The sequence below is a fragment of the Astatotilapia calliptera genome, chromosome 5 (genome assembly GCF_964374335.1).
Source record: "Astatotilapia calliptera chromosome 5, fAstCal68.1, whole genome shotgun sequence".
Taxonomy (NCBI): domain Eukaryota; kingdom Metazoa; phylum Chordata; class Actinopteri; order Cichliformes; family Cichlidae; genus Astatotilapia; species Astatotilapia calliptera.
This window is the reverse complement of record NC_137426.1, coordinates 28590138-28734316: the sequence shown is the minus strand read 5'-3', so window position 1 is coordinate 28734316 and position 144179 is coordinate 28590138. Positions and strand designations below refer to the sequence as shown.

General features: G+C 40.5%; 1 protein-coding gene across 1 annotated transcript; it reads left to right on the top strand.

Annotated features, from left to right (window-relative positions):
• Positions 1-30398: 30398 nt before the first annotated feature.
• On the top strand, positions 30399-133001 carry suclg2 (succinate-CoA ligase GDP-forming subunit beta). Its single transcript, XM_026168671.2, has 11 exons — positions 30399-30549; positions 47480-47621; positions 68783-68882; positions 69947-70037; positions 71632-71784; positions 73846-73935; positions 75826-75922; positions 81891-82052; positions 83188-83330; positions 122952-123072; positions 132121-133001. Exons 1-11 carry the CDS (start codon positions 30466-30468, stop codon positions 132231-132233), a joined length of 1296 nt encoding a protein of 431 aa, XP_026024456.1. The 5' UTR covers positions 30399-30465; the 3' UTR covers positions 132234-133001.
• Positions 133002-144179: the final 11178 nt, after the last annotated feature.

Genomic DNA, 144179 nt, shown 5'->3' with positions numbered 1-144179 from the left:
CTCCACCTGTTCCAGACAAACACAGCAGGACCTGTGAGCAAGAGCATCAGCGACCGAGTAGAGAGCGCAAGCCACCAAAGATCTTCACATATGATCGGCTTGGTTCACCAGCTTGTTATAACCTGAGAACACCATCACATCATACACACTTCATGGTTCCACGGACTGTTCAGGCATACTGCCACTGATAACTGTATGGACTTGAGTGAAAAGAAACATTGTGATCACACACGAAACACATTACTGAACAGAGACAATGTACTTACACTCCACACCAACCACAAGGAAATGGACTGTTTAACACAGAATTCATATTCAAAGTGACTTTTGGACATTGAACTGATTCATATTGTGCTTGCAGCTTAACAGACACATCCAAAGCACACCACATGGCTACGGCCACTTGTATCACTCTCATGGACATTTGTCAAAGGAGAGAGTGACTGCTTTGACAAGCTGCACTAAAATGACTTTGTTCTCAAGCCAGCAGCAGACTGTGTTAATGTAACTGCATGGACACTGTAATTCATACAGACTGTATGAGAACACTGAAAGACTTTGGGTAATAACCCACACTAAAGAATGTATGAAAAGAGTTCCAGCTTGTGAAACTATTTTTGTAGAGTACATATAAGGTACAAGAAACAATTATAGTATGCAATGGTTTATTGTATGTGGTTTTGGTGATATTAATGGTCATAACTCCACGTTTGTGCTAAATGTTAAACATTTGGATGTTGAGGACAACATCTATTCTGAGGGGGAGTATGTGGTGGATCATAAATTTGATAATTTGATTAGTTTTCAAGTTGTACATCTCTGTTCCTTACATTTCATGTCATGCCCTTATTAATGTTTTATTTGTTGCTTTGACTGTTTTAGAATAGAAATGCAGTGGGAATATAGAGGGAGATAAGTAGTGAAAGTTTTGCCTGGGTTGATTGTGCGTCGATCCATTGTTAATGCCTCAGGGCTCCAGTAGGTGGGTTCGCGCGCTGCCTCCTTCACTCAATACAGACGAGTGAGAGTGAGAGCTGCGTGTCTGTGCCGTTCTTTCACCTCTCCTCACTATTTCCCCTGTTTAAGGTAACTGTCATGCACAAATCTGTATAAATGTGTGTTACTGTTGATTATTACATTGTTATCATTGTTCATTGTAGCGGAAGATGTGAATTGCGGACTATTTTGCTGAGAAGTTCCAGTTAATCTCTGTTGCTGCGTATGCTAGTTTTCGCTATTGCTCCGCCATATTGTGTGAAGATTTTTCTGTTATTATCTGTATAAGTTAACTACTGGAAGACATGCAGTACTTAAAGTATTATTTCATTGCTGTGGAAAGTTAGTGACTGTGTCAGCTAACACGTGCGAGTTAAAAAGATGTTTTTGCCTAATGCTACAGTTCATGTTATCTAAAGTATTCTCATCAGCTAATGCTGCGAACAATAGTGACTTAGTTTGGATACAGTTGTCCTGAGACTGAGTGCATCCATAAGAATATTGTTTTGGTTGTATTGCTTCTGAAACTCAATACAGACGAGTGAGAGTGAGAGCTGCGTGTCTGTGCCGTTCTTTCACCTCTCCTCACTATTTCCCCTGTTTAAGGGCACAACATGTACACCTGTGAGCATGGACGCGCTTGTTTTTAAAAGGTTCCTTCATGTAATGATCTGCTAGAGGGTGTGGGGGGGCCACAGCCCCGTCCTCCAGGGCATGAAGCAGGTATGGAGGAGATCAAAACTCCAGACATCCAGAGGCCCCCAGAACACAGACAAAATATCATTTTCACTACACAAAATAAGTGTTTCATCTAAATAAATGTTTCGTTCACAGTTACTGCCTTTCATAATGTTGTCACTATAAAATTTTTGATTTGCATCTCTTATTATTCAGTTTACAGTTTTTTCTGAATGCTTAAACCCTAACTGTGATTCCTGTAGCACAATCTCTAAAACTATTCAGACTTATAGCAAAACCACTCACTGAGTTTGCAAAACTAAAAGCACAAAGACTGCTTTGCACTCAGTTTGCAATTTTGTAACACACTTTGCAAAACTGTAGGCACAATTCACTGCACAACACTCAATTACCAAATTTCCAACACACTCCTAGCAAAAGTATACACATGTATGGCTATCATTAACACTAATTTGCCAACTGTCTGGCACACTTTCACATGTGAAAACTTTTTTAGATAATTCGTTCACTTTGCAATCAGCCTAAGCACTATAATACAGGTAAGCTCTGTGTGCGGAGTACAATGGAGGGAGCAGAAAGAGTGAGAAGTAGAGGAGGCCGAGGAAGAGGACGTGGAGGTGAAGAAGTAGGATGAAGAGGACGACAAGGACAAGGAGGAGCAAGAGGAAGACGAGGAGGAGGGAGAGGAAGATGAGGAGGGGGGAGAGGAAGGGTAGGAAGAGTAAGAAATAGAATTGCTGATGACATCAGAGCTACAATAGTGGACCATGTAATCAACCGTGGAATGACCTTGAGGGTAGCTGGCCAACGGGTCCAGCCTAACTCGAGCCGCTACACTGTAGCAAGTACCATAGGGACATCTTGAAATGAGAATCGGTTAGTACAGTCACTTCGCACAAAGATTTGTAGCACTGCCATATGCCAATGAGAAACACACCAATACCATTGATGTAAAAATACTGAAATTGTTACTTTACAGAATTGCTAGATGACCAGATGCTGGGGGCAGAGGAAGCATGTTCACTGCAGACCAAGTAACCCATATAGTCATTATGGCGATTGCAAATAATCCTATACTTGGAAATAAACACTTGTGTTTGTTTTGATGTACTTGAAGTTTGGATCCCTCTATGCTTATGGATCTATGACAGAAGTATGAGCTCAAACTGACATAGCCTACCTTGTGCACAGAGAAAGCAAAAGCCAGATGTGTTTTGTATTCATACCATGTAGATGATAGTAGATGATGGCTTGTGTGTACTGTTTGATACGGAAACACCATTTTTACGAAGGTGTGAAGAGTTAATCTAGCTGTGTTTGCTTTTGCAAGAGAACTACAATGTTTTGATGATTGGGTGACAGGTTTTCTTATTTGTGTGAAGAGTTTTGCAAAATTAGCCAATAGTTACAAAAAATGTGCTTAAGCAATCAGAAAAAACTGTAATACATTTTTCTGTCATTTAATTCAACCGATCTTAATGTTTAATCAATGAATCTTTCATTATGTCCATGGATTTTCAACTTGACTGATTGTTGTCTGGTCATTTGTAAGTTCCTTTTGAGAGGAACAATGTCCAGGTGAAACAACTGCGTTCAGAATATATTCAGGTACAACACTAAACTGGCATGCAATTACTGTAACAGAGGGTGATGGAGCTGGACGCTGCTGTGAATCATCACAAGTATATTTTTGTTGATGAGGCCGCTTTCAGTCTAGCAAAAACTAGACACAGAGGACGTAACCTTATTGGGCTACCATCCACGTCCCTGGACAACGTGGGGGGAACATCTCAATGTGTGCAGCTATATCTGAAGATGGTGTGGTAGGCTGTAGACCAGTTCTAGGGTCATACAACACTGAACACCTGATAGTTTTTTTTTTAAATGAACTGGAGCAGGCCTGTCAGGGAGAAGACATCGTCTATGTTGTTGTATGGGACAATGTCAGCTTCCACCATGCACAGCTGGTTCAGGAATGGTTTCAAACACACCATATTCCCCTTTCCTCAACCCAATTGAGAAATTCTTCTCTACATGGAGGTGGAAGGTGTATGATCGCCATCCCCATGAGCATGTCTCCCTTCTTCAAGCCATGTGTGGAGCTTGTGGTGATATAACTGCTGAGCAATGTCAAGCCTGGATTCGTCTTGCCAGGAGATTTTTCCCACGGTGCCTGAACAACGAAGACATCCACTGGGATGTTGATGAAAACTTATGGCCCAATGTTAATGACCGGCTTGATTAATTGTATAAAAGTGATAAAAATAAAATAAAAAAATATATTGTGCTTATGTAAATGACTTGTTGTTTTTTCTCCCTTTTTCGTGTGTGTGTGTGTGTATATGTGTATATATATATATTTTTTTTTTTTTGTTTTTGTTTTTTTTGTTATGCCTGAACATAAGTGTAATATTTGCTGTGTAAAGTTTTACAGTTCAGTTACACTCATTCATCACCAAGGACAATTTGAAACGCTTTACCTTGTATTATTTGCTCCTGAATGAAATGATTGGTAAAAGTACTACGTTGAAAAAAGATCTTACTGTTTTGTCTGGGTGAGTAAAGCAAATGTTCTCAGAATATATCACAATGATCATATGTTCTGCAACAATGATTAAGTGGAATGAAAATATGTGCAAATACAATGAACTCATGACATCAGATTTGAAAGAATGACTAGTGGTGTTACAAATGTGATCAAATGTGAGTTTTGTACTGAGAGATTTGAAAATGCACACTTTAGTTGTGAAAATAGTACCAAACCAATTAAAAAAAAACTGTAAAGTAAATGTAGAGCTTCGATTAATGGACAAAATAGGTAAAAAAATATTTTACCTGTCAGCAAAAATGACTGAACCCCAATGCCAAGCAGACACTAAAACTGAACAAGAAGGATCCTGATGAGGGTACAACACCTTTGAACTACTTCCCTCCTGTCTCTTCTCATTGCAGCAAAGCTAAGTAGGAATATTAGTCAGCCTACGAACAAAGCTTAGAAGGAGCAACATCAGCAGATCAATGCACAAATTACCGGTTGATGCAGTTGGCTAAGACTCTAAAACTAGGTAGAACAAGCTGAGCATCACCTGGATAGATTATAAGAAAGCCCCAAATACCCCACACATTCAAGTGCTTGGTACTATGAAGGCTATACAAGGTTACTGATAACCTCCATCAAGAACTTGGTGTGGCAATGGAAAATAATGCTGGAAGCCAAGGTCAATATACTAGTCATCTCCAAGTGCAGTAGCTCCTGTACACAGATGACATCATGCTTAAGTCCTGACCCATTTTACCAGAATCTACTGAATTCACAAAGAGGGTGAATGTGATCAGGACTTAGCTTATAGTTACCAAGTTAACATTACCAAAGGGAAGGATAATAAACTTACAGGACTAAGTTTGCTAAGAAGGAAGAAAAAGATCTAAGCTATGAATGTGTTTTTCTTGCCAGTCATCAGATACCCAACTGCAGTACTTAAATGGCCACAGGAGGAGACAAAACCAACTACATGTCAAAGCAAAAAAAAAAAAAAAAACCTCCTCATGATGCACGGAGGGTTTGTGAGGAAGTAAAATAGGGTGGGAGAGGATTAGTGAGTGTCAGAGTCACACTCCAGGATGAAACAAGAATCACAGGCTACATAGTAACAGGCTGTAAGATATAACCTGAGACAGCATAAACTCAGAGGCATAAGCAAGTGGCTGGGACAGTGGACAGAAACATCTGTGCCACATATGGATTACAAATCCCCAAGTCCCAGTGAAACTCACCTCGGAAAGTGGTTAAAAAGAGCAGAGCCAAGATCCTGTGGGACTTGTTTCAGACAGAAAAGAGGCTGCTGGCTACATATTGTTTGTGCGGGTATATATACATAAATAAAGCAATGTCAGCACCACCTATGTGTGTTTGCCTGATATAATTTTGTTGATGTTGCACTCATTTTATTTATTTTATTGCTGTGCATTGTAAGATTTCTCAGGGTGTTCCATTTCCTTTCGTTTTTGTCCCCCGCATGCTAATCCTATTTTACAAAAACAGGTGAGGCTGCACGATGTAGGCAGGGAAGCAGGTGACATACATCTGCACCATTAAGCCTCATTAAACCTCTGGGTGTTCGCTTTATGCTGTAGATGTTTCGCAGCTCTTGTTTTTATACATCAAACCTTGTAACCACGCAAACAAAGGAGCTCACTAGGATTTGTTTTGTTTCCTGAAATAAAGATATGGTGGGAAAAAAGGATTCTTATTGAATATTTTGATTTTTTAGGAAGTTTTCTGATTGATTAATTAACCATAGCAACAATTGAAAGTAAAGTCTGAAATGGCAATCTGTGCATTTTCTTATTTTTGTAAATATGTGCCAGTAAGGCGTATCAATTATGGATGATGAATAATGTATGTAAGCGCTAGATCTGTCTGCAAACTCCACATCCCGGAGTTGCGTATTAATTGATTTCATGTAATCAAACTTTCTTTGCATGTTTGCAGCGACTCAGTGTTACCAACTGACAAACTGACTGGATTGGGGATTTAAAATGAATAACACAAATCAGCTTACTCACAATAACACAAAGGTCCGCTGAATACAGAGAGGCTCTGTCAGCACTTTGCAAGAGGCGGCAGCAGGAAACGAGTTTCACTGACAGTGTAAATCATAGATCAGTTCATTAACAAAATGGCACTGATGGATTTACACTGGGGTCAGAACATTACCAAGCGCCTGGAGGATCCTGGCTCTTTTCTACAACCTTGTGCAATGTTCCACCTTTGTATCCTTTTTCGCTGAACATTTTAATTCTCTGTTCCACACCTCAGGCACAAGTAGAGGAGATTTTCACCTACAAAGGCCACGAGTGAGAGAAGCTTCCTTTAACTGGAAGGATGGCAGAAAACTTCACAGCCCAACAAAAATGTAAAAAAGGAATTAATGTGGCAAATACACCACCTTACATCGGTCCATCCATTTTCTTGGGGTTGTGGGGGTGTTGGGGGAGAAGGGTGGGATTGAGACCCTGGACTTTCTGCTAATGGCTCAGTCACGCTAGAGAAAAATGGGACAGCAACCTCCTTGCAGCAAGTAAAAATCACTGATTTTCCAATTATCGCATTGAATTTTATCACCTTTGGTTACCGTAGTAACTAGTTTCAATTGCAAGGTCACCTGGTGGGAGACAACTGTTTACTGCTATGTCACATCATTGTCAATAAAGATTTCAGATCATTTTACACATTAATTCACCAGTTATTGACAGATGGAATCAAACTGTGCACTGCCAACTTAATGCATATATTTTTATGTGACCAGGTAAAGCTGAGCAGAGGATGAGTGGGCGGCATCGCCTCCACATTGCCAGAATGTTCATGCCATGTGCATTTCAATATAAACAGGAGGCCTTGAATCTTACTGAATGCAATATATGGATAAATAGTCAAACTCCCAAAGTGCCTTTTGTAAAGTGCATCTAATGAGCATAAATAGGTGAAAAGACAAAAAAAACCCACACTGATGGAATGAATATGTGATGATTATCGTTTTACGCATTCAGTAATAATGTGTGGCTCACACATAACATATGGGATATGGAGCTGTGCATGAGTGATTCAAGTGAGTGTCATACACACATGAAAAAAATCATGTGTGTATGACAAGCTGGAATAGTAACCGGTGACTTACAGAATACTTCTGCCTCCACAAAAGCTTCAGCTCTGGCATGAATTACCTTTGTTTTGAAAGTCAAAAAGGGCATTCATGATGTATACAGAAACTCTTCAGTAGCATTAGATTTGTATTATGAGATATAGTATAATGGTTTGATCTCTGGGCAATTAATTTATAATTTATTTTGCCGGTTTTGACTAATGACTTGCTTAATTGCTTTACTTTCATGATGTCACATTTATTCACATCTCTGTGCTTGCACAATCACTGTGTTATGATCATTTATTTATAACCTTATTTATTAGCTGTGTCTAAATCCAGCTTAAAATAACTTCCAGCCAACCCAAAAAGATGTGTGTGTTGTTATCAGAGCTGCTCAGTGTTGGTTGTGCTGTTATGGGCCTGCTGTTGCTTTATTGTGGCAGCTTTTTTTTTTTTCTTCTGAGAAAGAAACAGCCACTGCCCGTAGAGAGAAACTCGGTCCGTGCAAGGTCAAATAAAGGTGAAGCTCTTGGCCGTCTGGCCCCAGCGTATATTCTGCTTCACTACTGTGTGAGAAGTGTATTCTGGGCTGTGCTCTCACTTCACCAGAGTGGAATGAGTGTCACTCCTCTGAGAGGAGCTGTCACAGGCAGGAAATGTGCTCCAAGAGGACAAAGGCAAAGTGTCCACAACTGACGGCCAATATCTGACACAGAGAGCTGTGAAGAAATGAACGGATGCACGAAAGAGAAAAGCAAAAAGGCAATCCCTCTTAACTAGAAAGCTGGGGAGGGGGAGATTTTATCAAATCTTGCGGCAGGTATTTATTCGACATGAATTAAATTCTGTTCACAGAACAGTTTCTCCTTCAGGATATACAAGAGCGAAAATAGATTTACAGTTTACGCCTGGAAAATTCTGCACCAGCAATAAGTAAACATGATTAAAACCCATTAAGTAGAACGTGGTTGGAATTTCAGCTGTGTGTTTTTGTTTCTTTGCGTTTGTTTTCCAGATTCATTTAAATGATTGAGGTCTGATATGGGGAATGTTTCCATCATTATAACAGTTTGATTTTGTTTCTGAGCTTTGCATCTCAACTCCTTTTCAAGATGTACCTTTGGAGCAAGATGCCCATTATTTCTGATCTGTTGGGTAAGAAGAAAATGAACAAATTACAAAGTTTCCCCATATTTATTAAATGTAGAAAAGTAAGAGAACATACACACAATTTATAGCAGTGATATACCACATATCTGATACCACAATGTTAGGGTTATTCCTATAATATTATATTAATGTTGCTCCTGAACTATCGCCACAGCCAACCAACCTCAGTGTTGGGATGTTAGAGCTCTGAAAAATATGAAATGCAACTTTGTAGTGCAAACAGTAAACGGGGGTGGTTAAAACACAGAACATTAACCCCGTCACTGGTGTCTGTGTCCTGTGGAGGGGGGTTGACTTCGGACCAAAAGAAAATGTGGAACTATTCATTTGTGCTCAGTGGATGTAATATTTTAAAAAAGATTTGGTTGTGAGTCAGAATTTGGTTAAGTTTAGAAATTATAAATTAAAATACAACATAGTACAACAAAACTAAATAAGACTAAAAAAATAAAACAAGTTGGGTTTAGAAAAAGGTCATGGTTTCCATTAAAATAGTCTTTTTTATGTTACCCATTTATTAAAAAATAATTGTCATTATAGCGAAAGGCATAAAAACAAACCCCCACGTGCAGTCTCTTTCTCCAGGTACAAACCTTTGTCAAAAGAGTTATCAGTAGAGATGGCACGATACCACTTTTTTATGTCCGATACCGATATCATAAATTTGGATATCTGCCGATACCGATATGAATCCGATATAGTGTTTTTTAATCAACAAAACTGTTTGTTTTTTTTAAATATCTTGCTGCATTTTGTATAAGTTCATACTCAAGTTTAAAACAACAACTACACTAAAGCTATTCTGTTATACCTGTATGCAAAAAAAAAAAATTTCATAGTTCAGCAATACTGATCAATCTAATAAACTTAAACCTACACCATCCTCCCTATTCTGGTATTTTAAAGAGTACTTAGCGTAAATATTAAGCAACCTAACTAATAGGGTTCCAACTCCCAGCAACAACAAAAATAAATAAATAAAAAATAGGGAACCACCCCTCACGCTCCACCTCATGATGCTTAATCGACGTAATCAACCTTAATTTGATGCAGTGTGAAAAAAAAATGCACAGAAATCAATTATTTTTCAAGAAATATTAAATAGATTCAACATCTTTCTTCAACAAAATTGCAGACTGCACAAATGGTACCTTCCCAAAGGAAAAAGTACTATAGCTTACTAGGGTATATATATTAGACTTAATAGTTACTATATACAGTAATTGACTTCTATTCATTTTACATCAAATTAAAACTTTGGGTGTCAGATAATTATTTATTAAAAGCTAGACATTTTAAATGAGAATAAGAAAGAAAAGTATTTCTTTGTGCCCCCTTTTCCCTGTTAATGCCCTATCGGCCCCCCTGGCTAAACTTTGCTAGATCCGCCCCTGCACAGTTACCAGCCGTAAGCTATATAGAAAAAGATCCTGGAGTAGAAAGTAATATTAAATACATTCTAACAACAGCTGATCAAGCTTAAACGTGCTGCTGTTGTTCAGCCGCTGGTTTCCTCTTTCTGGTGCAAAGTGGGCCAAAAACAAACCAGAGAGACTGACTCGCGACAGAAAAGCCGATCAGCTGATCATTAAGCAGTTTCATGATTGAAGTAGCAGCAGGAGAGGGAGGAAGAGAGAAGAGGTAGTTGCTCCATATGTTGTTAAGCTTATCGCTAAAATGCTTTACAAACATTCAGAGATGGACTTACACACTTGCTTTACTTCTCTCGGGGATAATTTTGTCGGAGATGAAATGCCAGGTTGCTAGCGAAGCTCCACATGCTATCCAGACCACCGACAGGTCCCGCATGCCACAGCCGCTCTATCACGTGATGCATACTGCTCCGACGTGCTAATGTTCTGAGGTGAGTTACGGCGTGTTGCAAGTTTTGTGAGGTGCTTTCGTGATATTTAATGGATCGGATTACATTTTTTTTATTTTTCTCCGATATCCGATCCAGTAATTTAGGTCAGTATCGGACTGATACCAATACGTAATATCGGATCGGTCCATCTCTAGTTATCAGTCAAAAAACTGATGTTGTAGAAGCAAGACCATTAAATATCTGATATGATAAATAATTTTGAATGGCGGACAAGGATGTTAGGAACAAATTATTTACAGTCCAGCTATGAGGCTCCTTAAGACCCTCCAGATGAGGCAGTTTGCTCGAGCTATCAGCAACCAGTGCTTTTCTAATACAGGTTTCACAATATCCATCACACTGGTTCTTCTTTTGTAGGCTGGAGAGATTAAAAGAAAGTCAGAATTTCAGTAGTGAGCAGGCTTTGGTAGTTCAGAAGAATATGGGGATGATTCACATGCATGTATACCTGCTCTGGAAGCACCACGTCATTGCCAGCGGATGCTGAGACACACAGTCACCTGCTGAGGGGACAGAGATTTTTAGAGTGAGTCAGCGGTAACAGAATGTTTTGAATGAATCAGAGCACAATCTGTCCTCTGTGCACTTGAGAAGCTGAGTGGCATCAATAAAAACTAATCCAAACAGGGCAGTGAGTCAGTGGGAGATGTCTGCAGAATCTCTCTCTGTCTTGGACACTGGTCCAAGCCTGGATAAAATCGATGGTCTGACTGATGTTATGGGTCAAAATATTCCATGAATAGAATAGTTTAATTTTGATCTTCTAAACCTGCTGCTAATAGGGCTACAAGCACAATCACACTACCCTAGCGAGGATTAAGATTTTATTTATATAATTTTCACCAAGAGTTGTATTTTTTAAACTGAGGTTTTCTGTGAGGATATTGGTCCGAATAAAAAACCTGATGAGCCTTGCTCCTATCTATGTCACCTATAGATGGAAGAGTTTTTTTCTCCAATCAAATGAATATAAAAAGCACTCACTGTAAACCTGCATAAAGATCTTTTACACCAGCGGCTCATGTGGAAAGCAGTTATCAGGGATTCTGCTGTGTCAAAGTAGTAAAAAAGTACTAGGACTTTGTTGCTAAAGTTACAGTAGCTCGTTCATGTCCTGCCAAAATATGTAGTATTTGCCTCGTGCTACCATCTTAGTTTAGAAAGCTTTGTATGATTTCTCTCTCACATAACGTCCTGATCCAAAGCAAAGTGCAATGTAATTATACTAAAAGTTTGTTTTGTGAAATATACACAGAGAACTATTTACATCATTTAGCGCTTTTTTTGATTAAAGGGCATGCGCACGTGCATGGACTTACACGTGTGCTCGGAGATGCACATGTGCACAGTGAGTGCATTTCTCTTTGTGTTCCTTATGTGGTTTCGTATGCTCAAGAATTATTGTGCGCTTATACGTGTGCACTCGATACTGAAGACAGAGAAACGTGCATTGGAAGCAGAGTGGTGGAGGCAAGGGCAACATGACAGCACGCTTGGCTTGTTCAGCTGGTGACCCCGCTCATCACCTACCTCCAGGCTCTGCCTCTTCAAAAAACAATAGAATATTTACTGTGCCCGTCCAAGCAGTGGGCTGTGTGGATTGGAAGCTGCCCAAAAATTCAAGTTTATTAAAGTATCTGTATGTGGGAGACTTGGTGTATATAGCCAAAAAATAAATAAATTCTAGATTCAGCACCATCAAAGGCGTTGAACAATCACATTACTGCATGCTTTGTTTTGGTGTGGGGGTTTGTACATGACAGGGATTGTTTCAGCCATGCCTCCGTTGTAATTTAACAGGAGTTTATACTATTTTGTCATTCTTTAGCTTATGTATGTTTTTTAAAAAAGGACAGAGAAAACTTTTTAAAAAATGGCTAGTGTTTACAGTGATGTTTTAACTGAGTTTGATGTGTTTTCTGTGGTTTATTTACTCCAGTTTTATCTGAATAGAATCATCGAAGCATTATACTGTATTCAATTATAAATTCCCAGATAACATAAAAGTAATCCATTAGTTGCACTTATGAGAATATGGTGTAAGGTGCTAATATAAAAATGAAGGCACTAATGTGCTGCCTTTAATTTGATACTTCCCTGCAGGACCTGTTATGTGCTCTAAAAGCATTTACTACTCTACTGTAGGGTCGTACCTTTGTTGCCTTGGGTGCAGTTTATGGTAATCAGACATTATCTTACAGATTAAATGGTGAGATATGTTTGGTATTGTGTAGTAAGTGTGCCACAAACTCCGTAATGCCATAATCATGTATGTGGTAGGATACAGACTTTGAAATTATGACAGTAAGTGATAAAAGACAAATTCAGCTTTGTTTCATCTTGCTTTTCATCGTCACACAACCTGTACCAAACTGTCACAGCCTTAGAATAGCACAGTTTGCTGTAATATCTTTCAGTGTAACAAAAGCTGAGTTTGCACGAATACAAAAACCTGAAAATTTCAGGCAGATAAATTGTAAGGTGAAGCGTGAGTGAGAGTGTTAGGGGTGTGTGTATCTGTGTGTGTGTGTGTTTGTGTGTGTGTGTGTGTGTGGGGGGGGGGGGGGGGGGTGCAAACAAAACAGAAAAATGATAGGACTGAAGTTCAGTTTAGAGGCCCACTCAAGGCGATGCTAAATGAGAGAGACAAACGGCGCCGAGTTGGAAAGGCGTATCTGATGAGATTCTGTGAGCATACACCACTCAGAAAACCTCTGAATGGTAGCAAATTGTTAATACAAAAGATTCATTGATATGACTCAAGCATTGAATTATACACTGTCAGAGAAAAATATAGCAGAAGTGTCTCTTTTGTAGTAAAAAGCCAATGCATTCTCTAAAAGTAATTTATTTGGGCATGCATTTTGCTCTTTGTTTACACAGGGCAAGTTAAAAAAACAACAAAAAAAACGATAATAATATCCAGAGGATATTGCTAATGATAATGTATTTTTTTTTTCTATTAAAATATCTTCTGGTTTCAATTCAAGTCAGTTTAATTTATATATCGCACAAAACCCCAACAACAGTTGTCTTAAGGCACGTTGTATTGTAAGGTAAACACAATAATACAGAGAAAAACCCCACAATCAGACCACTCCCCATGAGCAAGTACTTGATGAGAGTGGGAACGAGAAAATCCTTTTTAACAGGAAGAAACCTTCAGAAGAAAAATACTTTGTGTTTTGTTTATTTTATTGAATAAATGAAGCATTTATTCAATAACAATGTCAATGAAATTAATATTCTTTTAGTAGTAAAAGCCTGGCATCAGAAACTAATGTTGGCTGCTCAATAAATCAAAGCTCATTGACCAGAACTGGATATTATTCTGATCAGTTATGGTTCTTGATAAACTTTTGACCACTCAACTGGAGCTTTGTTTTCCACTGCAACAGCCACGCTGGATAACAAGCTTTAAGGCAGACTTGTAAAACTGAGTTGGGAGATAGATTGTACATGTTTTACTTTAAAGAGCGATCCATGAATCCATTCGCCATGAGACATTTGTGTATTCAAAGATTTTTAGTTTGTTTTGTTGTTTTCTTTACACATGCCAGTAAAGCTGTGAAGTCAATAACAGAGAACTTCAGAAAGTCTAAGAAATGAAAAGAGGGCTGCAGCTACAGTGCACCATATATTTCTTCATCCAAAGCTCAATGTGATGGAGCTGAGATGGAATCGCTGAAGCACTATACTGTATTAAATTATGAATTCCCAGATACCATAAAAGTAATGCATTAGTTGTACATATGAGACTACTGGCCTAAGGTGCTATTATAAAAACAAAAGCAGTTATGTGTTGGTTTTAATTTGATACTCCCCTGCAGGACGTGTTATGTCCTCTAAAAGCTTTTACTATTCTGCTCCAGGTTTGTATTGTGGGTGCTTTAGATGCAGTTTATGGTAATCGCCGGGAGTGGCTACAGACATTCTGTATGTTAGTAGAAGTACAGATAATAGCGTTAAAACATACATAAATACATAAAGTGCTGATTCAACTTCTTTACTCAAGTAAAAGTGAAAAAGTACAGGTTCTGATATGTACTTAAAAGTATGAAAGTAAAAGTAGGATTATTCTCAGTCAGTTTTAGTGGCTCAGTGTGGGGAAAAGACTCAGTTCACAATCATTTCTATTTAGAGCTCCAGCAATCCTCTGTCTCTATGTTTTTACATGCTAGTTTTTATTTTGTGGCCTGTGTGCTTGTGTAGAAAACACTACTTTGTGATGCATGAAATAACCTGTCAATATTTTAAATGCTAACATGTAGCTAAATGTACTTTTTATATATTCATATTCGTTCATTTTTATTGTTGCCATAGGATCAAGGGAAGAAAATGATGCAGGACTTTGTCACGGCACTTTTATTGCACTCTTATAAATGTGAACTTGAATATAGGTGAAATCAGAGCCGTTCTTGTAAGTGTGCCCTAACCTCTGTTAATGTTCTTGTATGTGTCTTTCAACTCTCCTGAAGCCCAGATCATATTTCATGTTTTTATTGAAAAGAGCGCCCATTTGAGTTCATAATCGCCTCTGCATTACGCCAGGGGCTATTTCTCTCTCACGCGCGTCTGATTTATGTTTTAGTGATCTCTGCTTGTGGGCTCACATACTGTGTGAGTGCCGCTCGTGTCTGACCTGGATATCTCCGAGCGTTATAAAGTACTACAGGGAGTCTCGGGGTTTGAGAAATTGTGTGGATGGGGCAGTGCTGTGAGTATACATCTATTGTTAATAGGCCCTCAGCCCTAAGGGCCTCCTTCAGGGCCACATTAGGGGCTTCAGTAAACTGTTAGCCTCAACTTATTGTCAGTAAAAGAGCAAACCGTGGATACTGAAAACCAGGTGCAGTGGTGATTTCTCCATCTTCCATGCATTAGATATACACCGGTAGCCCCCTGAGGTTGATGGGGGATTTTGTCTGGTGCAGTGAACGCAATGCTCTTGGTTAACCACGTCACATTAAAGTTTTTGGTTGCTTGTTTTCTCATCTTTCCACAGTCCATCTGAGGGAGGTACGGCTGCTCTGTTAAAGCAGACTTACTTGTGGTTGTTTTCCAGAGTGTAATTTGCACATCAGGGAGAATGTTCCAGCTGTGATGAAAGGAAACTGATTTATAATTCATGAAGTTGTAAATTACTGTGCAACAGGCTAATGGGATATGTGCTGTTATGTAATGAATCGCAGCATAATGAAATTTAGGAATATTGTATGACCCTTTAAATGGCAACTCGAGTTTTTCAATAAATTTGGGCGTTAAGCTATGCGTGTCGAGTTTGTTCCGCTTTACTAGAAATAAAATTAGAATACAGACAACCACCACTGTGTTCAAAGTAAGGTGCTCTTTAAGAATTTATATCTACCTGGCAGCCTGAAAATAAATCAGTGGTATTATAAACAAAACAGCCTAACTCCGTTCTGAAATATCCAGTGCTCTCTTGTCACTGTCAGTGGCTACAATGGAAATAATTGACACTCTTTTGAAGTGATGCTTAAGACTCGGTTCCAGCGCAGGTCAGACATTCTTGAAAAATAAGTCATTAAAACTGGGAGATAAAAGAAAGGTAGAGGAGCAGATAAGCAGAGAAAGAGTGGACCAAAAAAAGACAGCACAACACAAGCACAAGCATGCTAAGGAAGCACGACTTCTTTGTTCTAACACCACGCTCAGGGAAAAAGGCTACATCAATGATGTTGGCTGTTTCCCTCAAATAGCATAAAAGAGAGGGGGTGGGGGGGTATGAGAGCCAGGCGAGAGGAGGGAGAAAGAGAGTGTAATCCATTTGAGATTCTGGAAAGGACTCAGTCCTCCCTGTCACTCGTCCATCCTTCCCAGGAAACACAAAGAGCATTATGCATGAAGCCCAGAAGGTCTCCGAGCACGCACCATGCTGTCGCCCAGCTCCACCATACAAAGTCACTCTGACACCATTTCTCCAGGAATTCACAATGCTGCATAACACAATGAAATACATCCAAATCAATGAGGGGTTAAGAGGTGATAATTCTTACAGCTTTCAGCCTTGACCACCTCCTCAGCGCTCCTATTGAAGTGTGACTAACAGCCAGTCACCTTTCAGATATGACATCTTTTTCCCTGTGGGTAGAGTTTGAATAAAAAATAGCATGGGGGAGAAAGATATGAAAGATATTTAAATCCATTGTCCTTTTCTTTTGAAGTCTCAAAGTGCTGTCTTGGGTTTTTTAGATTTCTGTGGGTTTTCTCTCATGTGCAAGTGCAAAACTTCCTTATTCTGCTCTAAAGTTGAGCGAAGAGATACAAGATAGGGATGTGGCAACCACCCAAACATTGTGCAGGTACCTTTTACAGATAAAGTTAGAGTAAAATCCACAGAAGGGAGGGTAAATAAAAAAAAGATAAAGGCTGAGTCAGATCATATGCCGAACAAGCTATGTGATGGCATGCCCCGATAAGACGAAGAAACAAAGAAGAGCTGCATTCACCTTTCTGTGTGTGTGTGTGTGTGTGTGTGTGTGTGTGTGTGTGTGTGTGTGTGTGTGTGTGTGTGTGTGTAAATATATATATGCATACACTTATATAAAATGCCGGCATGTTAGGCAATCTGGGACTGAATCAGTCGTAGATCCTAGCGTTCCAGACATCCATGCTGATGGTAACATGTCCTATTTTTGACTGCTTCCCATAGTCATCTTAATGCTTAACAACCATGTAATGTTTTGTGAATCAACTTCTGAAAAAGCTACCCATTTTATAACACCTGAAAGACTTTTGATGGCTTAGTAATGATAAGGAATAAGGTGTAGTACTGATTAGGCAAACAAAAAGAGCATGCAACAAATGCAACTGTCACTCACTATTGTGTAAGCATGTGCAAACAATTTTACCATACAGTAATTAAAAAGGAGAGATTTATATGCAAATTTGTATTATTATTAAAATCAACATGAGGTCAGTCCATCTCTTTAATCTGAGCATGGCTCCAGAATACCATAATCACCTCCTGAGTTTTTCAGATTTATAGTATACTAGAGATGGCACGATACCACTTTTTTATGTCCGATACCGATATCATAAATTTGGATATCTGCCGATACCAATATGAATCCGATATAATGTTTTTTAATCAATAAAAATGTTTTTTTTAATATCTTGCTGCTTTTTTTATAAGTTCATACTCAAGTTACAAAAACAAACACTAAAGCTATTCTGGTATACCTGTACTGTATGTAAAAAATACACTGCACCCAAAATATTTCATAGTTCAGCAAAACTGATCAATCTAATAACCTTAAACCTACTCCATCCTTCCTATTCTGGTATTTTAAAGAGTACTTAGCAGAAATATTAAGCAACCTAACTAATAGGGTTGCAAACTTCCAGCAAAAAAAAAAAAAAAAAATAGGGAACCACCCCACACCCTCCACCTCATGATGCTTAATCGACGTAATCAACTTTAATTTGATGCAGGTTGGAGAAAAAAAATGCACATAAATCAATTATTTTTCAAGAATAATTAAATAGATTCAGCATCTTTCTTCAACAGAATTGCAGACTGCACAGATGGAAAAAGTACTATAGCTTACTAGGGTATATTAGACTTAATAGTTACTATATACAGTAATGGACTTCTATACATTTTTCATCAGATTAAAACTTTGAGTGTAAGATTCGGATAATTATTTATTAAAAGCTACATATTTTAAATGAGAATAAGAAAGAAAAGTATGTCTTTGTGCCCCCTTTTCCCTGTTAATGCCCTATCGGCCCCCCTGGCTAAACTTTGCTAGATCCGCCCCTGCACAGTTACCAGCTGTCAGCTACATAGAAAAAGATCCTGGTGTAGAAAGTAATAATAAATAAATTCTAACAACAGATTATCAAGCTGAAACGTGCTGCTGTTGTTCAGCTGCTGGTTTCCTCTTTATGGTGCAAAGTGGGCCAAAAACAAAGAAGAGAGACGGACTCACGACAGAAAAGCCGATCAGCTGATCATTGATCAGTTTCATGATTGAAGTAGCAGCAGGAGAGGGAGGAAGAGAGAGAGGCAGTTGCTCCATATGTTGTTAAGCTTATCGCTAAAATGCTTTACAAACATTCAGAGATGAACTTACACACTTGCTTTACTTCTCTCGGGATAAATTTGTCGGAGATGAAATGCCGGTTTGGTAGCGAGGCTCCAAATGCTCAACCACAGCAGCTCTATCACGTGAGAACACTGCTCCTACGTGCTACGGTTATGAGGCGAGTTACGGCGTGTCGCAAGTTTTGTGAGGTGCTTTTTGAAATAACGGATCGATTACATTTTTTATTTCTCTCTGATATCCTATCCAGTAATTTAGGTCAGTATTGGACCGATACCGATACGTAATATCGGATCGATCCATCTCTATAGTATACCTATTCTTTATTTTCAACTTTGTAACATTTTAATGATTGTAACCTTATTTTTTCCATCTGTGAATCGATTCATGTCTTTTACACACTTCAGAATATCCAGATATCAGGTTATAGAGCCTTTTCCACTCCATAAAATCCACATTTTGGCTCCTTAGATCAACGCATCGTCCACGCAGGAAACGAAGTGCACATGGGCTGCGTTTAGGCTACTGGATTTTAGGGGACATCATTCATCAACCACAAAACAAAGATTTAGATTAAAGGGATTACTTTTCCTGGTGAACTCCAGTTTTACAGCCAGGTGATGCCTGTTCCCGTGTTATTTTGTGACAGATGAATCAGACATAATATCAGAAGTGATTGAAGTGTTGAACTTGTGCTTTTTAGCTTTTCACTATAATTGTAAATTGGAGGTCCAAAGAGATGTTAGTGCAAGTGAAAGAGGGCATCATCAAGCTAAAAAAAAAAACAAATAAACCTAACCCTCTCAGAGACAAAAACTGTCTGGTGCATTGTTAGAAAAAAAATAATTCACTCAGCAAGACCAAGATGATTGAAAGACGACAGAAGACAACTTGAAGTGCATGATGAGAGAATTATTTCTGCCAAAAAAACAACTTCACAACATCTAAGCAAGTCATGAATATTCTTAGTGAGGTAGCTGTATCACTGTGAAGTTCTACGATGTAAAACCACTGGATGCACTCAAAAACAAGAACGTGAGTTTGAAAACATCTAAAAGAGCCTGGACGGTTTACGTTAGTAATATTTTGACAAAGTAAACCATTATTATCTTGTACCAGAATGATGGGATGAGAAAAGTATGGAGAAGGAGAGAAAAGTTATGATCCAAAAAGTAACATATTGACTGTCAAACACGGTGGAGGCAGTGTTATAGCATGGGTGTTTATGGCTGCCAGTGGAACTGAGCTACTAGTGTATACCTGACTGCTGATAGAAGTAGGAAGAAGAAAATATAGTGAAGTGTACAGGGCTATACTCTCTGCTTAGGTTCACACAAATGATGCAAAACTGATCAGACAGCACTTTACAGGGTACATGGATAATGATCCAAAGCAAACTGCAAAAGCAACCAAATCTTAGTTTCTCATGGTAAAGAAATTGGATATTTTTCAGTGGAAGGTCAGACACCTGTTCCACCTAATAGAGCATGCTTTCATGTTTTCATTAATAAATACAAAACTGAAGGACCCACAACTGAAGCAAGCTGCAGTAAAGGTCTGGCAAAGCCTCTCAAGGGAGGAAGCACAAACACACTAGTGATGTCTATGGGCTGTAGACTTCAGGCTTATGTTGACTGCAGAGGATTTTTTGATATATTGTTGGATTGTTCATTTGAGCCTCTAAAAATAGGAGCGTATGTATTAACACAGCTGAAATTTTTAAATGACTAATGTAAACTGGCTTCTGTAAGACTGAAAGCTGAAAGTCTGCACTTCAGTAGCATCTTGATTGCTTGCTTTAAACTCCACTGTTATGGTGTCGAGAGGCAAAATTACAAAAATTACAAAATTGCATAATTTGTTGGACAAAGCATCTTTACCCAACAGATTTTGGGCTTGTATATCTTTTTTTCTTCTTTACTCTACATAAAAAGCAGTGTGTTCCACTGCTCTTATATGACTTCTGCATTATGCTTAAAATTGGCCTGAGATGCACTGTTGTTAGCTGGTAATTACACATAATTACCAGCTAATAATATAAACTGCAGGCTGCGCTGCTTCACAGGAAACTGCTTTTGTTACCTTTTGAGAATCAGTCCTTCGTCTGCTTGACTGGGCTTATCATACACGTGGCTTTAAAATCAGTCTGAAAGAAAAATCTGGTGTTTGTTGCTCGAGGCTCTGTGTTGTCCTGACAATGTTTACAATGGCTCATTTTGTGAAACCGGTAGTAGACAGTTGTCCCTGGCCTGAAAGTAAGGTAAGAAAGAAAAAAGTTGTAGACCCCTTTACTATTTTATCTTCCCTCCACAGCATGTGAAGAGAGCAGACTGTAATGCCAGTGCGCAAGAAAATATTTATGATTTTATTCTATCCATCCATTCATCATGCAGATGTTCAAAGAAGTTGAAACTAAAGAACGGCGGCTTGAAACACACATGTCAATTTAGAATTCTTCTGTGTCACACCACAGCCCGAGCCAGTGCAGGCAAATATTGGTTTTGTGTCAAAAAGCTACTTGAAAGTTGGATGTGTTAATCTTCCTGCTAATGGCCTAGCAAAGGCCTCCTTATTATTCTAGTCCCAGCCTCCCTCTACTGAGGGTGTCTTCACAAGGTTAATTAGTGGAGGGTCCCCCGAGGTTCCCCGTGCGATGTGGGCTTAGGATAGTGGAGGTGCCTCTACACAAACAAGGTTAATGGAGCCTCAGATAACTCCCTCCTACTTTTTCCCTCATCCACATGCATCCACATGGAGAGTGTTACTGTGCTTTATTCATTCATCTGCCTTTGAGGTGGAAGGGCTGTTTGCCTGGGAAGTCTGAAGTATAAGGTATTAGCCATTGAAATGACATTTGCATCTGCTCGTGGTCATTGCTTATTTAAGTAATGTTTCAGCTGGCAATGCGAAATGGCAGTATGGTAAACAGCCAACTGCTGTTTCCAGCAATAAGAAGTTAAATCATCATGTGTCAGCATGCAGAAAGAGCAGCAACGGGAGAACATTTTCAGGGCAGAAAAATGCATTTGGATATCATTTTTACCCGGAAAACCATTTCGGGAACCATCATCCATCAATGATCTCGCAGCGTAGCAGCTTTTCTGATGTAGGCAATAATGTTCTATTGAGCTAATCCCAAGCCCACGGGTGTATATGTCATCATTTCCCGAGAGACAGAGGCGGTAACACAAGGCTTAAATCAAAGAAATAACCCAAGAGTGGAGGAGGCCCTTCGAAGGTCACTATGTCACAAAAAAAACCTTTGCATCCAGAGTAAATGTGAGCCCACTCCGAATAGCACCCCTGAATAAAGTGTGTCTTTAAGTCATTCCCTACCGGCACGCATATCTGAACGTCTCTCCTGGGATGGCAGGCATGCAACTGCAGATGGTAATCGCAGCGACTCGCACTTGGATGATAGCTCATGTGCTATTAACGTGTTTACTTTACATACCACATGCTAAGAGAGCAGGCCAACGTAGATTTGTGTGTGTCCGCCTACACATCTTGTTGTCCAAGTTGAGATAGCACCTCAGAGGGAAAACGACGGCAAGCTGCTTCTTTGAGGTCACAGGCGAGGAGGGTGTTGATATGCTGGAGGTCTGTAAGGGGAGTGAAAGGCAGCAGAGGAGCAGGTAAAAGTTTTAAAGCATGACCCAGTCCTCCTTTGGTGACGAAGGTGGCACAGCAGGTGGTGAGGCTTGTGAAGGGATCTGGCTCCTCTTACACTCATATGCACATCTAAGGACTCTCTCTGCCTCTGCTGGCCTTGTCACCACTGAGCTCTGAGTGTTGGTGTTTGTGTGGGGAGGATGTGCAGCTTTTTGTTTTTTTCTGTGTGTCCATGCATGTTTGTGTGCTTGGTTTTGTTTGGACTATGAATTCCATGCTCCCCAGTGCACTGAGCCATGCTGTGTGTGATACTGAAGCCTGAAATAAAACAGGGCCATCTATTGAAGCCAGCTTTTTTAGATGTCACCCCTCCTCGTGCTGTTGAAGTTGAGAGTTTGTCAACATTTGCTTTCCTTTGTGGGAATCCAAGTAAGCCTCTCTAACCCCCCGCTCCTTCTGCACTGCAGCAGAACCCCTTAATGCAAAGGATCTACTTAGTATCGCCGTTGCTACATGCATTTACTCCCAAGCATTTATGATTAGCAGATCAATCACCTCCACGAATGCTCGGACTTTCTGCGCTATCGCAATATTATCTCGCTCCAGCTTTGATCAAAGCTAGTTATTTCCACCCAGGAAGCAAATGCAAAACCTGCAGGAGCATCACGCGCTCACAGGCCCAACACTTCACAAGCTTTGTTTGATGCATCTGTCTCTAAGCATGGGACTGACTATGTTATTCCACAACACATTAATGGAGGGCCTCCAGCTGAGTATGGCTGACAGACATCTGGGGGAGAGAGACAGCTAAGATGTGGCAGCTCCTGTTGCTGTATTGATTCCCTCTCCAGCTCTGACATTCAGAGCAGACACAAGCCAAGCTTTGGCAGTCTTATGTTCTTGGGCTGTTATGGATTTTACGGTAGAAAAGTGAAAGTTATAGAGGGTAATGCTGAGGTATGTCAGTCGACCCTTGGGAAAAGTCTACCCCGCTTTTCTTCCGGAGTAAAATATGTTTGCTGTGTCATAATCTTTCCAAACTCTCTGGGAGAAATGAGGATAAAAGAAAGGTCTTGGACTCATGCATATGCATTGTCGTGACATTGTGAACTCTAAGGGTTAGCACAGAAAATGATGAGTAACTATGTTTGCCGTCTGTCATATCAAAAGATGTGCTGAGCACAGGGTGGCAATGACCCGATCCCACTCTTTCACTTTCTCTCTTGTCTGATCTCTGTCGCTCTCAGCTCTCCGTAGCATCTTCCTTGCCTATTTTAATTTCCCTGTCAGGCAGTCTGCTTTCTGTCTGTTTGGCTAAGCTGCAAGATTCCTTGCTTGTTGACTCAGCAGTTAAGTGCATTAATTCCCCATCTCTCTCGTTACTTTGGCATTCTGTCAGGTAGAAAACAAAACTCTCCTCTGGCTAGTCAATGCCACATGATTCTGTACATAAACATAGTATAAAACAGCCTTTAAAACATGAGTTTTCACTGAGATCGCCGCTCTGTTACAAGCCTACTTTTGGAACTTGTATGCAAAGTTAGTCCCTTACTCTTAAATGCTCGGCATGGACTTTTGGCCTCACTGCATATATATATACATTTATTCAGAGAGGTCACACTTAGTAAGTTGGTGCTTGTCCATTTCTGCTTTGTGTGAATGGAGACTGAATAAAATGAACACACTGATCTGCATTCAGTCCAAAAAATAAAGGGTCATTGAAGTGTCCAGGTTCTATGTCAGCGTGACACTGACAGACAGCCAAGCAAACCTTCTGGATGCTTTTAGTTTCATCTTTCTCTTCCGTGTGATCTGCTATGCTGTCCAACCAGTCACGTTAATGAGAGGGGCAAAGTGTTGCTGAAACGGCCTCATTGACGTTTGAAGAGGTATAGTCAGGATCACTGTGGAGAATTCTCTTTTGAGCTCACATGCGGGAAGTGTGGTTAACAGACAGCTCAGAGATAAGCAGAGACACACAGAGAAGAAGGGGCAGAGAAAGCCGAAACAAAGAGACACTGGAAGAACAACAAGGGCAAGAAACGACTTAAAGTAGCACGGTCAGTGCAAACAGAGAAAAAGAGAGAGGCACCGGAGACACGAATTAAAAAGAAAAAGATGGCAGAGGAGCAGAGACTGACAGTGTGGTCCAGACTCTGGGCATGCTCAGTGTGTCAGCTCCTCGCCTGATCACTGCAGGTTGTTAGCCAACCACCCCTCTGCTATTTTGGTGACAGAAGCATCAGGGCTAACCGCACAACCTGTTGGGAACTGTGAGTTTTCATCCCTGGTATTTTCATGGCTGTCAAGTTATTGAGTGGAAACTGACAATGGATAATTGAGTGAAACCACAAATTAGTTGCCCTGCCTGCACACTTACTCATGTTGCTCCCGGGAGAAAAAAAAGGGTGGGGGAAAAAAAGAACGATAAGACAAGATCACATATGTTATAAGATAAGATAAGATAAGACTTTATTGATCCCACAACGGGGAAATTGTTGCGTCACCTCAGCTCAGGTACAGATATCAGAAGGAAATACAAAAATACAAATAAGTACAATAAACTATATAGCTTGATATAGCTATTGTACCACTCACCACCCGCTGGTGCAGGGTCCGCTCTTCGGCAAAGGTTTCTCCATTTGGTTCTGTCCAAGGCGTCCTCAGGTTTCAAAAATAAAACTATGAAGACACTTAAAATAAATTTCCTGTGGTGGGAAACTATTTTGTGCAACTTTTTTGTATTTACAGTTTTGAGGGATAAGCCTCTTAAATTTCTCTAACTAGAAATATATGTTAAAAAAACAAAAAGGATTTTCAATTTTTTTGTAGTTTATTGCACTTTTTTGCAAGTTATGTAATTACTATGCACTTAATGCATGCATATTATTAAAATGTGGGCTATAATCGTTGTATTGATGTATATCATCTTAAGGGCAGGGATAGCTCAGTAGGTAAAGTGGTCACCCCATGATCGGAAGGTCGGCGGTTCGAATCCACTTAACGGCTACCCTGAGGTACCCCTGAGCAAGGTACCGTCCCTACACACTGCTCCCCGGGCGCCTGCTTAGTGGGCTGCCCACTGCTTCACTGAGTGAATGGGTCAAATGCAGAGAAAAACAAGTAATTTCCCCATGGGGATCAATAAAGTATCCATTATTATTATTATTATTATTATTATTGAAATGCTCCCAAAAATGGCACTACAACATATAAATTTATAAAATATACTCTGGCGGACTTGGTTCTATAGGTCTTAAAGGGTTAACAGAGTCCTGCAGACTCCGAAGGACCTCAGTCTCCTCAGCAGGTGGAGTCGACTTCTTATACAGGATGTCTGTATTTGTAGTCCAGTGCAGTTTATTGTTGAGGTGAACACCCAGGTACTTATAAGAGTCCACTATCTCAATGTCTTTCCCTTGGATGTTCACCGATGTTGTAGGGGGTGACTTCCTCCTGGAGTCTATGATCATCTCCTTTGTCTTGCCAGCGTTGATTTGGAGTACGTTGGTCTCACAACAGCCAACAAAGTCACTGACGACCCCCCTGTATTCCTGATCATTCCCGTCTGATACGCATCCAATGATGGCTGTATCATCTGAGAACTTCTGTAGATGACAATCGTCCGAATTATAACAGAAGTCTGAAGTGTAAAGGCTGAAGAGGAAAGGTGAGAGAACCGTGCCCTGTGGTGCCCCCGTGCTGCAGATTACCACCTCGGACACACAGTCATGGAGCCTCATATACTGTGGTCTGTTGGTAAGGTAGTCGATGGTCCATGCAGTCAGCTGTTTGCCTACTCCGGCTCCCTCCAGCTTTCCTCTCAGTAGTGCAGGTTGGATGGTGTTGAAAGCACTGGAGAAGTCAAAAAACATGATCCTCACAGTGCTCCCCGCCTGCTCTAGGTGAGAGAGGGATCAGTGTAACAGGTAGATGACAGCGTCATCCACCCCCATTCCAGAATGGTAGGCGAACTGCAGGGGGTCCATCACTGAGCCCACCAGTGGCCGAAGGTGGTGCAGGATGGTCTTCATCAGATGAGAAGTCAAGGCAACAGGCCTGAAGTGGTTGGGCTCCCTGGGGTGTGCAATTTCTGGCACCGGAACCACACAGGAAGTCTTCCACAGTTCAGGAACCCTCTCCAGGCTCAGGCTCAGGTTGAAGATGTACAGGGCCACCTGACAGAGCTGGTCTGCACAGTCCCTGAGCAGTCTGGAGCAGATTCCATCCGGACCTGCTGCCTTCCTTGCCTTCGTCCTCTTAAGCTGATTTCTCACCTGATCAGCTGTGAAGTAGATGTGAGGCTGGGCTGGAGTGGGGGGTGGGGCTGGCTTTGTTGTGGGTAGATGTGTTATGTATCTGAAATGAACACAAGCTGCTTTAGTCACACTGTTTTGTGCTATAAAACATTCAGCCATTTTCTTCCATTTATCCAAATCAGAGTAAGTGGAAGGGAAAAAGATGAGGTACACGGTGGGCAGGTTGCTAATCTTTCACAGAGCTAAAACTTAGTGTTAATTTAGAGTGACTAGTTATCCTAAAGCCACTAATTGCATGTCTTTGGACTGTGGGAGAAAGCTAGATTACTCAGAGAGAACCCACACAGACAGGGGGGAGAACATGCAAGCTCCACACCGAAGGTGAGGTAACAGTGCAACACACATCCTACCTCACGATTCACCTGAATCCTAGTGAAACATTTTAAGAATTTTATGTGTGATTAAAATGTTTTTTTTTTAATTAACTTTTGTTTTAGTCAAAGAAAGGAGGCACAAACAGCAAATACCCTGCTTTTCTGGTGCATTTAAAAAGTATCACTGACTTGAAAATCAGCACGTACTTCTAGTTGTGTATTCATATATGTAGATATCGTTGTACTTTGTGAACTGCCCATTGAAAACAAATTCAATTTGTGTTAGAAAGTTTAGGTAGTTTTGAAAAGAATACAAAGCAACAATAGCTGCTTTGTATTCTGGGATTAAAATGACATGATTGCTCCGAGTGCAGACAAAAACACAGGTTTTGTTCTGAGCGACAGGACAACATCTCAAATTTAAAAAAAAAGCTGAATTGTATTAGTTAGGGCCATTGATATTCTGACAGTCCTGTTTGAATATCAGTTCCTTGGAGAGAAGAAAATGTCCCTGGTGAGAGAGAGAGAAAAAGAAACAAAATGCTTTAAAACGCTCACGCGAATCATCTTTTAGTCATTCTGCTGGGCTCCCACTCTCAGTGATTTTGTTTTTTTTAATACTTAAGTTACACACGCCACTCTTCACTGACACAAAGACACTGGGTGGACTTTTTATACATTCGGTAGGATTTGTTGACACACCCAGATATTATGCTGGTGCAGCAATTTTCACTTCATTTGTGCAGTTACTGTGCTAAGGTTTTTTTTTTTTTTTTTTTAAAGCTGGCAACCACAGAATATTTTCAATGTGTGAAATATGGATCACTGACTTCCAAAAAGCTCTCACCCACAAGCTGGGGGGGAGGTTAAGAGCAAAAAAAAAAAAAAAAAATCAAATAAACATGAGGCAAATTCTCTCCCCGTTGACATCAAAGTGGCTCACATTTGCAAATTTTTCTTCTTTCAAAGTTTTTCAGGGGTTTATCATTTCAACTTACTTATTGACCATAAAAGGTCTCCAGAAAAAGAAAAAAAAAGATCCTTTGGTTGTAGCTGTTCATCATCATCTCCTCCCCTCCGTCATGTCCTCTCTAGCCTGCTGACACTGATGGTTTCTAAGTGAGTATCTCATCCAACTCTCCCTCTCTCTCTCTCCTCCTGTCATAATCACTGCTCTTTATGATCGGTTTGCCCTCTCTGCCCTTTCAAGATGCGGCGTGTAATGAGGGCTCTGGAGAACTATGTGAGTGGGCTATTTAGCTATTCAGACAAGATCAGCTCACACATCCCACGCTCTCTCTCGCTCGACTCCCTACCAATACCTTTCAGCTGAGTGCAGTGATTGTTTGTCCTGCTCACAAGGTCACACTGTGGATGGAGCCGGAGCAGCTCCGCATTCAACATCCATGACGGGCCTTTTAGTGTCTGCTCACCACATGGAAATTGAATGATTAAAATGGGCGATTTAAATATTCAATTCGATACTACTGTCAAATTATTTTGTATAGCTTAATAGCTGCAAAGGCAACATAAAGGGTCAGTTTTCTCAAATTAAAATAATAATTATAACATAAAAGACATATTTCCTCCCACCAAAATCTGTGCACGCCGTATGAATCCATCATATTTTACACCAGCAGCAGCTTTTCTTTTTTTTTTTTTTGCAATACTGCCAGAACTCATTAACCTTGAGTTTCAAGTACTGCTTGTACATGCTGTTTGCAGACACATTAATAAGCAGCAAATAATATTATTTCTATTAAGGCCCCCCAAAAAACTTGAAACTTACTCTGCAACCTTCCCCACCCACTGGATAAACAAATTATGTCCATGAGTGCTTATAGATGAACCTGTACAAATTCTTCCTGCAATTCATGTCCAGTCTGCTTGTGTGGGTTTTCCTCCCACAGTGCAAAGCCAAGCATGTTACATTAATTGTGGAGTTGATCCCCAGTTAAGAAAACGAATGGATGCATTTCCAGCAATGAGACTGAAACTAATACACACACACATCCTCCCCATCCATCCAAGCAATCAACCCCAAACGCAAAACAAAGACTGTATGCACTATGTGAGTCAGCACATTATAAATCCAAGTTATACATATATGCAGTAAAAATGTTTAGTTTGTTTGTGCCCTTTTCTTATGTCCTTTGATTCTTAACATTAGTGGAAAATTAACTCATATTGCTGTTTTTAATAATATGATTTATTATGATTTTCAGTTGTGATTGTTCATCACACATTAGTAACATAACTATTTTAAATCATATCTAATTTACCACATAAAAGTGTTAAATTGGAACAGATCAAAAGCGCATCAAATCTGACTTTTTTGACCCAATGCGACCCATGTGCGATCATGCTATGACAGTGTGAACGGCACAAATCCGATATTTTCAAATCCGATCTGGGTCACTTTCGTATGTGGTACTGAATCCGATACATAGCTGATGTTTCAGAAAGCAACTGCTGTGTGAACGGTCATGTCGCATTAAATCCGTCTTTTACGTCACTGACACAAGACAGACGCCAATTATCAGCGCCCGAGAAGACACTGTGAACGCTTCCTGGCCATCCAGTGTAGATGTTGAAACTGTTGGGAAAACAACTTTGAAGAAATGTGAACATTTTATTTGTACTGTATAATCTGCAGATTCTGACAGAAATCTGCAAATATCCTTTGGAGCACCGCTCCTCTCTAAAACAGCAATAAGGATAATTATTAAGGCCATATGTAAATAACAAAATAACTTAAAGCAAAATTGGGAAACGTAAAGTCCGAAACAAGTCTTTATATTAAGGGTCTAAACAGAGCGCGTTGTGTGTGACGTCTTCTTTTGCTTTGAGGGTTCACACTAGAGCGCATTTGCTGTCACATTTTATTTGTAGTGTGAACAAGCAGACAAGAAAATCGGATTTGATCAAAAAATCGGAACTGAGCATTAAGACCTGCAGTGTGAACGTAGCCTAAGATTCAAAGCTTATTACAGTAGAAAAAAGGAAAAAAAGAAAAAACCTGCATGTGTAACATGAGTTTAATAATAGAATCTAAACTCTTCTTCAGTTGGTTAAAAACCACAAATTCCCAGAGATATTCTGAGGACAGAAACTCAGGGTCCTGTGTGGCAGTTGTAACACTGCACACGCTAACATGTACTACTTATGTAACGTGTAAGGGAGAAAATGAACATTAAAACTTAATAACAACAAGTTTTACAATCTTTGGTTTTACCCCACATATTGCTCAGTTACAGTATTTGGTCTAATGCTTAGATGACCCCATTAAGACCTCAGTAAGATCTAGATTGCTCAAAACAGCGATGCCCATCTTGCGCAGTGTCCACTGAGGGACACATACCAGGCTGGACATTTCTTCCTGTTAGAAGCGAGTTTTTCCTTCCCACTGTCACCAAGTGCTTGCTCATAGAGGGTCATCTGATTGTTGGGTAATAGAGAATAGAGAAGTCACAAGTTAGGACTAGTAATACTCCTAACTTTACAATATAAAGCGCCTTGAAGGATTTGATTTTAGACAAAGAGAAATTGCTAGATCGTTAGATTTTTAATCTACTCTGTTCTCACCTCTGTCCCTGTAGTTTAGACTAAGCGCCAACAATGTCCATGCCTGCTAAACGTGCACACCTGCCTCCACCGTGTGCATGCGTCTTTTAGAAGCACCGCCCACCTCTGATTCTTGACCTATGATCGCTCATAGGCTTTCAGCGTCATCTCCCGTTGGACTTGCGTGTCAACATGGCGGCTTCCATGGCATCCCAGGCTGTAGCGAAAGGACTGAGGATAGCTACTTCAAAGCACATACTTCTTGATAAAGCGAAGGTAGCGTCACAGCTTCTCTTGCTGATGTTACGGTCTGCTGCTCGGGCTGGGTGGCTTCGTCGCTGACAGCGTCTCACGGCTAGGGTTAGCAAGTTAGCATGTGTGAGCGGACAGAGGTTTGACAGATCAAAGTTGAACAGTGTGACAGTTCACAGGTGACGTAACAATGCCGTCTTCAAGTCCTGCAGTAGCTCTAATCATGGAGGCTGTTAAATATACGCGCTGCTCTACAAATGATAGTTATTCGGCAAGAGCTTGTTTGAGTAAAGCTTTTCTAATGCGCTCCTGCATGTGAATGTTACTCGTGTACACTGTCTGTCACTATAACTGTGAGTCTGTAAGTTTGTGCGTTTAAGATATTTTTAATTTTTCTTTATTGCGTATAATTGAACTGCAAGGGTCTTCTCGTCAGTAAGTTATTTTGCATGCTTAGGTTCAGCACTTCTACAGTGGGCTGTGTGACCTCTGATGAGCAAAAGTCATAGTGAACAAAACCTCCAGCCTGGCCCCATTTCAGATAAGACCCGAGTAAAAAAGGTTAACCCTTGCACTTTGAGCTTCCAGCATGTGCGTGTGAGCTGGCAACAGCAGCCAGCAGAATTCGCCTGATTAGAGTTGTCTAAGTACACAGTGGCAAATGCTTACAGTTGCACAGTTTCTCATTTAGCAAACAAAGCATTTGGTCTGGTAATTGCAAAGAGTCTTAAACATGCTGCCAGAGCTGCAAGACATAAATCCCCACACCCCTGCACTGTATTGACTAACAAACAAACCCAGTCACACAGAGTTGTGCTTTCATAATAAATTTCAAAGCTCCAGGACGAACAGATGAATAAATTAGCATGATATGCTGTACTGTCAGTTTGATGCTTTTCTGCGCAGTCGGTATCTGAGAACTGGTCTTTCAGGTTGAGGTGCTTGCATAGGTATTTGGAACATTAGTACAAATCACCATAGTGGGTGGACAAAGCAGGGACATCTCATGCTGTGTTTACCTTTCATATTTACTCCCAGATGGATTCAAATGGATGGTAACTTATCATCAAACAGATTTCATGTGCAGTGTGGTAGAGTATTTTTTTATATAGGTGTTGTACCTGGAGGAAAGGTGATTGACTGAAAAATAATTGTGCTTTATGCTGATAGAAAAGAAAATATGTAAATTGAACTTCTTCTTTTATCCAAATTTGTCCAGATTAGCTTGGTAAGCTCCTAATACTAAAACTATTAGACATAATTACATGCTACGTCTCAGTATCAGAATTCATTATTATTGCTTTTCAGCTTTAATATTATGACTTATTACAAAGTATTGTCAGAAACGCATGGAGGTTTTCTTTTTGTGTTTTTGATATGTCTTGTGTTAAACTAGTTGCTTGCTTCTCTGCAACCATTACTAAAGTATAGAGAGGCCAAGTAATGGCCCACACTTTACTCCGATTATAAACCTGCATATATCTGTGCGTCATGCCTCCCCCCCCCCCCCCCCCCCCCCCTTTTCTTCATGTGGCTATTGCACATAGCTGCATTACTTTCTTAGTCCTTCCAAAATGTGGGCAACCTACAGCTTACCTTGCCGGAACATCTTGGATTGGATGCTGCTTTGATAATGTGCTCTTCACACTGTGCCTTCTATTTAGCCATGTGTCTGTGTCTGTGTTGTTTTTTTTCATGATTGAAAACCTTTGGTTAATGTTATTACCTAAATAAAAACAATGTCCCAACCAAGGCAACAAATTGCATGAAACATTTCCATTATTTCTTTTCTCATTTTCCACCAACACATTCCTTAGAGCAGGGAATGGGACCCCCTGTAAAGGCTGCAATTATTATAATTTTTTTCCTCCAGCATTAGAAAAAATGTTCTATAGGATTACTAAATCTGCTATTATTATATATCAAATATAAGTGTTTTTTATTTATTTAAAAAAATATATTTTTCATCCATCTAAGAAAGGAACTGTCAGTTTGCTAGTGGACGACAACTTCGCTCTTATTTTGAAAGGTCATTTGGCGGTTAAAATCTGGCCTTTCCAACTCCTGTTTTTCCAACTGGCTATCTTGCTAGCCGGGGGTGGAAAAAGAAGTGTATTTCTTTTTTAGCACTTACAGCACCAACTATATGAAATATCTCTGAAATTGAGGAACCTGCATCAATAACCAGCCTATCTGCATAAGGTAAAATTTAGATATGTCAGTGGAGGCCTGAGACCTGGCCTGAACTGTTCCTTTAAAAAGTAAACTCTAACAAAAGTTTTTATCTCATGTTTACTGGCTCTTTACCTGCTCGTCTTCTGCTTCTTTCACTTCTTTCGCTTCTGTCTCTCTCTTTCTCTCGTTCGGGCCAGGTGATAAGAGTAATGATCGGGGATTTTCTCTGGTGTGTAGCACAGTATCAGGGCCTGAACAGATTAACAGTCAGGTATCGCTACAATAGAATCAAATCAGCTTTGACAGTATGTCAGCTAAGCTGTGGAATTCAATTTGCAATGATTTGTCACCAACAATGCACAGGACATTGCAATATTCAGATGGTTAGGCTCCAAGATACTCCTTAAAGGAGGAGTGAGATGTTATTTTTTTTTCTCTCACACTCTCTCTCTCTCTCATAAATCAAATCTCCTGAATTCTTGTCTGCACACCGAGATAATCCTCGGGTTGTTTTTCACTGTCGCTGCACAGGGATGAATTTGTAAACCTTTGCTAAGTTTTTATTTTTTGTGTGGCGAGCGTGCTTGGTAATACCCCAACTGTGTTGAAGCCCAGCGTGGTTTGAAGGGGTACACTGGGAAGAAAGGTGTCTCAATGAGACTCAGTCCTGAATATTTTACAGAACAGGGTGGAGAGCCCTCTGCTTGCAACGGCTTCTTTTGCTGGAACTTCAAACGACGGGAGGCTCCCCCATCTGTCTCAGCAAGAACACATTTACATTTCCTCCCCGCAAGGGATACTGGAGGACGAAGTTGGCTCTAACTGGATTTGAATATCGTTCGCCAAGGTTAATAGCCATTTCTGTAGCTGGTGAGGTGCTTAGGCTTTTTCAATAATTTAGAGCGGCTGCAGTCATTAGGAAATGTTGCCAGCCTCTGCAATGAGTAAATGCGCTCCTATCAGCTTAACTTATGCTGTTGTGCCTGTGTAGATAATGAGGGAGAAGTGGGAGTAATGCTGAAAATTACTTGAGAAAACAATGTCAGTGATGGCTGACAGGCGTAATTCATTAAAAGTGCAGTATATTGAAGATCATGTTCAGCTTCTCTATCATCTGTGAAATGAGACCTTCAAAGATTGAGTTTTCCTGGAACTACCCTTTGTGCAAGTCATACGGATCCGATTCATTGAAAATTCTGACTGGGTCTGGCTGGCTGATCTCTCTGTGCCATAAAGGCGGTGATTCCACTAGCACTGCGTGAGTGAAGAGACTGTGTTACAGAGCACAATGGCTGCTGCCACTTGTAATAAGTACGCTGTAGTACTCTTTGCACAGTTTTGCCTAGATATCGACCATCTCGCCTGCTTAACCTTGGCATGCATGCCATGATCATTTTTAAAGTGGTGACGGCATATTAATCTGAACTTATTGATGAACAAGATAATTAAGCCATCAGCTAAAAGCAGTGCGTGGCTGTTAAAGCACAAGGGGAAGGCTTTTGCAATTCATGAGCTGTGACTGAAGGTTTGTGCCTGTGGCAAAGTTCACAGATATATGGGACTGAACTTTGCCACAGTTGCGCATCCTTGTATTAACTTCTCCTTATTTACTGCATTATCTTCCCTTTAGACCTGACACCTTTGAATCTGACTCCCTCCTCATATTAACTATGCTAATTACTGAAATCCCTATCTGTAGAGACACAACAGTCAGGTTTTCCTTTCTTAAGCCTGTCTGCAGGAGATTAGACCTGCCCTGCCTAAAGACCTGCCAATGATGCAAATCTCACTGATCTAAATCCTGGAGCCATGCTCTACTGCTTCCGTCTCTATCTCTGCTCCGCTGTTCTATCCCCGGCTCTGTAACAGGCAGATGTCATTTCTCTCTCCTTACTAAAATGGTCTGAGCGTGACCTTTTTAAAAGGCAAGGGCAAAAAAAAAAAAGCTACAAGTGGCTGCTAGCAGTAATAAGAGCAACAGCGCATCTTTTGTGCAATAACCAGACCCAAATTTAATTTATCACTTTTTTTATTTATTTGTTTTGTCCATGTGATCAGAAAGGTAAATTCAGAAAAAGTAAAGTTCTATAGTATAAAGTGCCTTTCTCTGGTAGCTACAACAGAATGAATAGGCCAATCATTTGAAACGCTTTAACATGCATAACTTTTTAAAGGGGGTTATGTAACCTGCAATTTTATTTATTCATTTATTTATTTATTTATTTATTTTTTTGATAAACTAAATAACCTATTCATGCTTTCATCCAAATCTATAGAGGCACTGCCACAGTTGAGGGGTAGAGAGAGGCACTTGTGCCACGAACACTCAAGCACTATATTAATTAGAGCAGATAAGGCTCTTTGAATTAGTCCACTAAAGCTTCATGAGGCATACTCGTGCTGCTTTAAATGGAAAGCATGGCTGTGATTCATACTGGCATGTTTGTGAACACAGCTTCTTCGCGTCGTCCATCTCTCTTATTTTATGTCACCTCTAGCACAGCTTACTACGCAGCGCTTGTCTTATCGCAAGACAGTTTGTATTTATGAGTTGCAACGAAGTAGCCAAGTGCCACCTCATTAACAGAGTAACACTGTGCGATCAGTATAGCAGTGACTCTGATAGTCACACAGAGGACTGCTCAATGTGATTCAGCATGTGCGAGTGCGAATGGACACTATAAATTTCCCCTTTTAATTTTTCCTTGGATGGTTAGCTGAATGGATGGGGAAAAGAGATGAGTTCATAACCTGAATGGGAACAAATCAATTACATAGAATTGATGAACTGGCAATCTGTTAATTTCTTAAACATTTGATAATGCCCCTTAAGGAGCATTCTGGTTAATTAAGTCTGCAGTCATTTGTCTTAACTAATTAGGCAGTGTCATTTCAAAGGGTTAGGGACTGGCCATGACAAATAATGAGGATTTTAACCTCACCAGACATCTGGGAATACCACTTAATAATATGTGATATTCGGTGACTGTGATTCGCAGTTTGGAACAAGTGCATTGGTTTGTAATAGGTGAGAGTAAGGACTCATTTTTGTGCAGAAAAAATGGGACTTAACAGCCAATAATAACATGTCAGTGTGTTGCCAAAATTGCTCAAAAATGCTTAACTCTATTGTGATACATTAAAGAAAAATGTCCTTGTATACGGTTTAATGCATCGGTATTGAAACATACTGTTGTCCTGAAAAGTAATTGTTTCTGTACAACAATAACAACAATAACAAAAAAGATGTGCATGGGAGGGCATGAGTGGGGAGAGCGGTGTGCCAACCAAACCTCATTTAAAAATCTGGCCTTGTCAGCTCTTGTTGTGAGAAGTAGGTGCCACTTTTCACTGAGTGTGTGATAAGCTGCAGCTGCTTGAAGTGCATGCCGCTCCAGTCCTCAAGTTAGTGATATTGTCTGTAAAGTGTCTAGATAAGCCTGAAACTAGGTTTAACAGATATACAAACCATATCTGATATCAATATGCTTATTTCTTATATTCTATGTAAAGTAGAATAGAATATATTGGTATTTCGTTATTCCCCCAGGCATATATGCAAATTGGGCATTTATTTTACTTTCTATTCTATTCTACTAATCTTCCTTAAAGAAAAAGAAAGTTATCACTCTGAAACTGTAGCATGGGATTTGTAAAAAATAAACAAACAAAAAACACTGATTAGTTTCTATTTAGAAGACAAAACCAAAAAAAATGAGTCAACAGTTGAATATGGAAGCCCGTTTCCACCACTAAAAAAAAAAAAGGATCCATAACTCGAAATTTCGAGTTATGGATCCTGGAAATGACGTCATTTCCTTGTTACCCGGAAGCTGAAGCCCTCGGGTACAAATGCTACAGCTAAGCTACCAGTATTACATCCAGTCATGAATGCACAGATTGCTGAGTATTTTCAGCGTGGCTTCAAAAATGATGAAATCCTTGTGTTATTAGCTGAATCACATGGCGTTACTATCAGCAAACGTACTCGCGAAAGCGCCAATTTGTTGCGATCAAGTTTTGAGTGCATGTTACTCTGTGCCATATGCTTCCGGGTAACAAGAAAGTGACCTCATTCACGTAGATTACTGATTGGCAGAACTAAGTCGAAATTTTGAGTTATGGATACTTTTTTGTTTGTTTGTTTGTTTGTTTGTTTGTTTGTTTTAGTGGCGGAAATGGGCTTCCATAATTGAAAAACCCCGGTAAGACCTGAATTGGAGATTCACCCATTTTAAGTTTAGCATCTTTAAAGACAATATATTCCGCACGTCTTTGAAACGCAACTGAAATTTATTGCTAGTCTGCTTGTCAATGTGCCCACTAATACAATCTGAACAGGTTTCGTTGTTAAATGTGCTGAAGACTAATTGTAAATGTTCTGGAATATTGTTGCCCAGTCCCTAATGACTGTGACCTGGTGTAGCTAAAACCAAAGAAATGTTTTTTGATGAGAAAAATGTTATTAGATTTTCATCAGAGCTCCCCTTTTTTTTCTGGCTGTGCATTATATGTGCTTAGGTTTGAGCATGTGGCAGCAGTGCATTCATACAGATGCTGTTTGATAAAACAATCTGTTGTTCTTTTTACAGAGCTTGCACGTGGACTTGGCACTGAGGAATGTATTTATCTTTATTTTATTGATGCTGACCTTTCATTTTCTAGTGTTTGACAGCCTTACAAACTAGGAAAACTTCAGAATATGTTTTATGTGCCATAAAACCGCTGGTCTTGCTTTGAGGACCTGTTTCCCAGACATGTATTAAGCTTAGTTCAAGGTCTTTTCTTCAGTCGATATTTTTAAAAAGTTAATCCAGGACTGGGCTCAATACATATCTGGGGAGCTGGATGAAGATGTTCTTCAGCACTTGAATTAATAATAATAATGATTTTAAAGGCACAGACTATTGTTTTGACGCTCATTATTCTTTAAATGTTGAGTTCCAGATGTCATCAGGGATGGAAGTTTAGTGCTACCTATTGGGAAAACTAATGGATACAAAGTGTCCTTTGTCCTATCTTTAATTGGATCTTTAAAATAATTACAGCTCTGAATGTCATTGTGTCTGTCTTTCTTTTCCCCATGAATCATGGTGACAGTGTGGGAGAAGTAGATCTGCTGTTTGCTTTGTGTTTGATGTACAGGACATGCTGGTGTTAGACTCCTGTCTTTCATTTACATTGGCCTGTTGGCAATTATGGTTTTACCATAGCAGCATCCAGTTATGTTTTTCTGTCTTCTTATTCAAGCACATTAGTATGCTAACATCTGTTAATTATTTCAGAATATCAAAGTACAGCTGGGGGTGATTGGCACATTGGTAATGGTGATTTATATGTTCATAAATGTCCAACTTATCAGTGGCTCCCCTGAGATATCACAGCTCATCCTTAAGGGAGCGTGAATTCAATAGCTGTCAAATGTAAATCTCATAATGGTGCTTTATATGAAAAGTCAGGAGGTGAAGGTAAAACATAGTATATGTGTAGTTAAAATCCACTAGATATTTTGGCAGTTCATTGCAGACATTCTTTCATGTAATAAGGAGGGGGACCAGCAGATTCACGTTTCCAGCTACAGAGCTTTCTTCCTGCTGGAAATAAAAACATAATTCTTTGTTTTCACTGTAATAGATTCTAGGTGTAGCAGTGCACCTATGGCAGTTTGCTGCAACTGACAGCATATACAAACAAAAATTAACTTTTGCATAACTCCATTTTAATAATTGTATGACATTATTAAACTTCACAACTTTTCCCAAACTACTATAAGTTTAAGGATCTTTTCTCACTTACTCATCTGAAAATAAAGTGCTCCGATATTAGAAACCGGCATAAATACTTAACTGAAAGTGAGCTGCTGTACATTCATCTTCACCTGACGTATTTGACTTTACAAGACTAAATCAGGTGCAACAGATTTATATAACAAAACCAATGTCAGTTTCTTACATCATTTTTTCAGAGGTAAAATATCGACCCCGTTTTCTCTTTAACTCTATAAATCTCTCTCCATAATTTTCCTCATACCTGCTTTGGTCCTTTGCTCATGCTGAGGCTGCTGACTTCTGAGGTTTAGATTGAGTTTAGCGTTAGCTACTTTTCCTTTGTTAGCTTCTTTAAAATGTCCACGTTCAGGTGATGCAGAGGAGTTAAGCATTGGACTACGTTTGTCTTTATAAATGTTTTTCAGACTCGTCCATCTGTACTTGAATTTATGTCCTCACAGTGAAGAGTTTCCATGGTGAAGACATGTTAGCTTGTGGATTTAAATGTGCGCACAACTATAGATCAGCTTGTAATCAAACATCTGGGAGGCTGTTTGGCTGGTCATTGGTCTCTACTGAGAATGCTGGAAATCGGTTGATTTAAATCATGGATTGATTGATGCATCTCTAATAAAAAATGTCTGCTTTTTTCTGAAAATGGAGAATAAAATAAACACAGCAGGCCATTTCAGAATTTGGCAAGTTAGGAATTCTAAGCAGTCATTAAAAGAACAACAATGAGGTCTTTCATAATGCTTAAATATTTCAAAAGTCCCTTTGACACGTCCTGATTGGACTGTTGCAAACTTTAGAGCTCTGAAAGGAGTGTCACGCAGGTTGCATCGATACAGATTTGCAGTGTCCTCATGAATATGCCTGCTTAAAATTGCCTTAGTCTCTCAAATGTTGTCAATAGCCTTTCTTTATTTTTGCATAGAAACTAGTAAGGATCAATCCAGGGTTGACTTATTGAAAACTTCCTGTAATGGAACTCACTTTGTCCTGCCATCAGGGCTTTTGATTGATGATAGGCTTTTTGTAAGTGGGATGGTGTCTTGTTCAAGGTGCATTTCTGACTCAGTGCAGCTGTTTACTGCCTTAATGTAGCTCTTCACAGTGTATGTAAGAGATTTATCTGTGTATATATAATGTATAAACTTACTAAGTAAATAATTCAGTGAGATAATGTAAGGTTATTTGTTTTTATTTATTTTTATTGAGTTTTGAAAGGTGATGACTGACAGTGGCTCCTGTTAAAGTACGTCTCCTGCTTCAGTGCAGCTTCTTCACAAAGTCATTTCATCACTAGTGTAACAATAGATACCATTAGGTTCTCATATTGCTCACATTTCTATATAACAGTTTCCATAAAGTACTGAGTTTTATTATCGCTTTGTTTGTCTGTTTTTAAGAATGGTTTTAATATAACTGTTACAAAGGTAATATTTTTGGAAAGCTGCTGAGCTTGTTTGAATAAATGTTATAATAGGATAGCTGGAAACTAGAGTTTTTTGGGGGGGAAATAGTGAAATTGATTTATCAGATGATTTTCTTTATGCATCACTTGACACTTTGTTAGTTACACCCTGTTAGTACTGGGTTTGGACTCCTTTTTGGACTCACCACTGTCTTCGCGGCATCAATCCAGCAGCAATACTCAGATCGGCTGTACAAACCAAGTACAGTTCACACGGTCCTATGTGAACTGTACCTCAGTTTGATGTTTTTAGCTCGCACTTGGTGTGTGTGGTCTTCTGCTTTTATAGCCCTATGCTTCAAGTTTGATGTGTTGAGCATTCAGAGATGCTCTTCTGCACACCACAGTTGTAACAAGTGGTTATTTGAGCCGTCCTATCAGCTTGAAGGATTCGATCTCCTGTGATCTCGGGCATCAAGAGGCCATTCAGACCTCTGTAAACACTAGTGATGGTTGTGGGGAAATACCCCAGTAGATCAGCAGATTCTGAAATAGTTACACCAGCCTGTCTAGCACCAACAACTGTGGCACATTCATAGTCACTTAAATCAGCTTTTTCCTTATACTGATGTTCAGACTGAACCAAAGCAGGTTCTTGACCATGTCTAGATGCCTAAATGCAATGAATTGGTTCCATGTGATAAGCTAATTTGTGTTAATGAGCAGTTGAAGAGATGTACCTAACAAAATTATACTTTGCATACAACATCTTAGTTATATAGATAATGGTAACTGGTCATTTTTATGAACCTTCCAGCAACCTCTTTGAAAAAATATTAACATAAGGTGAAGACACTGCTTAACTGTGCACCATTGCTACATGTGCAGCAGTGTGGGGAGCATTATAAACAATGGAGTCAGAACCACTCTTAATTTGATTTTTCAATAATCAAATGAATCGTTTTAAATATGCCATTTAATATTTTGTGAGTACATATGTATGATGTAATTACTACGAGGATACGTGAATTTCATTACATTGCCAAAAGAAAACGTGTGGCGGAGTCTTTCTTTTACAGCCGCAGTGCTGAAGTCTCTTGTATGATAAATCGCTTGTGTTGAGAGATAATGTTCCTGTACTGTTAACACCTGCCAAATCAGAATCACATCTTCACTCACTATTCGCTGGATCCTGTCTAGACTTACTTCCAAGAAACAAATGTGTTGTTTGACCCGCCGTGTCAACCCTTTGAATTTTTGAGTAACAGATTGACGAGCAGTGCAGCATTGACGCTCGGCTGTTTATGGGCCTGATCAGAGGTGATTGCCTGCTTTGTAACCTTCCCCTGTAAATTAAGGCTTATGGCTCCAATAAATTTTCAAGGGAGCTGGAACTGCTCTGTCAGATGGTGACTTTTTGACATTGTTCTACTCTCATAGTGATAAAGACAACTGCTCTAAATTAGCCTTAGGATATTGACTCCTTAAGTTTAACAGAAGGGCAAATGACAAAGTAGTGGCATGTCTTGAAATGACTTTGCAAAGTGCCAAGATCAGACATACCCTAACTGTGGTGACACTTCTCACAACAAGTGTTGTTTGACATTGTGCATCCTGCTCTCAACTAAGCATGAGACTGCACAATTCTGTTCCTCTTAGGAGGAAGAGAAGTCCTGATGTTGCACGATGCCGCGCTGATAACCATATGGTCCAGCCAGAGAGGTGTTTTGGGACTAGTGTTGTACATACCAAGATTTTGTCCTTCAACACCACTGGTGGATCAGTACAGCTGCGACAAGGACTTGGCAATCTGATGCATCTGCTGCCATAGCACTATCTGTCCTTCCTGTGCCTCTTTGTGCGAGGGCACAACCAGTGAGTGTTCTGGAAAGAGAGCGCCTGCATGTCTATTCTGCTCATTTCAGTGTTGCAACTATTCTTGTTTGCTTGTTCGTTTTTTGCGTGTAAATCTCATCAGAATTTAGTGCAGGGAATTCAACGTATGAACTGTGGTCTTTAGATTTGTTTACCTTTTTGCAATTCTTTCATTTATGCTAACTATCTAATAAGGTGCCTTTGATGTGAATCGTTTTTGCAGATACTTATGGAGCAAAGGACCATGTCAGGTTGTTTTTGGCTCTTTGTCACATACACGTGAATGTGTATCATCTATTTGTTTAATTACACTTCATCGTGTCTTTTCAAATCTAATATAACCACAGTACACTGAGCACTGACTCACTTAAGGCATATTTTTTGATTTTTCTATTTTTCTATTTTTGCAATTCCATCAGAACATAAGCGTGTGCAAAGCTCCTCTCTTTTATCGTACTTTTCTAGACAAATTTTATTCGCACTTTACAGCAATAACCTTGTGCACCAATACTTTGTTGGAGTTTTACTTTACTGTGTTAAAGGGAAGAAAATTTAAATGTTGATCAAGTAAGTAAGCAGACAACCCATCAAGATATGGCTAAATGTTTGATGTTTGCTTTTAGCATTAAATGAAAAGCCCTGTTAGGATCCATCTTTTCTACAGTGTATTGCTGTGACATTTTCTGATCACTCGCTGAATGTCAGGACTTTTGCTGCAAGCATGCCAAAAGCAAAATCTTTCTCAGAATAAGTGCTTACTCAGTTTAACTTCAGCTTCCCTTTCCTCTGCCTAATTTAAATTTTATAGTTAAGTTATTTTTCCGTGCTTTTGCATCAAATCTAAAATGCAGTTGCACAGGTATAAAGAAGACAAGGTTGAGCTAATAATAGAGTGGTATGGCATTAATACTGTATGACTTTGTGGTTAGTTTGGGGTTATTCCTACCTCCTGGACATTTGCGTGTTCCTGTCCTGAAGGGAAAACCGGAGACAATTTGTGTGGGCCTGCGATGGTTTGTCAGTGGGCCAAGTTCTTCGAAAGTATGGCTGGAATGAGAAAGGGGACTTTTTGATTTACAGAGGAAAATTGTTCCTTCAGTTTTTTTTCTTCTGCCTCCTCTTACCTTCATATATTAATATAGAGATCATTATTTATCATTGTCACCACTCCACCTCTCTTTCTCCAGTGTGCCCCACTTCCTTCACTTAAATGCATCCATATGAGAGATCTTGAGTGCTTTTGTCTGTAGAGAGGTTTGCTCTGAATACTTTATCCCATCTTGGGCCCATTGCATACAACTTTGTTTGTGCCAGTGTCTAGTCTAGTCACCATTGTGCACAGCAAACCTTATGTCTATTCTTGTCATCTTTGTGTGTGCATTAAGAATAAGTAGAGCAGTAGTTAGGCTGAAGGACTGTGTAGGATCGTCTCTAGAGTGCTGCTGATGATAATTACTGTAGAGAGTGTGTCTCGAGGGACTGCAGGCCAGCTGCCTGCTTGCCTCCCTGCCTTACTGCCATACTGTCATCCAACACTTGCAGCTTTTTTGTTTTTTTTCCAGGGCAACCATGCAGTACTCAGATTATTTCTCTTCCTGTCAAGATGTCAGCACTATCATGACTTTCTTGTCTGAGTGCAGGATTAGAAATGGCTGAAACCATAACTGTTTCAATGATTAGTCCGAAAGGAATTTTAAAGTAGTGATATCTTTATATGGTTCACAGTATCTATTGTTAAGGTGGCAAATATATCTGTGCTCTGAGTTGCAGCATCTGGGGAATTGGCTAGTATAAAAGGTTTTGCAATACTGTAATTCCCATTTGACACTTTTCTTTAAGCCTTACTGTTTTCCTGTTACTCAACTTTGAAATAACAGAGTTTATGCAATAGCCTTGCATAAATATTAGCATTACAGAATGACAGTTAACTAAAATGTTCCTGTACTTTAAAATCTGTCAGTGATCGAATGTACCGTCCTCTCTGTTTAAATATTTTTAAAAAAGAAAGAAAAAAAGTAGTAGTAACGTAGGCCGGGCAGTTAATTGATGTTTCTTTTTTAATTAAAACAAAGTAAATTGAAAATGAAATGAAAGCAATAATTAAGAAACGGTAATTGCAACACTGTGATAAAGATTATTGTGCAGCATTTCCTTTGCAGTCACGCTGTTGTGTATCCTTGTTGTAAATCCATCACACTTCTTTTACAGTGGTACATTTTTGTTGCTCCCTAAAACCAAAACTTGGTGTTATATTTAAAGTTCAAGAAAATCTAGTGCAAATTTCCATGAATTACTTTTGTTCACTTTCATAGCATTTCTTTTTGTCTCACCCATGTTACTCAGAGAACCAGGGTTATATTGATGACCTTACGTTTCCAGATTCGGAAACTAAATAAGCATCAAATAAACATGATTTAAATATTGACCTGCAAAATTTTAAATAAGACTTCAGTATTAATCAACAGCCCTTACTTGAGGATTTTATGCCAAGGCACAGTGACCTCGTTATGGGGGTGCATGTTTGCTCAACACCATCCTACGTTACTTCACTATGTGGATTTTTACATTAATTTGTCTCCCATTTTTATATTGTTATCAGCAGTAAGAGCCCATCTTTGATACAGACTATTTGTCTGTGGATCTGCGACACAGTAAAATGTGCCTCAGGTTTCTTTCCATTCTCTGGTGTTTTGCCCAAGGTAACTGTCAGTGCCTGGAGGGCCACCTCAATCCCTACCTGACTTTCTCAGTATGCAGGGGTTGTTATTTTAGGAAGTCTGGATATCTTTTTCACCCTCGCTCACCCTTTCTTTGGGTGACAGTGAAGCCTTATTAGTTTGAATTTATTTAACTTTCCTGAGTACTTTTTCTAGACCACAACAGTGTTTCTAATAATATATGCATAAGTCAAAGATAGTTGAAGATGCCTCCTGTGGAGGAGAATAAACACTGACACTTTGGGTTTTTTATTTTCTTTTTTCAGATTAAGTAGACAAAAATTAATTGACATGGTAACTGTTAATGAAAATAGTCACTGGTACAGACACTCAATTAGTATGCTGTTTTATGATGCTGATGTATTTGTGGATGACTCTTAACCTCTGTAAAAATGAAACCTCAAGTTAGAATAATACACTGCAGACTAATACATGAAATTGTTTCATGCACAAACTTGCACTTGTGTAGTTGAGGTTGACTACACACTGGCATTACTGATGAGCATAAGAGCTTGGATACTTTGCAAGTATCTATATACATACCATCTGACCATACTGTGATGCGTCTTAGGTCACTCGGATCAAAGCATTTAGCTGTCTGGTTAATACGTGTTGGTGTGATCTGATGATACTTCCTATTAAGGTGTTTAACCTGGCCCTAGGAAGGGTCCCATTTGCCACTTTCTTTTAAGCCCATTATAGAGTAAAAGATTGACAGATGGAGTTATTCATTTAGGCAGCAGAGCTGATCCTCCTGGGGCAAACAGTTGGGTGGCAACGGAAGTGGATGTTTTAAGAGAGAGGGCCCTGCAGGTACCTGACAGCAGTCAAGTGAGTCGGCAAAACAGAGGAAACGTGTTTTGCAGCTTGGTTTGTTAAGGCTGTGTGAGATTTTCCGCTAAAGTGGACATAAAGGAGTGAGCGACAGGCAGAAAAAAAGAGTAAAGTTTTAAAGTCATACACATCAGCCAAGTTTTTGGCCAATACCACGCAGTACAGTTAATTTCCTGCCCTTCCTTTGAACCCCATCCACGCACTGTGAAAGAATGACATTATCAGAATGTGCTGCATTAGAGGGATATGGGTAATAGACTTGGAAGCATATATGTGTACAGTACAAGCTGTAATAGCTAAAACATATAAATAGTGTAGTATTACAAACAGTACTGCAGAGGTGACCTGCACATGCCCCTGTTTAGTGTAGGCCAGTATACATCAGCGTGCGCTGCTCTCCAAGAAAACAACCTATTTTGGCTGTAATGAAGTCTCTCGACAGGCTCTCACAAGAGCTGGAATGGAGAAAGCATGCTAATAGTGTGCTGTGGCACAGAGAGGATTGGTTTTGGCATGAATTGTGGATTACTGGTCTTGCAGTTTTGTTTTCAGTCGAGGTCCACCGATGATTGTAGATTGAAAAGGTTTAACTTGGCTATTGCCTATTTAAGGGACCATGTCAAGATCATTATCCTTTAATCACTAATAACCATTAAGTGCTAGTCGGGGTTACATTTTACTCCGTCTATCAGTAAATGGTTGAAAGAACATCTCTCTCTTTCAATTCCCTCACTCTTGTGTGTTCCCCCTTCGTGAATGATGGAGTGACTGATGACTTTAAAAAACACACAGTGGCCTTTTCACGCCCCATGAACCACTGAATCAAATTGCAGCCTAAAAATGCAGACACAGTCCATGTGCGTGCGCTCAAGTGAACAAAAAATGGCTTCTATTGTTGCCTGTTTGGTCCCTACTGTAAGAAGCTTTCAAAAATGTAGTTTCTGCTCCTCTGTCTTTATTCCTCTTGAATTCAAACTACATTATTCATTCACTGCGCACGGGTCTCACGCTGTTTGCAAGTGTGAGCAAGAAACATATAAACATGTTTGCTTGCTTGCAAACATTTTTACCATAATCTGAAGAGGTCCAAATAGTTAAACATGACTTAGTACGCAGAAGAACATGATTCTGTTATGGTTGTTTTTTTTTGTTGTTTTTTTACCACATCACAAATCCTTAGTCTGTTTATGAAAAAGTCTATAAATAATTTGTTAGACTTATGTCATAAACTTTAGACAAAATGGCATTGTTTTGTTTTTTTTCTTGCCATGAGTCATCGAGAAATCGACAATGCTTCCTTAAGCACAGTTCCTGGTTTGTAGCATTTGACGTTGTTGCATTGATCTTTTGACAGTCTGTTACTAACAGAGTTTCAATAGTACACAAAAGCAGTGGATTATGTCACAAGTGATCATTGTCTTCTACATTTTAGATCACTTATGTGGCCCTTATGCTCATGCAGGTGTCCCTGAATAACTAATGTATTCTCTAACAGCATCCCATCTCAGTTTAACTCGACTGAGTCAGCAATAACATATTGTGTTGCAGTCCTAATGTTATCCTGATGTAAGTTTAATCTTTACCGGGTAGACAAATAGAAATACTGAAGCATTCTTTCTGTGCCGGCCGTGATTTAGTTCATAGTTCTTGTTTTTCCTTTACTTTAATGGAGTTTCTCTTCTTAATGACTCCCCAAAGACCTTTGCTGTGAAAACATTTGCATCCAGGCTCACATACAAGCCTGCTGGTGCAGAGGGATTCTAACTCTAACACAGTCTATGTCTCACTGTCGCATTAAAAAGCCAATTTCTTTTTAATAGCAACAACAGCTGGAGCTGACAGGACCGGTGTCTTGCTGATGGAGCAAACGGCTTCTTAGCTGTCCTGCAGTTTAAGCCCAAATGCCTGCCTCATTACAGGAAAAGAGAGCGTAAAATAGTTGGAGAGGAGGGAGGAGAGGAGTAGAAGATATATCCTATACTTGCTATGTGTTGTTAGACATGTTTTGGTATTGTTTAATGTAAAGAAAACACAGCAGAGTAGACAGGCTTGGCGATGTTAAGGTGAGGGGAAAAAATTGCCATTGTTAGATGTGGTGGGAGCCTATTTGCACTATTAACTTTGTTTCATTTACACTTTTACTCTTTCTACCTCGATCTTTCATCTAGTGCACCTGGTTGAGTCCGAGGAGATGGCTGAATCTACAGGAGTACCAGAGCAAGAAGCTGATGCAAGAGAGTGGCGTAGCTGTCCAGCGCTTCTATGTGGCTGACACAGCTTCTGAGGCACTGGAGGCTGCAAAGAGACTCAGTAAGTAGAGGACACACATACAGAGACATGTGATTCACTTATGTCAGCAGCTGCAATACGTTGTTGTTTAATATTGGTTTGTACCAGTGCTCATTCGTGGATTTCACTGATACATTACTTGAAGCTGTATGTTCAATGATTATTTGGGATCTGTCACAGTTTTTCACATTTATGGTAAATGGCCTGTATTTGTATAGCGCTTTTCTAGTCCCTAAGGACACACCTGTCATCCACCCATTCACACACACATTCACACACTGGTGATGGCAAGCTACATTGTAGCCACAGCCGCCCTGGGACGCACTGACAGAGGCGAGGCTGCTGGACACTGGCGCCACCGGACCCTCTGACCACCACCAGTAGGCAACGGGTGAAGTGTCTTGCCCAAAGACACAATGACCGAGACTGTCCAAGCCGGGGCTCGAACCGGCAACCTTCCGATTACAAGGCGAACTCCCAACTCTTGAGCCACGATCGCCCCCAATTTAATGAAAAGCAAGTTTAAGGTCAGTCTCAAATAAACTGGTGAGTCTGTGTTATAGCGGTCAGAATTGTGTTATTTTCAATTATTTTCATGCAGTATAGATTCAGCAAGTGCACTTGACTGTATTGCATTTGTAGCTCTCTTTTAAACACAGATGTAGTGAGGCATAAGCTAATTCCTAATTATTCTCTTACTGTAGTTTTAATGAGTTAGTGTAATGGTAAACGGTAATTGTATTGCTGTACCCAGTAAAACCTTAACGGTCCTATTTGTGCCGCATGGCTCTTTGGCCCTGCTACCCAATGTGCAAATGGCTGTGTTTGCAATTTAACAAGGCTCGAAGTTTTATCATGTTAAATTCCATCTTTGCTGTTTGCGTACGTGTGGGAGCTTGTGTTTTTGTGGTAGTGCCTGCTCAGTTTTTCATCACGGCATTCATCCATACTAATTTGTTTCGCAACCTCTCATATGAAGTTTCATATATAAGTGTCAAGCTTTTGTTTGGGTGTGTGTGTGTTGTATAAAATTCAACTTGCTGCCTCACACAGTCATACAATGTAAGGTAGTGGCCAAAATTGTGATTTTTCTTTTTCTGTTTTTGTACTTGTGGTACAAATTTTCACAGATGCATTGTAAGCACAGTGTTAAGCACACATACATATGTGTGTGAACCTACATCTGTCCTCTACCTTCCCTGTTCTACTTTCCTTTCACACACCAAATTGTCCAACACGTATAGTGTGTATTTCCACCCCCAGCTTTATATTTTATTCAGTGTCCTCTCTAGCTACAGCAGCAGCTTTCTGATAGTGCCTCCAGGTTGGTTGTCAGCCAGTGAGGTGCCACTCTTACTGCTGCCTTTGGGCTCAAGCGCCTGGGGCGCTGCTTTCAGTGGCCCTGGTTAAGATGCTGGCAAAGATAAACTGAATAGGGGAAGAGAATATATATTTTCATGACAGTATCTAGAATGTATTGCTTGGTAGGGGATGAAATGGAGAGTCGGAAAACTTGGACAGAAAAGTTCGAAGGGTAAAATGTAATTTTTCTGCACTTACATAGCTTATTTTACACATACCTGAATTTTAAGGCCATGTTTTTCTTGTTCACTCATTAACAAACACATTAAAACACAAATGGCAGCGTTCACCTGCCATCAGGAACAACTTGGGGTTCACTCTGTTGCTAGCTCTGCCATTAGTTTACATTCCACACTACCACCTAAATTACAGCACAACAGTGGAATGGACAGTCTAATGAAACCATCAGACAGCCTTAAAGGCATGTGTGCTCTCAATTCAGACAGCATTTGTCCATTGACAGTACATGCACTCACCAACCATTCACATATTCAGGTTTTCTTTGTCATGCAAATACTGAAAGGTGATTTAAGTGAGTTTCAATGTGGCATGGTTGTAAGTGCCACATTAGTTAATGGGCTGGTCCGTGTATTTCAGGAACTGCTGAACTACTGGGATTTTTCCGCACAACCATCTCTTGTATTTCATAGAGAATGGTATTTAAAAGAAGAAATATCCAGTGAGCAGCATTTCTCTGGAGAAAAATGACTTGTTCATGTCAGCAGTCAGAGGAGAATGACCAGAGTGCTTCTAGCTGACAGGAACGAAACAAAGAATCACTCGTTAGAACCAGGATATGCAGAAGACCGTCTCTGAAAGAAAAACATAATAGAACCTTGAAGAAGATGGGCTACAGCAGCAGAAGACCACACCGGGTGGCACTGACTCATTAAAGTTAGAGAGAAGATTGGAAAAACATTGCCTGGCTTGATTCTTGATGTCTGCTGCAGCATTTGGGGGTGGCAGCAGCTCAGGAGGTAGAGCAGGTCATCTACTGATTTGAAGGTTGGTGGTTTGATGCCAAACATCCTTGGGCAAGATACTAACCCCAAGTTGCTCTGTGATGCATCCATCTGAGTATGAATGTGTGCCAATGTTAGAGCACTTAAAGCAGGGGTGGGCAACTCCAGCCCTCAAGGGTTGATGTCCTGCAGGTTTTAGATCTCACCCTGGGTCAACACACCTGAATCAAGTGATTAGTTCATTACCAGCCTCTGGAGAACTTCAAGACATGTGGTACGAGGAGGTAATTTAGCCATTTAAATCAGCTGTGTTGGATCAGGGATGCATCTGGTGTGAGTAGGTTAATGTGACATGTTGTATAAAGCGCTTTGAGCGCTCCAGGAGAGTAGAAAAGCGCTATATAAGAATCAGTCCATTTACGAATTACATTTGGATTGTGGTCATATGGCATAAACAACTTCCATCCTGCCATCATCAATTAAAGTGCTAATAGTGAGGAAATGGGTTTGCATTATCTTGGTTCACTCTTAGTATCAGTTTAGCATTGTGGCCTCCACAGTCACCAGTTCTCAATTTCATGTAGTTTTATTGATCTTATTTCTTATCATATCATAAACAAATCGCATGAGCAGTCACAAAATTATGAGCTGAAAATTGGTAGGAACACATTCAAATTACAGCTCCCGCAGCTGACTGGGACCTTTTTTATGTTACTAATGCATTTCCAGTGTCCCTGACAACAAATATGTTAACCCAAGTTTTTGCAGTAATTTCAAGTCAGCTTGGTTAACCAATCCCTTGCTTCCCATAGTCCCTCAGAGCAGCTTTGCCCTAATATCTCTATTCATGCACTGGGCTTTGGTTGGTCCTTATCTGTGTATGTCTTGCAGTTTTTGTGCCCTTTGACTACTGCTGGCTCGCTAATAAAGCATGCAAGTGAGCATCCACATATGGTTCATTTCTTCAGACACACACTGACTGACTTTGTCTGGGCCATTTTAGGTCATACATAAATGTGTTAGAAAGTAAAAAAGGCAGAGATTAATAGTCTTTAGTTGAGATTTGTGGTGCTGATATACAAGCCGAGGCTGTGCCAAGCTTTGTGTCTGAGGCTGTGATGGGAAGGCAGGGAATGGAGCCAGCCTAGGATGAAGATCTATTTCATGGCTTTCCACTGTTGAGGACACGTGGTATGGCTCTCTACAAAAGATATGGATGTTTGGGGTATCTGAGCTGATCAGAGTGACTCACATGGATTTTGATGTCCTGCTGCGAACCCCTGACGTACACACAATTGAATGAACTCATCAAACATTGAAGCACGGGCACAGATGAATGACATTCATGGAGTAGGCTTGCTTCTATGAGCACACAAACACTCAAACATTCACACCAACTAGTACACTCCTCTCTGCTCTCCTCTCTTAACCGTGAAGTGGTTAAATTGGCAGTTCAGTCACAGCAATGTTACACAGGAAAAAAAACTCTCATTCCTCTCATGGACTGTGGAGTGGTCCAGCTCTGGTAAGGTGGGCACAGACCGATTTGTTCTATTGCTGCTGAGGACAAACAGATTTTATCCTTCTCTATCAAAGCATTAAAAACATGTATCTGGAGCAGACTTTTAATTCGCTTTAACTTGAATGACACTCTTAGGGGAGAGTTTGCATTGCGTCAGATGGGTGATTCGCTACCAGGTAATGGCTCATAGAAAGTAGAGTTTGATTTCTTTAGTGTTGTACTGGGTGAGTCCTGCAGGGAGCTTTTGTGATGGCTGGTCCACTGGGACACTGAAAACGTTACCACACTAACTGCTGCTGTCGGTCCAAAACCAGTGACCCACATCCACTATTCACATTCACAAGCTACTAATTTTTGTATTTTGTGTGTGTATATGCATGTACAGATTACAGTTTACATCTACAAATTACACTTTTCCATCTAAGTATTTCTTAATCTAACCTTAATATGTAAATACTTTAAATGAAAGTTAGAGTTTGTACCATATTGCCTGATAATGCCTGATTTGGAACAGATTGTTTTCTTTAGGTAGATTTTCATCACCATAACCCAAAAATTTTAATATGCAAGTAGGAAATCAATCCTGTCATTTGAAGACTGCATCGTCTCAGATGCTGTGCCTGGAGCGACCCCCTGCTTGGGCTTACAGCAACCTGATGCTCGTATTCCCACGGGGATCACTTTGAGCTTCCACCTTCCACATCTGTTCTTTTTGTTCCTTCAGCTCCTGGTGCTTCTCGACGTTCTCATGCTCCTTCTTGGGATTACCACATCTATCACTGCTAATGTTTTTTGCTTGTCAGCCACCACCATGTCACCGTGGAACTGCTTAAAGTTGAATTCCTGCAGGATCTTAGCTCTGCTGTTCTCGAGCAGTTTTGCTTGTATGTTCCGGGTGGATTTTGGTACGTCTTGCCTATATTGGACAGAGAGCTTTTTGTACACTATCCTTGCTATATAACCGATCAGCTGCAGACCAGTTTTATTTTATATCTCCTTGAGTTTATTCAGATAAATTGCATAACACGATCTTGTTACAATGGAATGTTCTCCTGGGAAACTTTGCGCCCTGGCATTCATGTGGATGTTAGTTTGACACATACTGCTTACCTAAGCATTGTGCAGACAAAGCACAGCACACTATAGCAATGACGCTTTCCATAGGGACCCCAAGTAGGACAGCGTGGCCTGCCTCAGAGTATCACAGGCTCACAATTGTGTACAAAGCCCAAGGTGTTGACCCAGCTTTCAAACTCATCAGAGCCACCTTTAATCCAAAATTTAAGGTGCAGGCCAGAGATGATTCCTATCTAGGAGCCACAACCCAGCAGTTCACTGGGCCTAAAAGATCTTTGGGCAACATCCTACGCCAGAAACAGCACATCCCAGATATCCTGTGTCCATGCCAAACAGGGCAAAGTGGTTTTAGTGAAATTAAAACCTAACTAGAAGGAACAGTGCCATCTTAAAAGCAAGCAATCATACTTAATATAAACACCATTGCTATTTTTTGTTCTGCATACTGCACTTTATAAAGACAGTTTAAAGAAATAACTTTTTAGTGCATTTTTGAAAGCGCTGTTTCTTATCTGCTAAGGCCTAAAACTTTCATAGGCAGAGATTTTTCACAAATGCTTTGTTTGAGATGTCACAGTAACTGCAGTAATGAATATAGATTTTGTGTTTGCCTTCGAAGCAGATTTGCACGGCCATGCACACAAATATACAAACACACATACCTGTGCCCTGCTACTGCCAAAGAGAATATGATTATGCAGTCCACTTTGTGTGTCGCCACCCGCCTGACAGATGCATCTGCAGAGCAAATCTTGATGGATTTTCAGTCTGAATTCTAAATCAAAACCACATTTTCCCTCTCTTTTCTTGGTACGAAAGCCCTTCATGTCTGCCATTTCCTCTGCCTCCCACAGAACTCGTTCATTGACAGAGCAGTGATGGGAAAAAACATCGGTCTGGATTCTTATCTTAACCGCATGTTGAGCCTGTGTGATGAATGGGAGCAACATATACTTGTGTATATGTACAGCTTACATCAGATGGCAAAGTGTTCTCTTTTAGCATTGTCATCTTCCTGACTTTCCTTTCAGAAATTGTGCTGCAGTCATATTCTCTGCGTCCTTCATTTTTCCCTTTCTTGTTTTCAGTTTTATACTTTAATCTTTTCGTACTCCTCGCTCACCTCAGTCTCCCTCTGCTGCTCTCTTCCTCTCTTTGTGCTTAGCACAGCCTCACTGCCAGAATGACAATTAACAGAGGAAGGAAATATTTTAATTTATTTTTTTTCCCACTGCTATGAATATTCAGTGTAAACAGTTTTTATGCATGGCTGTCAAATCTCATGTGTGCTTATTAAAAGGATGGTTGGTTTGATATGTTGGCTTACTGAATAATAGCAAGCTACCTTGACATTAGCCAACCCTTTGATGAGGCAGGTTTATGTGTGTGTTTATGCAGTTTTGCAAATTTGGTTATTCTTGTATATTTTGTGATGTTGCTGGATAGGAGAGGGAACGAGAGCTCTATGGGATGTTCCCAGCTCACAGACACATTTACATTGGTTTCCACTTTTTTCCCCTCTGAAGTTGAGGTACTTTAAAAGCACTCAGATTGTCGGATGACATAGACGTCAATCTCAGAATAAAAACCGTGTGTGTGTGGGGGGGAGGGGGAGGGGGTTATTCTATATATAGTGGTTTATGTTCTTAGAAGTGAAAGAGGCTCTTTTGTTGGGCAGGATCTATTGTACTCAAGGGAAAGAAGCTCATATTGTTTTTTGTACGTATTGTATCAGTAAAACTAGCTTCCATACATTTTGTTGAACTTTGAAGTGAACAAAAAACCCAAAATAAACAACAGCTAAATAACAACCTAATTACAGCTGCATACAATAGTTACATGGGCTGTAAAAGCCAAAAATTCTGTCAGATGTGGAAATTTGCAAAAGTCTTAAGCCACCCCTCATTTTTTAAAAAGTATTTTGTTAGGAAGATTTTTATTTTAATTTTAAATTGTTCTTTGGGAATCACCTTGTTGGTGCTGGTACTGTTTTTATGCTTGTCAAACTCCGCTGTTTTTGGCTTTTTTTTTTCCTAGATTCATTGCTAATGGGAACAAATTTGTTTTTGTGATAGGCTGCTAGTATCAAAATTATCAAAATAAAATAAACTGTTTACGGCAATATTTTTTCATCGTTTTGATGGTCACTGTAGTGGCTGTATTAATTTCTTAAAGTGCTCTCTTTCTCTTGTAATATAACCACACTACGGACGGACAAGCGCCTGTTTTTATGTGTTGTCGTTAGCAACAACGACGGTAAAACCATCGCGTGTCCGCTTGTTTATTTTCCATATAAACCTTTCACAATAAAGCTCAAGATCCTGTTGAGACTTTTCAAAATAAACTGAATCACGTGAAAGATGCAGAGTGTTTACGGATGAGAAGTAAAAAGGAGCTGTCAGGTGCTAAAAAATAAACCTTGGACTCAAACGTTAGAACAGGCTTTTCCCCGCAGCACGGCGTCTAATGAATACTCACAAAGAAAACGGCGGCCGTTACAACTTATGTCTAAAAATGTATCGTTTCAAGCATCGGTTAAAACACTCGACTTCAGGTACATGACGCGCAGCTGGAAACACTTCACGCAAGTCGAGCTGCCCGAGATTCACAGAATTTACAGAAAATGTTAAATTTTTGTGATTTATATCGTTATCGGGACGATAGATGTCTTGTATCGGGATATGAGATTTTGGTCATATTGCACAGCCCTACAGTAGTATTATAAAATACTATATTTTTATCACATGCATGACAACATGATCATAATTCGGTCGTGGGGAAAAAAAAGTGTCCCGCTGTATTTCCTGTTCACTCCTTACTTGAATGATCTTTAAACCTTAGAGCTTTCATCAGACTGTCATGCTCTAACCAAACCTTAACCGCCACATCTCCGTATCTCAAGTTTCCATACGCAGCATAACCTCATCAAAGCTCAACCTATATTTACGGTATGTTGAACCAACACTTTCTGTACAATTCATATGAAATATGCTTAGTGTAGTGAATTCAGAAACTGTGCTTCCAGATGCAGTAAATGAATTAAATGTAGGTTATATGCTCGTTTAGATGATTGGTGTTTGTATGTGTAATGTTGCTCCAGCAGCCAGTTTCTGATATAATCACTGCAACCATCCTAGTTTTGTGTGACTGGTTTTGAACTGTCTTTTTTTTTTTTTTTTTGTATCAGATATACGTTTGATTTGTAGTACATGCTCCATCCGTTCAACATCGGAAGAATAACAGCATGAATGAGCATTTTGTTTTTCATCCATTTTTCGTGGAATCTGGATTTTCAGGGTCGACTGAGTACTTTGTGAGTGCTTAGCTGATTTCCTGCACAGCAAGTTTAGCATTTTCTTTTTCAAGTTTTCTTCAACAAAATTGGAACAAAACAAAAAAAAAGGTCTTTCCATTTCTGAACTACTTGGCTCCTGTAATTGTTGCTTGCAGGTGTATTATTTATATTTGTCTTTCTTCATAATTCAGCAAAATGTGGAAATTCAACAAGAGTATATTTGACAGACTTTAGGTAAAGCACCGCTTTAGGCAAAGCACCACTTCTGTGTAGATGCCAAAATATATGTAGGAAAGGCTTGATATTTCAGTAGATGCTGAAACGGTTACTGCTGACATTTTGATTCACTATTTGTTTAACAATTGTAGGATTGAACAAGTTATTTTACTGCTATTTTATTATCAGTATTATTATTGCATTATAACCACGTAACAAGCATTGCATTAAAGCATATATTGAAGCTGTTAACATTACATTAAAGTCTGTTATTTCAGGTGGTATCATAATCATATAATAATCTTTCATTGCAGGAGCAACTGTAATCATTTTATACACATTGCATTTTGGTGCTTATTAAAGAGTTGAAGCTCGGTCAGTTAATTGATGGTCAGAAGCTTCGTCCGGCGCGATGTCCGGCCGATCTATTGAGTAAAGTGGCCTAGAGCTATGGAAAGATTGCATACAGGCTTACAATACATATATCACATATAATCTAAAAACAGGCCTGAATAAAGGCCTGAGTGTATTCAACAACCTGCTGCGTTTGAGTTTGTTTGGTAACAGATGACTCAGAATAAGTCAGGAAGTATACTTCTGAAATGTCTTTGTTTCCTCTGTAAAGTGTGCATTTTTTGGTGGTTATTTTGAGGAGCTGTCTGGATGAGGCTATTTGAATAACCAGGTTGTTCATTGTTATCTTTTTCTTTTGTATTCTTTTATTAAGTTTTAAGTAGTATCATTTGATTAAAACATTTATTCAATATATTACACATATAGTTTCAGTTGTGTACGTGCGTGCCTTCGGTCTGGTGGAAAGGTTACAAGGTTTAGCTGGTGAGGTGAGAGGTGAAACTGAGTGCATTTCAGGTCAACACAAACGCACACCCACACGTCAGACGTGTTGATACATCACAATAGTTCATTAGTCTTAACTAAACTCCTTACAGTCTTACAAGGTATGACATAACACACACATACACTTTTGCTGGTGATGCGAATGGTTCCACTTCCTCTGGCAGGGTGCAGAGAAACATTTACACCTCCAACTGAGCCTGGCGCTGCTGCATGAGATCATCTAGAGGGTACCATATGCCTCTACACCAACCCCACACACGGCCTAGCCAGTGCCATCTGTCACGAAAATGCACTTTTCCACCATGGGCATCACCACAAGTCATTTTGAGGAGTTCCTTATCCAACCATGACGCACCTCACCTGAGTCCTCCATCACGCTCCCCTCCGATCTGTCTAGACTGGCCTGTTTGCCACCAGAAATTCTGTGCTGTGCTTTCTGTGTTTATTTTTTTTGTTCTTATTTTTATTTAATATTAGATAATTGGGGTGTTTGTCGATCATTATAGCTGCTTGAACATCTTGTTTTATTGTAGCTTTATTTCTTAATGAACATGGGACATCGTTGCATTGGATTAATACAAAAGGGTGAGCATGAGGCATTCTTAAAATTCCCTATTACATCAGATTTGTTTTTTTCCTAATGAATAATGCAAGTAAAAATGTGTGCTGGTTAAATCTTAGTGAAAAATAATTTAACAGCAATGATTGTATGTGTGTTCAGTTACTGTTCAATTATAAAGTGCCAGAACTGCATAAAGTCATTGGGGCTAAACTGACGGGCTAGAACTTTGTTGTGAAGGTCAAGATTTCTTATTCAGCTGATCACACCTTCATAGCTGATAAATTGTATGACTCGACAGACTTGGTGGTAACACTCGGCAGCCGTGTGCTGTTCACACTGAGGATCTAAAAATGAAGCAAACAGATCAGGCTCGGGTGGTTTCTATTTCTTTCCAAACCTTCACACCTTCCTGACATTTCACCAGGCTTAATGCTCCGCTATGGTACTTTGTAGTGTAGTTGGGGGATATGACTAATTACTCGATTCAATGGTTAAACTAGGTAGACTAGTCTGTCAAACTAGTGCCATTACACAGCTTCTTTTTTTTTCCCCAGTGAGGCAGTAAATGTTACATTATAGCAGACTCCACTGATGAAAGTCGGTATTTTTGTTTGCAAAAGTCAGAAAATGGAGCACAGACTTTTCTAAGTGTTAAAAATCACTGCTTTAGTCAGCAAAGCCTGGCAGGTTGGAAATGAGGTCTTTCTTTTTCAGTATGTTATTTTCTTAAGTAGCAGTGTTTCTTGCACAAATAGGTACATTTAACGGTCATCAGAGGGAAACCCAACCTGCCACCTCGTCTCAGAAATGAACATCTGCTGTAAATGGCACTATATGAAGCGATATTTGTAAGCAAGGTCTGGATGAGTCAAAATTGAGTACTTTGGCCATGATCACCAAAGGTGTGATTAGAGTAAATATGGTTTACAATTTTATGAAAAGAAAAGCTTGAAGAATTAAAGTGAAAAATTCTCGACTTTAAGCCTCTAAGGCAGCTACTGTAGTGGCAGAGGAAACATTGCACGGATAGAGGGAAGACGGCATTTGTTTAAAGAGCAGTAAATACTGGATGCAAATGTCATGCAGTCAGAGGATGAAGTAAAGGCCTGAATGGAGAATCATCCTGGGAAGTTATGAGTGGAAACATTTTGGATTCAGCACCACAGATCGAAAGGGTGTGGATGGAGGAAAGACAGTTTGCTCTTTTGTATAAAGGCAACTGTCTTGCATCGACACAACCACAATAACATATCCAACACTGCATCTTAGCTTGCCATTGAATTGAATTAGTGGAAATTTTACTAAATGAAATGAATTCTACATCTTAAGTAGTTTAAAATTAGGTTACATGAGATGCATTCAAATGAAGTGAAATACATTTCATTATCTTTTCTTTAATTCAAACTTGAATGAAAAATGAATGCGAGTGCCAATCCAACTGTGTTTTTTTTTTTTTCTTCTTCCTTTTTTGGATTTCAACCAGAGAAATAAATAGAAATCTGCACATATTGCTGACTTCTCGAAAGCTTGTGCTTGGCAGCTACTACACCTGACCTGCATGAAACAGACTGTGAACTAACAGATTTTATATGCATAAATATACATTAAGCAAAAATGGTGAAAATTGAATTGATGAACAAACTGCAATGCATGTAATTGAATCTAACCCACTGTACAAACGTGAGCTTTGATTGACTTGGTATCATATATGTATTGTAGGACTTGACAATCAGAAATATGTTGAAACCTTGTCGTGGGCTTTGAGTATTTATATGGCACATTAGCGTTACTCATGCTTCAGTTCACTTGAGCTCTTTTATTCCTTTGTGTCCCAAAACTTGTGCAGTTGTAGAGCCATTATCTGAATAATACTCAGCCTAAATTGCATGTTTTATTAAGGCTATTCCATGATTCATTGAGCAGTGAATTTGTAAGAAGCAACGCAGTGATATTTTCTCTCTGTTGTGTGTGTGTGTGTGTGTGTGTGTGTGTGTGTGTGTGTGTGTGTGTGTGTGTGTGTGTGCGTGTTCTCTCCAGTTCACATCCAATTTTTGCCTACCTTGATTTGGATAGCAGTGCTGTGTAAGACCTGGGTCTTTTGTCATCAAATTCTATTATACTCAGCTCTGTGTGTGATAACTCTCCCGTTCTATCAATGACAAATGTTTGGACATATCTTGCACTTCAATAGAGGGTTGAAAACGGGGGGAAAAGGTACTGTACACATCGCGTGCACATGGGGCCCTTCTTCCTTTTCAGCGAGGGACAGACAAATATTTTACTGTCAAACATGGTTAAAACACGGAAAATGGCCAGACCTCTCCTCGCTGTGCACATCCTCCCTTCTCATTCACACTGTCCCCACTGGAGCTGCTTCATGCACTTCAACATTTCAAGCGCCTTTTAAGACCACTTTCATCTTCCCCCTTCAGAAAATGAGGCAGAGTCTCTGGTGAAAAGCGCTGACAGTAGCAGTTAGCGTTGAGTAGTGTTGGCTCAACCACAGCTCTTTTTCTTCTGTCTTTGTCTGAAGTATTGAGAGATGAGACGACCCTCTCAGAAGTTGGTCTGTGTGACTGTGTAGACCAGCTGGAGCCCTCATTGCGTCCTCTCCTCGTTGGTCTGCTGGACAGAGGACACCGAAGCAGCTGCTCATCTATCAAGCCACTTGATGTTACAACGGGTTCTCGCACTTCATGAGAATATGCAGCCTGAGCCTCTGAATTTTGCGCTTGTTTCGCTGCCATCTTTGTGCTCTTGCTGCCAGCAATTTCCATCAGAGTCTTTGTCATTTCCACCTCTACTGTTTCCAGTGTAAACATTATGTGGTGAGTGGAGCTGTGCTGAGATTGGGTCTGTTTGGTGTCAACCATTCAGATGGGTGAGCTTGTGAATCACTGAACAAACACACAGGGGAAGATGTATTTGCTAGCTCACTACCTCTTTTTTGACATGCAAGCCTATATATGAAAGAGCTGTTTAAGTGGTTCATGTCTTGAGTCTGTGGCTTCCAGATAGACATTTTTTTTGAACACACCACTATCTTTTGGATATTTAATGTTTGCTGACCAACAGTGCATAATTAATAATACTCAGTCTTTGTGTTGACTGCACAGTGTAATGTATAGTTTGCAGTAAAAACATGATTGGAAAATCCGTCAGGTCATTGGCTGCAGCTGCTAAGAGACTGATATGAAATATTTGTGCCCAAATGATAAGAAACTGACAAATTTGTAGCTGTTAGCTGTAATTTGGCATGCCTCAGCCTTTTCTCCAATTTCCCTTAATAATAACTTCTTGATTGCCATCCTACCACTGAGACCATTTCTGATGAGGGTTAAGGGCAAGTCTTTCAGATACAAGTCATCTTTTGTCTTCTACTTGTCCAGTTTCCTCAATATTTTTTAAGAACGCACTGCACACCATGCCGAGATGTGCCACATGTTTGGGTAATAGCACTTTGGAAATCACCGTGCTGTTCCAAAAATATTTTATGCCTGTCAGACTGTTATCTTTGGCAGTTTTCCTAGAGTCAAATAATAAAATGAGAACAAATTGTGTTTTGGCAAGAGGCTTAAGTGCCTAAAGATACAATTTAAAATGGGTTCTTTGGTAAATTGTCTGTTATGTGTAGAGACAATCCTGGTTCATCCCATTTAGAACTTGTTGCACACGTTCTAAATGGGATGAGTTACATAGCTCTTAAATTGTGATTGTGAAGTTAAAACAGCATTGGAGTTTCTTATGTATTGAAACCACACAGTGCGCTGTTGCCTTCTTCTTTAGTCACTCTTTTCAGCCTTGTAATGTCTTTGTCACAGAACTATCCAGTTATATATGTTGTATACTATATACGTGTGAAAGTGTCTTTTTTCTTTTCTTCCACAATACGTGTTGACTTTATTCATATTTAAGTCGTGAGTGTATTATAGCATGAGTGTGTTTTGAGTGTTTTGAGACGTACAATGCAAAACTTTTTTTTTTTTACTGTACATTTGTTTATTTTTCTTTCCCATATGATTTTTCTTTTTCATTCGTCCCTTACTTCAGGCTGTTGTTGCTCACTCCTACTCGCAGCTCCCCTTATTTTTAGTATTTCCTAAACACCCCCTCAAAATGTGCCCAGACCTTCTGTAAAATCATCATAGATGGTACTCATTTGCCAGTTTAATCACATCGGAGGGGATAAGTAAACAAAAGCAGGTTGTTAGCTGGAGCCAACTGCAGATATCTGCGTCTCACTCACTGCAGGGCTCCTGCTGATGGACTGAACAGCTCTCGCCCCTCCATAGTGCTGCTCTGTCACACAGGAAGACAGATGTTAGCCTGCAGTTTTTCACTACCTGCCAAGATAACACGCATAGCACGCAATGAGGAGAGAAAGTGGGGGTGGGGAGGGGGTGTGAAACAAAAGGTTATTAACACAGACACAGCGACCCGCCGACTTGGAGACAAAGCAGAAAACCACCCGTAGGCAGCATGATAGCCGTGAAGACACATGCGCATAAAAACGTCGAGAATTTTCAAGCACAATATGAGCGTTCCAAAATAAACAAGCAGATGCACATTACACTGCCCTCTCCAAGGACCTGTTGTTATCCATTACATTAGCTGGCTCTTAGGTCTTGCGTTGGTTTTAAAAAGGGGGAAAAAAGCAATGCATCTGAAATAGTCTTAACAGCTGTAAATAGGCTTTGCAGGGTAAAGCAGCCTGTCTCTCAAAGAGCTGATTTCCGTAAGCAGCTTAGTGTTTCCACCTCCTCATTACGCACCACAACCTTTTCATGTTGTGGAATTATTTTTCACACGTCTTCTCTATCGTATTAGGATGATACTAATGTGCCAGTGAGCGTGCCGCCTATTGTTTGTTGTCAGGGCACATCGGGTAAACATGGGGCACCTGGTCGTGCCGGAGTTGAAAGTAGTTCGAGCAGATACAGAAATTGTGGAGTAAAATGTGCAAGCTCGGCTGTGCTTCATTGTAGTGAGCTCCAGCCATTAGATACGTTTCATTAGTCATCAGTGGAATTGGCATTGCGTTCCTCCTGCCCACTAATGCAGCAGCAGATGTCTGTAGATTTTAGAGTTTTTCTCTGCAGTTGTTAATGCTGAAGTGAAGAAATTGTATCAGTCAATAAAAGGGCCTCTCAGCTAGTTAAACTTTTTTTTATTTATTTTTTACTCTTTTTCTTTTTTTTCTGGCGATCTTGTCTTTAACAAGTTGATTTTTTTTTTTTTTTGTGTTAACTGTTTCCCGATGAGCCTCGATACAAGTAAATGTCTTCACCCTGGTTTTTGCTCCGAGACGAATGATTCGCCCTGCAGATATCTCCATGGTCATTTAGCACCCATTGCTCCACAACACCATTATCATTATGATCACCCTTCTGCTTGCATGGCAATTAAAAAAAAAAAAAGAAAGAAAAAGGGGGAAAAAAGACTGAGAGGAGACCGGGGGCATCTCAAGTTGTCATTAGAGGTGCTGTCCTGTGTCTGAAATTCAGGTGGACTTGTCCTCTAATGAGGACTCAGCTGTCATGCAAGCCGTGACTGGAGGAGTGTCACAAAGAGGTGCCATTGTTGGTCAGGGAAACTGATATTCTTTTTCCACTGAGTAGCACCGAGATGCATCATTAGATGCAGAGACACATGGACACTGGGCTTAACCAGACAAGACAGTGACATGATAATTATTTATTTAGTTGTAGCGAACAAAGAGGATAAATGTTGCAGTCTTTGGCTATTTTGGTGTTCAAATCTGTTTGTTAGAGTCTTGTTAGGCCCATATATCTGGTTGAACTGACGCGCCAGTAGTAAGAGGGCTTTTACCAAGCGCGCTTATGATTTATAAATGTTGGTTGACTTTTCAACCTCAACTGAACAGGCAACATATTCTGCTTAAAGAATTTCAAGACCATTATATGTCAAGGTAGATGCAAAACAGAGAGATTTTATTTTCCTGTCTCTCCTTTTGGTTCACTTGCCATCGCTGCATGAATAGAAAACCATTTAATGTCTGACCTTTTCACAGTCTGGTAGAATTGGGGGAAAAAAGGTAAAAGTTTAGAGAAAGCGGAACTTTTTCCAAGATAATGTCAGCTTTATCTGCTGCGCTTACAGCCCCATCTTCTAAAAATCTGTATTCCTTTGTTAAAAACAATGATTTTACTGTATTCAATTAGACATTTGATGGCACAAAGAAAAATTGTCGAATACTGAAACTGGGAAATTTCATTGTTATTTGACTAGTGTGCTGATTTTAAAGTGCTAGCCCTGTAAGAGACAGGCTGTCCCAGGTGTATCCCAGCCCTGAATGGGATAAGCAGGGAATGATGGATGCATGCCGACCAGTTTATAAAAATCTTTTGCCGTTAACAAGTTATTTATGAGCACAGCTTAAAAAAACTAAAAAAAAGTTTGATGATTTGTCTCTGTGTTGTTGTTTTTTAATTAAATTTAGGCTTTAAATGATTCGCAAATGATTTCCTTTTGTTTTGATTTACATTTTACATCGCATTCCAGCATTTCTGGAAATGGGAGTCGTAAATGAAATCATTATGCAAGCAGTCATTAAACATGACCCGCTCTGTGCACTTGCCCTAATGGTGCCTAAGTGTAATTAAAATAAAATGTGTTGATAAGGCTATTACACTAGGCATTTTACAGAACTAAGCGCTGGCCCTAAATTTGCCTTTTAATTCACATGAAAGGTAAAAACCCGGCGCACATATTCACTTTTGTGCTTAAACAATTAGTAAAGCTTATTAGATGGTTTCTTTGTTTCGGATCATTAGTTTCCTGCGTTGCCTATGGTGCTGTAGTAGATTATGAGTCCATTTTCACAATATTACTGATACATAGTTGTGACACAGCCAAAAATCACTGCGGCAAAGTGACTCATAAACTAGAGTCGACAGAGTCACTAGCTTTCTTGACATCAATATGCAGCTGACAGCATAATTGAAGTTATTTAAAGGTACACTATGTGCTTCTAGATGGAAGCAAATGGAGGTGCAGATTGTTTTGTTTTTTTCCTCCTACTTATCGTAAAATAGCTCTATACTGGGAAAGTATAATTGTGCCTACGCTACTTGTTTTAATGATCCTGTAGACTGACATTTCCGGCCTCTTCTTTTTTTTCTTCTTCTAAAGAACAGATTCCACCTGTTCGACAGCAATCAGCGCTGTCTGGCATCATAATCGAGCACAGATGTTGAGGGTTTGACTGCGTTTCTTTTTATTTTTTTTATTTACTGTCTTTCCTCTGGTGTTAATGGTATTTATCCATAGGAAGGCTGAGACTCAGACTGGCTGTGTTTGATTGTAGCTGTTCGTGGCTTGTGTTTGTTTTCTCCTTACTCCCAAGAGTTTGATTAGTCTTCCCCATTTAGCCGCCGCATTACTTTCATTACAGCACACGAGTGTCGGGGAGGGCCACCCTGATCTTTTTCTCTCTCCTTGCAGATGGTAGCCTCATCTTACTCTCTCCGGATTGGCGCATAGCCCGCATCTGTCCCTTACCAGGCAGCATTCCCCCTCATGGCGCAGCCTCGAAGGCTTAATTAAATATCAGACCAAAGCTAACTGTGCTGTTGGCCGCTCATGAGCTACATGCAGAGGGAGGAGGGTGGGGGAAGAGAATAGCCTTTCAAAGTGCACAGAAAGAACGGGGTGAAAGAGACACCGACTGCAGAAGTAACGTCCTCTTTGCCAGCTGCCTTCACTGGCAAGCAGACTGGGAGTTGATTTGCTCTCATTACTGGGAAATAAGTAAAGCCTGAGGATGATGACCGCATTACTCAAATTGCATACGATGAGATCGGAGATGTTGTGCAATGTTAATCTCCTTCCGTGTGTCCCCAAGAAATGGAAAATAAATGAAGATGAAAATCTAGCTCCATTTCTTCACAGAGGGCCATGCATGATACAAATGGAAGCAGTTAGCTGATTATGAAACACTGTCTCCCTCCGACTAAGAAGAGGATTCTCGTTCAGCTGATAAGCAAACTAATATCAGTCTGAGGAGATTTTTTTTTAAAATTATTGTGGCTGGATAACAGAAAGGGATTGTTCACTTAGCCAGTACTGTAAAGAAAACATACAACAAAGCAACGTAATCAGAACATAGAAAATGTTCCTGTGATAAAACACCCACCTGTGTCACCTTTCAGATGTTTAGAGCTAAATATTGCATTTTTTCCACTGTGTGAACATCTTGAGCTGTGACTCATCAGCAGCGCTTGCTGGTGTCTTTATTAACTTCAGACACGTGCCCTTGTTTCTGCTTTTTCTTTACAGTTTGACATAAGAAAACTTTGACTTGTTTCAGATTTTTTTTACATTTTATTACTCCTTTTCCATCCTGTCCTCACGCTGCTCTCATTATGGACCAACCTTTTTCTCTCAGTGTTAGAAGCCATCTCTTGTCTGCCATACTACCAGCTAATGGTCACACTGCTCTTTCACTCTGATCTTTAAGGACATTGTTATAATTTCCATGCATTTCAACTGAGATTGATGTTTCAGTGTTAAACAGCATTATTTGTAAGATTCTACATGGTGTGTGTGAGAGAGAGACCGAGAGAGATGGGAAGAGGCAAGTGTGTCCTTTTTAATCATGCTGTCTTTGTGATTGGTAATACTCACAGTTTATCACATTATATCTGCTTCTTCTGTTTTTCCTCTAAAGTTTTCTCTTATTATCAGCACATTACAGCTTCTGTGGCTATTCATAAATGCTGAAATTGCTTATATATCTTATTGTGTGCAGATTGGCTTCACTTACTAGTGCAGCAAGAATGAACACCTGCCTTGTTCTCACACCATTACCTTCCTTAACACGCCACATACCCTTTTCTTCTTCTATATATTTTAGTGTACTTGCTATGACGTCTTATCTTAGTTCTTTACCTTTCTTCACACCTCAATGATGCAACCTCCCTGCTGGGCCACATCCTTGTTCTTTAACTTGCTTCTTTTTTCTATATATTATTTCTTCTTTTTAAAGCAAAAGTCATTTCCTCTGTGCTGTCCCTCTCCGCTGCACATGCCCGCAGGACATGCTTTCTCATCTTGCTTTGAACTCTTTTTAATTTTGTGCAGTAGCAGTTTTTTTATTAACATATTTATTCATTTATAACTGCTCTCAAAGCCTTTTGCATACGAGCTCACCTTTCATTCTCTCTCCATCTCTTCATGCTTTCGCTTCCCCTCTCCCCTCAGCCTTTAACTCTCCTCGCAGAACGGGCCTCACTAATGCAGTGTTAGTTTAATCCCTGTCACTCTGTCCAAGCCTGTATTCCCTGGGTCCTTTTTTCTCCCCCCCCCCCCCTTTTTCCTCCTTTTTTTTGTTTTAAACTGCAGCAACAGTGAACATGGAAAACATTTTTAGCCCCTCCAGCTTCACCAGGTCCTCGATCTATTCCGCCCTTCCCTTAGACGTCAAGAGTTTTTATTTTTTTAAATGCCATCAAGGGAGGAGCCAAGGTCAAGGTGTCTTCTTAACCACGTTTCTACGCCCCCTCCACCCACTTCCCAACGTGCTGGCAGCCACCTGTCAAAGGTTGAACTCTCCCCACCTAGATAATAATAACCTAACTGTAGACCATCTTTCATCAAGTGTCCTCTGATCCATTTGAATAGTGCGGGATTGTGGGTAAGATGCGGAAGAGAGAGCTCAGAGACGACCTCCTGATGCGACTGCTTGGAAGGTGGCAGTGACAGCGAAGGGGATGCTGGGTGGTTAAGTAATTAGGGCAAGGTCATGTTTCCAAACTTCCAAGACTTCAATGCTTTACCAAGTTTTTATTTTCCTTCTTCCTTATGTGGATCTTTTAATTCTTAAATTTATCATAATGGCAATCACCCCAGAAATGGTAATCCTCTGTCAGTGTGTCCACCACTTTAGCTTATATGTTAAATTCAATCACCTGAAATTGGTAGACATTTCTGTTCTTCAGAAGCTCTCCTGTACTGTTTAGCATAGCCACCAGGATTTTGACTTCTTTGGGAAAGTAGTTCTACTAATACTCTGATAACTCCAAAATGATCATCACAGTTATTTTAATCAGTACTGACATCGCAGTTAGTGGCTCTACATTGTGTAGTGCTTTATACTTCTGCCCAACAGCAGAAGCTCCCTGGTTAAAATCCCAGCAGGAGACACAAATTCCAGAGAGGTTTTATCAGGAAGGGCGTCTAATGTTAAATAAATAAATATCTGCCAAATCAAATGTGAAGCTACCGGCTGTGGCGACCCCTTTTTGAATAAGAGAGCAGCTGAAAGGAGCTTTATTGACATTATGATTAAGCATGGAGCTTAGTGACAAAAATGCTTTGTAAGTATAACACTGCTTTTTCATCCAGGTTGTGTTCCTGCTAATGTCCCTTCATATTGTTCGTATTTACCATTTTCAGCAGCTGAGACAGATGTTTGTTTGTTTTTTCACATTAGTTTCGTATTTCTTTGACCTTTGAGCTAACACCAGCATCAGGTCAGAGGTTTTTATTTTCCTTTGCTTTTTATTTATTTAAAAAATGCATTTCAGAGATCCAGTTTACCTCAGTGAGTGAACAGGTGATCATATGCCACAAGGCTATAGTGCAGCAGCCCAGGTTCAAGCTGACCTGTGTCTCCTTCTCTCTCTTCTGTCTCCCCACTTTTTTTGTCTGTTTTCACTGCTGTACTATCAAATAAAGGTTAAAATGCCCCAAAAAATAATCTTTAAAAGATGCATTTATGCTGTTGACAAGTTAAACCACCTGTACTTTTTCTTTAAAAAACATTAATTAATGGACTTAAGTGTCCATTGATAAAACTGGTATGTTCTTTACTGGACTATAAACAGATGAATGTCTCATTGGGAGCCCTTAGATCTGGAATGCACTATAATTGGTGTTTAAGGAAGTCTTATCTGAAATGTATATGAAAGGATGTTGTCCACGAGTCCTGTTGGGTTGGTGGGAAGGTTAAGACCTGTCACTGTCTGAGCCAAGAAGAATAACATTAGGTTACAAAAGATATTTATTTTCCACCATCCGGCTGTCTGTAGACTTAATAGAGTTAACTTTGTGATGCATTACAACAGGACCTTAGTATAAACTAAAGTCAAAGTCTTGCAGATGATCACTCTGCTAAGGAATGTTAGCCAGCCTTCTGTTTTCTTCCTCCCTCTTTCCTTCCTTCAATCATATGGACAAATAATTGACAGGCTCAAGGGTGCGTTCAAGGGCATGAGCTTATATCTTAAGTGCTCCGTCTGACTTTCTCTTCTCCTTTTGTCTCGTTCCCTCTCTCTATCTCTCTGTCTGTCTCACTCTGTTGTTCAGATGCCAAAGAGATCGTGCTGAAAGCTCAGATTCTGGCCGGGGGCAGAGGCAAGGGTGTGTTCGACAGCGGCCTTAAAGGTGGAGTGCACTTAACGAAGGAGTAAGTATGCCCCTACGTGCATTTCACACTGTGAGTTACTGTAGGAAATAGATTGATGTTATTTTCTCCAACAACAGCGGCTTTTACAGCGAGGAGGCTCAAAGAGCTTTCTGAAGATGCTCCCTAGGCACAAAGACACAGTCAGGATTACTCGGGCTGCAAATAAACATTTTTCTTTCTTCCACTGTCTCGTTTTCGAACAACTACCCTCAATTAAATGTTGAAAAAGGGGCTTTTAAGGTCGACTGAAGCATTACTCACCCCATTTTCAGTTTCCCCGCTCGGGTTTATTGGGTTTTGTGCTACTATTTTGTTCCTGCTCAGAGTTGCGAAGTGTGATGGATGTATTTCTTCAATGAGGGCTCACTCTGAAATCTTATGCATTTTTCAAAAGGCTAAACAAATCTTAAAAGAGCTTTACTTTGCTCAGGAACTGCATTTCCCTCCACCAAGTTTCCCCCGTATAAAATACATAAATAAAAAAAAAAAAATGCTGTCTTCTTAGTAAAGGTAGCTACAACTTGCTGCCACCGCAAAGGCAGAAAGGTGATTTATGACAATTGTCCCAAGCATGTATCATCATCACCCTACTTCGGGGTTCGGAAAGGCCGGAAACTTTTTCAAAGTGAGATACAGTGAAGTTCATCGTCCCCAGACAGTGACATGAGTGCACAGTTCACCTTCCTCTCATCTATCAAAGGATGAGTACAACCCCGAGCTTCATTTGTATTCACTTGCAAAAGCAGAGCAGGCTAACAGAAGCAGCCTCAGCATGCGTGCTGCTTTTAAATGGAGAGAAAATGCGGAGTTTGATTCACAGCAGTGTGCACGTGTACCCAAAAGCTGTCCTTCATCAGAATATTTTGGACTAATACCGAGAAAGTGCTGAGACATATTTCTTTTCAACCGAACAAAGTTATTGAGAGGGGAAGAAATGCGCTTTCATCTGTAGACCCCTCCTGCTTTTTCCACCTTTATTTTAGAAGTCTTTTATTTTTTGGCTTTATGATAAAGATTTATTTCAAAGAAGTGATATTGTTTGACCTACAACCTCTGTCCTTTAGCCCCGCTGTCGTTGGTGAGCTGGCCAATAAGATGCTGGGTTTCAACCTGACTACTAAGCAGACACCAAAAGAGGGAGTGAAAGTGAAAACGGTGAGCCACTGCAGAGACAGAGGGAAGGAAAAGATCTCTACCCTCACTATCTTTTCTTGCCTTTTTTTGACCTCATTTCAAGTCATTTTGAGTCCAGTAATTAATTTCTGTCATATTAATATCAGTTTTGTTGTTGTTGTTTTGTGCTCAGTTTTAATAGTAGCTAGCCCCCGATGTTTACTTTTGGGTTGCACTAGCTGGTGTTATGGCTCATTGCATAAATTGAACAGAACCCACTGTGAATTTAAAGTGTCTGGTAAACAACTGTTTCTGTGCGCCACTAACAAGCAGGAATACTATTTTCTCTGCTCGCATGCTGCATGTCGTCCCCCCTGAAAACAGACGTTTTCCAGGTGACGAAGCCGTTTCAGTCTGTGGCTTGTTTGTGTGTCCTGCTGCCTTCCTCTTTGTCTCTCCTCATCTCTGTTTCTGTTTCCCCTGTAAAGTTTACGTTGAATCAAATGAGCATCACACATCATTTTTATTGACGGCGGCTAGAGAAAATTCAACAAGCTCAGAGTTAACTCGCTGTCTGAGGCAGAAGGCAAAGGCGGATAAAAGACACAAACATATGGCCAAAACCTGGATTAGATCTGACTGAGAAGAGAAGTGAAAACCAATTGGACATCTACAATCATTGTCTTACCAAGAAAATCTCACACAGCACAGAAATCTGACGTGGCAAAGAGCCGCCTAACGGCTCGAGTACAATAACGGTGTAGTCAGAACCCGGCGTTTCCGATGACAGCCAGAGCTCAGCTGTCAACCTGCCAATGGGAGCACACACCAACGCTCAACCCGTCCTACAACACAGATAAGGGGCAGCACTCGTGTATCTGTGTGGATTTTCACTCTCATAGCTCTGAATGAGAGATGAGGAAACGAGGCGGGACAGGTGAGCGAGGCAGAGAAAGATAGAAATAGACTGTGGAGAAAAGAATAGGTTTAGTTTGAGAGAAGAAACTGGTATAAGTCAAACGACAGGCAACTTAAAAGGTTGTTTGAGTGAGTGGGGAAAACAACTTTCGGACAAGAAGATAGGAGCGCTGTCTGTTAACACGGAGCGCAGAAAAGCCGATCCATCCTCATTCACTGGGCGATAAGGTGGAAGCAGAACATAAGGGCTGTGCATGTTCAAACAAACACCCCTTCCACCAAACCTGCACCCCATTAACCACCACAGAACTGATAGTTTCCTGTCAAGTCTTTTTTTCCTTTCCTTTTCAAATGGGCTTCCTGCTTGCTTCCTCCTGCCCCTCTTTCTGAATGAACACACAATCCCTCTCTATTTGCCTCTGTTTCTTTTATTCATAACAGATGACATTTCCTCAGAGCTGTTGCACGTAGATTGTGCCAATCTCTGCACTCTGCTTATGTTCTTGTTTTGTACAGCTAGTTGTAAATGTGTTACTTTTAAAAGATAAAGTTAAACATTTTCGGAGTTTTTGTAAATACTGGTCGGAATAAAGGGGAACACAAATGACTTATTTCCCTTTTTTTCCCCTTAATAATAATGTTTTCTTAGTGATGTCAGATCAGTAACATAGCTACCTTCTTCTATCCAGCCCCTCTGTTTTTGCTTTGCAATGTGCAGGTGATGGTTGCTGAGGCCCTGGATATTACCAGGGAGACATATTTTGCCATCCTAATGGACCGCTCCTTCAATGGTCCTGTCATGGTAGGAAGCCCCCAGGGAGGTATGGATATCGAGGAGGTGGCTGCCAGCACCCCAGAACTCATCTTTAAGGTATAACATTTCTGCTTTTCAGTCATTTCTAAGTTGTCAGTGATTACCAGCTACAAGAATAAGAAAGAGGGGGGGAAAAAAAACTTGAGAGCAGTCCAAACTTCCTTGAATTAGACATCTTACCATGATGCTTGTTCTTTACTGGCACAGTGGAGCTCTTTATAATCCCCTCACCATCTTACTTTAAAACTGATAAAGGTTTTGGTGGGGGGGGTGTTGAAATCATACCGAGTTTCCAGATGGAAGCTGAGATCTGTTCGCGCACACACAGCAGAAGCTGAACACGGCACACGCATACAGGAACACACTGGAGTTTAACATGTGCAAACACACACAGCCTTCGATGTTTTCTTTTGCCATTAATGAGATTTTATTTACAGCTTCTCGACAGCACGGCCTCATCGTCGTTAGCAGATGTAACCTTGAAGCGTTTACAGATGGCTACCTCCAAAGGTTATATACGTGTATCTTATTTTGCTAATGTGCGTTGTGAAACATCAAGCTGAGACAATTACGTTACATTAACTTCACCAAAGACTGTAGAGTTTCTATAAATGAGAAATGCGTGGTTTTACTATCAAACAAAATGATTAAAATAGTTATTGTCCAGCCCTGTTTGGTGCTACAGACTGTCTGTACAGATGGATGAGATGTCACCAATAGGTGAAGCAGTAATGATGTTGTAAATAGGAGATGGGCAGTGAAGATTAGGCTGTTTCCTACCAGATGAAATGCAAACACTTGGGTTTTGCTGAAGGATGATGGTGTCAAAGTGAGCACCATCAAGTTGACTTTTTTTTTAAATAAAAACCTAATTTCCACATTGATACATGAAATTATCATTACTATGAAATTCATAATAAACTGAATCTGCTTCACTACAGTTTGATTTTGCACTTCCACATCTAACCAGCACTTGGAACACAGACGTGCCTCCACAGGAGCGTGCACACAGGTTCATGCCCGGACTTTTGCACTGCTTTGAAATGGATGTGTCTGCGGAGCAGTGACACTGATCCATCATCATCAAAAGAGAGAAAACAGGAGGATATATTAGGCTGCCAGGCTGACTTTTTGTCCTCCTTTATCCTGGAGCTTAATGTGACTGCAGTTTCTTTATATATGGTCTCCTTAACTTTTTGTTTCCCCGCGGGGGTTTCTGTCAGTGAAGAACGTGCATAGGAATAGTTGGTGAAAAGTGCAGAAGAAGCAGGTGAGATATTTTAAATGGAATAAAACTGTAGGTGTGAGGTAAATAAGTAAAAGAGCCAGCAAGTCTTATTTATATATGTTCAGCTTCTAATCAGCCACCGTTTCTCTCTGAACCATGTGCTTTTTTGGGTCACACACTCTGCTTTATGGAGGACGGATAACCTCCTCTGCCAACAATGATGCTATCAGTCATCAGCAGTGCTAAAGGGGGAGGATAGAACGATTTGAATATGGAGCCAATTGCCCAATCCTAATAAACACACATGCCCAGAACTTCCCACAGATCAGTCGATGCATTATGCATAAATTACCTGCATGTTATAAAAACCCAGTGGAATGTGGGTAAAGGATCTAAAAGGATAGATCTGGATCACTTGGTGATGGATATGCTCCCTGAAATTTTATTATGTTACACCATGTTACTGTACTCCTGCTTTGTGCAAGCTATAACTCTGGTGTCTGATTCTGGTTTTGTACAGTTTACGTATTTTGTGGTCTACAAAGGAAAATGAATGACATGGTTTAGGAAAGAAACAGTTCGTACATGTGCAGATGCTCCACTAGTACCTCAGGGATTGCTTCAGCTACTACAAATAAGCACTCATTAATAAGATAATCATAAGCATTTATAAAAAGTTTGATGAGTGTGATGAGCACTTTTAGATATATTTTTGGGAGGTATTGTGATCATCTTCATAGACAGCCTATTGCTGTTAGAGAGTTGGTCCATTCTGTGTATGATTATCAGAAATATATTGCATAGTTTATTTAGGATATAGCCTAATGTTTACTTCTTGTCTTCGTTTGTTTGTCTTCCTCTGTCTTGCATATTCTCTACAAATCTACCAGGAAGCCATAGATATCTTTGAAGGTGTGAGAGACGACCAGGCACTTCGCATGGCAGCTAATTTGGGTTTCAAAGGAGCTCTGCAGAGACAGGTAATGGGCCCATGGAAGGCTTTAAAGTCACAAAGAAGGATCAGTGATTCTGACATTCATATATATGTAGGCAGGCAGATGCTTGCCCAGTCATAAATAGGCCATACTTTGGCTATTATTAGTTTTCCAGAGGCAAGTTGTGAAGTGTCATTATACTATGCTGACTTGCCAGGTGGTCTGTTGTCATACTTGGCAGTGAGGCACAGCACTGTGCCAGGCTTAGGGAGCTTACAGTACTAACGATATCATTATTTGGTAGAACATGGCACACACTGATTTTGTGAGTGAATCATGCGTTAGCCACTAAAACTCATCTCAGTGGGCCAGTTATGATTTTGAGGACAGTGAAACAAACATTTTCTCTCCTCTCCCCAAAGTTTTGAGTCATGTTCAGGCATTTGCTCTGAAAATAAAGCTGAGGAAGAATAGCACAGCAGTAGGCCAAGCTCACAGTCTGAATAAAATGTGTGCTCGGTTAAGATTACTTTAGATCTTTTTTTTTTTTTGCCTCTTAGTATTAAACCCTATTTTTATGGCAAAATTTCAAGTATTTATTTCTGGGCAAATTTACACAAATTTTGGTTTTTATTCAGATTTTCTATGTGTTGTTTCACATTTGCCGTCACAAGCACTGGAAAAAACAGTTAACTTCTGGTTTGTGTGATTGCTATTGTTAGCAAATCCATGCAGGCTGTTGCCCATATACAGTATAAAAAAAGGCTGAATTGTGTCTGTGGGTTAACGGCACCTTGCCGGGGAGGTGACAGGTGTGTTTACAGTGTCTGTGAGCTATGAAAGGCTTCACAGTGTGGGCCTAAAGCCACACAGCAGCCAGACTTTCGGCCTTGCATGCCATGTCAAGAATGTAAGCCGACGTCACAGCTTTGTGCTGGAAAAGGACAGAAAATCTGCAAGTCATGTTTCCATCACTGCAGATTGAAGGCAGAGCCGATAAATACCCAGAAACGCCGTCAAGCAGACTAGAGTCATTTGACCGATGATAAATGCAGCTGTACCCTTTCCCGCTGTAGAGAAAAGTCAGATGTTTGTCCAGTATAAAAAGGGCTTAATTTGTTTTCTTTTGCACAAGCTCTGACTGGCATGAGAAATCAGATAACTCAAATCCTAGCACATAGAATAATGAAATATATAAATTACAAAAAAAGTAAAAATCAAATCTGCCTTTGTGAAGCAAACTTGATTTGATGACATTTTTATTGCATCCTTTTTTATGGCCTGTTTTTGCTGGATACTGAAAGGAAATTGATTTTAAACAGGGAATGGGAGAAATAGAAAATTATTGGTTAATTGTGTGCATTGTTAGTGCGCTTCTCCATGGTTGCTGTTTGTCAGTTGCCAAGCTGTTTAATTCAGACATAATTACAGCATTTCTAAAATACCTTTACTGTTTTGAAGGAGCTGTGTGGCGACGGGAGCTTTGTGCAGATACAATTTTTTGCGCGTCTGTCTGCACTGTCAGACTTCCTTTGTCACTAAAGAAGCAAAGCTATAGAGAATTAAAAAGAGGTTCCTTTTAAAAGGAGGATTTCATTGATAATGTTTAAGTGCAGTTGTGTTTAATATCCCGTATTCTCACTGACAACATTTGTTTTCCACATTGTAAATATCAGTTTTTTAAATGCAAAAGGCACATTAGCAAAACAGGTATGCATCGATACTACATCTATGTGCAATCAAGTGAAAGGTGTGCTAACACCAGGTAATTTAACTTTGCCTTCCTTACACATTAATGCCATAAAAAGACACGGCGATGTTGAAGGTGATTTGCCATGTTTTATGTAGCCTGTGTGGGAGGCTGAGCAGCCTTGTCAGGGCTGACTACTCAGAGCCGAACCATCAGGTAATTACTGTCCTCTGTGGACCTCACAGGCAGCAGATCAGATTAAGAGGCTCTATGATCTGTTCCTGAAAGTCGACGCCACTCAAGTTGAAGTCAATCCTCTCGGAGAGACTCCCGAAGGACAAGGTACTTTGTATCATTTTTTAAAAACATACTTGCCTGTATGTTTGTTTGTTTCATGTGTGTCTTTGGATGTTTCCCGTCCTGCTGTCTGTAATTTCTATTAAACATTTTACACGCAGAACTCAGCATTTCAGCATCACGATGCTGCCACATATTAATCACCGACTGCGAGACAGAGGCAGCACTTCGCTCCTCTGGTCTAAATGCATTTCAGAATGTGAAGTGTACTGTAATTGCAACACACTGACATCAGCTTCTTGTCAGCATGACTTTGTCTGGATCAAAATCCAAATGGCTTCAGGGAGCAGAGCTTTCCATATTCACAGCATGTTCATGTTTGTTGATGTTTCCTAGTTGCTGATGATTAACTGAAGGCATATAATCTATCATCAGCAAGTAATGAGGGACTACGAATAGCAGCAGCGGCAGCTTCAGACGCAGCCTTTTAATTTATGGTCGGCGAAGATTAACCACTTTGAGATGTTCTGTGAAACTCTTATGGGCTCTGAGTGGAGCATTAATGAAATAAAGTATCATAATTAAAAATATATTGACATAGGTAACTTTGCATGACCGTTTGTAGTTTTTGAATTGATCAGCGTTTATTTCATATTTATTATTTTCATATTTATTTCATATTTTGCATGCGCACAAGATGTTCTGTGTAATCCCAGCAAATCTTTATAGGAAAGCTAACAACAAATAATGCTGTTTATATTTATAAATATATCAAGTATAAATGTTAAGATTTCCAAAATAATAGGAAGAAATAGTAGTTCCCAAGTTAAAAACGTTGCATCGGGGAATGCCCCTAAAGCACTTTAAAAACCACAAAAACTATTTAATTTATCATACTGTTCACTTGTTCTATTCTCAAAGGAATTATTTTCTATAATTGTGTCGTTGTAAACTGGCCTTATTCCAAATGCATGTGCTCAGCCAAAAGTACTTAACTTGGAATATGTCTGTAAGTGTCTCTGAATGGATGAAAGGGAGATTATTAAAAGGTTGAGCAATTATCATCTTCACTCGACAATGTTTATTGGAGTGAAGCTTAGCCTATTACACGCTCAGTCTATTGAAATTAACTTTCAGTAATTATATTCAAGATAAATTTATTGTGTCGTCAAGCAATAAATATTGTCTCTTAACTCTTTGTACTTCATGTATAAATGATCAGATGAGACACATGAGCCAAATGACAAACTGTAAAATAGTAATGCTAAATTTTCTAAGAAACGATTAAGGTGTTGGCCTTGATCAACATGTCTGACTTTGTGCTGCTGCAGAAGTAGTTACGGCTGCCACGATTAGTCGACTAGTCACGATTACGTCGACTATCAAAATCGTCAACGACTGATTTAAGTCGACGCGTCATTTGAAGCTTTGTAAGATACCAAAAGACGCAGGAATAAGTAGTAGGATTTAAGAGTGTAATAACGGACTGAAACAGAAGATGGCAGCACTGCATGTACAAGGATGCCAGCTGCCGTTAAACCCCGAAGAAGAAGGAGCTGTGTCCCAGACAGTGTTGCCAACTTAGTGACTTTGTCGCTATATTTAGCGAGTTTTCAGACCCCTTAGCGACTTTTTTTCTAAAAAAAAAAATCGCTAAAATAAGACGTGAAAGCACGTATCGCTTTTACTCTCAACAAGCAGCGGGTGCTGTAACGCAGTCAGTTCTTCTTTTACTCTTTTACTCTTATGCTGTTTTGTGGATTACAAGGTTTAAAACTACTTATAAACACAGACACAAAGTAACTCCACCAGAGCGCCTATTTCGGGTCACTTTTGCCGGTCCAAGCCCGGGTAAAGGAGCAGGGTTGGAATTGTGACATTAAAAAAACAATAATTGCTAAAAGAAATTTAATTTGTAGTTCTAAACTCTAAATGCATTTAGGACGTTTTTTACTCACTTTATGTCTCTTCCACGATGTTATTTCTCTCTCCAACAACATAGGTTACAATTAGATTAGCATGACCAATTATGCAAATTAGGCGATGACGTCATTTAGCGACTTCTAGCGACTTTTAGGACAACCAATAGCGATTTTCCTTACTGAGGAGTTGGCAACACTGGTCCCAGAATTCATAGCGCAGCCCAGCTCAGTTTCCAACAATGGCGGCAGCTAGTTAGTTTTAACTTTACTCTTATTATTCTTTCTGGGTCACAAAATAAACGTTTAACATATTTTCAGGCAAGAATGTAGCTGTGTAAACCTCAAATATCTGCTCAGTTTATCAGGACACCACATATTTTCAAAAGCTCTCCGACGTTTTCGGAGACGTCTGTTACCCACTAGCTCGTTAGCTAGGCGGGGGCAAGGCTCACTAGAGCCGTGAGAACACCGGACTCCCCGCAAATCATTTTCAAACCCACCGCGGTCTTTCGCTACTCAGGTTAAACATGATATATAAGTCACTTAGATAACTTGGAAATGTTATTGTTTGGCTTTTTTTTAGTGTTTTATTTGTTCCTGAGTTAATCGGTTTGGCTGAGATCAAAGTTATAGTTTTTACACAGCTGAATAAACGTCAAGCAGACAGCTGATTATCAGAAGTGTGAGATGCTCGAGAATATACTCCAGTGTCCTGTTATATTTTAGATAGCAAGGAGTTTATTAAACTTCACTGAAACAATCTGCAAATTTCATTCAAATTTAATAAACTATTATCTTGTCTTTATTTTTAGTTAGCACCTTAAACACTTAAAGCTGTAAGCTAATGATAGTTATATAAGAGCAGATGCTGCTGGTGCAATAAGCTGTAGTTTTACGTCTAATACTTGCATGATCTGATTAGTCGACTAATCGCAAAAATAATCTGTGACTAGTCGACTATCAAAATAATTGTTTGTGGCAGCCCTAAAAGTAGTTAATAAAAAGATGGGATATTTCAGTCATTGAAAAGTGTCTTAGATTAGTAATTTAGAAGTACAGTCTTAAATCCCCCCTTATTTCTTTATATTTTGCTAGGATAATGGAAAAAGGGGTGCAATGATTTACTGAAACACGCAAACATCCATGGAAATACAATATATAAGGCAAAGAGTTAATTAAATTCTACTGAGCTTAAAACTCAACATTTGGTAAGACCAACTTTATCTTGAGCACAGCCTGAACTCTCTAAGCAAACCTTTCTTGGCATTTCCTGAAGTAATCCTCAGAAATAGATCTCAAAGCTTCTTGAAGGACATTCAAAGCTCTTCTTTGGATGTTGGCTGCCTGTTCAGTTCAGCAATGTTGCTGATTGGACTCCGGGGACAGTGACTGTTGTGTCTGAGTGATGGTGTTTCACTGTGTGTTTTCTCTATCCAGGTATATTTTTACTGCATTGACGGTTTGTTCGGGATCGTAATGTTAAAAAAAATGAAAGTGCTGCCAGTCAGATAGTTTCCTGATGGTATTGCTTGATGGATCAAAATTTGAAGTGAATGAAATACAGCCAAAATCATGACACAGCCTCCACTGTGTTTTACAGATGGCTCCAGACACTCACTGTTGTATGTTTTTCCTGACTTCCTCCAGACGGGTTGAACCAAAAATTTCAAATGCGCTTTCATCACTCCGTCAGCCCTGCAGCCGCTAATTTTCAGCCCAGTGGTATTTGGCCTTTTCTACCCCGTTTCCCTTCATTAAGAATTCTTGATTCAATGAAGAGTGGATGGATCTCAAGTCTGTTCATTTTCTTTTTAGGCTTGCTACTTCTTTTGTCCTCCATGTATCCAGTTTCCTTAATAATGCCAAGATACTCACATACAAGTTATATGAATCCACAACAGTAGTTCATCCTTGAGTCGAGTAACTTTTTTTTCATATACTTGAATGTATCATAGGTCAGTGTTAAAGGGCTTAACAAGACAAAAATTCCTCTGAAAATGGTCAGGTACAAGGACTGGAGAGAAAAGGCAACTTTTAATGGTTTAATGAAAAACTTTGAAAGGCCTTCAGAAAGCCTGGAGCACTATTGATCAAAAAATTTTTTAAAAATTACAAGAAAGTCTGTCTTCTTGGAGGAAAAAGATAAAGACATGATTCAAGATTTTTGCACAGTAGAATACAATTGGATCCAATATCTACCAGGATTGTTCAATTTTAAAGTAAAATACCATTTCACGGCCCCTTACTTTATTTGAAAGTCACCAAGAGCAGTTCACATTTCTGTCCTCCTCTCATTTGTAGCAGGCACTAGCAAACTGTTGTGTCCAGTAAGAGTAATGTAAGAGTAAAGTTTCTGCTTCTATAATTTCTTGATGTATTTTTCCTGTATGGCGTAATCCCTGTTGGAAGCAAGCACTTCCAGTCACACAGAAGAACAGAGATATGGGTAAATTTCAGTCACCTTGATTTCCCCTAGTGACAAAAATGGAGGTTAGCAGGAAAACAATTCAAGTGCTCGTCATTCACATGAGAAGGCTGTTATAGGAAGTCACAAAGCATTATTCCAGCGCTTGTGACGCTGCCAAACGTTGGTTTTTGTTTTTATTTTTCTCTCAAAGAAATAAGAGTGATTGTCTTGTCTTTGGAGCTGAACACAGATTGAGTGTGATGTGTCATACACTATTACAGCGTGCTGAAGATGCATCACTTCTTTGATCCTTAGTTTCCTCAAAAAAAAGATGCTTGCTCAAAGTTATCAAACACTCACACGACAATGTTTTTGTGTGATTCGTTATGAATATTAATGCAGAAAATGAGTCCTTAAAAAAACTGAATTTATACGAGGGGTATGATTTTTTTTTTCTTTTTTTTTTTAAAGAAGGAAGACGCAGGTGTTGTGATTGAAGCAGGCTTTGTAGAAGGGCTTCACATTAACATCAGCTCATTCTTTGCTTCGATTTGTTCACACGTCGCAAGGGAGCACAGCTATTTTCTTGCAGGCTTTCGACAGACGTGTTTGGAGAAGGAAAATTTCTCAAGGGTGGAAAATTTGTATTTTTTTGTCTCGTTTGGTAATAGCTGAATACATTTTGTAGATAGACTGCAATAATGGATGTGTCAAAACAGAACAAAAAGGAATTGTGTAGTGAGGAAAACGCTTCACCTGGAGGACGCAGCATGCCGACTCCCCAGTCCCAGGAGAGTCTGCCGGCTCAATGTGTCTTGTGTCCATGTATGTTGCTCATGTTGCACTCATAAAATATTTGCACATTTCAATATTTTCCTTCCTTTCCTCAGTTTCGCATCAGGATTGCCTGAATGTTTAAATGTAATTAGCCATTAAGTGGAATAGTTAATATTGAAGGTGCTATAGAACATTACCGTAGTTCATTTTAAAGCAAAGTGTGGAAAATACTGTGAGGCCTGAGACTGAAAACTGGACTGGAGAATATAAAGTCAGCACAAGCAGCTGGTTAGCAAAGCAAAAACTGGAACTAGGAGACGTGGTCCTCCATTTGGATGTCATTTTTATACTTTAGGTTTTGTATTAAATTAATTGAGCTTCAATATCGGGGTGAATTTGTTACCTTTCCCCCTACTTTCCTGGTTTTAATAATAAGCTGAGCTAACTGACTTCTGGCTCCAGCTACAAATTTAGCAAATAGACGTGACTTTTCAAATTCTCACCAAGACGGCAAATAACTGTATTTCTTTTGAATGTCCAGTTATCCCTTTCAGTTAGAGTCACTATTTAAGTGTAAGCGCTTCTACTAATTTGTTACATTATTAGTGTGCGGTATTTTCAGGTGGCTTTAAGAGTGTAGAGTCTTTGAAATACACACTCTTTGATGTGTAAAGGAAATGTCCATTTGCTATAATAGTCTTTTCCTTAGAGGCAGTGTCAAAACCACATACCTTAGTGAGCCTGAAATAATTAAGACCAGCAGACTGAGGGGACACCCTGGAGTTCATTACTTTCAGGTTTTAGAAATGGTAATTAGGGTTTTTTTTTAATGTCTGGATTCTGCTTCCTCTTTCTCACTTGTTCTATTTTTCCCCCATTGCTGTCTTTTACCCATCCCTTACCGTAGTGGTTTGCTTTGATGCTAAGATCAACTTTGATGACAACGCTGAGTTCCGTCAGAAAAACGTGTTTGCCATGGATGACATGACGGAGGCCGACCCCACGGAGATGGCTGCAGCAAAGTGGGACCTTAAATATATCGGACTGGATGGGAACATTGCCTGCTTTGGTAAGGAAGCGAATCTCTCCATCAGACCCGACACACCTGCTTGCACATACACCACCCAATAAAGGAGTTCTCCCCTCCTGCCATGTGGCTTTAATGTGTCTCTTAAGTAGAGTAAGCGAAAAGCTCAGACACAGTTAAAACTTAGTCAAACTAACGGCAGTCTGTGCTCTCCTCCAGTCCACATTACAAGCAGCTTTCTGAAGACTCCAGAAGGATTGCTGCCATAACCAATGCGTTCTAATTAGCTATAATCCACCCAGAAAGTCTCCTGTGAGCCAGATTGTTAGCATTCTCATTAAAGGCCCCCTCTCTTGTCATAAATCAAAGCTTTTACAGTGTACAACTGCACTAACAGGTGCTCTCACTTCTTACCCCGTAGCCTCATAAACACATTAGTTGTCTGTTAACACTTCTCCTCCATTCTGCACACAAACCCCATTCTGCATCCCCAGCTCCCAGGCTCTCCTAAAGTAACAACAGCTTTTAAGGCCCCGCAACTTCCTTGAGAGCTCCGTAAGCCACCAAAGTGACAGCTGTTAAAGCGAATTTCCCTTTTATTGAGACCTCGGTTGGGGAGCTTGCCAGGACGCAAGTTCAGCTTGGCTAAACCAAATTATGTAGGACATTTTTGTGCACTTGGCTCCTGCACAACTCAGCAGGGCAGAGGCACAGGCAGTTGGCTAAATGATGACATAGTCCACAGTCCAAAAGCATAGCACAACCTCTTCTAATCAACACTCTCTTCTCTGAAGTCGGGAGCTGAGTTGTAATCAAATTTTCTCTGTGTTGCTTGACTTGAATGTTTCTGATTAGAAGATTTCCAGCAGATTCACTTTTTAAGTGTGGCATTTTTTTCCAGCTATTTGCTCGTATTTAGTGGATGACTTAGCACTGAATTCCTTTGCGGGTTATTATAGTTCATGCCATCTTTCCTTCAGTGTCAGTAATGTTACTTTAATTAACTCGTGTCTGCATGTATCGCACTTTGTTCTCAGGCACGTCTGTTTCAATATCCGAATATTAGCCTTTATTTAATGTTCAAATTGTTATACTTTAGCCTCAATTATCGTTAACACAAATATGTGAAAGTGCATAAAAACGAGTGCCTAATTATTACATTACATTGTCGTAACAGTGAATGGAGCTGGTTTGGCCATGGCCACGTGTGACATCATTGACCTGCATGGAGGAAAGCCAGCAAACTTCCTGGACCTGGGTGGTGGAGTCAAAGAGAAACAGGTGTACGAGGCTTTTAAGCTGCTCACTGCCGACCCAAAGGTAGGAACAAACTGTTAACAAAGAGGTCGCTTGCCTGCTTCTTGAACAGCTTGACTGTAACAGTTGAGTACATAAGCTAAATTGGTTACTGATTTTTAAAGCACAGCTTGGAAGAAAAAGCAATTTTACCACCTGTTGAATTGCGTTTGATATTGCAGTCATGTATTTTGTCACAGTACATTCATAAAGCTCTATCTGTCTGGTTAGAGCTTTGTCAGTGCAACTCATTAGTCTGGGGACCTTGGCATATGCCCATGTTTAACTTAGGAAAACAGACTCTGGGAGGCTGTGTGATTATATGCCATCATTTCAGTTACTGTGGCATGATAAATTGGCGCTCTGTATTCTGCAGTAACTGCGCTTGTAAAGAAAGGCTAAGACGTGCAACCGCGTGCGCTGTGAACACGCAATAACGGGCGCATATGCAGCTCAGATTTAATGCACATATAAAACTTTAAATGAAAAGCATGCGACAGAAATTCTCGCGGCTGTGAATGAGTGGCAGCTCGGGGTGTTTTACAAGTGATTCTGCTCCATGTTCGGAAAGCTAATAATTCCAAGCTAAACAACGTAAGCCTTGTAACGATACCGCAGTGCTGATTGTGTGTTGACAGTTATCACATCGCTAAATCCCTCACTGCTGTCACTCCTGTATCCCAGGAATGATCACGGGTTCGCTCTCTGGGGCGTCTCTACTTGGTTGTGTTGAATACAGAGTAGAATTAGATTGAAATTCAGTCCTCAGCTCACTTTTTTTTTAAAAATCTTTCTTTAAAAAAAGCACATGCTGACTTGATTTGGCAGTACATATTTTTGAAGAATTAGCTTCGCATCTAGTTTAAAAAGCTGTCTTGCCAGCTGGAATTTCCTCAAATGGCTTTCCAGGACAGGTTACTAAACAATACAGCTACAGTACGCTGTAAGTGCATGTGATACATAGTCTAGTCTTAAAATAGATATTCTGTATATATTACACATACCAGAAAGCTTTATTTCATCTAAAGCTCATTCGAAACACTGAAGTAGGATTTTTCATGGTAGCAGTGTTGCACACCTTTTGTTGATGAATGTTAAAAACTTGCTAACCTTAACACTCCAGCAGGTGATACATTGCCTGACTCGAAAAATCCACTGTGTGATCGATTTTGGTCTCACAAAATCAGCCCGGCAGACTGTGGAGAAAAATAAAAATGAATATGGTGGTTAAAAAAGAAATGCAATCAACAGGGGAGATTTGCTGCTCTCTTCCCCTGAGGGAGCCACATTTTTATTATTATTATACCCTTTTAAAACAAGTTGGATATCTTCAAAGGCGAGATCAGGTTTTAGTCTGTATCCACTGGCCCCCTCACCATCAAACACTCCTCCTGTTCCTCTTTCTCTCTCTTTTTTTTTTTTGTCTTGGGTTGATTCCCCAAATCCAGATGGGGGAGTAGACCTGCTGCCTGTCCCTCCTGCTGCTGTGTATGGAAACGGAGACGGGAAGCTCCTCCCTAACAGGGAAAAAAATAGAGGAGGATTGACATTAAACTGGGTTGGAAGCACCATTAGCATTTCAACCAGGGGAGCTGAGAAACCTGCTCTGATCTGTGGAGGGAATGTTAATCATTTCACAATAAGAGCATGCTGCTCATTTGCATTTGGTTTTTCTTTTTTTCCTCCCCACAAATTACTACTCCCAAATATTTAAAGGATATATGAGCAGTAAGTAACAGTAAAATCATACCCTGGGTAAACGTGGATGGGATGAGGTGCCGAGGCAAAATTGATCGGCTCGGAGCGTCAGTAAATTCTGTTTTTCCTTATTTGCCTTAAACATCAAGGCTTCAGTGCTTATTTCCTTCAAATGCGCAGCCTTTTGTTTAGTATTTATTCAAAGTTTAGAGTCTCAGACAGCCTGGTCTACTTGCATTTCACATCATTATTTTTCTACTGATTTAAAAAAACAAAACTTTTGCTGCTTTTGCATAATAGTGTTGATAGAGTGCCTTATAGGAATGCTTACTTCCACTGGCACTGAATAAAATGAGTTTGGTAGCTGCTGTGAGGAAGGCCAGAAATGTTCTGTTGCATATGTGAAAATGTGTTGTTTTTTTTTATTAGGAACCACTGCAACTTTTGAGTGCCAAGATTAAAATGGTTTATGTCCTGCGAAGAAAAAATGATAGAAGCCCATTCAGCAGGAAATATTACACTGTAATGACAGAGAGAAAAAAGAAGGGGAAAAACAGGTATTTTTGGGGTCCGTCTCTTCTTTCTGGCTTTCTTCCTCGGTTGCTTTTTCCGCTTTTGTCTCCCTCCCTCCCCTCTGTCTTCCTCGCGCTCTCTCCCTCTCAATCTCCGCTTTGATGTCTCAGGCTCATTGTGCTGAGAGGAGTGGATGCGACGCGAGTGTACCGCTGGCACTGAATAGCAGAGATGGAGCATGAGATGACAAAGGCTTCCTTTTCTTGTTTGCTCACTTCCCCAGAATCTACCCTTAAAGCATTCATTACCTTCAAATTATTATGTTGTGAATGAAAGGGGAAGAGAAAACCGATAAAATGGAGGGATACCGCATGAGAAGTGGGAACAAGACGAGAAAGAAAGTGGGAATGAAATTAATGCGAGAAAAATAAGCGAATCATAGAGCTGTATGTCAGCCCCCCCACCCCATCCTACCCAAGTGTGTGCAAGTGCGTGTTCGCGTTAACTATGTGAGATGTTATGTAGCTCAGCTGGGTCTACTAGACCAATAAGGTTTGTTTGAATTTAGGCCCCCGGCTTTTTTAACAGGAACATATTTATCTTCCATGCTAAAATAAATAGCTCCACTTTCTTCACATCCACGCGTGGAACAGTTTGATGACAGAATGCCTGAATTTATTAAGGTTTCCCTCACATCACCTGTAGGCACAGGAGCAGGCAGCAAATACCAACAGCCAAATAACCTCGTTATTGCCTTGCGCCTGTGCCGTAAAGAAGGTGGCAGATGGATGTTTTGTCCAACTCAACATCCATTTTGTTCTCCGGGCTTAAGGCTGTTTTCTATAATTTTTATAGGCTAGAGTAAATGATGACATTTTCCTAAAACACACTCTTGTTGTGGCTAGATGCCCGTATCAGGGCCGCCATTATATCAACCTACTAATTGTCAAGGCGGCTTATTTTGTGATTTATTGTGTCGCCGTTACGTAATTAATATTCTATTCAAGTAGGCCGAGCGTTTTCGTAATACTTTAACCTTTCATTCCCATATTCATGCGTCTCACTGCGAGTGCATAAAGGAGCCTTTTTCAAAGGTTTATTACAATGCGAAACATCTAAAGCCCTGATCTTATCCTTGACTACGGCAAACTCTGTGTTTTCAGATGAATGAGAAAATAAGCACGTACGGCAGCCTGTCGGTAAATGAACATGTCGTGCTGACTCACGAGTGTGTGTGGGAAGCTTGGTTAACATTACACTGAGTTTGTGCATGTCATGTGTTTACAGATTAGCCTTTCGTTCCAAATTTACTGTAATGCAAACTAAAGTCTGCAGCAGAGAGGCAGCGCGGTGATCCTGGGGATGAATACTGAGGTTCTTTCTGTTTCTTGACCGACAGTTCCCAATTTCCATTTTACAATTTATGAAAACTACAGAATCCAAAGCAGTCCGACTTTAAAAATGAACTGGCTTTCGGTGTAGATAACGTCTTCCCCTTCCAGAATAAGGTGGTGTTGCGGTGTTGCTCGAAGGAGAGTTAAATTTTCAGAGTGAGCGAGCTGTCAGGGTTCTGCCGCCCACTCAGTTGTTTCTGCGTGTGTTCAAAGAGATGGCGATAAAGAAAGAACAAAAGTATAATGTGTTTAAAGTTGTAAATAATATAAAACTGGGAAATTACACATTTATGTATCAAATATGATAATAATGAAAACAGCTATTCCTACATTGTGACCTTAAACATACAGGCAGTGTTTGTTTCTGCGTCTTATGACAGATTTTCTTCTTTCTTCTTTGTACATTGTTACCTTTAGGCTTGTTGCATACTGCAGTAGTTTGTCACATCTCTGCGTTGTTTGAGGTGAAGCAGGGACGCTATGAGGTGGAAGAGGCACAGACGGGCACATTAGCATTAGTCAGCCGGGGGGACCCGCCTCTGAGGCAAAAACAAGAGTCGCGTACATATTCATTTTTTGGCGTTGCATAATCACACTGCCGATCGTGAAACATCTTTTAGCTCGCACTGGTTTGTGTGTGAGTGTGAAGGCAGTTTGAAATGCTGAGACTCACCTGTGTGTATGTAATTTCGAGTTTCTCCCTCAGAGAGCTCTCCCTCCATTCTCACTTGCTCTCTCCCTCCCTCTCGCTCTCTTTGTGTGGGATTATTATGCGTGTCGCTCCAGCCCCCTCATTGCCCTCAAAGAAAACTACACACAATTTTACCTCTTTCCAGCTCAGTGACTCTGCTTTAACTCATCTGTGGTTCCCCTTTAACCACTTTCCTCGTTGTTGCAGTGACACTCCCGAGCCCTGCCGGCTCTAAGCCCCATCTCACCCTCTACAGGGAACACACCACTATTACTACCTTTCCAGCTCTGTCTTATGTTATCTGTGAAACAGTCTTTACTGGTGTTATACACCACTACTTATGTGCTGATGTATACCCAGGCATTTCCTGTCTGCTCCTGCTAGTCTGTCATTTCACTAGTTCTTCTTGTGTTTTCTGCTTCTCCTTCTCCACCTTTTATCTCTCCTTCTTTGTGCTTCTTCTTTCTTCCCAGCAGACTTTCATCTCACTAAATCCTGTTAAAGTCAATGTGAAGAGCTACCTTCAGTTTCATGCCTGCTAGTTAAATCCTGCAGGTGCCCAGGCACTGTTTCTCATCCCTGTATGGAGATGTCTGTACCCGTGTCCAGTGTGCTCCACATGTATGCAGACAGAGAAAAGGGAAGAGGGCTCAGGTCCAAGCCAGGTGAGCCAGAGAAATGTGTCATGAAAAGCCCATCATCCTTTCCTCACTGAAAAGAAGGAAAAGAGCTCTGTGTTACAGGGCTGTTTCCTAAGGGTGTTACAACACAGTTTGCAATGAAAACCATACAGCTCTTCCTGTCACTCTTAAGAAATGCAAATAGGTGCAGATAAATGCTTGTGTCGTGGCACAGCCACATCATACAGACGCACACACACGTAGTCCTCATGGGAGCCAAACAACTTTTAATCACAACAGTCACCTGCGATATTAGAGTCCCATGCTGCGTTATTTTAGTAGGAAAGAAATCACCTTTCCGCCTGGAGCCAAAGGCCTTTGGGAGATTCTGGTCCCCTGTGTTATAAACACAAGCAATGCGAGCTGGTGAGAAAAGGAGAGAAAGAAGAAAACAAGCTACCTCAGTAATGGGGTTCATTCCCAGTGTGCAGAGTATTACACAAGTACTAAATAGGGGGCCAGACATAAAGGGACGCATGCTTAGTCCAGTCAACGCACTGGGGCAGCTATATTGAGGCCAAGCTGCAGGAAGAGTGAGCACTGCTCGAGACAGGCAGACAGTTTGTGCGCTCCGAGGGAGCTGTGGCTCTCTGTTTTCCAGTTACTGGTTGCGTAGGTCATTTGAGAAAGCCTCCATCTCATATTGTGTTTTCCTGCAGATTTGCTTATAGTGCATTTAAGTCCCGTAGTGATGGATATAGGGTTAGGTTCTGTGTGCGTCTTTGAGGACCTTTTCGTCTCCAGCTCATTTAAAATCAGTGCAGCAATGTAAGAAGCTTCTATTATAGGCTAACCTTAGAGTACACTGACCCTGGCGATAGTCTGTGAAATGTATTCACCTTTTCTTTGCTATTTGAACATATAGTTTTTGAATGCATGTGCGTATAAATTTCAGTGCTTTCCATTCTGAGCTCCCAAGATTGAGGGCAAAAGTTCAAAACCCCTTTGTGCAGCTTTATAAAATACACATGTACAGGCTGAGGCAGCATGGGTGAACATACTTGATGAGACCTTACCTGTTAGGGAAAATATTCTAAAACACTTCTTCAGTAAAGACTCAGAGAAGAGAAACACACAGAACTTCTTGCTAGCAAGGGCAGCCTCCAGACTGAGACTCGCACTAAGAAACTGCCCCAATCTTTATTTATACTTCAGTAGGTGTGTGTGTGTGTGTGTGTGTGTGTGTGTGTGTGTGTGTGTGTGTGTGTGTGTGTGTGTGTGTGTGTGTGTGTGTCCTGCTGATCAAAGGGTCATGAGAGCACAAAAGGTACATCCTTGGTCAGGAAAGGGGGTAGTCTCCCCCACCCTAGATAACATGGTGAGGAAGTCCAGCAGTTCATCTATATGTAAAGAAGCACTTAAACTAAAACAGACATAGCTACATTAATCCTGCCGTAAAACAATAAAACAAGGTATGAGCTCTCATGCTCCCAGACGTGGGGGTGCATTCCTGGGATGCACCCCAAGCCTGCAGCCTGTTAGAGATCACACACAATTAATTATATGCCTCTAAGTATACATGGTTGAATATTTCCTAATACAAATAACTACATGCAGTATTCTACCATATGCAAACTTATATCACTAAAAGATTATACTGACTACTAAATACAATTTTCCATTGACATTACCTCACGGCAGTATTTTAAGTTCAGCTTCCGAATTAACTTTTGGTGTTTCACAATTTTTAACATGACTTCTAACAAGAGAAGTCAGGAAGAAGCAGATGTTTGTTTTTTATCACATTTTTCCCCAATAGTTTTAATGAGTGCACCCATGAAACCAAGAGAATACATGTCACACACAGCAGCTGGTGTGTTGAAGTGTTGATTGGTAGAGACACGAGATGGCATATGGATTCATGCTTGTTTCGGTTTATAGAGATATATGCATTTTGTGTGTGTGTGTGTGTGTGAATCAATACCAATGTTGGCAGAGCTCTGTTTCTGTTTTCAGCTTGTGCATGTTTAGCTTTGGCTGTTAGCTTTACATTTGTAAACTGTGCTGCAGTTGTAACATGAGAGAATTGCAGATGGTGTCTTATACCTCTTTGCAGTGTGTTGGATGAAAGCAGTAGATTTATGCTTATAACCAGCCTAACTATATTTTCTTAATTTTCTCTATTTGGGTTTTGAAGCAGTTCAGGCTCGGAACAGATGAGGGATTTTGAGAGGCCAGTAAAGATCCCGTAACACTGAGATTAACAGTAAAATGTTAATACGCCCGGAAACACGTTAATATTAGCCATTTAACTATTATTACTAGCCATATTAGCCACATGCTAAGTTATTATTTAGGTAGCAGTTGTTGGCAGTGGCTAACTATTAAACTATAACATTAGTGAGGAAGCTAGGAAACAAACAGCATAAGTTCTGCCTGTCTTTAAGTCTAATAGAGGCAGTTAACAGGATAACGCAAGTATTTATGTGTATAAAGTTTAATGCTTTTCGTAAATTCCCAGAATGAAGTTGAGAAAAGTCTACTAGCAACTACAATATGTGCTTTACTTTTATATGTGTTGCATGAAAGAACAAGAGTATGATGATGAAATGCGAACTGCATCCAGAAACAGAAACTACTGCACAGCCAGCATGCTAACACAAAGCTAGCCAAAAACTCAGACTGACGTTAAAGGGCCCAGCAGCCTGACCCTGAATATCAACCCTAAATTTCCACCTGTACATGTTTCTACAGTAGGATCACTGTGCCTTTAAAGTTTCTCTCAGCTAGTTCTAATCTTTACTTGGTGTTTTTAGTTTTGCTTACTTACGTAAAAACTAAAAGAAAGCTCGTATGTGTGTCCTCATTAGGATTGGGATTTATGTTGGTGTGTGGGACTGTAGCCAAAAATTTATGTTAACTTGTACTTTTTTATTACAGAGTGCGTCTCAGGTCATTTGTCAGAGTAACATGGAAACAATGTAACAAATTACTTTCTCTGGTGAGTAATTAAGTAATATCCTGTGTCACTTTTATGAAAGCTAATGAGTCAAGTGTGATACATTACTTTTTTGAGTAACCCGACACTCTTGATCAGTACAAAAAATATGGTGCCCAGTCACCAGAAGCATACAAAATTTTGGCTTTTGTCAGGTTTTTTTTTTTTTTTTTTTTTTTTTGCACAAATACTTCATATGTGGATATCTTAGAGTTCAGTTACTCTGTCACTGTCATTTACATTATTGTTTGTATTGTTCTAATCTTTATTTTTAAAAAGTGCCTTTTCCCTTTGCTTTTTTCACCTCATGGTATCAGAAAGAGTATCAACTATCAATAATTTTCTGGTCAGTATCAAGTTTAAAAATGTAGTATCATGACAACTCTGTACTAGTTTCTTATCTTAACCAGAATCACAGAAGTCTCAGAAAACGAGTATGTTGTAGTAGGTCGTATAAGCACACCATGCCAGAAGTACTTGACTATTTGGACTTGAGCCTGAGTTACAAATGCATATCCTCTGTCGGCACGTTGATGCAGGTTAAACAAACACCGCGGGTCTGTCTGTGTGGTTTGACCCTCCTCTCCACCTGGGTTTGATGTGGGTCAAATGCTGCCCAGCTTTGGTCACTTTCTGTTGCTGTCTGAAGTGGAAAGAGTCTTAACTTTTAAGTGTCATTTACCAATTGGCTGAAGGAGGAGTGAGAGCACGGATGAGGGCAGAGAGAGAAAAAGCGATTAAAAAGCTGGAAAGAAAGAGAGAAATTTTGCACACCTTGGTGTTGAAGAGAGAGGGAGGGGTGAAACGAACTTTTTCCTGCATGTAATTCTGTGTCATTTTCAGCCTTAACTGTGAAATGTGAAGCTCCTAGCAAGGATAATTTAAAGGCTGCTCCGTGAGTGGCTTTAATGCAGATTGAACGAGAGTGAAATAGATCTGTGACACGCACAAGCGTGCTCTCTTGAAAGCAGTATTGAGTGGGTGAATGTTGAGACAGGTCAATGAGATGTGAACTGAGAATGAAAAAGTCAAATGTACAGGCATGATGAATAAGCACAAAAATATATGCTTTCCACCACAGAAAAGGGATGTTTAAGCCGTAAGTGAAGAACAAACAGTACTTTTAGACTAACTATTGTATACTCTCTCTCTTATTTCTGTGCTTAATTTGAGGGCTCGAACTGTCCAGACATGTACAATGGAACTGATGAGTTGTCAGATTGATTTGCCCTTCAGGGAGCTGTCGTCTTCTCCACTTGATCTGGGTTGGAACAGCACAGCGTGCTTTTAAAGACTCATGTCATTTTCCACAGCACCATCAGCAGACAACACTATTAACCTAACCATCATGTATTCAAGAAGACCGTGGATCGCTAATGTATTCACCTCATCCCAGCACCTTGACTTGGCACCAATTTGTCCCCTATTGAGACACACACACTCGTGCACACATGCACACAGAGACGAAAAGACAAAGAGGGAGACGGGTCCCATGGGTATGTCTGATTGAGCTTTCTCCTGTCTGCCATTCCTCATCCGAGGGAAATCAATAGAGGATCTGGGATTGGAGCTTGAGCTAATTGAGCTCTGCTCTCTCTGTTCTCTTATTGCTGCCAGGAGCATTTTGTCATCACAGCACCTGGTTCACACCACGGGGCCAGGGGGAGCTAGTCAGCGATCAGATAGGGCCTTTGGATGCCACAGGGAGGTGAGCTGCATGTGATTGAGCAACCTTGTGAAGTCAAGCACTCAGAGGAAGGGCATACCAAAGACGCTCTTCATTTATTTTCATTTGCTTCTTTGAAAGCGGCTTTACGTCTGCTCCTTTTCACCTGATGATAAAGGAAGTGGAAATACATTTTTAGTTTTGTAAAGTTTAATCATTTCGACAGTGATTATCACGTTGGGCAGATCCTTGTTAGAACTCTGTATCGTATTGGTCATTGCATCTATCTGCATGTATTTTACATCTCACTATTGGCTACAAAAAACTCAGAGAATAATTAAAAGGCTTCAAACTTAAACCTGTTGTCGTGCCAGTTTAAACCCCGATGCTTTTTCGCCCTGAATATCACAGCGTGAATGCAGCAGTTTTGTTGTGTTTACACACCACACAGGGTTTCAACATAGTCACCCACGATAATGGCTCAAATTAAATGTGGCATGCTGTTGCTAGCCAGTGTTCTCCTCTTCTGAGTGTTGAGTAAATGAAGATTTCTTCCATCCAAACCATCTGCTGTCATCACTCCACCCTTTGCCTCCTCTTCCCATCCTTCCATCTGTCCATGTTCCAAGACTTGAGAGAGTATGACCATCACAGACTTTTCCCTGTGCAGCTCTGAGAGACATTGCTGCAGAAATGTGACTCCCTCATTTCATGCTCCTCTGGCGCGTATGTGTGCACACAGGCGCGGGAGGGGGTGGATTATATGTGGCCACTCGAACACTCAGTCGATGAGATCAATCGTGCTCGGTGAGCCATGTATTGACACCACAAACACTGTACCCTCTCCTGCTCTCATGCTATCAAGGTGGAGGTCGGTGGTGCGCAGGTTAATTTCAGTGAAAGCTGGCGAAAGTTTGACGAGCAAACATGGCAGCTAGCTAGCTCTTTTTGGCTAGAGGTGACCAAAGTGCACCTCATTAACTGCAGTATGAGTCACTGTAAGATGCATCACTCATCACTCATCACTCAAGGAGATGCATGTACTTTAAAAAGGGCTAATATTTTAATAGCAGCATGTATTTGCTTGAACAAACTCTGAAATTTCATTCAGTTTACATTTTCCAGCTCCTGCAGGCTGCTGTGTTATAGGATTCTGCAGCTGAACACAATATTATCACACAATATTTTTGTTCAGTCGCATGAATGAGAGCTGAGATTCTGCACTTTAAGCATTTATTCATCATGAAATTGAAACTTGAATATGTTTTGGTACACTGCGAAAAATTGTGCCAGCTTCCAGAAATATGTGAACTTAACTGTCTTTTCTGGTCACGCTGCTTCTTTCTGTGCTGGATTTTCACTGCGGCTGGGGCTGAGGCAGCACCTCCATACACAGCAGACTAAAAATACTGAAACTGCATGAAATATCAACGCTTAGTTTAAGAATATGTTAGGTTATTTCTTTTGCTGTTGTGATATTTATCTGAACATATTTAATCTGCACCACTTTTTGTGTATGCATGTGGTGTGTTTGCCTGTAGATTTCATTCTTAGGGATTGCGTTTATTCTAACAAGGCCCTAGGCTCTGAATAACTCACATTAACCTTCTGATTTTAGTCAGACTTGGCTCTAAATACCTCCCCTCCCACTGCCCTCTCTGCTGTTGATGCCTCATGAGCTTTGACAGGGTCACAGGTTAAAACATCATCTCCTTTCCTCTAGCTCCTTTGTGCCATGCACCTCTATAATGTCCTCAGAATGAGCAACATTAAAGGACAACTGTTTTAGCTTCTTTGTCCACACTGTAAGTAAATAAAAGTAGGATTGTGCTAATGCTTGCAGTTTCAAAAAGAAAGCCACCCAAATTCTGAAAATCCCAAAGCATTTGCTCTTAAAATGCGGCGCCTTCCCACAGATGCTGTCGCTTCATAAACCGTTCCTGGATACACTATCTGTTTAGATGTCCTGTCTCTTCTCAGCGCCCCTGCTCGTCATGTTTCAGGTAGTTGCTGCTTTGTATGGCGAGACATGCCAGCAGCAGTACAGCGAGAGATTATTGTCACAGTAATTGGCTTTTCCAGGCCTGATTTGATACGAGCCTCTTGTCTGATCCACACACTTCTTTATTATCAAGCGTAATGGAAAGACGATGAGGCTCCCATAAAACACTTGGCTCGTCATATCTCCAGAGAAATCGCCTCTCGCGTTTTGTCTCCATACTCCGGGTCAGGATAGATGGCCTTATATCTGTGTGAAGACTGAAAACCCGTAGAGGCGCACACACTAGCATTAGGCGTACTGGATCTGCACACATGAGAAGAAAAATGGTCTTTTTCTATACTTCCTGTATTAATTTTAAGGTAAAGTTACATTAAAGGATATTGACATGGATAATAGTTTTTGATACCAATACCTAAACAGTTCTGCTATAGGTCTGATTCTTTATCACACATTTGCTGAGTTTGACTCAAATGGGACTTTAATGTCATTGTTTTTGCTTTGTGCAGCTGTCAAATAACACAAAGTTTCTAGGAATATTATTTTAAAGGATAATTTAAACTGTGTTCTGGATTTCCATCCCTGTTTAGAAGTGCTGGTTGGTGCATAAGAGCGAGAGCATCAGGCCTAAACAAAAGCGCACATCACCCTCACCAATGAAATTAAACAAGTGCATGTGAATTAGATCAATAACTGAGTAACCACCAAATGATGATAATGATTGTCAGGCCAATACTGATGCTATTAGTATTTGTTCAGCAGGTGATGCTGTTTTTTTGTTTTGCTTTTGACTTTATTACTCCCTCTTCGATAACTAAAATACTTCATTATTATTGTTGTTGTTGTTGTTTAAAAACAGACTGGTACTCTGCTATCTGGATTTCACAGTGCTGTATGTGAAGTGACTCACAGTTTCATTTCGCTCCATTCTTGTGGCCGGCCCGCCTATCAAAACTCCGATCAGATAAACTCTGACAGATTTCATTTTCTTCAGAGGACAACATTACACTTCTACATGTTTACACAGCAAATTGTTGTGTGCGGTTTTATTAATGTTTAAAATCTCATATATTAAACCCTTAATCGCCATTTTGCTAGTACGCACTGCGGCACATTTCCCTTATCCAGATTTTATTGTCCCTGCGTTCCCCATAAGTGACAGCTGGTTGGAAGAATTTGCTATCAGATTGCATGATCCAGTTCAATTCCTGGTACTCTGTCCAAGCTGACATGACTGTCTGCTGCTGTGGCAGTCTGCCTTGTTCACCAAGCAGCAGAGGCAGTGTTGAACACGGCTCTCCTCCATTATTATCTCAGTCACTATCTGCTACTGCCAGAGGAAGATACAGATGGACAAGAGATTTTCGCAGGGAAAATGGAAAAGTACTGTGAAGGCACGGGAAAAAAATGTTTTTATTTCTTTGAGATTGTTTGAAATAAAAATAAATTATTTCAGTTTCATTTCTGTAGTTTGTGTTCGGGGCTCAACTTTACCATTACCACCTGGTGAAGTCTGCTGGCAGCTAGGGTTTCATTTCTTATACGATGTCACATTCACACATTTTTAAGTGCTGATTCTACATTTTTATAGAATTTCCTCCATGACTTTGCTGATTCACTCACTGGGTTTTAAAGTCCCTCAAGCTGAGCATGTTTGCCATTGCTGTCATAGTGGATGCAAGGAGCAAGGGTTGCAACGGACTGAGACCAAGGCCACTGCATGCTCATACAGCAGGGAGTAGGCCTGCACTCAGAGCTCACTTTGTAATTTAAATGTAGTGGCAGGAGTTTACAATATATCATGTATATTGTTTATATTGATATACCAGCATAGTTGGATGATGAATTTACAAAAAGAGTTTCTTTATTTACACATCCAAGATATTGATGAGGAGAACCAACTGCTTGCTTACTGCGTAATTCTGATCTAAAGCAATCAATCAATCAATCAAGGCTTTATTCGCTACGTGCAGGTTGCCCTGCAGTTAAATAAGGACCCCCCCCCCCGACCTTACACACACAACACAGACATCACATGGGGATACAGGTCGGAGATCGGTAGCGTTACAGAAAAAACACTGAGGACAGCATGAGAACGGGTAACAAAAAAACTACTCTGCACAAAAAAGCACATAAATGTCCACAGCACAACATTATGGAACACGTGACAAGCCACAGGGTCAAGTGGGGGGTGAGGAGTAATCCGAAGCAAACACAGCAGCCATCCTGCCCAGCGCTACCATTCCAGCGCGGGCTCAGTTCCCAGGAGGGAACAAGCATCGAAGGCGTTTGGAAAGGGAGGGGGGGATGAGTGTGTGCATATCAGTGTACATGTATATGTGTGCGTGTCCAGAGTTCAGCTGAGACGGTGTCCTTCATCCTGCTAGGCTAAGTAAACAGTCTTCCAGCCAACCCAGGTGGCCTCACATGGAATGGGAAGGAACAATCTAAACGCAGTCATTATCAGGGTGTTTTTGTTCGGCTCCAGCCTTGCGACCGCAGCTGGCGCCGAAAGGGTCTCCGCATGAAGTGATGGTGTTTTTTACTTTAGTGCTAACAGCTCATATGAATTTCAAAGCAGTTCTAACAGTCCAACACTGGTCTCTCAATCTCCCGTTGGAGAGCCGCGAGCTTCTCCGTGATGTTATCAAACTTGCGCTCTGTGATGTTATTCCGAGCGAACCCCTCCAAGATGTAATCCAGTCTGCACTCAGAGATCTTATTCTGAGTATTCACGGCAGCCGTAAGCTTCTCCAAGATCTTATCCGTGCTGCACTCAATGAGCCCGTTTTGAGAAACTCACGCCTCGTCCCATCGTTTCAATCCCAGCGGGCAGCCTTGTGGGGGTTTGAACAGCCAGTTCCGCTTTCTTAATTCTTCGATAAGTCAGGGCCAAGCCAGCTCCGATCAGCAAGAGCCCTGTTACCATGGTTCCGAATAGATAGTTAGATATCTTCATCACTCAGGCTCACCCGAGCTCAAACTTCTCGTTGAGAAAGGGGTGTCAATTGCATTTAGGGACCAGTTGATCAAATCCATAATTCCTCTTTTAGGTTTTAGAGAACAGACTGTGAGAGAGTGTTCCAGGGAAAAGTAATAAAAAACACGAGACTAGACAAGGACACAAGAGGCTAAGCAGGGAAGCTAAGGGAGAGGAGTCAAGAGCAAGAGCAAAAGCATACCACAAAAGCAATCAGCGAGCTGCTCAAGGCAACAAAAAAAGCGATGTTCTTCATGACAAAGTCAGTCACTTGATCTCAACCCAACAGATCAAATATTTCAGTTACTACAGAGGAAACTAAAGCCAGAGAGACCCACATATAAGCAGCACCTGAAAGTAGCTGCAGTAACAGACTGGAAGAGCATCTCAATGGAGTAAAAATGGCATTTGGCGATGTTCATGGGCTCTAGACTACAGGTGCTCATTAATAGAATAGAATAGAATAATCCTTTAATTGTCCCACAAGGGGAAAATTGGTTGTAACAGCAGCAAGAAAAACACATACACAAGCAAACAGGACACAGAACAGAAACATAGTTTTTTACATTTACATCATGAACAGTAGTTACCAAAAAAGAGTACTGTACAGTAATTAAAATAAAATGACTGCAAATGATTTGTTGTTACAAGCATACCTCATATTTAAAATGTTAGTCTGTCCAAATACTTTTGAGCCTCTGAAAATGGCACACTACACCACAGTGATTGTATTCATAAACTGTTAATGCACTGTGTTAGTTAAACCCCTTGAATCAGTCTATATTTCAGTCACATCTTGACTGTTTGAAATCCACTGTGCTGGTGTGCAGAGAGAAAACTACAAAAATTGCGTCATTGTCCAAATACTACTCATGGACCTTGCACTGTGTATTTTTGGTTAGCATTAAACGAGAGGGTACAAAGCACTAACATACCTGGTTTTAAATGAATTGAATCAAATGCCATTGAAAAATATAATTATCTGAATCCCAAAGGGATGCACTCGCTATTGACCCACTGATATTTTTTTTTCATTAGGCTTTTGTTGTGTGCTTGTTTCCTTACCTACAACAGATTGTCATTTCAACAGCCGTATGACACTCATTCTTTGTTTATTTGTTGTAGCAAGCATAGTGAGGAGTACTGGGAGAAAATGAGTAAAAGCGAGTCGGCGTGAAAAGAGCAACCAAATGGAAAGTGAGAAAGCGCAAAGGATGAGAAGAAAAGGAGGGAATGTGTATGTAGTGTGTAGAGGGTGGTAAAATGGGTGGAGGAGTGGGGCTGGGAGAGGAGTTCTAGCAGTGATTACATTGTCCATCAGGCCACAGGACGGCCTGCATCAGCCCGCAGGATTGATGTTTGACAGAATAATTAGAAAACTGTCGCAGCCTGTAATCACTGAAGCTCATCTTCCCGAAGAAGACTTCCATTCACTTTGTGCCACACATACACACACACATATACAGACTAGTGGGAACCATCTGTGGTTGACTGGTATATGGGACAGTGGGTTGATAGAGTGGTAAGATGGGAGTGTTCCTGTTTATTCTTAAGAAAGTGAAAGACTTTATCTGCAGCAGTGGAGACAGGAGGCGAGCGTGGCGCCTCACTCACTGGTTGGCTGACGGCAGGAGTGGGGAATGCGCTGGTGATTTTAAAGGTGCCGCTGGTAGGATTTATGGCATGGCAAAAAATGAATTAAATGGAGTTTTATTACAGTGGGTGGCAGAATGAATGAGATGTGGGACCAAGAAAAAAAAACCTCACTTTGACTATTTCATTCATGGGTGGATGACTGGTTGTGTGAAGCGCTTTGGGGTCCTTAGGGACTAGTAAAGCGCTATACAAATACAGGCCATTTACCATTACTAGTGTGTTTGCTATAGGAGTGACTAGATCTGCAATGCTAGTCAAAGTGGACACAGTGTATTTGCAGTAGCCCATAGTGAATGGTAGGACATGAGTAACCCATCATTACTAAGCTGTGACACACCAGTGAACATGCTTAAGAGTAGTGGATGGTAACTAAAATCTAATCACACCTTAACTGTGTTTCCTTAAAGGTACAGGTTTGCTTTTGCCTCTGGCATTTGTTCATAACACCAACAATTAATCCTTACCAAGTATCATAAGCTATAATGAATAAGGCTTATATTTAAATAAACACACCAGTGTGAGATGGAGTAATTACAGTGAACTACACTGAGTCAGTGGAAAGTGTATTGAACAAAGCACTCTCATTACAAGAACAATTTAAGCAGGTGCTCTGGAACTTTCAGCCCTTGCATGTTTTTTTCATTTAAGCCTAAAAGATGCATAACAACAGATATTGTAATCTAGTTATTAGATTGTAATAGATTATCTTGAAAGTTTGATATTGCTATTCAAACTCCCAGTTTCAATGCCTGTTGATGGTTTATTTATCAGCAGTATAATATTAAGGCTTTCCTTGATTCAGCTACATGTTGAGTCTGTGACAGCCCTGTTTTGTGATTATTGCACATCAACTAGCATTAGCGCCTCCAGGTAAGAGGTCACAACATTAAACATGTCATTCTTACACAGCTTTTAAACAGGCTTGTGGAGTCTTTCCCAGCTTTGAGTGAGGGGACAGGATACACTCAGGATAAGTTGGCATATTAAAGTTAAGTTAAAACACAACCAACCCCAATATCAAATAGTACAACAACCTCTGTTTCATTATTAGGCCAACACTGCAGGAGGAAAGACAGAATATCAGGTCAGCAAGATAGCCCAAAACATTCAAATGAAAGAACTAGATGTTGGTCTTGAAATGATAGACGAGCGGCACAGTTTCCATATTTAAACAGACAAGTTTATGTAGGATGAACTGGACAGAAGGATGAAAGCAAAGCAACCTACAAGTGGAGCACTTTGCAGAAAGAGTATTGAGATCAACTTTCAACTGTTTTTTTGTTTTGTCTTGTTTGTTTGTTTGCCACAAGTATAATTAATTATGAGATTTAAACCTTACAGAGATTTTCAGTAGATGCAGCCATGTCATTGATTTGAAAATTCTGCGTTTCCTCGTTCTTGACTTATTGCATTCACAAACTTGGGTGTCCACACCGCCCCGCTATATACCAAACTCAAAAGATTAAGAGGTGTTTTTCATAAAAAATTACAGCACACAAATAACAAAAATGGCAACACTATTTTTGATCTAATGAAGTGCCAAAAACAAACAATAAATAAATAAATAAATAAATGGATAACTGGTAGTGAGTCTTTTGTGTGCACACAGTCTGTGTCAACACACAGGGGAACACTGAGACTTCAGAACATTTTCACTGTGTTTGTCTCATTCAGCCACATATTTGTTTCAAATAACTTTCAGATTTTTCACATAAAAAGCAGCACAGATTTTGTCCCTCATCATTTCAGCTGCAAGCACTTTATAAGGTGAACATTGAAACTGAATAGAAATCAGACCTAGCTTCATTCTTCAGATCATTCTCCTTCTGCTGGTCTAACAGCACAGGTCACAGCTAGTCTTCTCCAGCATCATTGCTCTAGTTTAGTGTATCCCAGCCACTGTGCCATGGCACACAGGTGTGAGAAATGATCAGGTGTGCTGTGGAAGATTATCTGGTTCCACCTGATTAGTACTCTAAGCGATCGGGGCGAGTAACGGGCAGAACAATTGTATTCTCTTCCAGTAGAGGGCAGTACAACTACCTGCTCTAATAAGGCATTTAAACATACACAGGCATAACAATACTGCGTGTATAAATATGAATATATAAAGTTGATGACTGTGAAAGTAAAATAGATCATTGTAATCAATTTCTTGTTTGCTCCCAAACCTGTAACACATTAGCTTGCACTTGAAGTTCAAAGGTCACATTATATGGCCTTCCTGTTATTCACAAGGCCCCCAGACAAGACTTTCATTGATCTGAAATCTACTCTGCATCTTCCTTCTCTCCCCAGGCTTTTATTGGTTTCTCTGATCCCTTTAATACCTGAGCAAACCATTAATGGCTAATTGATATGCTGCACCGTTCTCCTGAACTCCATCAAAGTATGCATGGCAAAATGTCAGCCATAAAGCCATTGGTTGCCCCCACCCCCTCCCCCCTCCCTTCCTCTAAGACACACGAGAAATCCTTTGCATTTGCATATGTGAACAGGCCACATCTCTATTTGATGAGACTTCAGGACATGGGAATTTTTTATGTAAGAGCTCTCAGTGCAGGAGAATAAAAGGCATGAGCTGGGGTTGCTAACATGCCCAATCAGTGTGTGTATCTGTGTCTGGCTTCCTGTAAATTAAACCCTGATTGTGCCCATCTGTTTCGACCAGGTTTGGATGTTCCTGGCAATTTAGCACCCACTTTCCCAGACCTTGTTGCAGCCACAGGGGTTGGGAAGGAGAGAAAGCTGGAATAGAGAGCAAATTGGGTCTATTCTATCAATTTCTGAATTACTCATTTAGCTGGGGCTGAGTGCCGTAGAGAAATCGTCATCTCCATTCATTAGCTGCTGTGATTTGGTCATTGACAAGAATGATGAATGAATAAGTGGGTTTGTTGGAAGGAGTTCTGTACTGTATGCAGAGGCTTGCTTTTCATTAAGCTTTTCTCTCGATTTTGGCATTTATAAAAGGACATATGAACTTTGACGTCAGTGCAACTACTATACTGTTCTCTCTAAGTATGTTCTAGGGATCTAATATGCCATCCTTTTGGTGCACGTAGCTGATTTCATATACTAAATTCTCACTCTACACCATATTCACCTGCCCCTTGCTTAATTGGCTGCCCTTCCATTCTTTCACAGCTTAGGTACGGTTTGTGCTTATGTATTCTTAGAAAACTTGCGCTGCGTTGGTGTAGTACTTGTAAGATGCGTTAAGGTGAAAATTGTAGTTGCGGTGCCACTTAATTGTGAGGGGGAGGAATGTGAAGTCCTGAATGAACACTAGAGAAGTTCTGTAAAAATCTTTTTCCCTTCCCTGTCAGCTTGTTTAAGAGCAGTTATTCCACTTTAAAAAAAAAAGACTTTGTTTCTTTTTTTTCTAACTATGCAGAGTCTTGGAAATTATTACAGCAAAATCAAGCTTACAGTCTTTTAACCTGAAGATTATTCTGTGTTTGGTCTCATTTACAATCACTCTTCTCTCCTGTGCTCAGTGTGTGTGTGTGTGTGTGTGTGTGTGTGTGTGTGTGTGTGTAAGCGCTTTGTTCTGTTTAACTGACTGTCCTCCGAGTTGTCCGGCTAACTTCCACACCAGGATTACCTGTTGAGCATTTTTGAGCATTAGTGTTAACTATTTGTTTACACCAATGTTTACTTAGAAGTCATCTGCTCTGTTACTTTTTTGTTAAGTTGTTTATAGTGGAATGCACTTCACTGAAAGCGAGCAGTCAGGCCTGCTCTGTCGGACACGTAAATGGTGGGGAGGTGACTAAAGATGAGAGTTTGGGCGATGATTTGCCTTGCAAAGCACACCCATCTGCCCTCTCGATGGCTCATTGGCTCCCAAGATCAGGTGCTATCTGAACTGGAATCATTTGGATAATTGACCTTCTGTGTGCATACATTAGAATAAATTAATTCTGATTGGCCGTGCAGCATTAGGAACAAAGCGGGAAATGTTGGCTCTTTTATATTCAACTCCTGGTGTGTTGTACCCAGTCTCTTAGGTGATTATGTATGCCATTCCCCAAACTATTATGCATTTCTTCAGTTTAATAAAATAATTCTTGCTCTGAGCAGAGTAGAGCACAACAGACACACACCAGTACTCAACTTTTTAAAGCTTCAGCCTGACTTTGCAAAAAAGTATCCATCCTACCATATGTCTATGCACTTATGCAAATTTCAATACATATTTCACGAGTAAAGGTCAGTGATGTATACCAATCTGTGTGTCTGGCAAAGAATAAGAATAATATTCCTGCTTTCATCATTTGCGTTCTTGTCTTCCAAGTTGTTGTTTAGTTTGTTTTTTTTAAATCTCCAAATGACCTTGCTATTCCAGTGAAAGTGGTTACACTGTGTGTGCGCACCAGGCCCGTGTAGCTTTGTATGTGTCGTTGCTGCGTGATGGACAGCCATTAACCCTTGTTCAAGGGGTTGAGGAATATTTATGTCTGCCTGTCAGCAGTAGCACGACACCCTCCGGGGATGAATAATATGCCTGCCCTACACTGGCTCCTATTGTTGAGTCTAATTCACACCAAAATGGTTTGTGTGTGCATGTTGGTGCGCCTGCTGATAGGTTTACAGTGTGTACGTGTGCATGTGTCAGTTCGGGGCTCTCTGATACCCTGAGGTGAACAGCAGGAGATGAGTTCTACATCCCTCACTGACATCTGACAAACGTCCCGCTCACCACAGAGGTCGGTCTCTCCTCGCCTTGCGTCATGCATGGCATCTCTGTTGCCTCGTAACTGTTCTTTCCTTTTTCTCTCCGTGTAACCTTCAGTGTGCACAAATATATAAAAGGATTTTAATCCTGATTATGTCAACATTAGGATTGGATTGAAAAGGTTGTTCAAAGGTCCCGAAACCTATAGCCTGGAAGAGTTTGCAATTTGTATGGTGACTGTATAGAAAGTGGAACATGGTCTTAGGGCCTTCATAACTAATTATCAAATCCCTTCATTTTACTATTATTAAATCTCGTGTCTACCATCGTTTCCAAATTCATGTTTTTTTTTCTCCCTCTGAGTGTGACATATTTTCATAGATGGCTCTAAAAGGTCTCCCAAACATTGCTGTTAAAAATGCCTTCTGGATTGCTTTCACTCACCGCAGTAAGCTTTAGGGCCTGTAGTGAATGACTTTTGCTGCCAATGGGATCATTTCTACTCTCAGCCTACATGCAGTGCTGCTCCAGCCTCTGCTGCTGTGAGGTTGTCAAGGTCTAAGAGGAAGAGAAATTTTGTGGAATAAAATAAATACTTATACAGCTGACCCAGAATCAGTCGATACTCTGACACCAATCAATGCAAAAAATTACTATCAGATGAGATACTCGTTTGTAGCAGTATCAGTACTAACGACACCATTTTTGCCTCCTCCAGCTGATCCACAACTTCACACAACACCTGCAGACTTGCAGACACACAGCCCCTCCTCTGACATTCATAACACTAAATAACACTTTAAGTTATTCTCAGAGACCAGTAAAGCTCTCGTTTAAACAAGATTGAAGTATTGAATAGTTATCATAAATGTTAACTTGGCCACATTAACATTTGTGATTCCCACTCAATAGGTCTCTGAGGAATCAAAAGTAATATTGAGTCGTCATTATCGAGCTTGAAATTCTGGTATCATGACGACCCTAGCATGACCTTAGTGCCACTCGGATCAGATTTGTCTGTTCACTGTGACGATTTGAGTACTCGTCCCTTTAATGTAACATTGGCCCACCGTATGAATTCGTTGAAACACATTCAGAAACTAAGTATGCATTCCTAGTCTAATCAAGCTCCTCTAGCCCAAAACGTGTTCCAGATAAAGTCACGTCTAAACGCGTGAACATTTTAAAACTGTGCTAATGTTTAATGTTCGTTCACATTTTTAAGGTTCTTCAAAATGCTATCCTGGCTTTTTACAAAAAAAATGTGCTTCTTTACAAGGTCTGCTGTGGTGGTTTTTGCACCGGAGATTCTTAAGTGAGACTTTCATCCTTCTCGGTTGTTTAAAAGGATTAACTGGCAGCGTAAAAGAATGTGGAGTAACATGCTTACTGCTCAACTCCTGCTTCATTAGAACTATCCAGTGCTTTCAGAGTATCTTAACCTGTCCTTCATAGCTTTCAACAACAAAGTTTTTCCCCGTCTGCACCTCTAAGCCAGCAACATCAGCTCCCTGCTCCTATCTGCATGACAAAGAGGAAGTATATTTTGTAAAGCTGACCTTCAGAGGCACCTTCTGGGTTTTCATGTACTTGAAATGCATTTAAAGACAAATACACATAAACTCTGTGACACTATTCATAAAATGTGTACATTATCAAAGTTATAGGTGTTGTTGTGGGAGCAGTTATTCATAATTTTCCCCACTCTATTATACCCATGTACTCAAATAAAATGCTAGAGTTGTCTCTGTAACACAGCAGCGTGGATAAGATTACATACTTTACCAAATACAACTTCACAAACACATTCTGTTTGGCCTAAGGCACTGAAATGTTTGGTCTTAAACTCAAACTCTGTCAAGATGAAAGCTTATTTTTGTGTGTGTGAATCATAATAATGTAAATGACAGCTGAATGAGTTCACAGTGTATTGTTGGGATGTATTTCATAGAAAATACAGTTTTGTTTTGTTTTTTATAACTTTTTGTGTCTGATAAGTTGTGAGAGTCTCTCTTAAATTTGAAATTTGATTTCCATGAATACTAGATATTCATTCTGCTTATAAATCTGAGGGGAGGTGAAAGGGTCACATAATCATTGTGATGGTTTAGTAGCTAAGAATAAGAATAAAGCTTCAGTTACACAGTGACATCTTTATTTAAAGCTTCTTAAATGTTGGTACAGGTGATAACCATCACCTAACTGCATCCAGGAAACTCTTGATCTAGCCTTTTTTTTTTCTTCTTTTTTTTGTCTTCAGAATCAGAATGCATTGGTCAAGTTTGTGTACATGTGCAAGGAATTAGGCTTGAATTTTCTTTGGTCTCAGTAGAAACAGAATAGACAAACAGACAATTGCAACATGACACGAACAACAGCTACATGTGTAGCATATTTATATTTAAATATTCAGTCGTGTAAAGTGCAAAAATATTGAAATAAATTATGGAATAATATCTCTTCTTATTGAAGTGATGTTTCCTGGAGCTCGGTGGACACTTGGCCTTTGGTCACTATTACTTATTAACTGAATGTCTCTTAGAAAAAAAAGGACATAAGTAGTAAATCCAGAAGTACTTGGATTGTACACAGTTGCACTTGTAGTTTTACAGTATTCCTTGTTCCTTGTACAGCCATTTATTAAAACATGTGCAATCTTACATATAAATACATTATGTAAGACAAAAGCAAGTTAATATATCAGCAATTGTACAAGTGGAAGCTTTCCAGATGGTTTTGCATGGTTGCTGAAAAATTGACGGTGTATTTCTGTTTTCATAAATCCATCGATTTTGACAGGATCACCAACACCACTGGCTGAAATGCAGCCATGAACCAGTGTTTACAGCTAACTCCCTCACACTCACTGTTGTACCTCTCATACCTCAGCCTTTTCTTAATGGCTTCTTTACAGTCACCATTCAACTCAGACCTTTTCTGATGAGGCTTCATTGAAAAGTAGACGGATCAACTGAATGGCCAGATGCATCTCTCAGGTCTAATAGCTAGCATGTTATTGGTACAAAATTACTATTTTATGCCTGTTATTTTTGCTATCTGTCATAGATTCATCTAAAAAAAAATGGGAACAAATTACATGTTCTTGCATCAGGCTTTTAGTAACAAAGTGTCCAAAGATACAATTTCAGATTGTAGACAAAACACCGGTTCCCTTGATTTAGATTCGTTTTTTATGCTTGAATGGTTCACAGATTGGTGAAAAACAAAAAACATCCCTCTGAAAATGGTCAGGTACAATATCCAAAGAAAGAATTTGGAGACCTCCATAAAGCCTTTGAGAACTTTTAAAAAGTGTAAGACCGTCTGGTTCCTTGGAAGGAGAATATAAAGAAATTAGGGGCCGCTCAAGAGCTTTGCGCAGTACTGTACGTTGATCCAGTCATTTAACCCCAAGAAATGAGATGGTTAATAGTAAGATCTGCTGTGGTGTTTACATTGGTCTGTCTACAGTTAAATGTGTTTGATTCTTATATTTAACAACAGAGAGAGAAAAGAGAGAAAGAATCACATCCTGAATGACAGAGTAGAAAAAGTGGTAAAGACGTGTCACTAGAGATCCCCAAAAGTCCCACAAGAAGAGAAACTTGTCACAAAATGTTAGCAAATCACAAAATGAGTTTCATGAAAAAATGCTTTGCTTGTTTTTTCTACTTTACTGAGGAAAAATCAAAGAAAATCTTTAATTGTAGGGCGGTGGAGCCCCTCTAAAATAATCCTCTCAGTCACGACACATTGCACAGTTTTTGTGTTTGCTTGGCATATTAGACAGTTTTGGTTAATTAGCATTATTTGTGCCTCTCACACCTGTCGAACATGTTTAAACTAATCTTAATGGGAATGCCTGGCAGTGGCTGGATCAGAAGGCAAATGATTACAATCATTAAACTCCACATGCTGTATGATTTTATCTCCCGACTGTCGACACCAACTGGCCCACACTGGAACAGATTTGATCCCACTTGGTCCAATCAGTCATTACATCCAAATCATAGCTATTAGTGGCCCAGAAATTGTAATGTATATTCAACTCCTACTCTTTTTTTTCTTTATTCAGCCAGAGATTTTTGTGTCCATACTCATTGCATTACTTTGACAAAACCACAGAGTGCAATGACTGATTCCAGAACAGTGCAAAAGTTTGTGAGAATAAGATCAGAAGAGCAATGAGAAACAAGATATGTTAAAGGCCGTTTTCAGGATCCATTCTGTGGTCACACAGGTTACGCCAGACCTCAGTTTGGTTTTTTCCTCATTTCCCTCTCCCTTTCTGTACCTACCAATACCTTCACACAAACTGATTTTGGCTGGAAGCAAAGCCATCTTTTCCTTGATTGGTTTCTATTCTTTCGCCTGCAGGGAAAAAAAGGAATCCCAGGGGGCTCTAGGTTGGAGGTGGCTGAGTGCTCATAAAAGACTCTTGGCCAGGACATATGTGAGAGGACTCAAAGATGTGGATGAAAGCGTGCAAGACATTTCGATGCATACTCGAGTTAAGGCTCTGAAATAGTGCTCCGTCGCGTTGCTCTCAGGATGATTTGTTTTCAGAAAAGAGAATTGATGCCAATAATAAAAACGATGACTATCTGTTAAACTGCTGTTCAGTAGATGGTTAAAGTTGGGTTAAATACAGTCACTCTGAAAGCATGTAATCATTGCACAGCTTTTAAATTGGCACAGAAACAGGAACATAAAGGAGTATGTGTAGTTAGTAAACTTAGTTTAGTGATTACATCCTTATGTCCTCCAGATGTAACCCCATCAATCAGACAGGTATCCAGCTGCCTGTTGCGGTAGGTTTTTACCATCAGCTGAAACTTCAGACGCCACTGTCTGTCAAAAGGTGTCTCTGCCAGTGACATGGCCAATCTTTGACATAATGCTCAGTCTGTCTCTCTGCAGTCCCAAGAAGGGGCTGTCATGCTTCAGCAGGCCGGATAATTATTTCCCTCTTATCCCTCCTTGCCAGGGCCAATCCTAGCCTTCAATAGAAGTCAGGGCCTGCACCACTTCCCATCAGTTCTTTCTGTCTCTTTTCTTCTCCATCTCCCTTCTTCCATCTGTTTCACTTCACCTCACTCTCTGACTTTAAGACCTTCTTTTTTCCTCAGTCTGTCTTTATGTCATTCTCTCTTTCCTGTTCTGTATCGTCTCTAAGAATAGATTTGCATGGTAAAATAGATACTCCGTTTGACAGAATCAGTGGTCATAATGGCAAATGTTCCATAAAATTGCCGTGTGGGGTGTTTGATTCTGTGAAGTGGTCATTTAATGCAAAGCTTGTAGAAGAGTTGGGTTTCCCAGAGATGACAGTGTTACATGATGGAGCTCCTTGATTTTTAAAAATGCTGAATTTAATTCAGTAGGTGCTGTCAGGAGTTTGGATGCTCATTACTCCTCTTGGCGTTGTTCACTGGACCACTCACTGAATGAATGAAACACTCTGATAGAGGGAAATACATAGCATTATTCGGATGTATTGAATGAATGAATTCCTAGTTTTTGGACCTTTTTATCAGCATTTTAGAACCCAGCTGCTGAACCTGGACCTTTCAGATGTTTTTCTATAAACGTCAAAATAAAGTAAATGACCCTGCTGCCATTTGTGAGATTAGGCTCTAATATGGAATTTATAAGCAATTTACCCATCTCAGTATCTCAAACAAGGCTAAAAAGAAGGAAAAGAAAGCATGCTAGAATACTGTGAACAGGCTCAAGTCACTCCTCATTTCTTTATATTTTGCATCCAAGTAGCCGGTCTTTCTTTCCATTTTTAAAGTGCTCTTCTGGAGTACTTTTAAAGTTTTTCCCAACTCAACTTGCTGATACAGTATGGCTCAATCAATGACAATTGCAAGCATATTTGGGGGAGAGCAAAGTAATCCAGATGCATAAAGAGATTGCTTGGGTTTACGGTCAGTGAGGAAAACCTCCTCCAGGCTGCAGGAACCAAGTTTTCTTTTTTATAGGCATGGTGAAAAGCATCTTATTCCATTCTTTGAAATGGATGATGACTTTGTTGATTGTGCTGATGGTGAAGGTCTTTTGAGTGCAATGGTTGTGAGTACAGTGCAGACAAGTGAAGGCTGTTCATTAACGAATCAAATATAAATGTGTCTTACTGCATAATGGCAAATACTTTGCATCTATGCCAATTCGTCTTTCTGTTAAAATTGAAAAAACAAGCAAAAGAAAATGTGCAGATCATGTTGGAGAAGCTGAAATCCAGTGAGCACAAATGGACCATATGTGAAAAAATGAATTCGCATTTTGTGACAAAATTAGAATTTAATATTTTATTTGGTATTTTTTTAACTCTGCCTCACTGAGTTAGGTAAGTTTTTTTTTTTTCTTTTTAGTTTTTTGAAACTAGATCTAGTTTTTAGCTCCCTTTGAGTTGTTCTTTTACAAAGTTTAAGCTATTTGAGTGTAGAAACTAAACATATACCAAGAAATCCAAAACAACTCAGTGCCCATCTAAGACAATTTAATGCTTTCCACTTCAAACACGGGCAGAAACAGAATAATCGTTTCTCGCCAACTGCTCCTCCTTTCATTCCAAGATGTTTTACTAGAGCCAGCAGGCCTACCTTGATTTGGAAGCCGTCCATGTTAACCTGTGGCCCCAGGACCAAGAACTGGGCCCCCAGTGGATCGAAAACAAATAAACAAGACCTGCCAGAGCAGGCGGTGACAGTACAGGCTGTCTTCAGTAGATAAGACAGAACAATAGCCCTTAATAGGCCACAGAGAGACACACACCCATCTCCATCCCTGCCTTTTTTTATACTCTATCTTGCTTGCTGGTAACAAAGGGAACAAGATTCTTTCCCTCTTCTATCCTGCTGAGAGATTAGCGGTGCTTAACAGCGGTATGGGCATAAAAATGTGTATTTGAGTGATAATTCAGCAACGCACGCACAACTCATCACAAGGAGCCTCGCAGAATGAGAAGGAATACAATGCCTTTATTCCCTTCTGGGCTAAAATTTGGAGGAGAAAAGTACATCATGTTTGTTTGCTACTTAACAGTGTATGGAAATGAGCACCAAGACATCCCCAACATGGAATGGTGCTTTCTAAAGTTGTCCTCATTTTTCAGTCAGTACAGATGACTGTTTCAGTATATACTGATCCAGATCTGTGCCCATAATAATTACACACAGTGGGGGTTTTCCCAGACATGTATTCAACATATGTTTTATAAAAAGCTCAGACAGCAAGACTACAATGAAGGTCCACATGAGCATGGTGAATTGTCTGAGTTATAGCTTTCTTGTCCTAAGTGCAGTTAGTGGGGTGTATAATAGCAGGCAGAAAAGCCTGTTTCTCCTGTGAAGGCCCCCTTTTTTTGACTTTGACACAAAAAAAACCTTGGCAGAGTATCTGAATGCCAGCAGCAATGATCCTATTTTCTAAAATTTGAATCATTTCAGCGGCACCCAGGTAGAAGGTAACAGCTCATGCTGCAACTCTGCCTGAAAGAACACACAAAGATCCTCTAAAAGAGTGAGCTGGCACATTATACCTGATGCCTTTATGCTGAGCTCTGATGAAAGAAATCCACCCCGCTGCCAACTTTGCTCACCTGAAATGAATGCCTTTAAGGAAAGAGACTGTAGCGTTTTACCGTCTGTTGCAGAAGTACAGAAATGCGATGTTGAAGGTTTGAGGCGGATTGAGGGGCGCAGCGCTATTTCAAACCTTGAAATCTGGATTTCTGAGATGCTGAAAGGATACGTGGTGCAGGGGAGTTTGTCGTTTAATTGTACAGGACATCAAACAAATGGGCTTGGCACTAAATTTGGCTCCCATTCTTTTTGTTTCCCCTGTTGTTGCATTTTAACCCCACAGCTCACTAACCTGCGGAGAAGCAAAGTAATTCATACCTAATGTGCCGTTTTCATTCCACCACAAAGGAACCGTACGCTTGACCTCACCATATTATACATTTTGAAACCGAGTGACTCATTCCAGGGCAGAATATCTTTAGAAAAATGAATAGTTAGAACTGCCGTCGCTGCCTTGTTCCCTCCTGCCGCACGGTTCTGTATTTAACGTATATCTGCGATTTCTGCTTGGAAAATATAGCAGCTGAAGAGTATTTATATCAAATGTCTGCTTATTTGTCTCTTTGTACGAGGTGCTCCTTTGGGATGTACACATTGTCATAAAACGAAACGGGAGAAGAAGGGAAAAAAATAAAACGAACTTTCAGCAAAGTGCAACTTATTCCTCGCCACATCCATATTTCTATAAACTGCATTTACTTTTGTGGCCAGCAACATAAATCATGCCTTATATATCATTAATATACATGGGTGTCAATAGGAGATGCATGAATGGAAGAAATATGGTTCATCCCCACAGAGACAGAGTTGAAAAATGGGCTGTGGACGGGGTGAGAATAGAGGCTTCTCTAGTGAAGCTGCAAAAGGCGTCTAAATCTCTGCTGCCCCCAAGTGGGACTCCATATAATGGAGGGTGTGTGTGTTTGCGACACTAAACAACTGTGATACAATATGTGCAGCTTGAGCCACCAGAAATAAAGAAACGCACTGTTATCGTAAATCGGTGCCCCATTTTGCTGTTGCTCAGTGTCAGCTGTGTAACGCGAGGAGCACTCCAACAAAACTGTCACATTAAATGCGATACATTGTTAACGCACTGCACTGTGCATGCGAAGTCATGGCCGATGATACGAGCATTGTTTGCTCACTGGTAATACAAACAACTCCAATGATTATCTTCCCTCAGCGGGTCATTTTTTCTCTCCACATTTGATCTTTCTTTAAAGCTCTGTTTATGCTCTGGATTTTATTTATTTATTTTTCATCTATTGTACGTTGCTGCCGGTCAGGATAAAAATTGGGTGCGTGCATCGACTCGAGCATTATAATTTGGTTGATTATGTTTTCTGTGGATAATATCCAGTTGTTGTTGTTGCCTGTTGTTTGCCACACCTGCACGGGGTAATGTAAAAACACACACTTTCATACTTGTGCCCTAAGGCAGGATGTAGTGTATATGGCCAAAAAAAGAGGAAAAAATATAGACAAGCATGGACTTGGTGAACTCTGCATCACATCAGCTGCTAGTGAGTCTTTGTCATTGATGGTAACGAGTGAGTAAATGTTATTGCTAATATATTGCATATGTTTCCTTTAAAATGTATGTAAATTTACCCATATTTCACCTCCACATTAACCTATATGTGGTCCTTCCCCTGTAGACCCATTATTGCAAACACACAGGTCATACAATGTGTGGTGGAGCAGATTCATGATTGTGCAGTGATGTCAGTCATAAACATAGACAGTAATGAACAGCAGGGATAATTCAAAGCTTCTCCTTTTAGATGTTTTACAATAGGTAGAATTTTTTAACATTATATTGACTTTTCAAACTATTCATGGTGCAAAGTACAAAGTGAACATAAAATAAATAAAAAGACAGAAAAATGCAGAAATAAAACGCCCTCCTCTCCTACCTTTTCCGTTTCAACTTCACATGAGGAAAATATGTATATGTATATGTAATGACATATAATAGCTTTCCTTTTTACAGAATTTTTTTCTTTCAACGCCGTGCCTTAAAGCAGAGAGCGCAGCCTTTGTTGCAGCAGTCTTTTCTTTTTTTAGCATTCGGAGGTTATTTTGCAGCATTTTGCAGATATGGGTAACATAAAAGAATTGTAAGATTAATTTACAATAATGAAATTAGACTCATAGAAGTAAAAGAGAAAACAAAATGATTATAAAAGTGAAAAGGTGCTTTCCATTTTTGAGCAGTTTGTAATTCTGGGAAAGGATGAGCAAGTGTGCTTGTAAATATTATCTTAATAAAATGCATTTAGTTTGTTACTGTTTAAATGATGGGAATATTATAACAGGGAGAGATGAAGTACTAGAAGTACCTGAAGCTGCTGAGTGGCACAGTTATCATTGTTTAGAGTGTATCGTCAGCTTTCCCGTAGACTGGGATTGTGACTTCATTGGAGTCAAAAACTACAGCACACATAATTCAAACTGCCTCTACCCCGTCCATAATTCTCCATAAAGCTCCTCATCATACAGCATTACTCTCTAATCAGGAGGCCGTGTTTCATTTGATCACCTTTGCGTTTTATTGAAACATCAAACTGTTATTTTCAAGTTTGAGACTATCGATTCCCGGCCTCTTCCTCTTGTTTGTTTGTTTTTGCATTTCAGGGCGAATTCCCTGTGCGATGCACTTAATCAGCACAAAATGGGTCTCGGTGTGAATCTTTCTCGGTGTCTTTGCGTGGTAAATGAGTTTTTATAGTCCTGCCTATGTTTGTGTTTGTTCGGGAGCGCTCTCCTGGTCTTGTGCCATTCTCCGCCGTTCGTACGGAGATGCTCATTTGGATAGCATATAGAGGACAATGCCATGGCGACACTCTGATAGCTATCCAAGTCCTTGATCTTCTCTCCCTGTAAACATCATTACCACACACTGACAACATACACATGCACAACAGGCACGCACACACAAGCACACAAACACACACCCACAAGCTGCTCATCCAAATCGCTGCTAACAGATTAGCAGTGATTATAAACAAACATGGAGGATTAATCCTGTGTGCTCTCAGTCTACTTTTCCACTGAGCTAGCTAGGGTAATTACCAAGTGCTAGATTGTCAGTGTGTAATCACACACACATGCAAACACACACACATACAAGCTGCAATACTTCTCTATTTGGTGATATCACTTTTGTGCTTGTTTTGTAAGAAAGTTGAGCGTGTCTTCATCGATATTTTAGGGCAGCTGTGCTCTGGTAAAGATGATGGGATGTTAAGTCACTTTCCAATAACCTGACAGCATCTGAACAGGTCACTGATGTGTTGTAATGCACAAACTGGACACTTTTCTATAAAGGTACAACATATATATCCATATATCATTTACATAACACTTTGCACAGAGGCTCAAACAAGATTATCCTAGTTCAGAAACACACACTGCTGTATCGTGCCCTAAACAGCCAAACAGAACAGCCTTTTGTCATGAGACACACTTTTGACACTGTCTCGCAGTCTTAGTCTGCCCGTGCTGACAGAACAGACAAAGCTGCTCCTTTGTGGAACAAAATGTGTTTTTATGCACACCTGACAAAGTGTGAACTTCACACTTCTTCCACCTTTCACTGCCAGCAGAGTGCAAAGATGCACTCTGTATGTCTCTGTGTGAGTTTGCCTTTTTCACTTTGCCCTACAACTTTACAGTAAAGTCTTCACCCCAATGAAAACTTACCAGCAAGAAAAATAATCGTGATAAATTACCCCTGAGACACTGAGAGGATTGGCCATGTTGCGTACAATACTGTGTACTCCACGTAGGGCTGGGCCATATTATACCGTTTACGGTAATACCGGTATAATGTTAGGCAACGATAGGAAAATGAAATATCGCGATAGAATGGGAGTAAAACGCACGTGCGCAGTGCCTTTGTTTTCATACACACATGGCCGATTGTTGAGTGAAACAGATGAACCAGAATTGGTTTGTAAAAATGGTGCAACTTCAGTGATGTGGAACTGGTTTGGTGTTTGTCCGTCAGATACACAACAAAGCACATTTTTTTGCAGAACATGCAAGCGGCCGTTGTTATTGTCGTATTTGTCGGACTAAGATGCTCTTAAATCTGGGAGTAATCTGGGTCCTAAACTCCGTCTTTTTCAGGTCAAACAACACTGCAGCATCACTTAGAGTTAAAAACTGTCTAAATTCTTTCATCTTTAATAAAACGATCAGCATTGCTGCTTTACCAGGTGTAACTATAAAGTTTAACTTCCAGGCATCCATGAAAACAAAAGTTATTACATTTAACGGAGTTAGAAGTTAGCAGGAAGCTAGCGGAAGTTAGCTCGCTAGTTTCGCTAGTTACCTAAGCATGATATTGCATGTTCTGACTGAGAGATTTCTGAAAAAAATCAAACGTACAGCTCTGCTATCACTTCCAACATAAATGAAGACAGGAAACTAAACAGCAGTGACGTTTGTAGGGTTACTGAAGTTGGGCTAGCTGGTATATAATGATGTGCTACGTGATCGCTAGCGACACAGCTATGTTAGCATAACATAAACAGTGAAGCTGGAGGACGAACACTAACACTTTTCCACTTATAAAAGTTAACGTGAAGGTTCTTCATGGTTAGAGACAAATGCAATCGCATGGCAGGATGCTGTAAACGGACCAAACTTCAGTCAGGAGAACAACTAGGGTTGCCAACTCCCTGAAAAATAAATAAGGGACACCTCGTGGCCAGGGCCGGGCAACCCAGTTGTCTTCACCCTTCCCAGTGTGGTAGCTCTTTTTTTGTGTGTGAAATTATTTTTTAACCATTTGACTTGAACTTGATTTAAGCAGATGCATATTCTTTGTGATATGACCATATGGGAAACAAATGATCATTTAGCCATTTATTTTTAGCTCACAATGACAACATTAACACAGTAAAACAGGTCTCTTTCTTAAACAGAAGCCTGTCATGCTTAACTTTTGAGAATATAAGTAAATCTTTCTTTAAAAGAACTCTGTCCTACTTAACTTAAAATTATATAAATTAATAGAAAGCAATAGAACGAAAAATATTCTTGTAACAGTGCACATTTAGTGCATTTAGTACAGTTGGCTTCAGTTGAGGTATTATTTCAGCTTTTCTAAAGCTAATCAGCTGCTCCTGTTTGTAAACCCACTTGTTCCCATGATTACGTATCTTAACTCATCATCATTATTCATCTATGTATTACTTTTATGTATTAGTGATCTATTTGTTGTAATCATCTATCCTTGCAGTTGTTTATTACACAAAATAAATTATATTATTACACTTCTGGCCACATAGCCCTGATATTCACTGCACATGCCCATATTAACCTTAACCAGAGGGTTTAAAAAAAACAAACCAGTGTTTACATACCATATCTGCTTCTGCCGTGGCCTGGCGGACAAAAAATTGGTAAAGGGTTCCCCGAGCTTTCATGCCCCTCATGTACTTCATGTGCCCACCACTAGAAGCATGCCTATGGAAAAAGTGCGCCAGCACACAGTGCAGTGCGCTTTATAGTGCATTTTTCCAGCCAGGTGTTTTCCTTTTCCCATTCCTCCCTGTACTTTTGCAGCCTTTTTTTTTCTTTCTCTGAGCGAACAAACATTGCTGCTCTAATGCTGGGCTCACACTGTGCGATTTTTGGCCCATTTTGAGCCGATTTTTGAGTCGTGCGACCGATTTGGTGATCAGCCCGATTTTGGCCTTCATCGTGCATCGTGTAGTATACGTGGGGTAACGAGAAGCGATTAACACCTCACGACCAGCTCCCGATCATCAATCGCTCGTGAGGGTGTCACTGCAGCTGCTCACGCGCAAACACGTAAACGTCGGTGAAAAAGACGTTGCAGCACGGCTGTGCAGCGTGTGATCTGGACACAAGCGATGGAGGCACTTGTAGAACTTTGGAAAGCTCATCCGAGCCTTTTCCATGTGGCATCACAAAATTATCACGACCACAACAATCGTGAAAATAGTTGGATTTACACTGTTGCTCAATCACAGCTGCCTGATCATGTTTTTCATTAGCAATTTAGCAAAGTTGATGTGGTGGTGTGTCTGTGTGAGTGAAAGACAGAGAGAGCGAGCGACAGATTTTCTGTTATAACCTTCATTTTATGGACGCACAGTGTGCCGTCCGAGACTTGCACCGCAGTGTCGGCGTTTGTTTCCCTGTTGGCCATGCTTCTTGTTGTGGTCATCGGTTGTCTTCCGGTATTTTCTCCGTAAGCGACCTTTCCTCAACCAATGAGATGAGCGGTAATCTGACTTGTCATACTCGAATTGTCATAAGTGTGCTGTCAGCTCATTGGTCACAAAGCAGGAGAGGGGCTGGGAATTATGTTTTCAAACAAAGTGTTAATTCCATTAAAAGTTATAGACTACTTTTGATTCTCACTGTATTACGGGACAAAGTGCGTCCCTTATTAGCTCAATACGGGACGTGTACTTTTGTTTCTAAATACGGGACGATTCCGTTTTTTAAGGGACGGTTGGAAACCCTAAGAACAACTGAGATAATCCATCCACAATACGAGGTTAGTCATTAATATACTGCAACAACATGGGAATAGAGCAGCTGCCAGAGAATTCAACATTAATGAATCAATGGTACAGAAGTGGAGGAAGCAAGAAGAATGAGTTTAATAAAGTTTGATTTATCTGACTGCTTTGTTTCGCTTAATGTGCCTTATAATCCTGTGCACCTTATGGTCCGAAAAATACGTACTGCACACTGCAGTTTAATGTTGCAAAGCACCTCTTTTTAACTTCAGTGGATATTATACATGGTTATGCTCAGGATATGTCAGCCCATTTCTACTGGAAATGCCTTTTGGTTAAACTTTCAGCAAGGAATTTGCATTTGCACTGTTACATTTTTATAAAGCTTTAATGTACATAAAAACCAGCTTCTTGTTTAAGTGAAAATAAATGGAAGGTTGTCTTTTTGCGCTAGTAATGTTGTGGAGTTGTATTTTGTCTCGCATCAATTATATCGTCAGTTATATCGTTATCGCAAATTTTCAAATATATATCGTGATAAATATTTTTGGCCATATCGCCCTGCTCTAACTCCACGTAGGACATTTTTTTTTAATCAAAAAGCAAGACTTTACCAGTTTGTCACATCATTGTTGAGGAATTTCATCCCCTCTTCTTTGCAACATTACTTCAGTTCAGAGTGTTTGCTTATGCACAGCTCTCTTAAGGTCCCACTGCAGTTTTTCAGTCAGATTGAGGTCTGAACTTTGAGTCAGCGCACCTCCTTAATTCTTTCCTGTTTTAGTTATTCAGTTGTAGATTTGTTGCTGTGGTTGGGATCAATGATGGTTGTCAGACAGACTGTCTCATGTTTGACTCTCGAGTACTTTGGTATACAGAGGAGTTCATGGTCGACTCGAAGGCTGCAAGGTTCCCAGGCCCTGTGGCTGTGAATCAAACCCAAACCATCACCGTTGTTATGACTAGGGCTGGGTATCGTCACTGATTTCTAGAATCGATTCGATTCCAATTCACAAGGTTCCGAATCGATTCGATCCACGATTCTATTCAATTCGATTCGATTTGAAATTGGGAAATTTTGCCTCAGACAGTGAGAAATATTATAATTCAGATCAGTACATTTACATATTTTTGTATCTATAAAAAGGAAGCTGACACTCGCAAGACTTTATCAAAGGTGTAAGCATCACAGCAGATGCCTTTGTTTCAAAGTAGCTGAAGATAAAACACAAAAACATGAAGGTGATTTTCCTGGCCTGGGATTTTATAAAAATATTCTGCAGTACATCAAAAACGAAAGAAAACCATTAATCAACATATGAACATTACCTCTGAAGTTACAGCGGTTTTATTAGAGACACAGCTAAGCGTTTTGCATTTTGCATAATTTTTAAAAGTTTACATTTGTTCAGTATTGAACGGCAGAAATTAGTCTTTCTTTTCGGTCGTTAGTAAAAGGGAAAAAAACGTCGGCCGACAGCGCTGTAAGAACGGTAGACTTGTGCGTAACAAGCAAGCGAATAATGCAGAAAACAGATTTTTAGATGGGAAACTGTTCTTGAAGTATACAGAGAAAGCGAGAGAGAGAGAGAGAGCTGTGCATGAAGTGTGGTGGAAGCAAAACAGCAAAAGTCAGAGTGAATTCATGACGATGTTTTTGTGAAGCGTAGTTTGGATCTTCTTTTGCTGCTGGTTTGGTCAATAATGTTTGGAGAGATCAAACTAACATCTTTAGAATCAGCGCAAAAAGGGCGTAAACACAAAGCGCGGACCCACCGAAACATCTGAATCAGCGAGCTGTCAGCTTTCAGCCCCGACCGTGTCTGTGCCGTCGGGTGAGAAAGGCGACATCTCACTGATTCTGATGCGTCGGCGGGTCCGAGCTTTGTGTTTACGTCTTTGTGCAGAATCTGTGTTCCTACTCTCATTTACAGTTATGAGTTGGTATGAGGTGTTTGTGCTTATACGCTATGTTTGGGTTTCACCAAACAATCCAAAGGACATTAGAGTCTCTTTCAATAGTGTTTGCATGGACATTCTTACCTTGCACAAAAAAGTCCATATGCAAAATTATTTTCAGATTCATGAAATGTGCACACCAGCTTATGTGTTCTTTACACCGTGCTTCTGTTAGTGAAACACAGTCATGTTAAACCAACAGGCTTAGTATTAGTAAAAGTAGTAATTTCAGCACTAACAGTATTTTTATTCAGCTTTGAAAAAAACTTGTTTAGTTTCAAAGACAGCCAGACCTTTGTCATTGAAATGTCTGTATGCATAGTTCGTGCATAAACTTGTGCATACACATTGTTTCAATGAGGTTCATTGTTCCAAAATTTGTGCTTTGTGAGAAGAGGCTTTTTCTAATTGTACTGTCGTGAACTTTAACATTTAACAGCTCGTAGAGTCTGAGATGTCGGTCTTAGGTTTTGTTGCACTTTCTCTGATCGCTGCACAGCCTGATCTTGCAGTGAATTTGCTGGGACATCCACTCCTGGAAAGATTGGCTGCTGTCTTGATCGTTTTCCACTTGTGAATAATCTTTCTCAGTGTGGAATGATGGACTAAAAATTTTTCGCAAATGGCTGTATAACCCTTGATAACCCATTGATGGACAGCAACTAGAGCAGGGCGATATGGCCAAAAATATTTATCACGATATATATTTGAAAATTTGCGATAATGATATAACTGACGATATAATTGATGCGAGACAAAATACAACTCCACAACATTACTAGCGCAAAAAGACAACCTTCCATTTATTTTCACTTAAACAAGAAGCTGGTTTTTATGTACATTAAAGCTTTGTAAAAATGTAACAGTGCAAATGCAAATTCCTTGCTGAAAGTTTAACCAAAAGGCATTTCCAGTAGAAATGGGCTGACATATCCTGAGCATAACCATGTATAATATCCACTGAAGTTAAAAAGAGGTGCTTTGCAACATTAAACTGCAGTGTGCAGTACGTATTTTTCAGACCATAAGGTGCACAGGATTATAAGGCACATTAAGCGAAACAAAGCAGTCAGATAAATCAAACTTTATTAAATTCATTCTTCTTGCTTCCTCCACTTCTGTACCTTTGATTCATAAATGTTGATTTCTCTGGCAGCTGCTCTATTCCCATGTTGTTGCAGTATATTAATAACTAACCTCGTATTGTGGATGGATTATCTTAGTTGTTCTCCTGACTGAAGTTTGGTCCGTTTACAGCATCCTGCCATGCGATTGCATTTGTCTCTAACTATCAGGAACCTTAACATTAATTTTTATAAGTGGAAAAGTGGTAGTGTTCCTCCTCCAACTTCACTGTTTATGTTATGCTAACGTAGCTGTGTCGCTAGCGATCACGTAGCACATCATTATATACCAGCTAGCCCAACTTCAGTAACCCTACAAACGTCACTGCTGTTTAGTTTCCTGTCTTCATTCATGTTGGAAGTGATAGCAGAGCTGTACCTTTGAATTTTTTCAGAAATCTCTCAGTCAGAACATGCTATATCATGCTTGGGTAACTAGCGAAACTAGCGAGCTAACTTCTGCTAGCCTCCTGCTAACTTCTAACTCCATTAAATATAATACATTTTGTTTTCATGGATGCCTGGAAGTTAAACTTCATAGATACACCTGGTAAAGCAGCAACGCTGATCGTTTTATTAAAGATGAAAGAATTTAGAGATTTTTTAACTCTCAGTGATGCTGCAGTGTTTGACCTGAAAAAGATGGAGTTTAGGACCCAGATTACTCCCAGATTTAAGAGCATCTTAGTCCGACAAATACAATAACGACGGCCGCTTGCATGTTCTGCAAAAAACCGTGCTTTGTCGTGTATCTGACGGACAAACACCAAACCAGTTCCACATCACTGAAGTTGCACCATTTTTACAAACCAATTCTGGTTCATCTGTTTCACTCAACAATTGGCCATGTGCGTATGAAAACAAAGGCACTGCGCATGCGCGTTTTACTCATATTCTATCTATATTCTATATTTCATTTTCCTATCGTTGCCTAACATTATACGGGTATTACCGTGAACGGTATAATATGGCCCAGCCCTAACAGCAACAGTGGTCTGTAAGATCACAGCTGACATCTCTTTGTCCTCAGCATTGTACACACCTTTGCTGCTCTGGACCAGCAAACTGCCAAAGCTTCTGCTTGTTCAGAGGCACTCACACTCACTAATTATCAGTTAATCAAGTGCATTTAATTAGCAGGACCTGGCAGCTACTTACTCTCTTTATTCCTATAGAAGCAATAAGGGAATTCTTGGTTTTTCATGTACTGCTTTTGCATTTTAGCTCAGTTTTTGATAAAGAAATACTGACACGCAGTAATTTGTCATGTTTTGTTATCTGAGGTTGCAGTTACCTCATTTTAAGACCAGCTAAGGACCAGATTATTTCTATTTTGTCTTTATAAGTAAGACATTATCATTCAATGATATAATTGAATGTCTTATTTAGTACATGTCTGAATGAAGCCGCTAGGATTCCCAACAAGACATGCTCTGCTGTTTGTTTAAATGATGTTTCTTGCTATTGCACAAAGATGGTACAGCTGAAACTTGCCTTTATCTTATTTCATTTCACTTGCTGTTTATTGTTGGGTTAATTCTTTTTTTGTCTATTGTCTTCTTTCACAGGTTGAAGCCATCCTGGTCAACATTTTTGGGGGCATTGTTAATTGTGCCATCATTGCCAACGGCATCACCAAAGCTTGCCGAGAGCTGGAGCTCAAAGTGCCGCTGGTGGTCAGGCTGGAAGGTAAAACAGCACTTGACACTCACCAACACTGGAAAACATGCACAAAAGTTTTTGTTTTGCCTCTCTGACGCTGTTAGTAAGTCATTGGCAGTTGGCACTTCCAGTTAAACCAAACAGACTGCATCATTTCTCTTAGGCACATCTAGCCTCCAGCGAAAGAATTTCACATTAATGAGCATTTAATGATTCAGGGTTAATACGCTATAACATGCAACTAGGTTCACAGCTGTGTCGCTCGTCACAGTTGTTCACCTTGACCTGGCGCATGAGTAACATCATCATCATGTAAACACAAGTTCCTTTTGTCTTGCTTTTACATATATGTGTCAGTAAGTTTTATTTTTCTTGAACTGTACCTAAAGTCTCCTTTGCTCAGGGTACAGCTGGTTCGAGTTTATATGGACTGAGAATATAGCTTGCAGTATCGTTTTATGAATATTTTCAATTTCAAAGGTACAAAGAAACTCATTCCCCACCTAGTTTTAAACTTTGGAGCCATTGTATTATTGCTGCTGTACTCTCAGGAGCATATCCATCTTCATTGTGGCCCAGTGTCCCAGAAAGAACAGCAGTGCATTTCTCATAGATGTCACATTCTGCTGCACCTGTCATTAGCAGCAGCCAGAATAACTGTAGAGACGGCACTGATTGGCTCACCTTTCACCTCTATATGCTAATAAAACCTGCTCAGCTGTGTGTGTTTGCCCGAGTGTGTGTGTGTGGGGAATGGCAGTGGTGACTCAGAGGCATAGGGCCAGTTGGTGGTTAGCTTAATTGTCAAGATCCTGCCGAGTGGTGTGTCCAGAGCACAGAGCAGGGGAGAGTGTGTGTGTTAGCGCTTAGCATTTCATGCTGTATGTCTGCACACATCTGCTATTTGTAGGTCAGGGCGTGTAAGCTGTTTCTAGAAGCCAACTGTGTGTCGAGGTGCTGTGCAGTAGTGAGGGCATGGTTGTTCAGAGCACGATGTAGTGTGAGAATTTTACTCTTAACTGTCATTTCCACTACTTTCCCCTAAAGTCGAATAAAAATGTCATGCAGGTATGTACATCTACCCCATGGCTGTAAAAACTTTGCGTCTGAACCAAAAATAATATTGTTGACTGGAGTTCAAACACCCCAAGTTCAAGATGCACATTTGTCTCTTTAGAATACACAACTACAGAACAAACTAGACTGGCAATCTGCACGGATCCTTAATTATCCACCACACATTTCTGATAGTAGCCATAATTCAATATGACTCTCAGACAGTCCAGAAAGTCACTTCTGGTGGATGCCGGATGGTCCAAACACGTCACCCTGACCGAGGCCTAATCCAAGCCTTAGTTGTGGGTCATTACATCCTGGGCTGCAGTCTTGTGGAGAGGATTGGCTCTGAATCAATCAGCTCAGCTTGCTAGGCTGTCTGCCGGGCATTGAAAACGGCCCAACGTTCTTCAACAGGATCAGAATGGATTAACAGGCACACTTTTAATTGGAAAGGCCCTAAAGAGCCAGGGTTGATTGCACTGGCAGAGAATTATGTGCTCCCATATGTGGGGAAGAGAGGCCATGTGGTCTAGTTCTTGATAGAGTTGTGTTAGTTGATAGACTATGCATGAAGTGTTTGATGTGGGCTGATTGAGTTGATCTAAAACAGTCTGTAATTATCATCGCTAGCACTTAGACTCATCTGGTGAAAACTGAGCAGAGAACACGCAGACACACTGTCGTTATTGAAGGTATAGAAAGGAAGCGATACCTAAGGAGGTGCTGTACTGCCCTCTTTGGCTACAGTGTGCGCATGGTCATCCTGTGTTTCTCTGCAGGTTTGTCTGCCTCTTAAAAAACCTTTGGCATCCAAGAAAAAGGTGACTACATTCATTTAACTCTGTTCTGAGGTGTCCCCCAACTCTCTGTCAAAGAGTGGAGAATGTTCTGCTTGAGCAAGATTTGAAGGCCCTGTTTCAATGGATGAGATTTCAACATCAGTCCTGACAGCATCATTATAGCTTAACTAATTGCTGCAGCTATATGCATATCCACATACATAAATATAGAGTAATATACATTCACACACTGGTTGATTTGGGGGGGGGGGGGTTCTGTCTTTGATTTCACATATATTACACATTTTTTCATTTTTGTAGTGCTTTTTAAAAATAGCTATTAACTTACCCTCACATAGTGTAAATCTCGCTATTTGCCTCTCACAAAGAATCTGACAAGAATTGATTAAATCATGAGAATGAATGTCATGCACATTATACAAGTATGCAAATAGGGAACAGTGTTAAGATACTAAGATACTCTCTGTTAGAGTTAGCACTGATGAAAACATGAAATCTGGTGGTGCAGTAAGCTGCTCTTAAATAACAGATAATACAAAAAACTGAATAAAAAATGTAATGTGTTATGTTTGTTTTAATCATGTAGACCAGGGGTCGGCAACCTTTCTAATGGCGAGTGCCATTTAAAATTTCCTCAGAAGTCAGTGTGCCATATGATTGCATTAGCAATAAATTTAATAACGCTCTATATGAACAGTTACACAATATATAGACCCACTTTATAGAATTATATTTGTTTACAGATTTTGGCAGCTATCAGTGAATAGTTATCAGATATTTTGAAACAAAAAAAAAGAAAAAGACACTTATTATCCATAACAGCACATGAACTGTACAACAGAAAATACAAATGCTATTTATGGTCTCCTCACAACAATGATAAGAAAAATAAACTAAGCCAATGTGGCATGTCTGTTAATACAGAGACACACATGTTAATGTGATCTCTGGTCTCCCACTCAGAGACACAGGTCTTCGAGTGTCCAGCATTCAGACGGCTACCTGAGGACTAATGTGAGAGGAAATCTGCGCACACAGATATGTACAGCCAAATACTGTCAATAAGGCCTCTGCAATGTTCTGAAGACAGTTAAACTTCTCAGGTAGTGATGTCCAGCAGGTGAAAATGCAAGCTCCATGAACACGCACAGCTGTGGATTCCAGCTACGTCGATGTCGCATTAACTGGCATCAACTCAGCCAGTTAATGTGAGACAAATCCAGCTGCTCATTAAAGATTTCTGGTTTGATCAGAAAAGAAAACATTGGTCCAAACACCTGAGAGCACCACTGGTGCGGCCATTTATTTTTTGATGCATCTTCTCAGATTAATTCACTGCGTGTCGTGTCCACGGCTGGACTGGGACAAAAAATCAGCCCGGGCATTTTGACTACAGACCGGCCCACCAGGTATTAAAGCCATAAAGCCTTTGAATGAAAACAAACGCTGTTGTGACAGTGATGTACAGTCTTGTTGGTATATGCATGATTTCTGTAAATTTTACATCAGATAAAAACTGTGGTTGTAAGCTTCAGATAATTATTTAATAACAGCCAGACATCTTAAATGAGAATAAGAAAGTATTTCCTTGTGCCCCCCTTTCCCTCTTAATGCCCTACCTGGGCCCCTGGCAAAACTTTGGTAGATCCGCCCCTGCACAGTTACCAGCTGTCAGCTACTTAGAAAAGGATCCTGGTGTTATTTGTCTCTCAGAAACAGTTCATAACTTCAACTCATTCATGTCACCTAAAAGGTAAACCTGTTTCTCCATCACCTGTTCAGCTCTGATGATTCAGTAAGGACATCTCCTGGTTTCATCTTCATGTTTCCCTCTCACCAGATATACAAACCGATATCATGACCAGCAGCTTTTACAGCTGTGGCTCCAGCAAACATCAGCTGATACTAGAAAGTAATATTAAATAAATTCTAACAACAGCTGATCAAGCTTAAACATGCTGCTGTTGTTTAGCGCGAAATCCGCTGGTTTCTTCTTTCTGGCGCAAAGTGGAAGATAAACAAACAAGAGAGGAAAGCCGATCAGCTGATCATTGATCAGTTTCATGATTGAAGTAGAAACAGGAGAGGGAGGGGGAGAGAATGAGAGAAGAAGAGGCAGCTGTGCAGCAAAGACACAGAATAACTCCAGCTTTGTGTCTTTTTTTTTCATTCTAGCTGAAGTACGGGACAAACTGCGTCCCCTCTCAGCTCAATACGAAACATGTAATATTTTCTCTGAATGAGGGACCATTCCATTTTTTAAGGAGCCGTTGGCAACTCTACTAACTAACCTTATGAATAAAATAAAGTTCACTTTAGTTCAGTAACATCATAGCACCCACCCAGCTGTATATAAACTCCGTCATGCTAGCTCACGCAGTATGAGTTATTGTAACTGACTGTAAAAAGTCAGCACAACGAAAATAAACTCCACCTAAACTTGGTTTATATCTGACCCAGACAGACTGCAGGTCATAACTTCATACCTGAAGTTCAGTTCACCTGACACTCGGACCGGCGGCCGCCTCGGGTCCCTCCTCCTCCTGCCTCCCCTTTCTCTCATCCACCTGTTGGCCTCCACCACTTGCTAATGTTACTGAATCTGTGGAAGCTACGCCATAGCCACCACCAAACAACTGAGTTATTTTTACACACCGGCCACATCTGGCCAATCCAACACCTTTCATTGTTTATACCGTTACAAAAAATAAAAAATCATCGGGTCCCGAGCAAATGCCCGGTATGCCCAATGGCCAGTCCAGCTATGGTCGTGCTATCAGTTAACCCTTCGCGTCCCAACCGTGGCACGCGTGCCCAGGGTTGCCGACCCCTGATGTAGACTGTCTGGTTGGGGCTGGGTTAAGAGTTGAGTGAGTATGACAACATGCAGTCAGTTAAATAGTTTTCTTTTGGGGGGAGGGTGTATACATCAGCTGCCTGTGGTTCATCTGGCTGGTCTTGAGGCAGAGCGCCCTTCTTTGTTTTAAACTGCTTTTACTAAGTGAGTTACTGGACTGTAGCATTGTGACATTTATGCAGGTTCCCAACACAAAAAGTTAATGATACAGATTATAATGTATGTTAGGACAGTGGCACGAAACAAAAACAGACTAAAATGTTAACTTTTGGTTTGCCATGAGATTTCCTGACAACTGCAATGACATACATACAGTTTACATACATAATTATTTGCTTTATTTGTACTGAGCTTGTGTCTAATTTAAATAAATAAGTCCTCTAAGAACTTCTTTCACAGCGTACCCCAGTATCTTCAGACAGCTGACAGATGGTGGGAATTATGTTAGTGTGACACATCAAAAGCTCTCATTGACAGCCAGGAGATTATTACGTGGGGAACTAATCACTTTCTAGTGTGAAGCAAACCATAACTCACCAGCAGTGCAGACAAGCCACCAACTCAGGAAACCTGAAAAAAACTGTCAGTGGACAGTCTTGCAGAAGCTGCCCGTCTAATTGCCACGTATTAATGACAATTGTAATATTTAAAAGGGAAAAGAAATATCCAGACACGCACAGCCTTACACTGACAATCACTCAGTCACCACATGATTAATTAACCGGTTGGCTTGACTGTGAGAGAAGGTGAAGGGGTTTCCATTTTTTGTTGTGGCAAAGATTTTACCAACAGCAGGCGAAAGAGTTCATTTATCAAGCTCTACATCTTTTTGTTTCCCTTATCTTCTCCTGCTAAGGAAACAGTCTTTATCGTGTCCTTGACACATAAGGAACCTTTACAACTTCAGACTTCCTTTGTATGTGTGACTCTACGGCAACGTGTCCTTCTCTCAGATGACAGCAACGCTAAGCACAGCTTGTTAGGACAAAGCTGCTCACAAATGTAGGATTTGCAGCATCAAGAAAGCTCCTCCAGCACAAGTCTTTGGCACAGCCCCAACCCTTATTATCCCACTGAAGCCTAGTGGCCTGTAAGTCACACGTTAAGGCGTCATTTTTCACAGTAGTCACAGGTACGCTAGTTAATTGCCACATAAATGTGAAAATATTGTGTTGTGATGCTTGCCACCTGCTGAATGCTCTTATGTTGTTTTCTTTGTTAAATGCTGAATCTAATTTAAAATCCTTCTCTTCATGTACAAGGTCTAGAATAATCAGGTCCCATCTTATATTAAAGACCTCACAGTACCACTTTGCCCCATTAGAGCACTTTAGTCTCAGACTGCGGGTTTATTTGCAGTTTCTAGGATATTTACAAGCAGAATGGGAGGCAGAGTCTTCAGTTTTCAAGCCTCTCTTCTGTGGAATCAGCTCCCAGTTTGGGTTATGGAGACAGACAGCCTCTAGTGTTAAGTTTAGGCTTAAAACTTTCCCTTTTGATCAAACATATAGGGAGGACTGGATCAGGTGACCCTGAATCCTCCTTAAGTTACTCTGCAATAGGCCTAGGCTGCTGGGAGATTCCCATGATCACTCGTCTCCTTTCATAAGTAGTGTTCATAAGCTACTCTGTATTTAGTCATTAGTTATTATTAATCCCAGGCTCTCCTCCGAACTCATTGGTGTGGTCTTTCTCCCCTTAGCCCAACCTAGTCATGGCAGATGGCTGCCCCTCCCTGAGCCTGGTTCTGCTGGAAGTTTCTTCCTGTTAAAAGGGAGTTTTTCCTTCCCACTGTCACAACCTTCTTCCTCTAAGGGGTTGTCTAGCTGTTGGGGTTTTCTCTGTATTACTCTAAGGTCTTTAAATTACATTATAAAGCGCCTGGAGGCCACTGTGGTTATGATTTGGTGCTATATAAATAAAGTTGAATTGAACCTAATTAAATTCGGGGGGTTTTGTCGGTTTTTGATTGGATTGAGCACTTTTGAAAAGTGAATTAAAGTTTGATTGAATTTTCAGGAGTTGATTGTTAATAAAGAAAAAAGTTCAGACTAGCAAGTTAGTGTTCTGTGACATTTCTCAGTAATTAACAGGTCAGTTGGACTAATGATCGAGGTCTGGAGAATACGTGTTGTGATGAATTTCTGCAGAAATCTATATTTTTGCCTTCTCTAATGTTCATTTCTTATATTTAAAGATTTAAAACAATCATCTTGCTTTGGTTATTTGTGCATGCTGACTGTGTGCGTTGATGCCCTCTCCAGACTGTGAGTAGGTCTCTGGCAGCACCTAGTGGCTGCAGGTGAACACACACATATCCCCATTCTCCAGTTATACCCTACACTCACACACATATACTCCACACATGCCTTAGTAATTCTGTATCCAGCTGAGCTCAGCCCTTGCTGATGCTGCTGGCGTGAGCTATCAGTGCTCCCTACTGCTCACAGTGGAACTGCAGTCAGCTCTCACCCATACTTGTGCAGAAAAAGACTCCCACAAATGCACGACTCCAACACGACGTGTGATTCTTCCACCACACATGTCCTGAGTAACACACAGATGCTGCACAATCTAAATAATACACTGAATACTCCTGCTGGTCATGAATATGTATCAGCTTGGGGAGAAAAAAATGCATGTTTACTTTTTGTTCCTGTATACACTTTCCATAGGCATATTTGTCTTTCAGAATACCTGCTGCATTATGTATTTGCTGGGGGCCCATATGGCTGCTTCCACTTTCGTCAGTTTTATCTTGTGCCGTTTGAACTTTGTTGTGCTGCAGCTTTGTTTTAATCTTGTGACAGATAAACCTGTCAGTACACAAGCATAGATCCATCAATCTCAGTGAAGTTTGCGGATTAGCCTGTTGAATGTAAAGCATACAGTACTGCACCGCTCTTCTCGCTGCGTGTCCGAATCGAGACGCACACAGTCGCACGGAGAATATCCGCTGTTTGATGTGAAAACGACTTGAGACATCCGATCCCCTGTTTATGCAGCAGAGCAAGAGCTCTTCCTGCTCTTATTCTAATTAATTGCATTGCCGAATTGATTGTTTGGAGTGCGAGCCTGCAGAAATGTGTTTGGAATGACTTATTATACGGCTGGACAAAAGAGATGAAATATTAGGCGTTAAGTGGCAGTGGTAATAGAATTCCTCATGAAAGGTCTATTGATCAGGGTGGCCCGGCCTCCGGAGAATTCACATATCATGCAGTCTTAATTACACGGCAGCCACGAGAGCGAAGGTCAACCTGTGAGCGTCTGAGCATGCACAAACACTCGCACATCGACTCGTTTAACACCCGAGCGAATACAGGGAGACACTAATATACAGAGAATCTCAACACACCCTTTGTCCATATACAGCAAACGTAACGTGTAAAGTCACAATAAAGTGTTTTTCCAGAACCTTTTTTAGAGACTTTTTCAAATGTTGTTCGTTTGAATTTGAAGTAAGAAAAGATCAGACAGGAGTGATCGTCAGTTGAAGTGTTCAGCATGGACACAGAGAGGTGCGTCCACTCAAAATGTAATAAATGAGATCTGAAATCTGATTAAGAAAAACAAACAAATGCAAGTAGTTCGGGGGGAAAAAAAGATAATTAAATGTTTCAGCAGCGTGCTGAGTCTTTGATGGCACATCAGACAGATTCAGTTTTTGTTCTTCATGTGTCGAATCAGTAAATGCCACATAAACAGCTGGCTTTTGTTGTTTTTAGCTGCGAGGGGCCAATTTTGCTTCATTTGACCTTTTGCTCTGCTGCCCCACCAGCACCACCACTTCGTTCACTCCCTCTCTCTTGCTCTCATCCACTCCCCTTCCTGCGTCCCTCCGTCCGCTGAGGCGCCCCCTGCCCTGTGTTGTGACAGGCTTGTCAGGCTTGCATTTGGCCGAGCGGTGTGCAGTGCTGGGAGGCAGCCAGCTCAGTGCGTAGAGCCTCGGGGTTGCACAGAGTATCTCCGAGTGTCTTCCTCTTTCTCTCTCTCTGGTTGGTTGTGGGCCTACTGGGGGCACAGGCATCACCGTATCACCCAGCACCTGCTACCCCTGACCTCACTACAGCCGGGGGAGCTGACACACACACACGCGCGCACACAAATTGCCCTTTTGCCCGTTGTTCACACTCTACGACGTTCGGATCAGCAGTTGCATGTGCCACCATTGACCCATGACTCCATCTGTCTGTGTGGATTGATTCCTCCAGAGGAACTCTTCGTCTTTCACACAGTGTGGTTTTTAACATCCGTGCAGATGGCAGATCAGGTTCACCCTTGTTTAGCCATTTTTGTAATGTTGGTTGTCGCCTGTTGTAACACTGTTTTTCTTCCCTTTTTTTTGCCCCTTTTCAGGGACCAACGTCCACGAGGCTAAAAGGATTCTGACCGAGAGCGGCCTGCCCATCTTGGCAGCAGATGACCTGGATGATGCCGCCAAGAAAGCGGTGGCAGCCATCAAGAAATAGAGAATCCTGCAGGACGTCTCATTCCAGCCTCAGCACAGCACCATCAGCCTTTTCTTCCACATGCAGACCTCCAAAACCTTGAGCCTTTGCGTGCATTTCTCACTTTAAATGCCAACTGAGATCCAGATCACGAGCACTTACAGGATTCTGCCATTACACTGGTTTCCTCTCTGCAGATCAGATCAGCTGCAGTTTCTTTAATCATTAAAATGTGCATTAGTTAGGAAGAACCACTGACATATTCAGGCTAACATATTGAAAGGACACCCAACACTTTGTCCATTCCATTAGCTTTCTTGTCTTTATTTTTCAGCAAAATATGAAGTGGGAAAGACATTTTCCATCTTCACATCCAGCCCTGGCATCCACTGAGTTGTTGCCATGTTATCGCACACCATTCATAAGCTGTGATATCATTCAGTGGTACTTGCTGAAACCGAGATGAATGGAAGCTGTAAACACTTTCTTACTTCGTCCACGTTGGTTACCAAGCCTGGTCTGCGTTTCAAATGAAGTAGATGGCGTACTCACTCTGAATTTGTGCATCATGTCTTATTTATAAAGTGCTACTATGAGACGTCCATTATCTGCTCTAATCCTGTGCCTGTCCAGTGAAAGCTAATGAGGCATCACAGGTGTCGAGAAAATGAATAATTAAAAACAAAGAATTGTACTTTTTTATAATCATGAATGGATGTTGACAGGATGTCTGAAATACAATGAGAAAATGCAATTTGTGACATTAAACAAAAAATGTTTTAAAAACTACACTTTAGTGTGTTGAATTTGTCCGGCCCATATCGGAGTATCCTGATGGAGGAAAAACTGGCAGAAGGTGGAAAGTAAGGCGGAAAAAGAAATTCTGCTGAATTTCCCGGGTATTTCTGAAGGAAGCACACTCCCAGAATAAATGTGATGTCAGTGAGGAGAGCAGATCCTCAGCAGTTTGCAGTTTTCTTAACACTATTGACTGCATGAGCACATATTTTGCAAATGTTTTTCCAAGTAAATCAAGCTGCTTCTTCAACGGGCAAGTATTTTTTTTTTTTTCCAACAAGGGAAAAAGAGACTTGGATGTAATTTATAGTGAAAAGTTTTAATATAAGCAGTTTTTTTTTTCATTCTTGTAATAGATCTCCCTTTTTCTTTTCAGGAGGATGACACAGATGTAGACATCTCAAAAACTCATGTATCAAATATGACACAGAAGGGATTAAGGGGTTAAGCGATCCAGAGGCCAAAGCTCATCTTTGTGTTGAAGTGTCAGTTGTCTAAAGATATTTAGTTTCTTAAGATTTCTACCATATATTTTCAGGTCTTCTTTCTTAAATGTTTAGAATTTTACGTTTAGAACGTATAAATGTTACGTTTATTATTTTTCCATTCTTCAGTAGTTCAATAAATCAGGATTTTGACAGAGCTCAGAAACTGTTTGTTACAGATTCCATGGTAACTGTAAAACTAAAGTCACTAGAAACGCCCTCATGTGTATCCAAAAATATAGTCTACATGATATCATTTAAATCTTTTTTTGTTTCTTTGCCATTTTCTTTTTGAACAACCCTGCCTTCTTTCTTGCTTTTCGTCTGCACATCAGTGTACGCGTACACTTAAACTCCTCAAATCATCCACCTGCAGTCTTCTAATGAAATTCAAGTGTACGTCGTCCCAGGAGAGACTTGAAAAGAGTGATTGTCCTTCATAGGGCCCGTGTGAGCGCTACAGAAAGTTGACTGAGACCTCTTCCTGTCAGACACACTGACTGTGTGATGGATTATCTGTCAGGCAATCTGAGAGGGCTCACAGGATCGACTGCCACCTCCAGGAAAGACGCACGCAGAGAGCACTTTTCTCGTCCTGCCTGCACCGGAGAAGAACACCAAGTGTGACTCAAACTGAAGCTTTTCTCTACAGCGCTTTTTTTTTTCTTGGGCAAAGTCAGGAGGACTCCAGAAGGGCCTCTTGGAAACTGCTGCCATAGCTACACGTCTTTGTGACATGTTTATTGACAGGCTATATTTAGAAACAAAAAAAAGATGTTGCCTAACTACTGAAATTTCTTTTCACTGTATTAATTCTTAGCATCCCTATCGCTGAGAGTCATCTCACAGCACAAACTCGGAGCTCTGAGGCTCTGTGCTGCATCGTGCCAGCCAGCCAAGCCGTAAAAATGGGCTGAAGGGTTCAATAATTGCCTTATTTCATGCTCTTCCCTCCGTGTGTCAGAAATATCCCCGCTGATGGATTGGACGGAGGAATTTAAGGCTTGTTAAAGCGGGCTTCTTGAGCCCTGATATTGTTTAATTCAGTGTCAAGCTGGAGGTCACAACGGAATGTGCACACTGATTTACTGGGCAAAATTAGTGCCGCTCCTTCATATAAATATAGATGAGGGGGGAAAGAAGCTTTGGAGGTCAGTCTGACGACTTCTATCGTGTAGCCCGCTGCTTTTAACTCTGCTAATACCTCCGGAGGTGGGAGACACGGGGGTGTTGTTGTAAATGACCCTTTGGATGGGCTGCTCCTTTAATTAAGCTGAATTATTATGCCGCGGGAGTTTTATTTTCCCGCTCTCGGTGGCTGGCTTTATTTGCCTCTGTAATTGTCCAGTTTGCTTTCTCAAAACAGGGCAGGTTTGTTATGTGCTTTCTGAATTGATGTCAGGATGGTAATTGCCACTTTACCGAAGCTGCTTTCAGTGTTTAAGCGTGTTGGGGGAAAAGCGTCCACTCGTGAAAAGCGTTCTTTCAGACAACCGGGTCAAGGCCGTCTCTGAGGAAGTATTGGATATTTATTGAGTAATTTGGAAGCGGCAACTATGAACATATTAGTTCATAAAAAAGCAATAGTGAGATGAATTGCCTCCGGCTATTGTACTTCATTTTTCAGGGACAAGGGGTTGCTCAATATTTACAATTTTCTGCCTGTGAATCTGTCGACCAAGCGGTGGATAGATGAGGACAATGAGCCTGTGTGTGTGTGTCAATTGATTGTTATATCAGTTCCTGTAAGCGCTGTGAACACATGTTTATGCATGAGCTCTAAAAACCGCCAAGGTAGCTCTGCTCTGTGGGATCATACAAACACACAAACATTGTTTTCCTTTTCTCGGTCATGGAAATGCCAAGTGAGATGGAAGGTCGGGCCTCGCCCTCTCCACGGCCATTATTGTCTTACCAAAACCCTGAAATCATAAAAAAATAGCTGTCGACAGATTTTATGGAGCAAAAGCAATACAGCGAGGTAAAAACGTCAAGTGAAGGAGGAGCCTTGGCTGGCAGCAGCGTGCTTTGTTACAGCGCCGCTGTAGAAGTCCTCAGATTTGGCCTTGGCTCACAGATGAGCAGAAAAATCCATTTCCCCTCTCTCCAAACTGTTGTCAGTGTGTCTGTAATGGAAGGACTTAGAATCGATTTAAATTACCTTGGCTGTCTCGAGAAATTGAGCGAAGAGGAGGCAGATTTAAAAAGTTGCAATAAGCAACACTCCTCTTTCCATGACAATCTCTTGTTTTCAGCCTGTCTCCCAGCTGCTTCCACAATCAATACAATTTCTGCATCTCTTTCAGTTTCCAAAGTTTAAACACGCAAGATAATTTTTTGGGGGGATGTTTCCTGTTGATTTGGACCAAAGCATTTTAAACTTCCTTTCCATCCATCAAACACCAATTTGCTCCCTCAGTTTTTTGTCATCTGACCCTCTAACCTGATTTATAATAGTTTTGCTTAAAACCTACTGCCCTCTGTCTTTGTTGACTTTCTCCTTTGGTTCCCTTTTCTTTTTTTACATTTCTAATCAACCTTATTACTTCCAGGTAGTGCAGTGGGGCCGTGGTTAGCACTGTTCCCACACAGCAAGAAAGTCCTGGGTTCAAAGTCTAGGCCGGGGCCTTTCTGTGTGGGTTCTCTCAGGGCGCTCCAGCTTCCCTCCAGTCCAAAGACGTACTTGAGGTTAGGTTAATATGAGATTTTAAATTGTCTGTAGGTGATCATTACTTCTCTCCCTTCTTCTTTGTTTATCTATTCAGGCTTTGTCCTCTCTAATTTTTCCTTCATTCTTACTCCTCCCATCTTCATCTATTGTTTTTTGTTTTGCTTTGTTCTCCATCCAGAGGTATGTCATCCTCTTTACGTCAGGTCAGGATGGGCATATGACATGAAATTCTGCTTGTGGTTGAACCCTAAGTTCTGATGTAGGGGAGCAGTGGGGGGAAATTACGTAATTAGAAATACACTCCCTGGAATCACACGGGTGCTCTGATAGACTGAGCTCTGGTAACTGTGGAGGCCATTTGAGTTCAGTGAAGTCATTGCACTGTTCAAGACATCAGTTTGAAATGATTTGAGTTTTGTGACTCAATGTGTTATCCTGCTAGAAGGATTGACATGGTCAGTAATTATGCTCAGGTAGGCTGTGGCATTTAAGCAATGTTCAGTTGCTACTAAAAGGCCCAAAATGAGTCAAGAAAATAACCCACACACAATTACACCATCACCAATGGCCTGAAAGATGAGAATATTAAAAGAAGCATGTGTGCAGGCGGGACCGTGTGGTGAATAACTGTGTCCAAGGCATCAGCTGCAAGCACAGTCAGGCTGCTGCACATGAAAACTGAACTCGCTTGACAGTATTTTGTATTTTACTGCCTACAAAATTGAATTAGTTATTAGCTGAAGTTAGTGCAAAAAACGGTTCCAGGTGGTTCTACCTCAGCACCTTCACTCTTCCATCCTTCCCTCTACATTTCAAAAACATATGAAATCCCTTCCAAACCATTTTTGCACATGCTTTAAACTGCAGTCCTGATCAGAGTTGCAAAGATGCACTCAGTCTGGAAACTCTGGCATCTCAAATGAGACTTCAAAGTGTTTTCTGTGTCGCTCGCAGTGCAGCATACAGTGATCAGATCAAATCAATAGTGCTGAGCAGAATCCATGAGTGCCATGAAGGACAGCATGGAGAACAACGGTGGGTTAACAGATGTCCAAATACATTATTTTGTAGCACTTTGAGGTGAGATGTCAATACAGGAAAAGCTAGAAGGAAAGCCACATCACCATCATACCTACGTGCTGACTGATGGCTTAACAAGGTCCTCAAAGCTTCTGTAATTACAGAGTGCAATACAAACAGCAGGAACAGACAAAGGGAGGCAGGGTACATAAACTACATAAACGCTGCATAAACCTGCTTTCTTTTTCTCATCTCTATTCTGACTTATAAACCTTCCCCTCAACGCATCCTCATTTTTTGGTAAGCGTCCTACGTCATCAACAAGCCAGCATCAAGTGTGTCAGTGTGGAAAAGAAATCTACTCCTGCAGTGGGTGTAGTTAAAAGCTCATTTAGTTGACCTCTGAAAAAGCTTCCACCGCTTAATTAAAACGGAGGCAACAGTTTCAGATTGCTCCCAAGTTATCCTGGTGGAGCGCTCAGCAGGTGTTCACCTGACACTCTCAGGCGCTCAGTTTTCCCACAATGCCATGCTTTGAGGCCGTTCTTTACTGCACTTCTTGCATTTTCCTTATCTTTCTTCATATGGCTGAAGGTGTGTATGCTGATGAACATTAAGTACACACCCAGTGACGTGATCTGTCTCCGTTCATCGTACTGGTTGCAGTGTGTTTGCACACACCCCTCGGGGCGAAGGTGACTTTGGCAGTTAATAGGTGTAACGTTAGCTTTGCCGTCTCATGCTCAGGCTGAATATATGAAATGTGTGTGTTCGTGTGTGTGTCGAGCGTTATCACCATCAAATGATTCTGCCCACAACGCGCGCTGAACGGGGGGCACCAAAGGAAAGTGGCCCGTCACCTGTGATTTTGGCAACGATATAAAGCAGAGCAGTACCAGCAAAATGAAGGCCGCTCTCACAAATCCAGCTATGAAGAGAAACGGTAAATAAGGTAATGAGGTTTAGTAAGTGTGCTAGATGTGCCTTGTGGAGGATGCAGCGGAAGCCTGAATAGGTCTGATTGTGTTTATTCTTATGTTTGCTCTGTGGATGTGTGTCAGAATCCACAGGAACATCAAATTGGTGCATATTTGCACCTGTGTTTGTATGTGTGTGTGTGTTTATTCACTGTGGGAAGATTTGATGAGGCATTTGTGTAGGGAAATGTGCTTGAAGGTTTGTTTGTGTTCAGGGTTGCGAGTGAATTGCTTTCTGTAAAAAAGTAAACTCGTGACGGTTTAGTGCACGTCAGCCTGGAGTATTTAAATCATATGGTAGCGATTAGCATGATATGAATCCGCTGACTAATTGTAAACTTTGCCTCACCTTTGTTTACCTGCTGCTGTTTTGCTGAGTACACAGGCTCGCTGCATTCACGCTGGACTGCGCATTCATTAGTGGGAGCTCAAACTGTAGAGCACAGCCATCTTCTTCTTTTCTTGACTGCTTACCAGCCTCCGTGGAGCAGTTTGGGATTAAAAGCCTTGATCGTAAACATATTAATGGCATTTGGTCAAGATGGTGCTTACTAGAGCTGTGCAGGAGGTACACACTCTTGGTTCTGTCTTTACACAGACGTTTATTATGTAGGAGGGCATTATTTGTTTCTTACAAAGCAAACCTTAACAGATAATAATATGGGGTAAGGCAAGTATTAAGTAAGGATTTGAAATGTGTTGATATATTTCAGAAACTAGATTTTTGTGATTTTTTTTTTCACCATGCAGGGTAACCAGTAAACACAAACGCCCATTAAGCCCACCAGGGAGTATCAACTTATATATAAATAGCCCTGAAGGCACAAAAGCGATCTCTCCACTAAGGCGTGCAGTTCTAAAAGTATAGTTGTTACACACAGAGTAATAAAAGAAAGAACTAATCTTCATTTTATCTGCCCAAGTGTATTTGTGCTGGAAAATCAGACACTCACTTTGTAATGTGCACCTGTTCAATTGCGCTTTAACACAAATACCTAATCAGTCAATCACATGGCAGCAATTAAGTGCATTTAGGCACAAGGACATGATCAAGACGACCTCATCAGAATGGGGGACAAAGGTGATTTAAGGGACTTTGAATGTTTCTGAAAATGCTGATCTACTGAGATTTTCCTGCACAACTATCTCTGGAGAGAAAATATCAATTGAACAGCAGTTCTCTGGGTAAAAATGATTTCTTGTTGTCAGTGTCCAGAGGAGAATGGCCAGATGCCTCCGAGCTGATAGGAAGGCAAGACTAACTGAAACAACCACTTTACAAGCAAGGTATGCAGAAGAGCATCTCTGAAAATGCAACACGTTGAACCTTGAAGTGGACTGTTTGCAGCAGCAGAAGACCACTCTGGGTATCACTCCTGCCAGCTGAGAACAAGAAACCGAGGCTACAGTTTTTGCATGGGGTCACTAAATTTGGACCACAGAAATGTTGCTGGATCTAACAAGCTTTCATTTCAGACAGTTGGATTGAAGGGCCAGAATCATCCGGCCAAGCATCCACCCATCCATCCATCCCCTGGATAATGCACCACATCACAAACTGGTTTCTTGAACTTGATAATTCTCTTAATAATTAATTAACTTAATAATTTCCCTGTATTTTAACTGCCTCTACAATCACCAGATCCTTGTGTAAAGGTGCTTTAACCTTTGGTGGAATGAAAGATTCTCGTCATGGATGTGCAGCCAACAAATCTGCAGCAACTGTGCGATGCTATCATATCAGTACAGACCGAAATCTCCAAGGGAGATTTCTAGCACCTGGCATCTGTGCCACAAAAAATTAAAACGCCAAGACATCAATATACTACTCAGTATATTAGTCATCTGACAATCAATCAAAACCTTTGAAAAAAGTTCAGGAAATTTCCTCCTGAGAATCTGCAAATCATGCACAACAATGTGTGTGAGAAAAAGACGTAGTTTAGGAAAGAAAGCGGAGCCTACTTTCCCTAGATGAACACATTACCTACATCCAAAGAATCTTTCAAACACTTCCCCTTGTAAAATTCTCTATTACATGGGTCAATAGAGGGCAATGGGAGAAGAATAAATACCCACCCCTCTCCCATAGACTGCAGCCCTCTTCATTGCCTGCACACAAACATGCACACACGCGCCGGCTGACACTCGCTGTCAGCCCATCTGATTGCCTGTTAGGCAGTCTCACCCACCACGACAAGTGCCCTTTATCGCCAAGAACCATTTTCTCCGCCATGTCAGATATGGAGATATTAATAAATGCACAGTGACAGTACTTAGGGAGGCGAGCAGCTATCCTGCCTCTGCAAATTTACCTGCGGGTCACTTTTGTTCGACGGGAAAAAGAAACTACGGAAACAAACAGGTGCGGGTCAAAAACTCATCTCCTCTCCCAGATTAAAAACTCATCTTTCAAGGCAGTGCGCCGTTATTGAGGCTGATTCCCAGTGCTCTCCATGCAAATGGAGGTGTGATTAGACACATGGGAGGGGTAGGGAGGACGTGGCTGGGGATGAGGAGAACAATGTGTCCCTCTGTTCAATTACCCCTGTAAGGATAACTGAGAGATAGAGGGCCAAAGGCTGCCTCTGCCTCAAAACACTCATTAGGAGTCAAGGTTGTGTAGTTAGCACAGGATTCAAAGAAACACACAGCTTCACACTATCCTTGCTATTTGGTAAATTACCAGTAATGCACATAATAATTTCATCATTAGTGTATTTATTAATTTTGTATTTAAGCTATATTAAGGGCTACTTGTGTTACATTTGTGCCTTTTTTTTTTATTAAGAGGGCACTTTTTTATTTATCTGCTATCACTGAATCTTTTCTGGTAGATAAAAACTTATTGTGTCTGTGAAGGTTCATCCAGGTCATCATAGTCTAAGGAGCTTGGAAAGAAAAGTGTCTGGACTTCTTTAAGTTGCTTGAAGACATTTCACCTCTCATCCAAAGCTTCTTAGATGAGAGGTGAAATGCCTTCAAGCAAAAACGTATTGTCTTTATTTACGTTTTCCATATTTATTTGTGTATGTGATCAAATATAAAATAAAAAAAAATATGATGATGATGCAGATCATTAAAGCACTGCTTCAACCCAGCCATGAGATGCCACAAGCCAGTATTTTCCTTGTGCCAGGCCCAATCGCAGATAAATGGAGAGGGTGGCATCGCAAAGGGCAACCAGCAAAAAAACCACAAATGTGTAGTTTTCCATACCAGATTGGTCAGGACCCGGGTTGACGACCACTTCCTGTAATGTTGGCCAACAGGGTGCAGGTGGAAACGCTTCTTGTCTTCCTGTTGGCTGAAGATAAAGGAAGAGAAAAGGGGATGGTGTGTTAGCAGGTATCAAGAGAGAAGAAAAGGCAAGAATCTGAAACTGAGAGTTGGGACTAAATTGTTGGGATTAAATATAAAATTGACTGACTGGTAAAGGTGGAGAGTTGGCTGATGTGATGGAGAAAAAATAAGGTAAATATATTTTGTGTGCAGGAGACCAGGAGGAAGGGAAGCAAAGCCAGCAGCATCAGAGGTGGATTCAACCTGTTCTACCAGGGTGTAGATAAGAGAAATAGAGTAGGGGTAACCTTCAAGAAAGAGTATGTGAAGTAGGTGGAACAGAGCCTGGACAGGTAAAGGTATGCACTGGAGACAAGAGGAGGGAAAGTCAGTAGAAGCAAGACTGAATATATGTGTAGATGGTGGATAGAAGGTGGATACGATTAAATATCAAGGTTTAACCATCCAAGGCAAAGTGCAGGCAGGGTGGAGTGGGTGGAGATTAGTCTTAGGGGTGATTTTTGACAGGATAGCAACAAGAGTGAACGGGAAGGTTTACGAGATGGTGAGACATGCTAAGATATATGTTTGGAGATCTTGACACTGACAAAAAGACAGGAGGTTTAGCTGTAGGTGGCAGAGCTGAAGATGCTTAGATTTTCATTGGATTAGAAATGAATACACCAGACAAATAGTGCAGGTTGAGACAGTTTGGGCATGTGCACAGGAGCGAAGGCAGATATTTTATGACAAGGATGTTGAATATGGAGCTGCCAGGCAGGAGGAAAACAGAAGACCACAGAGAAAATTCATGGAAGTGAAGGAGGACATGCAGAGGGTTGGTGCGATGGAGGATGTTAGTGATTGTGTGAAATGGAGGCAAGTGATCCGCTGTAGCGACTCCTAAAGGGAACGACCCAAAGAGGAAGAAGATTAAAGCACTGCTTCAAATGCCTTTTTAATGAAAATCACCCAGGTCCAGCAAAGCTAAACGGGGGGGAATGAGGGTGGTTTCATCTGCTGTTGTTTCCTCATTAACCTTAAATTATGCAAACTAGACCAGTTCCCATTCCAGTTTGTGGACAGCTCCCTTTGCTCACTCTTGCGGTACCAACCCCTTCCTCTCCTCCCCCTCCCTCTTCCTACGAGTGGAGTGCTTTCATGTTGGCTCCAACAATCTGAGGGTCATGTCTGCTTTTCATTGCCACCCATTCCACTGCTGCTTTCCTCTGTAATGAGTCCTGGTGAGCCGACAAGGTCAGGTGGCACAGACACATGGAAATATCGTTTCTTTTTCATGTGCTAGCTCTGTGTGTTTGCACTGGATCATTTCACCATCTGTGTGTGTGTGTGTGTGTACGTAGGGACGCACATCAAGCTACAAAGCCACCAAGGTCGGTATAAACAGAAACTCATCCATCCTCACACACACATTGTATTTCGCTGGTATAACTCCCTCTTGCTGAGACTGCAGTTACCTGCGCTGCTTCCACTTCAGCCTCAGGGTACGGCTTCATAGTAAAGTCTGCATATTTATCTGCTCTGCTGTCATGGATGAACTTGTTTGGATTGATGTGGAGGATTAGTATTTCACACCAAATCAGATAGCTCCTTGGAACCTGCCCTTTAGCTTCTGGACTTTTTGTTTTTCAAGGGAAATAATATTAGAGAGAATTATAGATATGAGTGTCATTGTACAGGTACGTGTCCCGAGGAGGCTAATGCTAGAATGCATGAACAGTTAGAAGTCATGGAATATATATTTTTTTGTAAATAAGATTTGTTTCAGTAAGACCTAGGGCTGTAGTGGTTCTACAAATCAAATGTTTTCTGGGTCCTTAAGTCAAAGCCTCTTAAAACATCCCATCTCTCACTGCAGCATCCTTTAGCACAACAGCTTCTCATGACTAATTAGCATAAGCAACAAAGCTAATTAGTGCGACATTATGTTCACTTATTACAATCTATGTGTTTGTACTTTTTTTAAAATAGGGGGGGAAAGCTAAATAGCGGTTCAGCACAAAGTTTGCCTAACACTGAAGTTAGGTAGTTCCATGTATAACTACACTATGTTGGCAAAAGTATTCACAAGTTCAAAAGAATATGAACTTGAGTGGCATCCCATTCTTAATCCATAGGGTTTAATATGATGTCCACCCACCCCTTTGCAGCTATAACAGCTTCATCTCTTCTGGAAAGGCTTTTCACAAATTTTAGGAGTGTGGGAATTTGGGAATTTCTGACCATTCTTCCAGAAGCACATTTGTGAGGTCACACACTGATGTTACATGAGAAGGCCTGGCTCACGGTCTCTCCTCTAATTCATCCCAAAGACGTTCAATGTGCAGGCTAGTCAAGTTCTTACACACCAAACATCCATGTCTTTATGGAACTTGCTTTGCACAATGGTATGCAGTCATGTTGGAACAGGAATGGGCCATCCCCAAACTGTTCTCACAAAGTTGGGGGCATGAAATTGTCCAAAAGATCTTGGTATCCTGAAGTATTAAGAGTTCCTTTCACTGAAACTAAGGGGCCGAGCCCAACTCCTGAAAAATAACCCCACACCATAATCCCCCCTCCACCAAACTATACACTTGGCACAATGCAGTCAGGCAAATGAAGTCTGGAGATCTGTAGTGATTTGCTCTGCAGAAAGTTGCCGAACTCTGTGCACTGTGTGCCTCAGCATTCCCCGATCTTGCTCTGTGATTTTACATAGCCACCCAGTTTG

What these genes read in the sequence shown, in the direction of transcription:
- suclg2 (XM_026168671.2), top strand. Translation starts at nt 30,466, where the DNA reads ATGGCGGCTTCCATGGCATCCCAGGCTGTAGCGAAAGGACTGAGGATA. An exon ending in GGAGTGCACTTAACGAAGGA is followed by an intron (nt 68,883 to 69,946) that starts GTAAGTATGCCC and finishes TCTGTCCTTTAG; the next exon opens with CCCCGCTGTCGTTGGTGAGC. An exon ending in CCCCAGAACTCATCTTTAAG is followed by an intron (nt 71,785 to 73,845) that starts GTATAACATTTC and finishes CAAATCTACCAG; the next exon opens with GAAGCCATAGATATCTTTGA.